Raw genomic sequence first — 144,179 nt, 5'->3', positions numbered from 1 at the left:
CTCTTTGCTTAATGTACTGTGCAGGAGGAGTATGGACAGTTTCCACCAAACACTGCTCCTGTCTCCTGTGAGCAATTAACTATGAAGCGCAGAGACAACCAGGCTCCTGAATGGAAAGTCACTTTGTCTCCTCTCTCTCTCTCTCTCTCTCTCACTCTCTCACTCACTCTTCCTCTCTCTGTCTCTCTCTATCTTTGTCTCTCTCTGTGTGTTTGTATGTATGTGTGTGTTTGTGTGTTACTCAAATTCAAGGGCTTCCATTAAATTACAGTCTCACACGTATAAAAACACACACACATAGAAAAAAAACAGACAGATATATATATATACACACACACACACACACACACACACACACACACACATATAGTATAATGGCAATGGAACACAGCAGTGCATGGCAGTCCATGGGGGGAACTCGACACATTCTGACTGAATTCAGTCAGTCTATGTGTAAGAGGGGAGCTGGTTGTACTGTGGGAGACACCTTAGCGTTACACAGGTGTGAGACACTCAGGTTTCCCCCGGCTTGGCACACCTGAATATTTAATAAGCCTGCTTTGAATCAGACATCTGACTGACGCCCACCTGAAAAAGGTTACATTACATTTCCAGTTCACACCTCACCTGAAAATACTAGGCAGCCAAAACAAGTATTATTACTGTAAAGCTGGAAGTCATTTCTATGTAATCATGATATAGCTATATTTTACGAAACCTTTTCCAATGTAAAAAAGAAGAAGGCAGGATAATAAACAAATAGCATCTAAGGAAACTAGACAAGTCATTTAAGTAGACAAGTGGGGTTGCGTGAGAGATCCAGTGGCTTGCTCTGGGTTTGACCTCTGTAGTACGAGTAATGGTGAGGCTGACTCACTGTATGGCTGTGGGTGAGATCTAACTGCAGCTAAGGACTGGTGAAAGGGTGTGCTGTGGTTGGAGGCCAGACATCCAGGAAACTAATCAGCTTGTTGCCCCCCTGGTCACCCTCTGATGCTGCGGCCATATTAGCCACGACTCTTCCCATATTCCCATACAACTGACTCATGTTGAAAGATTTCATAGTTGTGAAACCCAGTCACACACAGCCTTATGGTCCGTGTGTTTCATATCCCCCTTGGATTGACCGCCCGCCCCCCCCATCTGATGTTATCATCCTCCCACTTCATGTTTGAGGTCATTTTTCCACATTCCTTGTCTTTTCACACATTGACGCATGGCAGCGTCAGAGAGAGCCAAGTCTACTGATCGTCAACCATTTTGTCCTGATTATAGAAATTGCCGTTTGTATCTGAAAAAGCCCTTTTGAAATACATCCCCCGGGACAAGGAGTGTGTTTTCGCTCATACATGTATTTAGCACCTGCTTTGCCACCACCTGTGTTCTGTTACCAGATAGCAGTTGGACTGGGTGTCTAGGTTCAGTCGTTGGGTATTGTCCTTCATTTACAAGTGGCCTACGATACCCTAACAATAGTCCTTGGTGTAGCTCATCTAACGATCTGGTCACCTCCTTGTTCCTGGACGTGTAATTGTTTCCTCTGTTGTGTTGATGGGCTGAGTCATTGTGTCAAGGCCATGGGGATGGGGAGGGCTGGATCACATGTCAACTACATCTCATGTTTTCTATTCCACCTCTTCTACATCCCTCCATCTTCACCTCCCTCCATCTTCACCTCCCTCTCGTGTTGTCGCTCCGTTCACATGAAAGCTTCCCTGTTTCCTCCATCTGATAAGATTGGACTTCATTTTGTAACGGCTGTCTGAAGAAGTAGACCAAGGCGCAGCGTGTTGAGTGCTCATATTTAATGGCAATCGAGACACTTTGAACAAAACAAGAAAATGACAGCCAAACAGTTCTGTCAGGTATAACAAAACACTAAACAGAAATTAACTACCCACAAACCCCAAAGGAAAACAGGCTGCCTAAGTATGACTCCCAATCAGCGACAACGATGTACAGCTGTCCCTGATTGAGAGCCATACCAGGCCAAAACAAAGAAATACAAAGCATAGAATAAAGGACATAGAATGCCCACCCAAATCACACCCTGACCAAACCTAAATAGAGACATAAAAAAGGCTCTCTCAGGTCAGAGCGTGACACATTTTCCCTTCTCTATTCTTCTTCCTACTGCTTTGAACTTTATTTTAGTCCATTTGTGTGGTTTTCTCTCCTGGTCTAAAATAACACTGATGAAACAGACAACACTGATGAAACAGACAATGCCGTTTGAAATGGCTGCCTCTGTGTAGACCTGCCTCTGTATAGACCTGCCTCTGTGTAGACCTGCCTCTGTGTAGACCTGCCTCTGTGTAGACCTGCCTCTGTGTAGACCTGCCTCTGTGTAGATTTCTCTCTGTGTAGACCTGCCTCTCTCTATGTAGACCTGTGTCTCTCTATGTAGACCTGCCTCTCTCTGTGTAGACCTGCCTCTCTCTGTGTAGACCTGCCTCTATGTAGACCTGCCTCTCTCTATGTAGACCTGCCTCTGTGTAGACCTACCTTTGTGTAGACCTCTCTCTGTGTAGACCTGCCTCTCTCTATGTAGACCTGTGTCTCTCTATGTAGACCTGCCTCTCTCTGTGTAGATCTACCTACCTCTGTGTAGACCTGCCTACATCTGTGTAGACCTCTCTCTGTGTTTACCGACCTCTCTCTGTGTAGACCTACCTCTCTCTGTGTAGATCTGCATACCTCTCTCTGTGTAGACCTGCCTCTCTCTGTGTAGACCTGCCTCTCTCTGTGTAGACCTACCTCTGTGTAGACCTGCCTACCTCTGTGTAGACCTGCCTCTCTCTGTGTAGACCTACCTCTCTCTGTGTAGACCTACTTCTCTCTGTGTAGACCTACCTCTGTGTAGACCTCTCTGTGTTTACCTACCTCTCTCTGTGTAGACCTACATCTCTCTGTGTAGACCTACCTCTCTCTGTGTAGACCTACCTCTCTCTGTGTAGACCTACCTCTCTCTGTGTAGACCTACCTCTCTCTGTGTAGACCTACCTCTCTCTGTGTAGACCTCTCTCTATGTAGACCTCTCTCTTTGTAGTCCTGCCACTGTGTAGACCTGCCTATGTATTTGCAGATAGTAAAGTCTGGTTCACAGTACATGGCCAAGCCGAGATGTACTGGTCTGGCCTGGTTACGCATCCACCATAGTTGTTGGAACAGTGTTGGAGAGGACAATGTGTTAAGAACATGTCCAAGCCAGTGCAGTGCGATTCGGGTCAGCCCTATAGTGGGAATCAGGCGTACAAAATAATTGTTCAGATCAATATTATACTTTTAAAGGATCATAGCAAAGTCCCCAGTGGTTAGCATGCAGCCAGTTAGGGGATCAGACCTCACTAAACTAAACCCATTGAGGACTGTAAAAGCAGCTCTCATCAAGCAGTGAAGCAGCTCTCATCAAGCAGCCCTGTAGTATAATCCACAAAGCTTTATCCTCACACACCATGTCATCAGTATCAGAAATGACAGACATGTCATAAGATTCCATAAGGAGTGGAGAGCAAAATGATGTCATTAGGGCATCCACTGAGGGCAGTGGGCCCTGATTGGGGCACAGGAGTGATACACAGCCCTGAGCCTAACAATGCAATGTCTAAAGACAGATTTGATAGTACTAATCTGACTCTGTTTCTCAACTGCATAAGGTTTACAGAGCTCAAAAAGGGAGGATCTGTACAGCGCGGGATCTTAAAGGTGTTGTCAAACCTAGGGTGTAGTCATTGGATAGACCTATTTAGTGCCGTCCAAAATATTTTGGCTAGTAGTTTTGGAAAATGTAGCAATGTGGAATTGGATTGTAGGCCTCTTAGTGGTGTATTCAAAAGCATGGGAAGAGAGAGTGTTTCTCCCCTGATTCACCTATCATGTTGTTTAATGCACCTCTCTACAATCTGTTTCCACTAGTATTGATACATTCTTCAAACAGGCTAGCCAGAAGATTCCCGGGTATTGATTACAACCAGCTAACGATTTTAAATGACTAATAATCTAAAATGGAAAAGAAAAGTGATCTAATTTAAAGATGACATAGGCCTATGAATTAACACGCAGTTGTCATCCAAAGACACAGCGGTTGGAACCAATAAAAAGTTATAAAAAACAAATATTGTATAAAAAATAGTTTTGTGAAGCTTTGGTTCAGTAATACAACTTAATAAGATCAGCACACAACTCTTCAACCCTGAATAATAAAGAACACCTTCCCTTTTTTTACCAGAATAATATCATTGAAATACAGACAAGCGCACTAGTCTGAACAAAAAAAACACACAATCAACTGACTAAAGCACAAGCACACAAACCTTGAAGACCAGAGCAGGGTCGCAGGTCTCTTTTGGCTGGCATGGGGACGAATATGTTTTTTGATGATGATGATGTGGAACCACTATGGTTATATGGAAGTCGAGCAGGATGCGGGAGGACAATAATAGACGACACACAGGCCATGCTAAATGGACTGGTACTGTAGCCAGGGCCCAGTTTTTCAAAAGTTATCTATGCGGATTTCGCCCATCGGATAGGATTAAATGCATAGAAATAGAACAGGGAGCCCACATTCAAGTCAACGATTTGTCCGTTCTATTCATTCTGTTTCTATGCATTAAAAAAACTGGGCCCAGGATATAGAATAGCCTACTCTCCCCAAAAATCTATAATATGCTCTTTTATCCATTACTTAAACCTTTGGCATTTATCGAGGAAATGACATAGAAATAAATAACAAGAAGATAATTCCTTTATTATAAAAACTGTAATAAATAAAAATAAGTTAATTAAATCTTTCTAAATATTGTACACACTGTAATTCAGTATTTGTTGAACATGTTAAGTCCATTGTCAGCATCTAAAACCATCCATAGAGTCAGGATGATTTTGACGTCATCAGTTAGTGGTGGGATATAATTATCAATGGAGAGGTATGGCATGCCTCCTAAAACATCCTATCAACAACACAAAGCATTGGTAGGCCCTTTCATTTCATGTACCTTCAATGGGTCCAGGATGGCCTCTACAAAATATATCTTAGTTTTGATCCAAGCCATGTCCTCTCACTACTATTGACTCTCTTCTTAGTGACACAGGTCAGAGGTCAGACACAGCCACACCTCCGGGCAGAATGCTTCTTCATTGTATGGTACATCAAGTGGTCATCCAGGAAGGACAGGTCATCGTCAAAGGCGACTGGTCGACAGCAAGCGTGAGGCGGCGTTTCCGGCAGGAGCCTCTTGTTTTGGGTGAGGTTGTTGAGGATTTTATCGTAGTTGGTTTCCGAGTTCCTGCAAGGCCCGCTGCAGTACCGGAAGATCATTTCCTCGCTGGTTTGATAACCTAAACCCAGGTCAGTCACATTCAGGTGGATCTGTTTGAGCAGACAGCCTTGTCCTCTGCCCCCTTTCCCTCGCCCTCTCCCTCGTCCGCTCCCAGACCTCTCCCTCTGGTCCTTTCCTCTGGTTGCTCCCTTCCCTCCTTTCCTTCTCTCTCGTTTCATTCGTATCCTTGAGCCCGTGCCCAGGTGTAACGAGCTCTTCAGTCTACTGATGGTGACTTTGATGAAATCCACCACATCCTCAAACTGCTCTGGCTGAAGCTCATCCATGTTATCTGTCAGAGAGAAAAATGAGCAAATTAGAGTCTGCGGTATATACTATGCACATCCTGAAAAGACTGGGTACATACCTCATCCTGAAAAGACTGGGTACATACCTCATCCTGAAAAGACTGGGTACATACCTCATCCTGAAAAGACTGGGTACATACCTCATCCTGAAAAGACTGGGTACATACCTCATCCGCAGCAGTATATACTTTTAAAACTTCTCACAGAAATTGTATAGAATTTATGCACACAAAGTGAGTTCCCATGAAACTACAATATTATGTGTACCAATAGGCTACATGATATGTTCTTTGAGATTATACTACAGATGTGGCCAAATATTGTGGCAATGGAGCAGAATGTTCTGTTTTCTCTTTTCAAAACTGGTTGAATGGCTATTTTAGAATAAATAGTGAATTGTGCAAGGGTGTCAATATATTTGAGTGCATCTTTACATGTGATTTTAAAGTTATTGACTGGTCCTGTCATCTGAATGTTGGTCAGATGATAAATGCACCTAGATGATACCTAGCTCTGGTCCAGGGTGTTAGTGCGGGAACTCAGGCCCTTCAATTGGTATTTTGTATTTATGTCATTGGGAGTGATCTATTGTATTATTCTTGCTTCTGAAACAAATAACACTATTAAATGTGTAGTGCAAAACCAGTCCGACCAAGAGGCAGGCCTATTGCAGCCAAGTCAGTGACGTGGGTCTCTGGCACAGTAAGATCTGATTTAATTCCAGAAATGAGAATGCCTGAACTTACATTGTGTTTCTACAGATAACTCTTCCCTGTCGGCTGTTTCTGGACTTTTGGTTGAAAATATGCTGAGATGCATTGGCGGGAAGTCATGGAGACTCTCTGAAGCGCGTGTTCTTTTTGTGGACTGTCGGTTCCGGAGAGGGCTCGTATGTACGCTGCTCAGCAGCACGAAACAGGTGGTAAGGGTATCCCATAACTTCATTGTAGAACTTAGTCCAATTGTGGAACCTGCCCTGGGTCAAAGAAATTCCCGTTGGAACATAAATACCGAGTAAACATTTTCCCTTGGCGATAAGCCTATGGTTATCCAGGTTATCCTCAATTTATATCAGGTCCATGCCAACTTTTTTAAGATGCTGAATACAAATTAATATGTTTTAGAGTTCAATATCTAAAATCCATTGACAGATTTAACAATTAGGATAATATAGAATTTCAATCCAATTTCACGATGACAACCTGTCCATGCGCTGCGAAGCGACCGTTTTTTCCTAAATTCCAGATGTCAGTCACTCTACCACTCTACACTTCTACAAATTGTCCAATAATAACTGCTTGGCATAAAGAATAAAACATCAAAACTGGTTAATAAGCAAATATGCCATGCGACAGTAAGACCGAACGTGCCATGATTGTTCGAGAACTAAGAATGCAATCAACTGGTAGCCTATGCGATGTCCAATGCGAATTATGTGAATTATGTCCAAAGAAGAAGAAAATGTTTCATCTACACCATAGTTGTTGTTTAGTAAAATTCCATTTCGTTTAAGGCTTTCTCAAGGTAGGTAAACCAGTTAGTGTGAAGTAAACTAGCTTCGAGATTAGTGTTGGTGGTCCTCATGGTTCAGAATTCCGCGCAGCTCCTACTGGTCTTGGTGGTGGAGGAGATTTATACAGTGGGTTGGGGAGTGCTGACGTCTCGTAATCCGCCCTCTCTAGTGTGCTGCTTGCTGTCGGTCACCATCCAACGTGAGAAATGGTCCAACATACTTTATTGAAGTAGATTGCAGTGGCTGTCTTCAAGAGAAATACTGAAGACCGTAGGCAACTGTATTTATGAATCCACTCTCAAATGTTGTTAATATGATGTGGTTGCACACATCGGATTAAAGAAGAGACGCATAACTCCAGTTAGTTTAAATATGCATATTACACATTTCCTAGAGATACTGGGATTTTGCACTATAGGCCTATTTTACAGTTGTTTTCAGGTCATGAGCATTTAGGATATCTTTCATTTCCATGTGATTACTGTTGATGGTGTTGCCGCCATGCTATGTTGTTGTCTTAGGTCTCTCTTTATGTAGTGTTGTCTCTCTTGTTGTGATGTGTTTTGTCCAATATTATTATTATTATTATTTAATCGCAGCCTCTGTCCCCGCAGGAGGCCTTTTGCCTTTTGGTAGGCTGTCATTGAAATATATTTTAGATTCTTCAAAGTAGACACCCTTTGCCTTGATGACAGCTTTGCACACTCTTGACATTCTCTCAACCAGCTTCATGCATTTCAATTAACAGGTGTGCCTTGTGTTCAAGTTAATTTGTGGAATTTCTTTCCCTCTTAATGCGTTTGAGCCAATCAGCTGTTTTGTGACAAGGTAGAGTTGGTATACAGAAGATAGCCCTATTTGGTAAAAGACCAAGTCCATATTATGGCAAGAACAGCTCAAATTTAGCAAAGTGAAACGACAGTCCATCATTACTTTAAGACATGAAGGTCAGTCAAACCGGAAAATTTCAAGAACTGGCTCTCATGAGGACCGCCACAGGAAAGGAAGACCCAGAGTTACCTCTGCTGCAGAGGATACACTCATTACAGTTACCAGCCTTAGAAATTGCAGCCCAAATAATTGCTTCACAGAGTTCAAGTAACAGACACATCTCAACATGTAGGAGTGTCCAAACTTTTGACTCGTACTCTATGTAAATGTGAAATTTCAGTTTTTTAGTTGAATAAAAAAAATGTGCAAAAAAATTCGAAACTGTTTTTGCTTTGTCATTATGGGTTATTATGTGTAGATAGATGAGGGAAAGGGGTCTGAATACTTTCCGAATGCACTGTACATTAAAATACAAAAACACAGTCATTGGAAGCACAAAATAAAACGTCACAAATCACCCAGAAAAACAGTTACTCCACAAATAAGGCCCCGAACAATACTTGAAATTGCCCGAACGGCACCCTATGTCCTCATGATGTGACATCCATCTTATACAGACCCAGGACAGCCACAATCCTCATCCACGTTCTCATATGGATAAAGGTCCAAATGAAATGTTTACAGTTTTTTAAGGGGTTATAATCACTTTATGCTGATAGTAAAGGAGAGGGCTCACTCTGTTACATAACAGTTGCTTCATACGGCGAGAGTGAGGGAGCTCATGAACAAGTCCCTCTACCAAAATGCCTGAGCACAGAAAGACAGGAGCAGTTCCTCACAGAGCACTAGATGCCTTCAGCTTGGATTTCTGAGCTTTAGATTTATGTTGGATGAGGCATGTTTAGAAAGAGAAAAGGAATCAACTCTTCGAAGATTGTATTGAAATATTTGGTCACGTTCCCACAAACATTCGCCAAGCGAGGCTTTGGCGACCTATTTCTCTGCCTTCTGAGCTTGAACTCTAAACGGAGCTTGACCAGCAGATAACATTTTCCACCAGGGGAGTAATTGTGGACGTATATCGCTTACCTCGGGTGAGTATCATATGACTTCACTGGACTGAAAATCCTGCCAAGAATCGGTGTAATTTAGACATTTAACCTAAAACACAATCTCCATGAGAAGGAAGACAAACTGTCTTAGTCTTTAGGGAACTTAGTTGAAGCAATGCCATTGACTTCTTTATACAGGGAGAAGTCCTTCCCCAATTACTAAGTTTGACTTGAGAATTTCAGTTCGGCGTCAATATTTGGCAGTTTGGAATATTACTTAAAGCCTTTGCCCCACCTATAGGAAACACTGGATAGAGAGAAGAGGAGTGGAGTGTTAATGAGTAAGCTTAGGACTTTGCCATGAATGAAGCTGTATAGGGGGAGTCGCCTCCTGACGCCGTATCACGGTCTCCATATACCAGGTCAAAGAACAGAGTGGTCAGGGACTTTGTGTGTCATTGCATGCGTGTCAAGTGTCCTTTTGCCAGATGTCGTTAAACTTGTTTACAGTGAATCTACTGTGTACACCCACCCAGCCGTAAAGCGCACAACTGGTCAATGGAAAAGCTATTCGTACACACGTTATGTTTAGAACAGCATTTTCCTCCCTCAACATCAAACACTATACAGTACATCAAAATGCCATGGTTTTGTCAAAGGCTGTATTCATCCTAATTGGCACCCTATTCCCTATATAGTGCACTACTTTCTACCAGAGCCCTACAAATGTAGTGCACTATAAAGGGAATAGGGTGCCAATTGGAACACGCATATTGTGTCATTACAATGTCATGTTATGTGAGTTCATCTGATTACAGCAATTTCAAAGGAATTGTAACTGTAACTTAGGATCTGATATGACATATTGATGGTTATCTCAACACATGGCTTGATAATGTGAAGATAAGAATGGCCGAAATGTCAGGTAGATAGTGAAAACAGTTCCAGGATTTAACTGAAAAACAAATGTGGGCACATGGTTAATGAATGTTTGACAATCCTAGAAATATAATGAATTATTCTATGAATGTAATATCTGGGGTCGGGTTTGCATTTTCCCCACTAATGGTTAAGGTTAGGATTGGAAGAGGGAGAGGGGAAGCTGATCCTAGATCTGTACGAGGTGAAACTACCCCGGGGCTTTCACTTTGCACTGACAAAAACATCTGTAGTTGGATTCATGTCATCCAGGATAAAAATTCTAGGCCTATATATTCCCAGATACAGTACAAAAGCAATGCAAATAGTCTGGGTAGCCATTTGATTAGCTGTTCAGGAGTCTTATGGCTTGGGGGTAGAAGCTGCTAAAAAGCCTTTTGGACCTAGACTTTACGCTCTGGTACCGCTTGCAGTGCGGTAGCAGAGAGAATAGTCTATGACTATGGCGGCTGGAGTCTTTGACAATTTTTAGGGCCTTCCTCTGACACCGCCTGGTATAGAGGTTCTGGATGGCAGGAAGCTTGGCCCCAGTGATGTACTGGGCCGTACGCACTACCCTCTGTAGTGCCTTGCGGTCGGAGGCCGAGCAGTTGCCATACCAAGCAGTCATGCAACCAGTCAGGATGCTCTCGATGGTGCAGCTGTAGAACCTTTTGAGGATCTGAGGAACCATGCCAAATCTTTTCAGTCTCCTGAGGGGGAATAGGCTTTGTCATGCCCTCTTCACGACTGTCTTGGTGTGTTTGGACCATCTTAGTTTGTTTGTGATGTGGACACCAAGGAACTTGAAGCTCTCAACCAGCTCCACTACAGCCCAGTCGATGAGAATGGGGGCGTACTCGGTCCTCCTTTTCTTGTAGTCCACAATCATCTCTTTTGTCTTGATCACGTTGAGGGAGAGGTTGTTGTCCTGGCACAACACGGCCAGGACCACCTCCTCCCAATACAGTAGGCTGTCTCATCGTTGTCGATGATCAGGCCTGCCACTGTTGTGCTGTCGGCAAACTTAATGATGGTGTTGGAGTCGTGCCTCGCCATGCATTCATGGGTTAAAAGGGAGTACAGGAGGGGACTGAGCACGCACCGCTGAGGGGACCCCGTGTTGAGGATCAGCGTGGCAGATGTGTTGTTACCTACCCTTACCACCTGGGGGCGACCCGTCAGGAAGTCAAGGATCCAGTTGCAGAGGGTAGTCCCAGGGTCCTTAGCTTAGTGATGAGCTTTGAGGGCACTATGGTGTTGAATGCTGAGCTGTAGTCAATGAATAGTATTCTCACGTAGGTGTTCCTTTTGTCCAGGTGGGAAAGGGCAGTGTGGAGTGCGATAGAGATTGCATCATCTGTGGATCTGTTGGGGCGCTATGCAAATTGGAGTGGGTCTAGGGTTTCTGGGATAATAGTGTTGATGTGAGCCATGACAGCCTTTCAAAGCACTTCATGGCTACAGACGTGAGTGCTACGGGTCGGTAGTCATTTAGGCAGGTTACCTTAGTGTTCTTGGGCACAGGTACTATGGAGGTCTGCTTGAAACATGTTGGTATTACAGCCTCGGTCAGGGACAGGTTGAAAATGTCAGTGAAGACACTTGCCAGTTGGTCAGCGCATGCTCAGAGTACATGTCCTGGTAATCCGTCTGGCCCTGCGGCTTTGTGAATGTTGACTTTTTTTAAAGGTCTTACTCACATCGGCTGTGGAGAGTGTGATCACACAGTCATCTGGAACAGCTGATACTCTCATGCATGCTTCAGTGTTGCTTGCCTCGAAGCAGGCATAGAAGTAATTAAGCTCATCTGGTAGGCTCGTGTCACTGGTTAGCTCACGGCTATGCTTCCCTTTTGTAGTCTGTTTGTGTTGAGCTGAATATCAGGAGTGAGTCAAAGAACTACACTTCCCAGAGTGCACCAGCAGCAGCAAACCGGCTGCTTGTCACCTGATCAATCATTTTCACTGATTTGGAGCACCTGTGAAGGCATGGAGGGCGTCAGTCATTCAGAAGAACAAACTTCAGAGGGAAAACTCCAAGTTCACTCACAGGTTCAGTCCAAAGACGCCAATGGTAAAAGGCTTAAATGGTTAATTCATCTTAGATATTTAGAATGTTATTTAAATGTTTAAACTAATTTAAGTTCATTAAAATGTTTAATTAAGATGGTAACTTTTTGTTCTGTCTTTAAAGGTTTACAACCTAATTTACTGGCTAAATTACTGGACAGACCAATCAACGGAAAGTAAACTAAAAATAAAAAAGATTGAGTTGGAAAATTGAGTTGTCCCTGTGTCCTTTGGATGGTGAACAAGAGGAGGACTTGACAGTTGTAAACCACGCGGAGCGGCCTGGCCCTGAGGATAAACGGCTTCAGATCCAGAAATAAGCTGTTGACGCAGAGGAAGTCAAGATGGCGGAAGATGTCCTGGGGAAGTCGGTCCAGCAGCTCAAAAAAGAGAGGACCACTGCAAAAAGCAGCTTCACCAGACAAGCCAACTTCATTTCAAGAGGAGCAAGCTGCATGCTTCAAGTGGAGTTAAAGGAGGAATTCGCTAAGCTTTCAGATTGTTTCAGAAAGATGCTCGATGCCAACGATGACTACAGGATTGGACTGGAGGTTGACATGACTGAGGATGAGGAACCAGGTCTTAAGCTCTATGGGCTAGGGGCTAGGTGGGACGCTTGCGTCCCACCTAGCTAAATGTAGCACTAACCTTTGATGATCTTCATCAGATGACAACCCTAGGACATTATGTTATACAATACATGCATGTTTTGTTCAATCAAGTTCATATTTATATCAAAAACCAGCTTTTTACATTAGCATGTGACTAGCATGTGACTAGCATTCCCACCGAACACTGCCGCTGAATTTACTAAATTACTCACGATAAACGTTCACAAAAAGCATAACAATTATTTTAAGAATTATAGATACAGAACTCCTCTATGCACTCGATATGTCCGATTTTAAAATAGCTTTTCAGTGAAAGCACATATTGCAATATTCTCAGTAGATAGCCCGGCATCACAGGGCTAGCTATTTAGACACCCAGCAAGTTTTGCACTCACCAAAGTCAGATTTACTATAAGAAAAATGTTATTACCTTTGCTGTCTTCGTCAGAATGCACTCCCAAGACTTCTACTTCAATAACAAATGTTGGTTTGGTCCAAAATAATCCATCGTTATATCCAAATAGCGGCGTTTTGTTCGTGCGTTCAAGACACTATCCGAAAGGGTAAATAAGGGTGACGAGCATGGCGCAATTCGTGACAAAGAAATTCTAAATATTCCATTACCGTACTTCGAAGCATGTCAACCGCTGTTTAAAATCAATTTTTATGCCATTTTTCTCATAAAAAAGCGATAATATTCCAACCGGGAATCTGCGTTTAGGTAAACAGACAAAAGAAAATAAAGCATGGGGTCGACTCGGGCACGCGCCCAAGCCCATAGTACTCTGATCGGCCACTTGCCAAACGCGATAAAGTGTTTCAGCCAGAGGCTGCCTCGATATCGTTCAGCTTTTTCCCGGGCTCTGAGAGCTTATGGGAGCCGTAGGATGTGTCACGTTATAGCAGAGATCCTCAGTCTTCAATAAAAAGAGCCAAGATGAAACACAACTTGTCAGACAGGCCACTTCCTGCATGGAATCTTCTCAGGTTTTGGCCTGCCATATGAGTTCTGTTATACTCACAGACACCATTCAAACAGTTTTAGAAACTTTAGGGTGTTTTCTATCCAAAGCCAATAATTATATGCATATTCTAGTTACTGGGCAGGAGTAGTAACCAGATTAAATCGGGTACGTTTTTTTATCCGGCCGTGTCAATACTGCCCCCTAGCCCTAACAGGTTAATGAACAGCAAGAGGCTGACATTGATAGATCTGTAAATGAAGGTGAAACAAAGTTGGCGGAAACAAGAGACATTGTTCAAACAAATCTGTGGTCGAGGTATGGAAGGAGTGAACTTCTTGTGGCAATCCTGGAAGCAGAAAAAGCCAATGATAAAGCGGCTTATGTACCAGTGGAAAGTGCCAATTTAGAAGGCTATGAAGTGCACCTCGCTCTCTTGGACAAGAGGATAAAAGAGGCCATCTCAGCAATGTCATCAGGGGAGCGATGGATCCCTGTAGAATTAAAGGACGAATTAGATGGAAGAGTCAAGGACGTAAGAGCATTCTACTACAGGCTTGAGTTAAGGAGACCTGAATTTGCCACTGCACGGATGACCAATGAGCGAGGCACAGGAGTGAAACTACTACCCCAACCGGCAACATCCACACCAATAGTGAGAATCAAGCCAATCTCTCTACCTATCTTCAATGGAAGCAGGAGAGAATATCACAGATGGAGGAAAGACTGGGAAAGCCTGCAAAAGCAGGGAGAGCCAAATTCAACTCCTGGAGAGTGTGGATGACAAAATCTCAAAAGACCTCAGACTTTCAACCTACACCACTGCCGATGACATGTTCAGAGTCCTGGAGAACAGGTATGGCAACAAGTCAACCATCATAGTGGAAATCTTGGAAGAGCTGGAGAAGATGCCACATGTGAAAGGGAACCAACCAAGAAAGGTCATTGATCTCATACAGTCAGTGGAGAAGGCTCTAGCAGATCTCACAGAGTTAGGAAACTCTGGAGCCATAAATAACCCACTGGTAATTAGATCCATTGAAAGCAAGTTGCCTGACTTCATTAAAAGAGACTGGGTTATGTTCATGGTTGAACCCAGAAACGATGTCACATCAGACAACCACTTTGTCATGCTCTTGAAGTTCCTGAAAAGTCAAGAAGGAATACTGGAGAGACTCGAACAGCTCAGAACTGAGGAGAAGGTGGAAAAATCGGATCGTTTGGACAAGAAGTATGACACAAAGATTGCCTCAACAAAAACCACAAGGAAAGAAGAGCTTGATGAGGTATGTGGTGTATGTGGTGATAGTGGGCACAACAACAAGATCTTCTTCTGTAGAAAGTTCAAAAGACTTAAGCTACCTGAAAAGAAAACTGTATTAAGAAAGCTGGGAGCATGCAGAAATGTCTCGGATGTCATGATGAAGATGGATACTGCAGAGACACTTTCCTATGCAGAAACAAAGACTGTAAAAGAGAAGGTGGTGCCCCAGACCACCATTTTTTCCTCTGCCCAAAAGGAGAAGTCAAAAGAGGGGAAGAGAGAAAGAGTGGAAGAGACGGCAAAGGTGAAAGCAAGCTAACGGAGGAACAAGAGAAGATCTTGTCTGAACTTTCCCAGGAAATGGCAGATCGATGCAGAAAGGCTTTCACCACCAACAAAACCGCAGTGACACTCGATGCTTCAGGCCAGTCTGAGCTACTGCAGAGAAATGGGCTCACTGAACTTCCTGTCATCATGATGTTGATGCAAGTCACGGCGAACACAGGGCAGAAGATTGGGACTTTAATTGACCTTGCTTCAGACACAAACTACATTACCCATAAGGCTCCTGAAAGACTGAGGTTAAGACATGAGAAGATAACTTTAGTTGTTCATGGGGTTGGTGGTATGACCATGAAAGTGAACACACTAAGGTATCTCCTCAAAGTCAGAGTCAAGACACCTAAAGGGACAGAGAGAGCTCATGAAATGGTCTGCTACGGCTTGGATGAAATCGCCAGAGTGCATCAAGTAATTGAACCTGAGAAGTTGAAAAAATTCTTCCCAGAAGTCAAACTTACAGAATTGGAAAGGCCAGAAGAGGTCGAACTTCTCATTAGCCACCGAGAGGGAAGACTCGCTCCCCAGAGGGTAAAAATCATGGGAGACCTCGTCTTGTGGGAGGGTCCATTGGGGAAAACAGTGGGTGGAGCACATCCCGACTTATTTGAAGAAGTGGAGGTTGCACTATATGAGTCCAAAACACACTTTGCTCGCTCCATGAGGACAGCAGCTGTCAAATATCAAGAAATCACAAGTCCAACAACTGACACAGCCCAGCTACAGCAGGAGGATGTGACTCTGACCAAATTTACAGCTGCCAGTAACCGTGAGTTCCTTGAGTGGTGGCACTGGGACAGCATCGGAGCTGCATGTGAGCCAAGATGTGGAGGATGCCGATGTGGAAACTGGCCACCGGGAGGAAAAGAAATGACCCTGGCAGAGGAGAGGGAACTGGAGATCATTAAAGGAGGCCTCACCTACGAGAAGGGGGATGCTCACACACCGGCTCCACATTGGGATGCAAAGTATCCTTGGACGGTAGATCCAGCCTCTCTCCCGAATAACAAAAGTGCAGTCCAGGCTTGTTTCTTAAGGATAAAACTCACCAATAAAATCATGGACGAGTGGAATGGACCAGTGTGGTACGTAAGCCACCTGGTGGCGCCAAACCCTCATTCGGTAACAACACCGGTTCGTATTGTATGGAATAGTAGCCAGAAATACAAAGACGTGAGTATGAATGATCTTCTTCTGAAGGGACCAGACGTTCTCAACCCTATAAGAGCTGTCTTGCTGAGGTTCAGAGAGGGGACGTATGCATCTCTAGGAGACATCAATAAGATGTACAACTCTGTATGGCTGGAGGAGCGTGAGATGCATCTTCACAGGTTCCTCTCGAGGGACAGCCCAGTTGAAGAGATAAGTGAATATGCAATAACCAGAGTCAACATTGGGGACAGACCTGCTGGTTGCATTGCTCAGTTGGCTATGAGGGAAACAGCACGCCTGCCCAACTTTCTTCACTTGGAGGATGAGCGCAGAGTCATTGAAGAGGACAGTTATGTGGATGACCTCTTAACCTCCCAAAATGACCTGGATAAACTTGAGAAAATCATAGCAAATGTAGAAGACATCTTGAAAGCTGGAGGGTTCTTCCTCAAACCATGGGTCCGGTCAGGGCAAAGTGGGAGGCAAGGAATGGAGGTGGAGGGTCTATCAAAGGCACAAAGTAAAACCTTAATTCTTCCAAATCAAATGAGGGACGAAGACAACAAAGCCTTGGGTATCGGCTACCGAATGGATGAAGACAAGCTCTACATGTTAACCTCAGTTAACTTTTCAAAAAGGAAAAAGAAGATGAGAGTTGGGAAAAATCTTCTCAAGGAGGAGGTGAGAACTGAGACACCTAACCCACTGACTAGGAGGGCCCTCTTAAGCCAAGTGGCTGGACTGTATGACCCAATTGGCTTAGTTACACCTGCCAAACAGAAGGGAGAAATTCTTGTTCGAAAAGCATTCCAAGAAGGAGGGGGTGGGAAACTAACCCAAGAAACCTGGGACCAACCTCTCTCAGAAAGCCTCAGGGAAGAAGCCATCCAGCTTTTTGAAGAATATCTGCAGCTTGGAGAGGTGAAATTCCACAGGAGCCTCACACCAGCTGGCTGGGAAGGGAAACCGTGGGGCATCACATTCTCTGATGGAAGTGATAAAACCTATGGAGCTGTGATGTACTTAAGATGGGAGACAAGTCAAGGCACTAAAGTTCGATTTGTTGAATCAAAAGCCAAGCTGACACCCCTGGATCAGAAGGGAGACGCTGTAAAAGCTGAGATCTGTGGTGCTGTCTTCGCAGCCAGGATCAGGAAGTATGTGGAAAAGCATGCTCGAATGAAGATCGAGAGATGGTTCCATCTACTTGACAGTCAAACGGTCTTGGGAGCCATTCAAAGAGTCAGTTATGGGTACAAAACCTTCTTTGCAAACAGAGTGGGTGAAATCCAGAAGGCTGGACAAGTGCAAGACTGGTGGTGGATCCGTGGGGATCTAAACATAGCTGACATCATAACAAGAGGGGGTGCTCCTGAAGATTTGAAGGAGAATTCCACATGGCAAGAGGGACCAGAGTTCCTTTAAAGGTTTACAACCTAATTTACTGGCTAAATTACTGGACAGACCAATCAACTGAAGGCAAACTAAAAATAAAAAATATTGAGTTGGAAAATTGAGTTGTCCCTGTGTCCTTTGGATGGTGAACAAGAGGAGGACTTGACAGTTTGTCTTTGTCATTTAGATGGTTTGTGTGGTATTAGACAAGACATCATTAATAAAAGCACATTTTCCACAGAAGGGATTGGTTTCTAGTCAAACACAACCCTGTCTGTCTGTGTAACTTTAATACGGTGTTCTGAGATAGGCCTATCCACATTTAGCTTAATAGTTTAGGGCCCTCAATCTCAACTCTAGACCTCGAAGCCAGTTCTGCTGCTTTTCTTCATTGTTCCCCTCTAATTAGGGACTGATTTAGACCTGGGACACCAGGTATGTGGAATTAATTATCAGGTGGAACTGGAAACCAGCATGCTCAGGACCTCGTAAGGTAAGAGTTGAATAGCCCTGGTTTGGGGTACATCTCAGCGAGATATCCCTGTGTTGTCATGTTCCACATGTAAAAAGGACTTCACAAATGATCAGTGTTTGCCTTTTCGAGTTATGTTCTATTTGTCAAAGTACTATAGGCTTGTACTTGTGTGTAATCTAGTACAACTCAATTAAAGCAGTTTACTAGTGTTGGCCAGTTTCCAAGGTTTTAAATGCAACCAGCAGCCACAGTGCCTGACAGGCATCCAAATTGCAGGGCCAGAGTTGGAGCTGTTGCTGTGTCTCTGTAGCTTAGTGGTCAAGATAGGCCATGGCTTATCACAAGGCTTTTGTGCCTTCCATTTCACCGTGTCCAGGGGGTGTACTTGTACAGCAAGCTGCCTCACTCACGCTACAGAAACAGGAGATGACCGATGGGCCGTTCTGGCTCAGATAAGGCTTTCTTAATGTCACATTGTGTGACGTTGTTAAAAATAACTGAATAAAAAATTAAGGAGAGGATGATGAAAGGGACTTTGTCATATCAGGCATGCATTAGAGGTACAGTCCTCTGTACTGTCATCACGGTACAGTCCTCTGTACTGTCATCATGGTACGGTCTTCTCTACTGTCATCATGGTACGGTCTTCTCTACTGTCATCATGGTACGGTCTTCTCTACTGTCATCATGGTACGGTCTTCTCTACTGTCATCATGGTACGGTCCTCTCTACTGTCATCATGGTACGGTCCTCTCTGTCATCATGGTACGGTCCTCTCTACTGTCATCATGGTACGGTCCTCTCTACTGTCATCATGGTACGGTCCTCTCTACTGTCATCATGGTACGGTCCTCTCTACTCCCGTCGGAGGTACGGTCCTCTCTCCTCCCGTCGGAGGTACGGTCCTCTCTACTCCCGTCAGCTAATTAATCATCATTTTGTGCAAAACCCCCAATTTAGACTGGCTCATTGGGCCAAAGATGGACCAACCCATTTGCCAAAATTGCCATATGGCTAAATTTGAAGATGAAGTTTCAAATCACAGTATTGACCTGCTCTGGCTCAGCATTTGTTTTTCCCAGAGAGAGATGTCAATGTTTAGTGGTTGCTCTGCTCCACCCTTGATGCTGTTCTTTGTAAATGCCTTAGATCATGCTTGCTTCATCATCATTCACCTCATGTTTGTTGCAGTGGCTTCAACATCATTCACCCAGTGGTGGAGAAAGTACCCAATTATCATACTGGAGTAATAGGACAGTTACCTTAACAGAAAGTTACTCAAGTAAAAGTGAAAGTTACCCAGTAAAATACTACTTGAGTAAAAGTCCAAAACTATTTGGTTCTAAATATACTTAAGTATCAAAAGTAAAAGTAAAAATCATTTAAAATTCCTTATATTAAGTAAAACAGACAGCCCCACTTTCTTGTTTTCAAAATGTACAGATAACCAGACATAATTTGTAAACGAAGCGTTTGTGTTTAGTGAGTCTACCAGATCAGAGGCAGTAGGGATGACCACGTGTTCTCTTGATAAGTGAGTGCATTTGAAAATGTTCTTGTCCTGCTAAGCATTCAAAATGTAACAAGTACTTTTGGTTGTCAGGGGAAATGTATGGAGTAAAAAGTACATTATTTTCTTTAGGAATGTAGTGAAGTAAAAGTTTTCAAAAATATAAATAACAAAGTAAAGTACAGATACCCCCCCAAAAAGACTTACTGTAAGTAGTACTTTAAAGTATTTTTCCTTAAGTACTTTACACCACTGCATTCTACAAAGTCCAGAGAGAACTAAAGGCTGTAATGTTGTCAAGGCCTTTGGCTCCTAATGGGCTGAAGATCAGTTGTTTCAGGGAAGTTAATGTCCTGTAGAAGGATATATAGATGAACATTTTGGAATACCACATTCGTTCTCAGTGCACTTTTTTCCAGTCACTCACTGAGGCCAGTAAACGTCAGTATTTTGTGTATTTCTGTCTATAGAAAATACATTAATTATTTTTCCTATGAAAACCTCCCAGTCAGAGAACTATTACCACTTTTCTATCAGTAAGACATATATCTCCAGTTAAATCGTGTTTATTCACCAAATGTTAATTGACGAAAGCTGTGAGAGGGGCAGAATCCTGACATTCCATTGTCTCAGGGTTCACTGGGTTGAGATCTGGAGATACAGTGTTATGAATTACCAAAGTGACACTTTTTAAATTGATTTTATTTATTTAACTAGGCAAGTCAGTTAAGAAAAAATGGTTATTTACAATGACGGCTTACCAAAAGGGACATCCTGCGAGGACGGGGGCTGGGATTAAAAATAATAAATAATAATATAAATATTGGACAAAACACACATCACGACGAGAGAGACAACACTACATAAAGAGACAACAACATAGCATGGCAGCAACACATGACAGCACAGCATTGTAGCAACACAACATGACAACAACATGGTAGCAACACAACATGACAACAACATGGTAGCAACACAACATGACAGCAGCACCACATGGTAGCAGCACAAAACATAGTACAAAACATTATTGGGCACAGACAACAGCACAAAGGGCAAGAAGGTAGAGACAATACATTACGTGAAGCAGCCACAACTGTCAGTAAGAGTGTCCATGATTGAGTCTTTGAATGAAGAGATGGAGATAAAACTGTCCAGTTTGAGTGTTTGTTGCAGCTCGTTCCAGTCGCTAGCTGCAGCGAACTGAAAAGGGGAGCGACCCAGGGATGTGTGTGCTTTGGGGACCTTTAACAGAATGTGACTGACAGAACGGGTGTTGTATGTGGAGGATGAGGGCTGCAGTAGGTATCTCAGATGGGGGGAGTGAGGCCTAAGAGGGTTTTATAAATAAGCATCAACCAGTGGGACACACTGGTTATACAAATGCAATTCCCATATAAAGTACTGTACAATGCCGATGGGTGCAACAGCAAGTCTCGTCGTTAGAGTCCTCTCTTCACCAATTAGACTCCTTGCTGATTGAAAAAAGAAAGAAAACAACTAAGCAATTACCCTCCTGCTTCAACTCCACAAAGAAGATTCCCACTTCCTCCCCTGCTGGACTCAATGGGGGTGTCCCAATGATATCTCTTTCCTCCTGAAGTATGCAATCGTTTTCTACTCCCCACAAGTTTAAAAGAATTGGATTGGTGTAGGCATAGGCTAGTGGGAGTTTCCATACATCATTCATTTCCCTTCAAATCCATGAAGGGAAGTGAACAAGTGCACGAGTTCAGGAAAGATAATTGGGACACAACAAGACTGATGGAGGCCGACATGCAGTCTAGGTATTATTTCACTCACATGGCTAATTGTAAGGGGCATTTTCCTCCATTATGCCTCTAACATGAAACTCCTGGGGATACGTTCCAAATGGCACCTTATTCCCTAGATACAGTAGTGAACTACTTAGGGGGAACCTGGTTAAAGTAGTGCACGATATAGGGAATATGGTGCCATTTGGGATGCACACCTGCTGTACTCAGCTTCCTAGAGGGACGATCTGACAGTTGTAATGGGGGTGTGATTAAATGGGGGAGAAAGTGACCGCTGGTGATGTAATCCACACCACATGTACTGGTGTTAAGGTCCAGCTGGTTCCCTGGGTTCAAGAGCAGAAGTGCAACAGTATTGTGTAGTAGACTTGACTCAGGAGGCCTATTGAGAGACATACCATGCTCTGCTGCTGTTGCTAACAGACACAGAGGCCATGGTGCTTTTACCTCACATACTGTAGTTTCAATTTAATTAGTCAGGCTACAGGATACACATGGTAGGCACACCGTCCAACGAAATGCTTACTTGCAGGTTTCTTCTCGAAAATGCAACAACAATGAGACATAATAAAAGATAAGAATACAAACATGAAGTCAAATGGCTCATTAGAATATAATTAACATTTCAGCATAAGTATAATACAGGAAGACACAATTTATAGTCCAATATTTAATAAACATATAGAGAAAGGGCGGGATTGTGGGCGCCAGTGTTTAAATTGGGCAGTATTAGCAATACTAAATAAGAGTATGAGAGCTGCATTTGTGATTTATATGTAACATGAGTGTACATACAGTGCATTCGGAAAGTATTCAGACCCCTTTACTTTTCCCACATTTTGTTACGTTAAAACCTTATTCGAAAGTTGATTCAATTGTTTTTTCCCCCTCACCAATCTGCACACAATACCCCATATTGACAAAGCAAAAAAAATATTTTTTTAGATTTTTTAACAAATGTATTAAAAATTCAAAACTGGAATACCACATTTACATAAGTATTCAGACCCTTTACTCAGTACTTTGTTGAAGCACCTTTGGCAGCAATTACAGCCTCGAGTCTTCAAGCTTGTCTGCTTGTCACCATTCTTCTCTGCGGATACTCTCAAGCTCTGTCAGGTTGGATGGGGAGCGTGGCTGTACAGCTATTTTCAGGTCTCTCCAGAGATGTTCGATCGGGTTCCAGTCCGAGCTCTGGCTGGGCCACTCAAGGACATTCAGAGACTTGTCCCGAAGCCACTCCTGGATTGTCTTGGCTGTGTGCTTAGGGTCGTTGTCCTGTTGGAAGGTGGACCTTCGCACCAGCCTGAGGTTCTGAGCGCTCTGGAGCAGGTTTTCATCAAGGATCTCTCTGTACTTTGCTCCGTCCATCTTTCCCTCGATCCTGACCAGTCTCCCAGTCATCTCCACAGAATGATGCTGCCACCACCATGCTTCACCGTAGGGATGGTGCCAGGTTTCCTCTAGATGTGATGCTTGGCATTCAGGCTAAAGAGTTCAATCTTGGTTTCATCAGACCAGAAAATCTTGTTTTTTGGAAAACTTCAAGCGGGCTGCCATGTACCTTTTACTGAGGAGTGGTTTCTATATGGCCACTCTACCCTAAAGGCCTGATTGGTGTAGTGCTGCAGAGATTGTTGTCCTTCTAAGGTTCTCCTATCTCCACAGAGGAACTCTGGAGCTCTGTCAGTGACCATCAGGTTCTTGATCAAGACTTGAAAGACCCTTCTCCCCCGATTGCTCAGTTTGGTCGGGCAGCCAGCTCTAGGAAGAGTCTTGGTGGTTCCAAACTTCTTCTATTTAAGAATGATTTAGGCCACTGTGTTCTTGGGAACCTTCAATGCCGCAGATCTGTTTTTGGTACCCTTCCCAAGATCTTTGCCTCAACACAATCCTGTCTCGGAGCTCTACGGACAATTCCTTTGACCTCATGGCTTGGTTTTTGCTCTGACATACACTGTCAACTGTGGGACCTTATATAGACAGGTGTGTGCCGTTCCAAATCATGTCCAATCCATTGAATTTACCACAGGTGAACTCCAATCAAGTTGTAGAAACATCTCAAGGATGATAAATGGAAACAGGATGCACCTGAGCTCAATTTCGAGTCTCATTGCAAAGGGTCTGAATACTTATGTAAATAAGGTATTTCTGTATTTTATTTTTAGTACATTTGCTAACATTTCTAAAAACCTGTTTTCACTTTGTCATTATGGGGTATTAAGTGTAGATTGATGATACATTTTTTTGATTTCATCAATTTTAAAATAAGGCTGTAACGTAACAAAATGTGGAAAAAGGGAAGGGGTCTGAATACTTTCTGAATGGACAGTATGTGTGTGTATGTCTGTATGCTTCCATCTATGTGTTTTGAAGTGCAGCCATTTTGGAAGCGCAGCCATTTTGAAGTGCAGCCATTACGAAGTTTATTATGAGTGTGATGACGATAACACACCAGGGAAAGTGATAGATCTCAAGTTGAAGTGGCTCCACCCATTGTCCATTAAGGGAACGTTAATAAGACGATGCTTTACAGCAAACACATATCATTAGATCATCCCATTATCACAGTTGATATTTTATTAGTCTTCAAGTAGGCCTATAAAATGGTCCTGAAGGTTTCTCGTAATTCCGCCTTGATTTTATGACATCTTGGTATTTTATTAGGATCCCCATTAGCTGTTTGAGAAAGCAGCAGCTACTCTTCCTGGGGTCCACACAAAACAGGAAACATGACATAATACAGAACATCAATAGACAAGAACAGCTCAAGGACAGAACTGCGTACATGTTTTAAAAAGGCACACGTAGCCTACACATCAATACATACACACAAACTATATAGGTCAAATAGGGGAAAGGCGTTGTTCTGTGAGGTGTTGCTATTCATTTGAGAAATATGAGATGGAAGGGAATAATAGCCACAACTAACTATCCTCTCAAGATCTCAACATGGACGTTCATTAGTTAGCTAGAAGCTTTATCTTGACAGCAATCACTGTTATTCCCATTGGAGGGCTGCGTTCCCACCAGATAGCATGTGGGTCTTTGTGTTATTGAGACATTCAGGTAGCAGACAAGGGTTGCTGTAGTAGGGACAGCCCTTACATGTAAGGATGCAAGCTAGATCAAACCAGATTGTAGGTGGAAACATAACGCGGCTGGGGAGGACAAGGTCAAGGGGTGTTATTTTACAACCGTAGTGGCCAAATGATGGCCTCCCATTGAAAGGGCATAGCTCACTCATCACCATCCTAGCCTACAGTTTTCTCCCCTTCATATCTAATATGGATGTACATGTAGCAGGAGTTTAGGATGTCATTCTACAGGCAAGGGGCATTGTTGGGGTTTTTATGGTTGTTTCAGGGAAAGTCAATTGGTTTATTGTTTCACTGGGACCCACAGGGGTTTTTACCTTCAGAAACATTTACATTTACAGTTCAAGTCCACTAGAGGGCAGACTAGGACATTGTATATGGAAGCAAATAATATCACATAGCAAAGAAGGAGTTGAAGGTGGTATTACATGAAGGGTTTACTGTGTTATCTCATTGCCTTTTAGAGACCAGCGGTTGTGTATCTAGGCCTGTTACATTCTGGCTTTGCTTGCTCTTTCTGAGACAAAAACAATCTATAGATATGAAACAAGTCAGAAAGGTCAGACACTGGATTTACAAGGGGCAAACACCTATCTGCTTGTAGGCAACAAACAGATGGGTAATACGCCTGTTCATATCATTGCATGCAGTCGATACAGAGGCCTGAGTGTAACAGGCGCCATGCTGCTTGCTTAACAGTACCACTTCGTTCCTCATGAGCCCACACTGGCATTCAATATTGGATCCTCTGTCTCTGGAACACATGGGACTGCCCTCTTGTCAACACCTTAGTCTGCTGTGCCACCGAAAAGCTTGCAATTTGATAGCACGGGTGGTGGTATTTCAAGCTGAGGAGTTAATTTAACCAATGCACAAGCACATGGTCACCTTGACACTAGGGCACCTTGTAAATCTTTCCAATGTACTGTATAATCTCCCTTGTGAGATTTATTGACAGTGATAGATTAGGAAGTAATCCACAGGGAAAGAAGTAGGATTCTGTCAGCCTGTCTCTATGATGATCCTGTGAACTACAGGCTGTCCCATTCAGACAGAGGAAAGGTCTATCCCAGCTAGTACAGAACGTTCCTGTAACGTTGCCTAAAGGTTCTCCTTTGTTTTTTTGGTTCTGGGAACCAAAACTGGTTAGCTGGGATCTCTCCATCGCCATACACATTGCACTTGTTCAGAAGCAGACTCTTACTAACAGACTGAAAGTTGTTTTTTAGTTTTGATAAAGTTCTATAATACACATGCAGGATTTTAGATTTTTTTTCTTCATGATTTCATTCTTTGATTGCGCCATGACATAACTAGGGGGTCAACTGCAGGTCAACCAATTATTACACCCTTACTGCATGATGGAGGATTAATCTACTACTACTACTAATCCCCAGGGTCAGTTAAGGCCATTCCTCTGAAATAATCAGAACAACAATCCTAATATTCATAATGTGTTTGTTGTGTTTAATAAAACGGAGTGGTGGCAGGTCTGGAAAACCGATTTGCTGTGGCTAAAGATACTGAGATGTTTTTTATGCTGCTGCTGCTGCCCACTCCGCTGTCTATACCCACTCTTCTGCCTTTATGTGCTGCTCAGTGCTCGTCCCCCTGCCGCTTCCCCTTTCTTGATCGGTAATGAACACCTTGGTCTGGTGTAGCCTACAAACTTCATGTTGTATACAAAGGACATGGTCGAATCGGATATTGCGTTCCCTGCCTCAATAGGCCTCAGTAGGCAGAAGCACGATTTCATGTTATTTTTTTTAGGAGGGGAGTTAGGCTTAACTGGTCATGCGATTTGCTAGCAATAACATTGAGCCATCATCAGTCAATTCTTGTAAAAATGTAAATTCTGCGTCACTACAGACCCGGGTTCTATCCCGGGCTGTATCACAACCTGGCCGTGATCTGCAGTCCCATAGGGCGGCGCACAATTGGCCCAGTGTCGTCCGGGTTAGGGGAGGGTTTGGCCGGGGGGGTTTTACTTGGCTCATGTCGCTCTAATGACTCATTGTGGCGGACTGCAGGCTGACCTCGGTCATCAGTTGAACAGTGTTTCCTCCGACACATTGGTGCAGCTGGCTTCCGGGTTAAGTGGGCGGGTATTAAGAAGCGCAGTTTGGCGGGTCATGTTTCGGAGGACGCATGACCCAACCTTGAGACAAGATCAAAATTGGGGAGAAAAAGGTAGTAAAATACAAAAAACATATTTAAAAAAAATAATGGTAAATTCTGAAAATGCTTACCTGTACTTCTGTTGCGTTACCCCTTGTGTTCTGTTACCCCTTGACCTTGTCCTATACAACTACAGTTCTACTAGGAGGTGCTGAAATTCCTACTTTTAATAAAAACTTTTTCAATGACTGACTTTTTCCTAACTTGTGTTGCTCAACTGGAGACGTAGTGGCCTTGACGCGCTGAGTTGCTCAACTGGAGACGTAGTGGCCTTGACGCGCTGAGTTGCTCAACTGGAGACGTAGTGGCCTTGACGCGCTTAGTTGAGCAACACAAATTAGGAAAAAGTCGGTGGTTGTATTTACATGTTGTACATAATAGACATGATCAACATCTTCGCACAAACTCACAAATAGTTTTTTGCCCCAATGCAAAACTCAAGTGGGGAGGCAACATATCAAACATAAGCAAGACACAGGGCACGTTCGAGCGTATCACTTTTGCAAGGTCACCGCCTTTTAAAACGTGCTGCATTATGGGGATAAAAATTGTCCGACTTGCATGAATTTAACAGAAATCATGTGATCAAAGTTCAAAGGTTGACTGCAGTCTACTGCAAGTTTCTGCAGTTGCTCTTCAACCTTCAGCCATCGCCTGCATTGTGGGAGGCTCTATCGTCAACCAATCATTAAGGTGTTTTTGTTTGACCCACGTGAACGTGACCAAAGAAACAGGAACCAACTTCATGTAGGCAGAGGCTAAAACAGACTTTCCTCCTTCGCAACGTCCTTCTAAGGCCCTTCTGCAAGCTTGCTAGCCCCGGCCTGCTAGCTGTCTGAATCGCCGTGTCTCCAGCCAGCCCAAACACTCATTGGACCCCTATGATCACTCGGCTACGCATGCCTCTCCCTAATATCAATATGCCTTGTCCATTACTGTCCTGGTTAGTGATTATTGACTTATTTCACTGTAGAGCCTCTAGCCCTGCTCAATATGCCTTAACCAACCATTTAGTTCCACCTCCCACATATGCGGTGACATCACCTGGTTTAAACGTCTCTAGAGACAATATCGCTCTCATCATTACTCAATGCCTAGGTTTACCTCCAATGTACTCACATCCTACTATACCTTTGTCTGTACATTATGCCTTGAATCTATTCTATCGCACCCAGAAACCTGCTCCTTTTACTCTCTATTCCGGACGTCATAGACGACCAATTCTCATAGCTTTTAGCCGTACCCTTATCCTACTCGTCCTCTGTTCCTCTGGTGACGTAGAGGTTAATCCAGGCCCTGCAGTGCCTAGCTCCACTCCTTCTCCCCAGGCGCTCTCATTTGTTCACTTCTGTAACCGTAAAAGCCTTGGTTTCATGCATGTTAACATTAGAAGCCTCCTCCTTAAGTTTGTTTAATTCACTGCTTTAGCACACTCTGCCAACCCGGATGTCCTAGCTGTGTCTGAATCCTGGCTTAGGAAGACCACCAAAAACACTGAAATTTCCATCCCTAACTATAACATCTTCTGACAAGATAGAACTGCCAAAGGGGGCGGTGTTGCAATCTACTGCAGAGATAGCCTGCAGAGTTCTGTCTTACTATCCATGTCTGTAACCAAACAATTTGAGCTTCTACTTTTAAAACTCCACCTTTCCAGAAACAAGTCTCTCACCGTTGCCGCTTGCTATAGACCACCCTCTGCCCCCAGCTGTGCCCTGGACACCATATGTGAATTGATTGCCCCCCATCTATCTTCAGAGCTCGTGCTGCTAGGTGACCTAAATTGGGACATGCTTAACACCCCGGCCATCCTACAATCTAAGCTTGATGCCCTCAATCTCACACAAATTATCAATGAACCCACCAGGTACAACCCCAAATCCGTAAACACGGGCACCCTCATAGATATCATCCTAACTAACTTGCCCTCCAAATACACCTCTGCTGTTTTCAACCAAGATCTCAGTGATCATTGCCTGCATCCGCTATGGGTCCGCGGTCAAATGACGACCCCTCATCACTGTCAAACGCTCCCTGGAACACTTCAGCGAGCAGGCCTTTCTAATCGACCTGGCCCGGGTATCCTGGAAGGATATTGACCTCATCCCGTCTGTAGAGGATGCCTGGTAATTCTTTAAAAGTGCCTTCCTCACCATCTTAAATAAGCATACCGCATTCAAAAACTTTAGAACCAGGAACAGATATAGCCCTTGGCTCTCTCCAGACCTGACTGCCCTTGACCAGCACAAAAACATCCTGTGGCGTTCTGCATTAGCACCGAATAGCCCCCGCGATATGCAACTTTTCAGGGAAGTTAGGAATCTATATACACAGGCAGTTAGAAAAGCTAAGGCTAGCTTTTTCAAGCAGAAATTTGCATCCTGTAGCACAAAATCCCAAAAGTTCTGGGACACTGTAAAGTCCATGGAGAATAAGAGCACCTCCTCCCAGCTGCCCACTGCACTGAGGCTAGGAAACACTGTCACCACCGATAAATCCACTATAATTGAGAATTTCAATAAGCATTTTTCTACGGCTGGCCATGCTTTCCACCTGGCTACCCCTACCCCGATCAACAGCCCTGAACCCCCCACAGCAACTCGCCCAAGAGATGCAATCTGGTTTCAGAGCTGGTCGTGGGTGCACCTCAGCCACGCTCAAGGTCCTAAACAATATCATAACCGCCATCGATAAGAGATATTACTGTGCAGCCGTATTCATCGACCTTACAGATCACTGCACTTGTACTGTACATAGCCCATCTGTAAATAGCCCATCCAACTACCTCATCCCCATACTGTATTTATTTATTTATCTTGCTCCTTTGCACCCCAGTATCTCTACTTGCACATTCATCTTCTGCACATCTACTATTCCAGTGTTTAATTGCTAAATTGTAATTACTTCTCTACCATGGCCCATTTATTGCCTTACCTCCCTTATCCTACCTCATTTGCACACACTGTATATATACTTTTTTCTACTGTATTATTGACTGTATGTTTGTTTATTTCATGTGTAACTCTGTGTTGTTGTTTGTGTCGAACTGCTTTGCTTTATCTTGGCCAGGTCGCAGTTGTAAATGAGAACTTGTTCTCAACTAGCCTACCTGGTTAAATAAAGGTTAAATAAAAAAAGGCCTACAGTGCCTTCAAGAAGTTTTCACACCACTTGAGTTTTTCCACATTTTGTTGTGTTACAGCCTGAATTTAAAAAAGATTAAATTGAAAAACAATTTTCACTGGCCTACATACAATGCACCATAATTCCAAAGTGGAGATATGTTTTTCGAAATGTTTAAATAAAAATGAAAAGCTGAAATGTCTTGAGTCAATAATTATTCAATCCTTTTGTTATGGCAAGCTAAAATAAGTTCAGGAGTAAAAATGTGCTTAACAAGTCACATAATAGGTTGCATGGACTCTCTCTGTGTGCAATAATAGTGTTTTAACATGATTTTTGCATGACTAACTCATCTCTGTACCCACACATGCCATTTTCTGTAAGGTCCCTCAGTCGAGAAGATCAGGGAGGTTTTCCAATGCCTCGCAAAGAAGGGCACCTATTGCTAGATGGGTTAAAAAAAATCTGTAATTGAATATACCTTTGAGCATGGTGAAGTTATGAATTACACTTTGGATGGTGCATCAATACTCCCAGTCACTACAAAGATACAGCCATCCTTCCTAACTCAGTTGCCAGAGAGGAAGGAAACCGCTTAGGGATTTCACCATGAGGCCAATGGTGACTTTAAAACAGTTATAGAGTTTAATGGCATCATGTTATGGGTATGCTTGTGATCGGCAAGGAAGTTTTTTATGATAAAAAGAAACAGAATAGAGCTAAGCACAGGAAAATCCTAGAGGAAAACCTGGTTCAGTCTGCTTTCCAACAGACAATGGGAGACAAATTCACCTTTCAGCAGGACAATAACCTAAAACACAAGGCCAAATATACACTGGAGTTGCTTACCAAGATGACATTGAATGTTCCTGAGGGGTCTAGTTACAGTTTTAACTTAAATGGCTGTATAGCAATCATCAACAACCAACTTGACAGAGCTTGAAGAATTTTGTTAAGAATAATGTGCAAATATTGAACAATCCAGGTTTGCAAAGCTCTTAGAGACTTACCCAGAAAGACAGCTGTTAACCCTGCCAAAGGTGATTCTAACATTGAATAAGGGGGTTGAATAGTTATCTAATCAAGATATATTAGTATTTTCTTTTTCATTATTTCTTTTACAAACATTAGAATTTTCTTCCACTTTGACATTGCAGAGTATTTTGCATCGATCGTTGACAAAAAAAATAACAAAACTCCATAATGACAAAGCAAAATCAGGTTTATAGAAATGTTTGCAAATGTATTAAAAATAAAAAACTGAAAAACCTTATTTAAATAAGTATACAGACCCTTTGCTATGAGACTCAAAATGCAAATAGTCCAGGTAGCCATTTGATTAGCTGTTCAGGAGTCTTATGGCTTGGGGGTAGAAGATGTTTAGAAGCCTCTTGGACCTAGATTTGGCGCTCCAGTACCGCTTGCGTGCGGTATTAGAGAGAACAGTCTATGACTAGGGTGCCTGGAGTCTTTGACCATTTTTAGGGCTTTCCTCTGACACCGCCTGGTATAGAGGTCCTGGATGGCAGGGATCTTGACCCCACTGATGTATTGGGCCGTTCGCACTACCCTCACTAGAGCCTTGTGGTTGGAGGCCGAGCAGTTGCCATACCAGGCAGTTTTGCAACCAGTCAGGGTGCTCTCGATGGTGCAGCTGTAGAACCTTTTGAGGATCTGAGGACCCATGCCAAATCTTTTCAGTCTCCTGAGGGGGAATAGATTTTGTTGTGCCCTCTTCATGACTGTCTTTGTGTGCTTGGACCATGTTAGTTTGTTGGTGATGTGGACACCAAGGAACTTGAAGCTATCAACCTGCTCCACTGCAGGATGAGAATGGGGGCGTGCTCGGTCCTCTTTTTCCTGTAGTCCACAATCACCTCCTTTATCTTGATCACGTTGAGGGAGAGGTTGTTGTCCTGGCACCACACTGCCAAGACTCTGACCTTCTCCCTGTAGGCTGTCTCATCGTTGTCGGTGATCAGGCCTACCACTGTTGTGTCGTCTGCAAATTGAAGGATGGTGTTGGAGTCGTGCCTGGCCTTGCAGTCATGAGTGAACAGGGAGTACAGGAGGGGACTGAGCACGCACCCCTGAGGGGCCTGTGTTGAGGATCAGCTTGGTGGATGATAGTTACCTTCCCTTACCACCTGGGGGCGGCTCGTCAGGAAGTCCAGGATCCAGTTGCAGAAAGAGGTGTTTAGTCCCAGGGTCCTTAGCTTATTGATGAGCTCTGAGGGCACCATGGTGTTGAATGCTGAGCTGTAGCCAATGAATAGCATACTCACATAGGTGTTGCTTTTGTCCAGGTGGGAAAGGGCAGCCTGGAGTGCAATAGAGATTGCATCATCTGTGGATCTGTTGGGGCGGTATGCAAATTGGAGTGGGTCTAGGGTTTCTGGGATGATGGTGTTGATGTGAGCCATGACCAGCCTTTCAAAGCACTTCATGGATGCAGACGTGAGTGCTACGGGTCGGTAGTCATTTAGGCAGGTTACCTTAGTGTTCTTGGGCACAGGCACTATGGTGGTCTGCTTAAAACATGTTGGGATTACAGACTCGGACAGGGAGAGGTTGAAAATGTCAGTGAAGACACTTGCCAGTTGGTCAGCGCATGCTCTCTGTACACGTCCTGGTAATCTGCCTGGCTCTGCGGCCTTGTGAATGTTGACTTTTTTTAAAGGTCTTACTCACATCGGCTGCGGAGAGCGTGATCACTAGGGATGGGTACTGAAACCCGGTATTAAACGGGCCCCGGGCTAAATTATGAAAGACCGTAGTATTGATAAGCTCCGATGTTATCGGTTCTGCTTTCGGTACTGGAGAAATTAAGAAAATACATTTCCTATTTATTATTGCTACATTAACGTTATCTTGCACATTTTATCTCACCAACCGTTTCTAATTTGCAATGAGATGAAGACATTCATCTATGATGCATTTTCACTATTCCTAATCCAGAAGAGAGACCTCTCTCGCACGGAGCCTGTCTCTCACACGCTACAGCACACACACAACAAATACCCTGCCCTGAATTAGTGATGATGGCGGAGAGAACTAAACGTTCAAAAGTGTGGTTACACTTCACCAGAGTCGATGCTGACGATGCTCCGTTGCCACAAGTGCAACAAGACTTTTGCTTGTAAGGGCGGAAACACGAGCAATCTGTCCAAACGTCTATTGAAAGTGCATCATGTACAGGCAGAGAAATGCACAGTTTTCGACTGCCTAGCTCGTAGTTCATCTCTCATTGCCCGATCTACGTTAGGTATGTAATGCTAGCAGCCTAGAGCCCACACACTGGAGTTAACTAAATAATGCGAACATTTGTTCATGATCAATAGTAACCATTAGCCAGCTGATTGTTTAGCTATGGGTGCGTTCGTAAATTCAATCATCCATTTAAGATTTTGCAACTTTTTTGGTAAAGTTGCAGCTAAAATGAACCAACCCCACTCCTTCGTCTAATACAGCTGGTAGAAGCCAAAGACAAGCCCAAAGCCCCTTCACACTGGCAGCTAGTGGGAGGATGACTGAGGAGAGGGTGAATGAGTGACACCTAACCATGACCAAGTTCATAGTGAAAGGCCAACACCCCTTTGCAATTGTGGAGTCAGTATATATTGAGTTGTATTCATGTTTAGGATATAGTAGTATAAAAGGGTTGTATGTTAGTCCCATCACTCCACAATACAATACACAACAACACAATAATTCAATAATGATAATTCACCACATGAAAACTATATACACTGCTCCAAAAAATAAAGGGAACACTAAAATAACACATCCTAGATCTGAATGAATGAACTAATCTTATTAAATACTTTTATCTTTACATAGTTGAATGTGCTGACAACAAAATCACACAAAAATAATCAATGGAAATCCAATTTATCAACCCATGGAGGTCTGGATTTGGAGTCACACTCAAAATTAAAGTGGAAAACCACACTACAGGCTGATCCAACTTTGATGTAATGTCCTTAAAGCAAGTGAAAATGAGGCTCAGTAGTGTGTGTGGCCTCCACGTGACTGTATGACCTCCCTACAACGCCTGGACATGCTCCTGATGAGGTGGCGGATGGTCTCCTGAGGGATCTCCTCCCAGACCTGGACTAAAGCATCCGCCAACTCCTGGACAGTCTGTGGTGCAACGTGGCGTTGGTGGATGGAGCGAGACATGATGTCCCAGATGTGCTCAATTGGATTCAGGTCTGGGGAACGGGCGGGCCAGTCCATAGCATCAATGTCTTCCTCTTGCAGGAACTGCTGACACACTCCAGCCACATGAGGTCTAGCATTGTCTTGCATTAGGAGGAACCCAGGGCCAACCGCACCAGCATATGGTCTCACAAGGGGTCTGAGGATCTCATCTCGGTACCTAATGGCAGTCAGGTTACCTCTGGCGAGCACATGGAGGGCTGTGCGGCCCCCCAAAGAAATGCCACCCCACACCATGACTGACCCACCACCAAACCGGTCATGCTGGAGGATGTTGCAGGCAGTAGAACGTTCTCCACGGCGTCTCCAGACTGTCACGTCTGTCACATGTGCTCAGTGTGAACCTGCTTTCATCTGTGAAGGGCACAGGGCGCCAGTGGCGAATTTGCCAATCTTGGTGTTCTCTGGCAAATGCCAAACGTCCTGCACGGTGTTGGGCTGTAAGCACAACCCCCACCTGTGGATGTCGGGCCCTCATACCAGCCTCATGGAGTCTGTTTCTGACCGTTTGAGCAGACACATGCACATTTGTGGCCTGCTGGAGGTCATTTTGCAGGGCTCTGGCAGTGCTTCTCCTGCTCCTCCTTGCACAAAGGCGGAGGTAGCGGTCCTGCTGCTGGGTTGTTGCCCTCCTACGGCCTCCTCCATGTCTCCTGATGTACTGGCCTGTCTCCTGGTAGCGCCTCCATGCTCTGGACACTACGCTGACAGACACAGCAAACCTTCTTGCCACAGTTCGCATTGATGTGCTATCCTGGATGAGCTTCACTACCTGAGCCACTTGTGTGGGTTGTAGACTCCGTCTCATGCTACCACTAGAGTGAAAGCACCGCCAGCATTCAAAAGTGACCAAAACATCAGCCAGGAAGCATAGGAACTGAGAAGTGGTCTGTGGTTACCACCTGCAGAACCACTCCTTTATTGGGGCTGTCTTGCTAATTGCCTATAATTTCCACCTGTTGTCTATTCCATTTGCACAACAGCATGTGAAATTTATTGTCAATCAGTGTTGCTTCCTAAGTGGACAGTTTGATTTCACAGAAGTGTGATTGACTTGGAGTTACATTGTGTTGTTTAAGTGTTCCCTTTATTTTTTTGAGCAGTATATTTTTTACTGTAGGGAGATGAGCAAGGCTGTAACGGATCCCTCCGTAACTTTCATTACGCACACCTGTCCCTTATTCCCACTGATTAGTACTGGTTTAAGTGTGCCCTTTGGTTTCCATTGGGCTGTCCATTATTGTTACAATGTCCGTTGGTTCGTGTGAGTACCTGTGCTGTGTGTTTTGGGCTTTCGTGCCCTTGTGGATTGCACAGATGATTACGGGTCTCGTCCCGTGTGTTAATCATTGTGTGCGTGTGTTATTTATTTGAGGTACTCCTCGCTCTTTTTGGGGGGTTTCAACCCTGTGTTTTTGTATAGTGTTTGTTTGGTCTTCGCCTTTACACGACACGCCGTAATTTGGGTACAATAAAAAACCCTATTACACATTCCTGTGTCTGTCTCCCGAATCATTTATACCAGCGTGACAAAGGCACTCAACCCCAAATATACCCCTCCATCCAGGAGTTACCTCAGTGACACTTTAATTAACATTTAATTCCTACCTAGAAAAGGCCAATGTGATCACTGAGCTGAAGGACGTGCCAAAGATAGCCATCACATCAGGCGGGTGGACCAGCGCTCTGTCAGGACCACTATCTCACTGTTACAGTGCACTACACAAGCCAGGGCAGTGTAAAACAGAAGGTCCTTCACAGCAGGGCAGTGTACAAATCGCAAACTGGCGAAGTCGTGGCAGAGGAGATCTCAGACATTCTGGAAGAGTTTGAAATCGAGCCGAGCAAGCGTTGTAGCTGTGACTGTTGATAATGCTGGCAATATGGATGTTGCCATCAAGAGGCTCCACATCCTAAAAATAAGATGCTTTGCACAAACATCGAATCTGGCAGCGCAGAAAATCTACTAAATGACTTCCATTGATAAATGGGCAGCCCGAATCAGAGCAGTGGTCATGTGGTTTAAGAGATGCTCGGTGTCCAAAACAGTCTTGAAGGAAAAGCAGCAGCTCCTTGGTAAGAAGCCAGTTCAATCTATTAAAGCATTATTTTGAAATTCCCAGATTTAACAATTTAATTCAATATTCAAGTGTGCGGTAATTAAATGTATGTTGTTTTTTGTTGTTTCAGGCCTTCCACAACACTCACTCATCCTTGATGTCGAGACCAGATGGAACTCGCTCTATCTAATGACAGAGAGATTCATGGAGCCGTATCCAGCGATCCAAGCAGCAGCCCTGTGGACAGATCAAACCCATCCTCCACAAACTGGAAGAGCACTTCACTGTGAAGCATGAAGATACAACGTTTGTGGCAACCATCAAAGAGAAGGTGTGGGAGAACCTCTCCGAGCGCTATCAGGATGAGGACATTCAACCCGTCCTGCATGAGGCCACAGCAATGGACCCCAGATTTAAAGGGAGGCTGGTGAGTGACGCCACCTGGGACAGGCTGAGGAAGACAACTGTTGAAGCCAATGTGACAGAGGTAACACCAGGGCTGTCAGAGGAGCCGGAGCAGACAGACACACAGCACCAGCAACAGGAGGAGGAGTCTGAAGGAGAAGGAGAGGAAATTGAGGAGACAGTCCCTCCATTGCACAAAACAAGGAGTGCCTTGGAGGAGCTGTTCTCAGAGGAGGACAGAGAGTTGAGGTTGACGATCCAACAGGACACCTCGTCCCTCACCCTCAGCGAGCATGTTGACCTAGAGGTTGAGCTCTACAAAGGCCTGCCTCTCATCCCCATGGCTAAAGAGCCGGTGATTTAGTGGTGGTGGGAGAAGATAGCTACTCTGCCCCTCCTCACAAACATTGCAACAAGCTACCTCTGTGCTCTAGCCTACACCCCTTGCAGGAGGGCATTTTCAACTGCAGGGAACACAATAAGCCAGGAGAGGTCCCGACTTCTGCCAGAGAAGGCAAATATGTTTATCTTTCTCCAGAAGAACTGCTAAGAACTGTTAGTCCTTTGCAGCCTACCTGCATGCCCCACCTGTGTTGCTCTATACCACTGGCTTATCTTTTGCAGCCTACCTGCATGCCCCACCTGTGTTGGTCTATACCACTGGCTTATCTTTTGCAGCCTACCTGCATGCCCCACCAGTGTTGCTCTATACGACTGTCTTATCTTTTGCAGCCTACCTGCATGCCCCACCTGTGTTGCTCTATACCACTGGCTTATCTTCTGCAGCCTACCTGCATGCCCCACCAGTGTTGCTCTATACGACTGTCTTATCTTCTGCAGCCTACCTGCATTTCCCACCCGTGTTGCTCTGTACCACTGTCTTTTCTTTTGCAGGAAAATATTGTTTATTTCATTTGTTTTACAATTCCATCATCACAACATTACGGTCTATAATAGTGATTTGTTCAAAACATTGCTGTTTCTTTTGCTGTAAATAAATGTTTATTTTATTTAACATTTCAGAAAATAAAACAACGTTCATTCTGTTCTTAATTTGCTTTTTGTTTTTCTCGTAAAAAATAACAAAAAGAACCGATAAGAATACCGTTAAAGTACAGATTGATAAGCAGTATCGGTAAGAGTAGCAATACCGTTAAAATCTTAATGATACCCATCCCTAGTGATCACACAGTCTTCCGGAACAGCTGGTGCTCTCATGCATGTTTCAGTGCCATTTGCCTCGAAGAGAGCATAGAAGTAGTTTAGCTCATCTAGTACTGTAGGCTCGTGTCACTGGACAGCTGTTTGCTTCCCTTTGTAGTCTGTAATAGTTTGCAAGCCCTGCCACATCCAACGAGCATCAGAGCGGTGTAGTACGATTCAATCTTAGTCCTGTATTGATATTTTGCCTGTTTGATGGTTCGTTGGAAGGCATAGCGGGATTTGTTATAAGCTTCCAGGTTAGAGCAAACCAAGTCATGAGGTCGAAGGAATTGTTTGTACAGCTCCGAGACAAGATTGTGTCAAGGCACAGATCTGGGGAAGGGTACCAAAACATTTCTGCAGCATTGAAGATCCCCAAGAACACAGTGGTCTCCATCATTATTAAATGGAAGAAGTTTGGAACCACCAAGACACTTCCTAGAGCTGGCCGTCCGGCAAAACTGAGCAATCAGGGGAGAGGGGCCTCGGCCAGGGAGGTGACCAAGAACCCGATGGTCATTCTGACAGAGCTCTAGAGTTCCTCTGTAGAGATGGGAGAACCTACCAGAAGGACAACCATCTCTGCAGCACTCCACCAATCAGGCCTTTATGGTAGACTGGCCAGATGGAAGCCACTCCTCAGTAAAAGGCACATGACAGTCCGGTTGGAGTTTGCCAAAAGGCACCTAAAGACTCTCAGATCATGAGAAACAAGATTCTCTGGTCTGATGAAACTAAGATTGAACTCTTTGGCCTGAATGCCAAGCGTCATGTCTGGAGGAAATCTGGCACCATCCCTGTTGGTGGCAGCATCATGCTGTGGGGATGTTTTTCAGCAGCAGGGACTGGGAGACTAGTCAGGATTGAGGGAAAGATGAATGGAGCGAAGTACAGAGAGATTGTTGATGAAAACCTGCTCCAGAGCAATCAGGACTTCAGACTGGGGTGAAGGTTCACCTTCCAACAGGACAATGACCCTAAACACACAGCCAAGACAACGCAGGAGTGGCTTCGGAACAAATCTCTGAATGTCCTTGAGTGGCCCAGCCAGAGCCCAGACTTGAACCCAATCGAACATGGAGAGACCTTAAAATAGCTGTGCAGCAACGCTCCCCATAAAAACTGATAGATCTTGAGAGGATCGGCAGAGAAGAATGGGAGAAAATCCACAAATACAGGTGTGCCAAGCTTGTCGCGTCATACCCAAGAAGACTCAATGCTGTAATCAGTGCTAAAGGTGCATCAACAAAGTACTGAGTAAAATATCTGAATACTTATGTAAATGTGATATATTTATGTTATTTTTTTTATTTTTTATAAATTAGCAAAAATGTCTAAAAACCTGTTTTTGCTTTGTCATTATGGGGTATTGTGTGTAAAATGATGAGGGGGAAAAAACAATTTCATACATTTTAGAATAAGGCTGTAATGTAACAAAATGTGGAAAAGGTCAAGGGATCTGAATACTTACCGAAGGCACAAAAATAAGTTGACACCCCTTCAAATTAGTGGATTTGGCTAATGCCGAGAACCCCCGTTGCTGACATGTGCATAAAAACGAGCACACAGACATGCAATCTCCATAGACACACATTGGCAGTAGAATCGCCTTACTGAAGAGCTGAGTGACTTTCAACAAGGCACCACCATAGGATGCCACCTTTCCAACAAGTCCGTTTGACAAATTTCTGTCCTGCAAGAGCTGCCCCGGTCAACTGTAAGTGCTGTTATTGTGAAGTGGAAACTTCTAGGGGCAGCAATGGCTCAGCTGCGTAGTGGTATGCCACACAAGCTCACAGAAGGGAACTGCCGAGTGCTGAAGCACGCAGCTCATAAAAATTGTCTGTCCTCGGTTGCAACACTCACTACTGAGTTCCAACCTGCCTCTGGAAGCAATGTCAGTTTTCCATGGTTCAGGCTAGGCCCCTTAGTTCCAGTGAAGGGAAATCTTAATGCTACAGCATACAATGACATTCTAGATGATTCTGTGCTTCCAACATTGTGGCAATAGTTTGGGCAAAGCCCTTTCCTGTTTCAGCATGACAATGCCTCTGTGCACAAAGCGAGGTTCATACAGAAATGGTTTGTCGAGATCGGTGTGGAAGAACTTGACTGGCCTGCATAGGGCCCTGACCTCAACCCCATCGCCTGGCCTAATTCCGCAACATCAGTGCCCGACCTCACTAATGCTCTTGTGGCTGAACGGAAGCAAGTCCCTGCAGCAATGTTCCAACATCTAGTGGAAAGCCTTCCCAGAAGAGTGGACGCTGTTATATCAGCAAAAGGGGGACCAACTCCATATTAATGCCCATGATTTTGGAATGAGATGTTCGACGAGCAGGTGTCCACATACTGTTGGTCTTGTATTGTATGATTTACATTTTTGTGAGTGTATGGAGGCATGTTTAATTCGACATTATAAAGTAAAACTTTAATAAACAATGGCAACGCTGCCATGTTGATCTGAGCCTTGCTGTTGGAAAACCACATGAGTGTCCAACTTTCGGCTGTCGCAGATGTACCTTCCACGACTTCACTTTAGTCTGCAGTCGGTTGCTTTCGCCTTACCACACAAACGCGCCCACAGACACGCAGTCTAATTAGCGATGTAGTCTTATTATTTTCATCATCACGGCAAACATTGGCTAAGCAGGAGGCAGACACTGTTGTCATGTTATTTTTCAGCAACTCTGACTAGTGGCTACATGGCAGCAACTACAAAGATTACAAAGAGACCTACATCATCACACAAAACGAAGATTGTTTTTGCTCCAATGCAATGTGTAGAGACTGCGCCCTGCTTGTTTAATGGCAATATCCGTTACAGCAGACAGAGAAGGTTGTAGCCTTCAAAATGCTTGAATGTTCGTTCATATCGCTGCAGGGTTTTTATTTCAGCTGTTCAGAAATATGATTCAAAGACATAGGCTAGTGGTTCAGAAGAGGTTGAGTAAAGAGAGAAATGTTTAGGGAGGTGTGGAGTGTGAGCGGCAGCTACATAGAAAAAACATTGTGCGTAAAATAACACATGCGCATAACTTGATCCATAGTTTTGAGAAATATATTTCTAGAGGGGCGGGACGGGGGCGAAAATGCCGTATTCCCAGCAATGACCTTAATAAAATGATAACTCCATGACAGTGCAGTACTGCTAACCATTTTTTTTGGTCAAATGTTTATTTGATCATTTTATAAACACATATCACAGACAAGGTGCAGACATAAAATCATTGAGGATGACACATAAAGATGGTGGTCAGACGTTGTTGTTAGGTGTCCTCACCTTTTAATTTATGTAAACTTTCTCAATAAGACGTCAAATATTGCCAGATGTCGTGGTTGCTCCTCCAGGTTGTGTAGTCTAGAACCTGTGCATTTTGTTTCTTGGCTGTGTCTCCTCAGAGCAGATGTCCTGTTTCCAACAGGGTTAGGCCTGGCCAGAAGAAATGGACTCTGGGAGGTTTTACATTTTACATTATAATTTTAATCATTTAGCAGACCCTCTTATCCAGAGCGACTTACAGGTGCAATTAGGGTGAAGTGCCTTGCTCAAGGGCACATCGGCAGATTTTTCACCTTGTCGGCTCATTGATTTGAACCAGCAACCTTTCGGTTACTGGCTGAACGCGCTTAACCACTACCTGCTACCTGCCTTACCTGTGTAGAATTAGCATTATTTGGTTAATATAGTGGGGGCCTCGAGGAAAAAAATGGTCCGGTTGTGGGGGCCTTAAGGTAAAAAGGAAATTAAAAACGCCTGGGCCTATTTTTCACCCCAGTCCAGCCCTGCTGGCCAGCATAACCAGGACAGAGGCTTCTATATCTACCATACTGTTGTGACCACCCCATCTATCTGACGACTCAAACTGAATTCTTCCTCTGCTCTATCGTTCACTACAACCTTCAGCTTGAGACTGCCATCATTGAAGTTGTTTGTGGTGATGTCAAAATGAGGAGTGTTGTACAAAACAAAGTCATCAGCGATTGGACCATCTCTAACCAATCAGAGTATCAAAGCCAATGACGAATTTTCTAAACGGCGCTTTACCCACGTGTGTCCTGACTCTGGCCCAACCCATCAGTTTCTGCGACCAATCAGATGGTCTAGAATGGATTTCCATTCTAGAAATCGTTAGGGAGGTACTCATATCCAGATTCTTTGTCATTGCGGAGAAGAAACTAACGTCTGTGGCGTAACGTTTGGCCGTAGCAAGGAGTTTGGGTAGCCAGGCAACCATCTATCAACCCCTAGAGACAGAGAAACCATACTGCTGTGAACTCTCACTCTGCCAAACCCAGAGCACCGTCTACCACCCTTTAGAGACAGAGAAACCATACTGCTGTGAACTCTCACTCTGCCAAACCCAGAGCACCGTCTACCACCCTTTAGAGACAGAGAAACCATACTGCTGTGAACTCTCACTCTGCCAAACCCAGAGCACCGTCTACCACCCTTTAGAGACAGAGAAACCATACTGCTGTGAACTCTCTCACTCTGCCAAACCCAGAGCACCGTCTACCACCCTTTAGAGACAGAGAAACCATACTGCTGTGAACTCTCACTCTGCCAAACCCAGAGCACCGTCTACCACCCTTTAGAGACAGAGAAACCATACTGCTTTGAACTCTCTCACTCTGCCAAACCCAGAGCACCGTCTACCACCCTTTAGAGACAGAGAAACCATACTGCTGTGAACTCTCACTCTGCCAAACCCAGAGCACCGTCTACCACCCTTTAGAGACAGAGAAATCATACTGCTGTGAACTCTCACTCTGCCAAACCCAGAGCACCGTCTACCACCCTTTAGAGACAGAGAAACCATACTGCTGTGTGAAGACAGATGAGAAAAAGCCATACAACTGATGACTGGGTGGTTTGGGTATATGGGTATGGAACTTTAATGACAAACAACAATGTTATCTTTTCTCCTCAGAGCTTATAACAATTGCACAAATCATCAAGCTAGTTTGTTTGGTGCTGGTTCCTGAATTTGACGTCTTAATTTGCAGGGAGATATGATGTGTATGCATGGCGGTAGAGATCATTGCATTCTAAATGGCACCCTTTTCCCCTATTTAGTGCACTACTTTTGATCATGGCCCATAAGGCTTTGGTAAAAAAAAAAGTAGTGCACTACGTAGGGAATAGGGTGCCATTTGGGACACATACTTGCTCTTTAGCATTTTGCTCGGGAGAGTTCTAAATTGAATACAAGGATGCCACATTAGTAGCCAGGGGCACCACAGGATCCTATAAAGATGTGATAATGAACAAAGACATTGGTTTACAAAATAAGGAATTGTGTCTGATTTGATGTCTGCTGTAGGAATGTGACCGGAGAAGTAGAGGCCATAGAGGCTTTCTCTATGAGGATGGTATATTCAGTATGGTTGTGAACAATAGTTAGACGAAAGTATCTTGTGAATAGTCAATCCAATACAAGAATAATAGGTATTCCAAAAAAATATAATTTAAGTATGGTGTAATTATCAATACATAATAAAAAAAATATATATATTTAACCTTTATTTAACTAGGCAAGTGATTTAAAAACAAATTCTTATTTACAATGACGGCCTTCTCCGGCCAAACCCGGACGACGCTGGGGCAATTGTGCGCCGCCCAGTGGGACTCCCAATCACGGCTGGTATGTAACAGTAAAAAATAATAATTACTGCCCTTTTAAGAGTACATCCATACGATAGGCATCTACATTCTAACCCTAACCCTTTTAAGAGGATACATCCATATGGTAGGCATCTACATTGTAACCCTAACCCCTTTAAGAGGAAAAAATTATCCTCAGCAATCTACACACAATAATGACAAAGCGAAAACAGGTTTTTAGAAATGTTTGCAAATGTGTTAAAAATGAAAAATAGAAATACCCTATTTACATAAGTATTCAGACCCTTTGCTACAGTATGAGACTGAAAATTGAGCTCAGGTGCATCCTGTTTCCATTGATCATCCTTGATGTTTCTACAACTTGATTGGAGTCCACCTGTGGTAAATTCAATTGATTGGACATGATTTGGAAAGGCACACACCTAACTATATAAGGTCCCACAGTTGACAGTGCATGTCAGAGCAAAAACCAGGCCATGCGGTCAAAGGAATTGTCCGTAGAGCTCCGAGACAGGATTATGTCAAGGCACAAATCTGGGGAAGGGTACCAAAACATTTCTGCAGCATTGAAGGTCCCCAAGAACACAGTGGCCTTCTTCATTATTAAATGGAAGAAGTTTGGAACCACCAAGACTCTTCCTAGAGCTGGCCGCCCAGCCAAACTCAGCAATCGGGGGAGAAGGGCCTCGGTCAGGGAGGTGAAGATGGGAGAACCTTCCAGAAGGACAACCATCTCTGCATCACTCCACCAATCAGGCCTTTATGGTAGTGGCTATACAGAAATCACTCCTCAGTAAAAGGCACATTACAGCCCGCTTGGAGTTTTCCAAAAGGCACCTAAAGACTCTCAGATCATGAGAAACAAGATTCTCTGGTCTGATGAAACTAAGATTGAACTCTTTGGCCTGAATGCCAAGCGTCATGTCTGGAGGAAATCTGGCACCATCCCTGTTGGTGGCAGCATCATGCTGTGGGGATGATTTTCAGCGGCAGGGACTGGGAGACTAGTCAGGATGGAGGCAAAGATGAATGAAGCAAAGTACAGAGAGATCCTTAATGAAAACCTGCTCCAGAGCACTCAGGACCTCAGACTGGGGCAAAGTTTCACCTTCCAACAGGACAATGACCCTAAGCACACAGCCAAGACAACACAGGAGTGGCTTCGGGACAAGTCTCTGACTGTCCTTGAGGGGACCAGCCAGAGCCCAGACTGGAACCTGATCGAACATCTCTGGAGAGACCTGAAAATAGCTGTGCAGCAACGTTCCCCATCCAAACTGACAGAGCTTGAGTGGATCTGCAGAGAAGAATGGGAGAAACTCCCCAAATACAAGAACACTCGTGGCTGTAATCGCTGCCAAAGGTGCTTCAACAAAGTACTGAGTAAAGGGTCTGAATACTTATGTTCAGTGGCAAGAAAAAGTATGTGAACCCTTTGGAATTACCTGGATTTCTTCATAAATTGGTCATCAAATTTGATCTGATCTTCATCTAAGTCACAACAATAGACAAACACAGTGTGCTTAAACTAATAAATGATTGTATTTTTCTATATTGAATACATCATTTAAACATTCACAGTGTAGGTTGGAACAAGTAGGTGAACCCCTAGGCTAATGACTTCTCCAAAAGCTAATTGGAGTCAGGAGTCAGGTAATCTGGAGTCCAATCAATGAGACGAGACTGGAGATGTTAGTTAGAGCTGCCTTGGCCTATAAAAAACACTCACAAACTTTGAGTTTTTTATTCACAAGAAGCATTGCCTGATGTGAACCATGCCTCCAACAAAAGAGATCTCAGAAGACCTAAGATTAAGAATTGTTGACTTGCATAAAGCTGGAAAGGGTTACAAAAGCATCGCTAAAAGCCTTGATGTTCATCAGTCCACGGTAAGACAAATTGTCTATAAATCAAGAAAGTTCAGCACTGTTGCTACTCTCCCTAGTGGCCATCCTGCAAAGATGACTGCAAGAGCACAGCGCAGAATGCTCAATGAGGTTAAGAAGAATCCTAGAGTGTCAGCTAAAGACTTACAGAAATCTCTGGAACATGCTAACATCTCTTTTGACAAGTCTACGATACGTAAAACACTTAACAAGAATGGTGTTCATGGGAGGACACCATGGAAGAATCCACTGCTGTCCAAAAAAACCATTGCTGCATATCTGAAGTTTGCAAAAGTGCACCTGGAAGTTCCACAGCACTACTGGCAAAATTATGTGGTTTGATGAAACTACAGTTGAGTTGTTTGGAAGGAACACACAACACTATGTGTGGAGAAAAAAAGGCACAGCACACCAACATCAAAACCTCATCCCAACTGTAAAGTATGGTGGAGGGAGCATTATGGTTTGAGGCTGCTTTGCTGCCTCAGGCCCTGGACAGATTGACATTGTCGGCGAAAAAATGAATTCCCATGTTTATCAAGACATTTTGCAGGAGAACGTTAGGCTATCTGTCAGCCAATTGAAGCTTAACAGAAGTTGGGTGATGAAACAGGACAATGACCCAAAACACAGAAGTTTCTGTTTTCAACAGAAGAAAATACGCCTTCTGGAGTGGCCCAGTCAGAGTCCTGACCTCAACCCAATTGAGATGTTGTGGCATGACCTTAAGAGAGCAGTTCACACCAGACATCCCAAGAATATTGCTGAACTGAAACAGTTTTGTAAAAAGGAATGGTTCAAAATTCCTCCTGACGGTTGTCTGATCCGCAACGACAGAAAACATTTGGTTAAGGTTATTGCTGCCAAAGGAGGGTCAACCAGTTATTAAATCCAAGGGTTCGCATACCTTTTCCACCCTGCACTGTGAATGTTCATACGGTGTGTTCAATAAAGACATGAAAACGTACAATTGTTTGTGTGTTATTAGTTTAAGCAGACTGTGTTTGTCTATTGTTGTGACCTAGATGAAGTTCAGATCAAATTTTATGACCAATTTATGCAGAAATTCAGGTATATCCAAAGGGTTCACATACTTTTTCTTGCCACTGTCAATGTGATATTTCCATTTTTTTTTAAAATATAAATCAGCAAACATTTCTAAAAAAATCAATTTTAGAATAAGGCTGTAACCTAACAAAATGTGAAAAAGGTCAAGAGGTCTGAATACTTGCACTTTTGCCCTCAGAACAGCCTCAATTCATCTGGGCATGGACTCTAAAAGTTGTCGAAAGCGTCCCAGAGGGATGCCGGCCCATGTTGACTCCAATGCTTCCCACAGTTGTGTCAAGTTGGCTGGATGTCCTTTTGGTGGTGGACCATTATTGATACACACGGGAAACTGTTGAGCGTAAAAAAAAACAGCAGCGTTGTAGTTCTTGACCCATCCGGTGTGCCTGCCTGGCACCTACTACCATACCCTGTTCAAAGGCACTTAAATATTGTGTCTTGTCCATTCACCCTCTGAATGGCACAGATACACAAGCCATGTCTCAGTTGTCTCAAGGCTTAAAAATCCTTCTTTAACCCGTCTCCTCCCCTTTATCTACACGGATTGAAGTGGATTTACAAGTGACATCAATAAAGGATCATAGCTTTCACCTGGATTCACCTGGTCAGTCTATGTCATGGAAAGAGCAGGTGTTCTTCATATTTTTATTGTAGACTAACCCTAGACTGAAGGTGTTCTTAATGTTTTGTCCACTCAGTGTTGACTAACCCTAGACTGTATCTCATTCTATTTTACTTTCTTTCATTTTTCTTTTTTTCTATTCGACTTTCTTATCTTGGTTTCATTAGAAAATAAGAGATCAACTTGACTCTCCTATAACCCCATAGAGGAAAAATAGTAGAATATTTCTGTGCTCGGTAATGAATTCAACAATTTCCTCTCGACTTCTCCTTGTGATTCCTCATTTCCTTCCCAGGCAAGGAAGGTTACATTTGTGGTGACCTGCAGGGAAAGATAATAGAGGTTGAAGAGGAGTGTTAATAAGACTGACCACAGAACAGTCATTGACATTCTCAGTGTAGATTTAACAGACTAATCCCACAACATGGATTTCACACCGAGCATGGTGTATCTGTGCCATGTTAGAATACTAGAATGTGTTTGACATGGATTTGCGTCCTAAATGGCACCCTATTACCAATATTGTGCACTACTGTGACCAGAGCCCCATTGGCCTTCGTCAAAAGTAGTGTAGCGTAATATATAGGGAATAGGGTGCCATTATAATAATTAAAACGGTTTGATACGGGACATTTGGTGGAGGAATAGAAAGGAAACCTCTGAACTTTATGATGAGTAGGATTATCACAACAGAATAGACATCTTCTATCCTATGAAGAGCTTTGATTGGATTTATTATGTTATTAAGATGATCAGAGATAGCTATTAATCCTATCCATTATGGGGTTCCGATTTGTGTGTGTGTGTGTGTGTGTGTGTGTGTGTGTGTGTGTGTGTGTGTGTGTGTGTGTGTGTGAACGCTATACTAGACAACATGCAGCGCTACAGCAAATATTAACCTCCTAATTCTACATTTCACATGTTCCTTCATTTCGATTAGAGCTCTGTTTCAATAAAATAATAATACATTTCCCGGAGAAATAAGACAGGAGTTCTTCAAGGGATTCTTCTATGGGGGAGGAGGGAATTGGCAAATTTACTTAAGCCATTTGGCTGATCTCCCCAGAAAACGCATCTATCAGTGAGCATTAACACACAGCGAGAGAACCCAAGTCATTTCCCTCAAGACAATTGAGTTTACCAATCAGTCCTCTTACTTGGTTAAATGAGTTATACCCGAGTCAGCGGGTCATTGTTTTGAAATTAGTCAGCACTACATACAGTAGCATAGCCTATGGAAGGCTACATACATTTATATGCTCATTCTCCAGTCATTTGTTTTTGACACTATTTTTTGCAAAAAAGCCGACTTCTCTTTAAAAGTTCATATGAAATATAGAATTTAATTCATTAATTCATGGTTTATTTGTTTTCTATTACGTGCGCGGCCAGTGTGTGTCTATATTAGTCTGAGTGGCTGTAGTGCGCTGCTAAGTCTCCAGCTGGGTGGATTAGACTCCTGTTATCCTCTTAGCTCTAAATGTCCCCACGTTTCGGCTCTCCTCTGCCATTTCGCAAACTTCTAAATCACAAGACGAATGACAAGAAGAAGAGTGTCGCGCGTAAAATTAGTACCCACTCGGAAATCCAGATTGTGGTTTTTTTACGTTTACTCAGGACACATTTGCGCGTCGACAATGTCACAGTAACTCGTGGTGCGTTCAACTGATCTTAATAGCTTGCAATCTTATCCGTGTCAAACCTCAGTTGCCTTCCAAACATAATTTCCTTTTCATTTGCGTTCTTTGAGAGCAGGTTGTGAGGAACTTTGAATGACTAGTTGTCTTTGTCATCAGAAACTTTGATCAGTTGCGTCTCTCGTCAATTCGTATAATTAAGCGCAAGGAGTTTTTTGTTGTTGCATGTAGCCTAAAATGACCATTTGACCTTTTTAACTTTAGACAAAGATATGGAGTTTACCAGTAAACAGAGGAGCGTTTTTTATATATTGTTTTTTTCAATATGCATGATCAACGTTTCTTTTTCTGCGAAAAGGACCAACGTTCGAAGATCGGGTAAGTTGACTATTGATCATATTCTCGATTGATATGTAGGCCTAGGTCAATAGATATTTCTCCTGATTTTAATAAACAGCAAAGACAAATTCATACATATTATCATTTTGTGAATATTCATTGGGCCTACATCATTTACGGCAGAATCAATAGGAATTATGACCAATTTTCTGATTGTCATTTCCACATACTACATGAATTGTTACATGTTTTTTGAATACAGTAGGACAATTAGCCATATTACTATATGGTAATAAACTCATAATAACGCTAATCTGAAATAAGTCTGTCATCATACTAGGTGACAGACACATTATCATACTAGGTGACAGACACATTATCATACTAAGTGACAGACACATTATCATACTAGGTGACAGACACATTATCATACTAGGTGACAGACACATTATCATACTAAGTGACAGACACATTATCATACTAGGTGACAGACACATTATCATACTAAGTGACAGACACATTATCATACTAGGTGACAGACACATTATCATACTAGGTGACAGACACATTATCATACTAGGTGACAGACACATTATCATACTAGGTGGCAGACACATTATCATACTAGGTGACAGACACATTATCATACTAGGTGACAGACACATTATCATACTAGGTGACAGACACATTATCATACTAGGTGACAGACACATTATCATACTAGGTGACAGACACATTATCATACTAAGTGACAGACACATTATCATACTAGGTGACAGACACATTATCATACTAGGTGACAGACACATTATCATACTAAGTGACAGACACATTATCATACTAGGTGACAGACACATTATCATACTAGGTGACAGACACATTATCATACTAGGTGACAGACACATTATCATACTAGGTGGCAGACACATTATCATACTAGGTGACAGACACATTATCATACTAGGTGACAAAAACATTATCATACTAGGTGACAGACACATTATCATACTAGGTGACAGACACATTATCATACTAGGTGACAGACACATTATCATACTAGGTGACAGACACATTATCATACTAGGTGACAGACACATTATCATACTAGGTGACAGACACATTATCATACTAGGTGACAGACACATGTCAGTGTTGTTTCTGTCAGTGAGGAAGGGGATTTGCAGAAGTACACAATTTATACTGAGTAGTAGTGGAGGAGAGAATAGGAGAGAGCTTGTATAGAGGAACATGGTATATATGGTGTACAGGATGTTGTATGACTTGATGAGGACCTTTGGATACCCATAGATTCCTGTGCTGAGTACACATGCTGCATTTGTTATTAAATGGGCACACACAGAGGCGTTACACCTCCCTTCCTCCATTTTACACATCCCTTACCAGCTACAGTTTGTCTAAACACTGTATTACATGCATCATAAAAAATGCACACTTAAAAATCATAAAAATGCACAGCCCTTGAAACGTAAAACATAAAATGTGCCCTCTTGTACTTATTAACAAAGTGGTATGATTGCAGAGTGATGGCTATTACTCTGGTAAAAAAATGTGTCTACAAGAGTCTGGTAGCCGAAACCTACTGCACCAGACCTACTGTATAATGTAATGTAAACCTACTGCACCAAATCTACTGTATAATGTAATGTAAACCTACTGCACCAGACCTACTGTATAATGTAGTGTAAACCTACTGCACCAGACCTACTGTATAATGTGATGTAAACTTACTACACCAGACCTACTGTATAATGTAGTGTAAACTTACTGCACCAGACCTACTGTATAATGTGATGTAAACTTACTACACCAGACCTACTGTATAATGTAGTGTAAACTTACTGCACCAGACCTACTGTATAATGTGATGTAAACTTACTGCACCAGAACTACTGTATAATGTGATGTAAACTTACTGCACCAGACCTACTGTATAATGTGATGTAAACTTACTGCACCAGACCTACTGTATAATGTGATGTAAACCTACTGCACCAGACCTACTGTATAATGTGATGTAAACTTACTGCACCAGATCTACTGTATAATGTCATGTAAACTTACTACACCAGACCTACTGTATAATGTAGTGTAAACTTACTGCACCAGACCTACTGTATAATGTAGTGTAAACTTACTGCACCAGACCTACTGTATAATGTAGTGTAAACTTACTGCACCAGACCTACTGTATAATGTAGTGTAAACTTACTGCACCAGACCTACTGTATAATGTAGTGTAAACTTACTGCACCAGACCTACTGTATAATGTGATGTAAACTTACTGCACCAGAACTACTGTATAATGTGATGTAAACTTACTGCACCAGACCTACTGTATAATGTGATGTAAACTTACTGCACCAGACCTACTGTATAATGTGATGTAAACCTACTGCACCAGACCTACTGTATAATGTGATGTAAACTTACTGCACCAGATCTACTGTATAATGTCATGTAAACTTACTACACCAGACCTACTGTATAATGTGATGTAAACTTACTGCACCAGATCTACTGTATAATTTTTTACATTTTAGTCATTTAGCAGACGCTCTTATCCAGAGCGACTTACAGTAGTGAATACATACATTTCATAAATTTTTTTTCTGTGCTGGCCCCCCGTATAATGTAATGTAAACTTACTGCACCAGACCTACTGTATAATGTAGTGTAAACTTACTGCACCAGACCTACTGTATAATGTGATGTAAACTTACTGCACCAGACCTACTGTATAATGTGATGTAAACTTACTGCACCAGACCTACTGTATAATGTAATGTAAACTTACTGCACCAGATCTACTGTATAATGTAATGTAAACTTACTGCACCAGACCTACTGTATAATGTAGTGTAAACTTACTGCACCAGACCTACTGTATAATGTGATGTAAACTTACTGCACCAGACCTACTGTATAATGTGATGTAAACTTACTGCACCAGATCTACTGTATAATGAGTTCCAAGTTAAAATGTCTCTCTTGCTGTAATAGTAGCAGTCAAAGAACAACATCCTTGGATGTGCCTTACTCTGTTGTCAAATCAATCAATCAATCAATCAATCAATCAATCAATCAATCAATCAATCAATCAATCAATCAATCAATCAATCAAAGTGCTTATACAGAAACCCAGCCTACTTTTATAACACCTCACAGGTGTTATTTTAGTCAGTTATTCATTTGACATTTATCTCAATTAGTAACGTTAACTTGTGGTCTGCTCACTGGCCATCAATGATCATTATCACTATGGAGGAGCATTCAGAATGTTGCAGTGTGTTCATTTTACTGCAGCTTGGTGGCCTGATGTTGGTCAGCAGGAGTATATCAGAGCATACCCTCATCAACAACAACAAAAAATATGTATTTCATGGATATTAAGTGCTACAATGTTTGGGTTCTAGTCTACGGTGTCTTTCTCTATTTCCTGTGATAGTGTGTTGCTCTGTCCGCCTGACCTCTAAGCCTTTTGGATTGAGACTATTATATCTCCCTGTAGTGTAGACTGAACTCAGAGCAGTTGTTTCTGACACACAGCTTGTATCCTGATCTCTTTCCTGCAGCGACAGCTGTATGTCTTTGTATTCTGCGGTGTGTTTCCAGTCATTCTGATCACATTCTACGAGGAGATTGGCAGGGACGTGTCCACATGAATCACATCCCCTCTAAAACACAAGACTGGGGCAGCGTCCCAAATCGCACCCTTTTTCCTACATAGTGCTACATAGGGAATAGTGTGCCATTTGAGACACAGGCGACACTCTTAGAAGAAAAAGGTGCTATCTAGAACCTAAAATGATTATTTTGGCTTTCCCCATAGGAGAACCCCTCGAAGAATCATTTTTGATTCCAGGTAGAACCATTTTGCACAGCGGGTTCTACATGAACCCAAAATGATTCTACCTGGAGCCAAAAATAGTTCTAACTGGAACCAAAAAGGGTTCTCCTATGGGGACAGCTGAAGAACACTTTTGGAACCCTTTTATCTAAGAGTGTAGGAGTACTGCGGCATCTAAAAAATGACTGACTCCTCCTAATTTAGCCTTAAAGCAGGGATCATCAACTAGATTCAGCCGATCAACTAGATTTTTGCCCGATTTTTATTTGAGCAGCTGGTCAGTGAACCGGAACATAATTACAAATAGTTTGTCGACTTCAAATTGACCGCAAGAAGCCCAAACAGATATAATATTTGATTGAAACATAATAATTTCAAACATTGCTTACATTTGCATGGTCACGTATATATCTCTATTATGCGTGGGAATACTTTGGAACAGATTTCTAAAATTAAGATCACTTGGAGCTGACTTGCTGGTGTTTTTCCGGTCTTTTATGTCCAACAACAACAACAACAACCCTGCCTTAAAAGCCAGTTGAGGAACCCTGCCTTAAAAGGCCAGTTGGGGAACCCTGCCTTAAAAGCCAGTTGAGGAACCCTGCCTTAAAAGGCCAGTTGGGGAACCCTGCCTTAAAAGGCCAGTTGGGGAACCCTGCCTTAAAAGGCCAGTTGGGGAACCCTGCCTTAAAAGCCAGTTGGGGAACCCTGCCTTAAAAGGCCAGTTGGGGAACCCTGCCTTAAAAGGCCAGTTGGGGAACCCTGCCTTAAAAGCCAGTTGGGGAACCCTGCCTTAAAAGGCCAGTTGGGGAACCCTGCCTTAAAAGGCCAGTTGGGGAACCCTGCCTTAAAAAGCCAGTTGGGGAACCCTGCCTTAAAAGGCCGGTTGGGGAACCCTGCCTTAAAAGGCCGGTTGAGGAACCCTGCCTTAAAAGGCCAGTTGGGGAACCCTGCCTTAAAAGGCCAGTTGGGGAACCCTGCCTTAAAAGCCAGTTGAGGAACCCTGCCTTAAAAGGCCAGTTGGGGAACCCTGCCTTAAAAGGCCAGTTGAGGAACCCTGCCTTAAAAGGCTGGTTGAGGAACCCTGCCTTAAAAGGCCAGTTGGGGAACCCTGCCTTAAAAGCCAGTTGGGGAACCCTGCCTTAAAAGGCCAGTTGGGGAACCCTGCCTTAAAAGGCCGGTTGGGGAATCCTGTATTTTTTTATATTTACATTTAAAAACGATATTTTTTTATATATTTTTTTTAATTGAATATCCAAAACATACAATATGCTTGCAGTGAAGCAGCTCAACAACTTCATCATGCCAGTCATCCAACAGATTCCCATTCAGAGCAACAGACAGAAGCATCCAGGGTCAATGCCCTGCTCAAGGGCACGTTGACAGAACAACCCACCAGGCCAAAAAACATGAACCCGAACCCTCCAAGATCCCCCCCACAGTTCCCCAATAGCTGTCCCTCAACCATTCGAGACCCCTCCCACAGTCCCCCCATGAAGAAAAATTAAAATAAAAAATACAATTAATTCCATTCCCCACCCTCAAGAACCCCCCCAATGCTCCAACAACCAAGAGAATGAACTAAAGAGAAAAAAGGAAAAGACAGAAGAAAACAGCAAACAACAACGCAAAACAAAGGACATCAAGGACAACTAAAATCATAACAGCGATGCCAACTGGATATGTTTGTGTGCATGTCTGGCACTATTACATGTATGTGTGTGTTCTTGTATGTGTTTATTTGGATGAGAGTGTGTATATATTCATATGTACAAACACCTCCACCGCGTCAGTCTCAGGCAAACCGACATTAGCTGTAAAAACACAGTGTCATTCAAACATACTTTTTCTTATGTTTTATTTTGACAGTTGAGGGACCCTTTCTTAAAGGCCGGTTGGGGAACCCTGCCTTAAAAGGCCGGTTGGGGAACCCTGCCTTAAAAGGCCGATTGGGGAACCCTGCCTTAAAAGGCCGGTTGGGGAACCCTGCCTTAAAAGGCCGGTTGGGGAACCCTGCCTTAAAAGGCCAGTTGGGGAACCCTGCCTTAAAAGGCCGGTTGGGGAACCCTGCCTTAAAAGGCCGGTTGGGGAACCCTGTCTTAAAGGCTGGTTGGGGAACCCTGCCTTAAAAGGCTGGTTGGGGAATCCTGCCTTAAATGCTGGTCGGGGAACCCTGCTTAAAGGCCAGTTGGGGAACCCTGCCTTAAAGGCTGGCAAAGTTGCCTTTTTGTCTTCTTCAGAAAGACATAGTAGCTTGAGGAAAGGGAAACCAAATGATGATTGACAAACTCTTGTGTGACAACAAGGGGCTTTTTTAAATCCTAGACGCTGCACAGTCTTGGTGTAACTTACCGGGAAGTGCTTTGTAACATCCTAAAAACTATCCTAAACCACTACATCTTACTGCAGACCCCTACATTATCACGTCATGTACTGTCTGCTTGGAGATCCATGAGCATTGTATTCTATTCTATAATTTCTATTCTATTAAATTTGATTCTAAGAATCAGTTCTACATGACCTACTCAAGTGCACCTGGGGACAGGAACAAGTCAACTTCACATAGTGCATTATCTGCTCAGAGAGCAGTGCAGGCTCCCTACATGTCCTTTCCATTTGGCCATGGAGGTCTGCTCCCTATCAGACATTTACCCCAGTGGAAATATGTCCTTGCTTGGCCCTCTTCTCCTCTCCCCCTCCTCTCCTCTCACTGCTCTGGAAAGGTCTGTTCTAAGTGCAGTGCTGACATTAGGTTCCAGCAAGTGAGTCATAGTGGAAGTTTTGGTACATGTATCTACTATGTAGTGTTTTATTCTGGCTGCCTGGGTCTGTCTGTATCCCAAATGGCACCCTATTCCCTACATAGTGCACTACCCATGTGTAATGGTCAAAAGTAGTGCACTATATAGGGAATAGGATGCCATTTCAGCGCTCAGAGATCCATTCAGACAGAAAGGGTACCAAGTTATGTGTCCTCTTCAGGAGCCATACTGATGACACAAGTGCTAACTCTCCACACTTTCACATCAGGGAAAATAATTAGGCAAAGACCAATGAGACCATCAGCATCTCAAGGAATTTACCATGAAGAATGGGGCTGATTGTGATTATTAGCCATGTCAGAGCAAATGCATCTTTTGTGTCATCATTCAATAAGCCTTATTAAAGGTGCTGTCTGAAATATAAATTAAATCACCTCGGAAGTCTGGGGTGTGGAATGACACCATTATTGTGGTCCCTTCCACACCCCAGACTTGCATCAGAGCTTTATTCTATGGGTGCTTACTCAGAAGGGCACTATATGAAGAGATTCATTAGGTCTTCTGAAAGTTCTGGTAGTCTGCAGATGCATTGTCATGTCAAATATTAGCAGTTTATCTGTTGCGGCAGTCAAACACAGCATTTTTATAACAGCATGTGTGTGTTTTCACTCTTGAACTCGTTCACAGAGGGACAGTATTTGTACCTGTATTTAGGATTACATATTGGTTGTAGATCACTCTTACTTCTTTGTTGTTGCTTCTTGGATTGTGATTGACCTGTAACCTCTAATGAGTGCCACTGCCTTTTCACTTTGACCCATTGTGATGACATCATTTCCTGGCCCATACAGAGCGCCTCAGCCCTCCATTGGACATCCAGTTGGAGATGGTGAACTGCACAGCCTTCAGTGTGCGATGGAAGATGCCCCGGCGTCATGTTAGCACCATCACAGGCTACAAGGTAACAATTGGCTTACATACACCAACACACTTCGGTACCGGTACGATATGTATTGTGATTCGATACTGTGATTTTATTGCGATTTGATGTTCCGAACATATTGCTCACTATATGTACCGGGAAGAGGCAGTTAACCGGGCGCCGAAAACATGGATGTCGATTAAGGCAGCCCCCCGCACCTCTCTGATTCAGAGGGGTTGGGTTAAATGTGGAAGACACATTTCAGTTGAATGCATTCAGTTATACAACTGACTAGGTATCTCCCTTTCCATAATAAGCACGGTGGTGGATGTCTGCTGCAGAGAGACCATGAGAACATGAGTTTTGATTAGTCATGGAGCAGTCATGGAAATAAAAGACATATTGGCCCACTATTTAAAAATAAGATGGAAAACATGCTACAGGATCAAAATGATAGTTTAGGTGTAGGTACAGCCTACTAGCACTTGCTGACGCTACCTAGCAAAACATATATATATACACAGTGCCTTTGGGAAAGTCATCAGACCCCTTAACTTTTTATTATTCTAAAATTGATGAAATAAATACAAATTCCTCAGCAATCTACACACAATACCCCATAATGACAAAGCAAAAACAAGTTTTGAGAAATTTTAGCAAATTTACTAAATATAAAAAACATAAATAACTTATTTACATAGTAGTTAGACCCTAAGACTCAAATTCAGCTCAGGTACATCCTGTTTCCATTGGTCATACTTGAGATTTTTCTACAACCTGATGGAAGTCCACCTGTGGTAAATTCTATTGATTGGACATGATTTGGAAAGGCACACACCTGTCTATATAAGGTCCCACAGTTGGCAGTGCTTGTCAGAGCAAAAACCAAACCATGAGGTCAAAGAAATTGTCCGTAGAGCTCCGAGACAGAATTCTTTTGAGGCACAGATCTGGGGAAGGGTACCAAAACATGTCTGCAGCAGGTTCCCAAGAACACAGTGGCAGAAGTTTGGAACAACTAAGACTCATCCTAGAGCTGGCCGCCCGGCCGAACTGAGCAATCAGGGGAGAAGGGCCTTGGTCAGGGAGGTGACCAAGAACCCGATGGTCACACTGACAGAGCTCTAGAGTTCCTCTGTGGAGATGGGAGAACCTACCAGAAGGACAACCATCTCTGCAGCACTCCACCAATCAGGCCTTTATGGTAGACTGGCCAGATGGAAGCCACTCCTCAGTAAAAGGCCCATGACAGTCCGCTTGGAGTTTGCCAAAATGCACCTTAAGACTCTCAGACCATGAGGAACAAGACTCTCTGGTCTGATGAAACAAAGATTGAACTCTTTGTCCTGAATGCCAAGCGTCACGTCTGGAGGAAACCTGGCACCATCCCTATGGAGAAGCACGGTGGTGGCAGCATCATGCTGTGGGGTGTTTTTCAGTGGCAGGGACCGGGAGACCAGTCAGGATCAAGGGAAAGATGAACGGAGCAAAGTACAGAGAGATCCTTGATGAAAACCTGCTCCAGAGTGCTCAGGACCTCAGACTGGGGTGAAGGTTCACCTTCCAACAGGACAACGACCCTAAGCACACAGCCAAGACAATGCAGGAGAGGCTTCGGCACAAGTCTCTGAATGTCCTTGAGTGGCCCAGCCAGAGCCTGGACTTGAACCTGATAGAACATCTCTGGAGAGACCTGAAAATAGCTGTGCAGCAACGCTCCCCATCCAACCTGACAAAGCTTGGGAGGATCTGCAGAGAAGAATGGGAGAAACTCCACAAATACAGGTCTGTCAAGCTTGTACCCAAGAAGATTCGAGGCTGTAATCGCTGCCAAAGGTGCTTCAACAAAGTACGAGTAAAGGATCTGAATTTTTATGTAAATGTCATTTTTCAGTTTTTTATAAATTAGCAAACATTTCTAAAAACCTGTTTTTGCTTTGTCATTATGGGGTATTGTGTGTAGATTGATGAGGGAAAAAACGATTGAATACATTTTAGAATAAGGCTGTAACGTAACAAAATGTGGAAAAAGTCAAGGGGTCTGAATACTTTACGAATTAACTGTATATACACTGAACAAAAATATAAACCAACATGCAACAATTTCAAAGATTTTACTGAGTTACAGTTCATATAAGGGATTCAGTCAATTAAAATAAATTCATTAGGCCATAATCTATGGATCAGTGTGTTCAGTGTGTATTAATCTATGGGTCAGTGTGTTCAGTGTGTATTAATCTATGGATCAGTGTGTTCAGTGTGTATTAATCTATGGGTCAGTGTGTTCAGTGTGTATTAATCTATGGGTCAGTGTGTTCAGTGTGTATTAATCTATGGGTCAGTGTGTTCAGTGTGTATTAATCTATGGGTCAGTGTGTTCAGTGTGTATTAATCTATGGGTCAGTGTGTTCAGTGTGTATTAATCTATGGGTCAGTGTGTTCAGTGTGTATTAATCTATGGGTCAGTGTGTTCAGTGTGTATTAATCTATGGGTCAGTGTGTTCAGTGTGTATTAATCTATGGGTCAGTGTGTTCAGTGTGTATTAATCTATGGGTCAGTGTGTTCAGTGTGTATTAATCTATGGGTCAGTGTGTTCAGTGTGTATATATACTTTTTTACAAATCAACACTTAACATTGCGAAATGTAACTGTATCGATGTTTCCCCCCCATCACTACTCAAAGTAATACACTAAGTAGGTAATAGTGTGCCATTTGGGATGCACAGTGTCTCTTATTTGACAGCAGTCTGATGACCTTGTGGTGAACGTCGGCTAAGGCCTCATTACCATCGTGGATCAAGAAGCATTGATGCTCCGGTTTCTCATCTCAAACTGACATAAAGAGAAGAGAGGATACCATTTCTGCTCCTCATTCACATAAAGAGAGGACAGGATACCATTTCTGCTCCTCATTCACATAAAGAGAGGAGAGGATACCATTTCTGCTCCTCATTCACATAAAGAGAGGACAGGAATATATTTCTGCTCCTCATTCACATAAAGAGAGGACAGGATACCATTTCTGCTCCTCATTCACATAAAGAGAAGAGAGGATACCATTTCTGCTCCTCATTCACATAAAGAGAGGACAGGAATATATTTCTGCTCCTCATTCACATAAAGAGAGGACAGGATACCATTTCTGCTCCTCATTCACATAAAGAGAAGAGAGGATACCATTTCTGCTCCTCATACACATAAAGAGAGGACAGGATGATATTTTTGCTCCTCATTCACATAAAGGGAAGCTTATTGTACTGGACCCAGGCTTTAGCTGTGAAACATGTACACACACAAAAACAAACTCACACACACACACACCTGTACACACACACAAGCACATGCACACCCACAAACACACACACACTTGCATACATGCCATTTGTGCGCACACACACACACACACACACACACACACACACACACACACACACACACACACACACACACACACACACACACACACACACACACACACACACACACACACACACACACACACACACACACACTCTGCCATACACTATCCCACTTACCATTCTCTCCACTTCACAGAAGGGCACTTCACCTTGTTGCCACCTTGTACATTTTCTAAGCCTGACGATAGTATACTGCACAATCTTGAACCCAGGCTGTGTGTGCGTGTGTGTGTGCGTGTGTATGTGTGTGTTTGTCAGGTGTTCTACACAGAGATGAGGAACAGTCGGCCAGTGAGTACTGCCGTGACGCTGGAGGTGCCTCTCAGTCTGGACATGCTGACCACCGTAAGTAACATGTCCTCTCCTCAGAGTGATGCCAGTGATACTGTTAGCTGTATATGTATGGATGTGTCCTTACAGTAACCATAACAGTATGGATGTGTCCTTACAGTAACTCTAACAGTATGGATGTGTCCTTACAGTAACTCTAACAGTATGGATGTGTCCTTACAGTAACTCTAACAGTATGGATGTGTCCTTACAGTAACTCTAACAGTATGGATGTGTCCTTACAGTAACCATAACAGTATGGATGTGTCCTTACAGTAACCATAACAGTATGGACATGCCCTTACATTAACAGTAACAGTATGGATGTGTCCTTACAGTAACTCTAACAGTATGGATGTGTCCTTACAGTAACCATAACAGTATGGACATGCCCTTACAGTAACTCTAACAGTATGGACATGTCCTTACAGTAGCTCTAACAGCATGGATGTGTACTTACAGTTACCATAACAGTATGGACATGCCCTTATAGTTACCATAACAGTATGGACGTGTACTTACAGTTACCATAACAGTATGGATGTGTCCTTACAGTAACCATAACAGTATGGACATGCCCTTACAGTAACTCTAACAGTATGGACTTGTCCTTACAGTAACCTTAATGGTATGGACTTGTCCTCACAGTAACTGTAACAGTATGGACGTGTCCTTAAAGTAAATCTAACAGTATGGACGTGTCCTTTACAGTAATTCTAACAGTATGGATTTGTCCTTAAAGTAAATCTAACAGTATGGACGTGTCCTTTACAGTAATTGAACAAATAAATGGGTGATAGAAGTAGATGATTAGGCATCTGGTGGAATTCTTTTAAAAGTAGAAGTTTTTTATCCGTTTTGAGGAGGTCACATAGTGTTTCTTGGAAAACAAATAGTTGACTGTTTTATCCTACTTAATCCAACATAATTACTTATTTATTATTTTGGCTCTTATTCTCTCTTAGGGGCAATTGGATGGACAAGCAAGTTTTGTAAGTAGTATTCAGACAGAACTGTGCTACTTGTGCCAAACATATTTGAGTGTAAAACTTTAAAGTTACATAATTGTTGTCTAATGTAATCTTATCCACAGCCTTTGTATGTACAGTACCAGTAAAAAGTTTGGACACACCTACACATTCAAGTGTTTTTCTTTATTTTTACTATTTTCTACATTGTAGAATAATAGTGAAGACATCAAAGCTATGAAATAACACATATGGAATCATGTAGTAACCAAAAAAAGTATTAAACAAATGAAAATATATTTCATATTTGAGATTCTTCAAAGTAGCCACCCTTTGCCTTGATGACAGCTTTGCACTCTCTTGGCATTCTCTCAACCAGCTTCATGAGGTAGTCACCTGGAACGGATTTCAATTAACAGTTGTGTCTTGTTAAAAGTTAATTTGTGAAATTTCTTTCCTTAATGCATTTGATCCAATCAGTTGCGTTGTGACAAGGTAGGGTTGGTATACAGAAGATAGCCCTATTTGGTAAAAGACCGAGTCCATATTAGGGCAAGAACAGCTCAAATAAGCAAAGAGAAACTACAGTCCATCATTACTTTAAGACATGAAGGTCAGTCAATCGGGGAAATTTCAAGAACATTTAAAGTTTCTTCAAGTGCAATCGCAAAAACCATCAAGCGTTATGATGAAACTGGCTCTCATGAGGACCGCCACAGGAAAGGAAGACCCAGAGTTACCTCTGCTGCAGAGGATAAGCTCATTAGAGTTACCAGCCTCAGAAATTGCAGCCCAAATAAATGCTTCACAGAGTTCAAGTAACAGACACATCTCAACATCAACTGTTCAGAGGACACTGCATTAATCAGGCCTTCATGGTCAAATTGCTGCAAAGAAACCACTACTAAAGAACCCCAATAATAAGAAGAGACATGCTTGGGCCAAGAAACACAAGCAATGGACATTGGAAATATGTCCTTTGGTCTAATGAGTCGAAATTGGAGATTTTGGTTCCAACCGCTGTGTCTTTGTGAGACACAGAGTAGGTGAACGGATGATCTCCGAATGTGTGGTTCCCACCGTGAAGCATGGAGGAGGAGGTGTGATGGTGCTTTGCTGGTGACTCTGTCAGTCACTTATTTAGAATTCAAGGCACACTTAACCAGCATGGCTACCACAGCATTCTGCAGTGATACGCCATCCCATCTGGTTTGCGCTTAGTGGGACTATAATTTATTTTTCAATAGGTCAATGACCCAACACACCTCCAGGCTGGAGAGTGAGAAGGAGAGTGATGGAGTGCTGCATCAGATGACCTGGCCTCCACAATCACCTGGCCTCAACCCAATTGAGATGGTTTGGGATGAGTTGGACCACAGAGTAAAGGAAAAGAAGCCAATAAGTACTAAGCATATGTGGGAACTCCTTCAAGACATTTGGAAAAGCATTCCAGGTGAAGCTGGTTGAGAGAATACCAAGAGTGCCACATGGAATGACGCTGGAGAGACGAAGCAGGTATGGGGAGTAAAACATTTAATAAATAACGGACATGGAACAAGACAGGAACAGCGTCAGCAAACTAATACTAAAGACAAAAACAATACAATGCAACAGCGGGGAACAGAGCTGGGGAACTGACAAATATAGGGGAGGAAATAAACAGGTGATAAGTGAGTCCAGGTGTGTCCAATATCGCTGATGCTCATGACGAGGAAAGGCAGGTGTGCGTAATGGATGGAAGGAGTGCGTGATGCAGGGCAGCCTGACACCCTCAAGCACCAGGGAAGAGGGAAGAGCGGGAGCAGAGGTGACAGTACCCCCCCTCTTGGGGCGCCACCCGGCGTCCCACCTGGGCGAACCGGCCGAGACATGGGCGCTGGGCAAGCCGGTTGGGGCGTGGGAGCCCAACAAACTGGCAGGAGCGTGAGAGCCTGGCGAGCCAGCTGAGGCATGGAAGCCAGACAATCCGGCTGAGGCAAGACGCCTGTCAATCCCGCTGCAGCGAGGGAGGCGGGATGCAGGGCAGCCTGACACCCTCGAGCGCCGGGGGGAAGAGCGGGAGCAGACGTGACAAAGAGTATGCATTCTACTTTGAAGAATCTAAAATATATTTTTATTTGTTTAACACTTTTTTGGTTACTACATGATTCCATATGTGTTATTTCATAGTTTTGATGTCTTCACTATTATTCTACAATGTAGAAAATAGTAAAAATAAAGAAAAACCCTTGAATGAGTAGCTGTGTCCAAACTTTTGACTGGTGCTGTATGTGAATGGAAGTTTCAGAGCAGACAAGCTTACTATGCACTCTCTCACTCTCTCTCACCCTTTCTCCTAGGATGTGGACATTGGTAACCTTAAAGTTGCCACCCAGTACAGAGTTAGTGTTGGTGCGTATGGATGGGCAGGCGAGGGCCGACCCAGCATGCCCAGGGACATCAGCACTTCTTCACAAGGTAATCAAGGGTGACAGCAGAGGTGACAGCAAAGGTGACCACAATACTGTGCTGTACTTTTTTCTCTTTTTTTTTACTCTACAAGCTAGACCTGTCTGAGGTGTGCTGTCACTGCTTATCCATATATTTTACACTTATATATTCTCATCCCATTCCTTTACTAGATTGTGTGTATTAGGGTTTGTTGTGGGATTGTTAGATATTAGGTTTTGTTGTGGGATTGTTAGATATTAGGTTTTGTTGTGGGATTGTTAGATATTAGGTTTTGTTGTGGGATTGTTAGATATTAGGTTTTGTTGTGGGATTGTTAGATATTACCTGTTTGATACTGCTGCACTGTCGGATCTAGAAGCATAAGCATTCCGCTACACTCACAATAACATCTGCTAACCATGTGTATGTGACCAATAAAATGTGATTTGATTTGATGTGTATGTGTTAATGCAGTGGTTCCCAAACGTGGGGTCTGAAACTCAAATGAGGTCCCTTGAGAAAATCTGCAATCTTATCAAACAAATTAAGAACTTATTTTAGAACACTACCTTTTAGTGTCAACTAAGAGCCTTTTACACCTTCTACATTATTGTGTGTAAGGATAACCAGCGGGACCTAAAATTCGGTGAATAATGAACACAGCGGTAATTAAGGAATATACATTTTCCAAGTTGGATCCCCTGAATCTAGTGTCAACTTTTTTTGTTGTGTGCAGACAAAGTACAAGAAACCCTGTGTTAATGTCATGTATGGTATACAGTATGTGGTGGTATATTAATATCATCTATGGTATACAGGATGTTGTGGTATATTAATATCATGTATGGTATACAGTATGTGGTGGTATATTAATATCATGTATGGTATACAGTATGTGGTGGTATATTAATATCATCTATGGTATACAGTATGTGGTGGTATATTAATATAATGTATGGTATACAGTATGTGGTGGTATATTAATATCATGTATGGTATTCAGTATGTGGTGGTATATTAATATCATGTATGGTATTCAGTATGTGGTGGTATATTAATATCATCTATGGTATACAGTATGTGGTGGTATATTAATATCATGTATGGTATACAGTATGTGGTGGTATATTAATATCATGTATGGTATACAGTATGTGGTGGTATATTAATATCATGTATGGTATACAGTATGTGGTGGTATATTAATATCATCTATGGTATACAGTATGTGGTGGTATATTAATATCATGTATGGTATACAGTATGTGGTGGTATATTAATATCATGTATGGTATACAGTATGTGGTGGTATATTAATATAATCTATGGTATACAGGATGTTGTGGTATATTAATATAATGTATGGTATACAGTATGTTGTGGTATATTAATATCATGTATGGTATACAGTATGTGGTGGTATATTAATATCATCTATGGTATACAGTATGTTGTGGTATATTAATATCATGTATGGTATACAGTATGTTGTGGTATATTAATATCATGTATGGTATACAGTATGTGGTGGTATATTAATATCATGTATGGTATACAGGATGTTGTGGTATATTAATATAATGTATGGTATACAGTATGTTGTGGTATATTAATATCATCTATGGTATACAGTATGTTGTGGTATATTAATATCATGTATGGTATACAGTATGTTGTGGTATATTAATATCATGTATGGTATACAGTATGTGGTGGTATATTAATATCATCTATGGTATACAGTATGTTGTGGGATATTAATTGTCTTCCTGTTTTCATGTTGTTGTTTATTGTTTCCTTCCTTGTAATTCCCCCTCTAGGATGAATTTATTTGACTTTGTAAATCGAGCATGATCTTACATTGAGTTCAGCGGGACATTTAAATGTCACATGACAGGGTTGTTCTTTCCCATCCGCAGAGATGTGTATGCCTCCGTCCCCTCCCACTCAGCCCACTGTCGTGGCCGTATCGGACACAGAGCTTGCGTTGTCGTGGACACAGGGTGAGAGTGAGGGAAGTGCACCAGTTCTACACTTTCTTGTTGCTTACATCAGGTACGTTTATACAGTGACTATTTAGCTTACGCTAGCGGTAAACAATTCTAGTCAGTCTTCTACTTTTTTCCTTAACCTTTATTTAACTAGGCAAGTCAGTTAAGATCAAATTCTTATTTACAATGACGGCCTACCCCGGACGACGCTATGCCAATTGTGCGCCACCTTATGGGACTCCCAATCACGGCCGGATGTGATACAGCCTGGATTCAAACCAGGGACTGTAGGGACGCCTATTGCACTGAGATGCAGTGCCTTAGACCGCTGCGCCACTCGGGAGCCCAGATGTGCCTAGATGTGGTCTGTTTTAGTGTACATCCAAGTAAATATGTTAAGAATATCCAAAATGACAATAAGGTTTATTTATGTCAGTACCTGAAATGTAAAGGTTATTGAGATTCCTTGCCACTACTGTGTCGACCTCTGAGTGGCGCGGTGGTCTAAGGCACTGCATCAGTGCTAGCTGTGCCTCTAGAGAGTTTGGTTTTGAGTCCAGGCTCTGTCGCAGCCGGCTGCAACCGGGAGACCCATGGGGCGGTGCACAATTGGCCCAGCGTTGTCCGGGTTATTTTTATTTGATTTTTATTTCACCTTTATTTAACCAGGTAAGCTAGTTGAGAACAAGTTCTCATTTACAACTGCGACCTGGCCAAGATAAAGCAAAGCAGTGCGACAGAAACAACAACACAGAGTTACATGGAATAAACAAGCGTACAGTCAATAACACAATAGAAAAAAAAAAAGTCTATATACAGTTTGTGCAAATGGCATGAGGAGGTATGGCAATAAATAGGCCATAGTTGCAAAGTAATTACAATTTAGCAGATTAACACTGGAGTGATAGATGAGCAGATGATGAGCAGATGATGGTGTGTAAGTAGTGATACTGGTGTGCAAAAGAGTAAATTAAAGTAAATAAAAACAATATGGGGATGAGGTAGGTAGATTGGGTGGGCTATTTACAGATGGACTATGTACAGCTGCAGCGATCGGTTAGCTGCTCAGATAGCTGATGTTTAAAGTTAGTTTGGGAAATGTTAGTCTCCAGCTTCAGCGATTTTTGCAATTAGTTCCAGTCACTGGCAGCAGAGAACTGGAAGGAAAGGCGGCCAAAGGAGGTGTTGGCTTTGGGGATGACCAGTGAGATATACCTGCTGGAGCGCGTGCTACGGGTGGGTGTAGTTATCGTGACCAGTGAGCTGCGATAAGGCAGAGCTTTACCTAGCATATACTTGTAGATGACCTGGAGCCAGTGGGTCTGGCGATGAATATGTAGCGAGGGCCAGCCGACTAAAGAATACAGGTCGCAGTGGTGGGTGGTATAAGGTGATTTGGTAACAAAACGGATGGCACTGTGATAGACTGCATCCAGTTTACTGAGTAGCGTATTGGAAGCTGTTTTGTAGATGATATCGCTGAAGTCGAGGATCGGTAGGATAGTCAGTTTTACTAGGGTAAGTTTGGCGGCGTGAGTGAAGGAGGCTTTGTTGCGAAATAGATAGCCGATTCTAGATTTGATTTTGGATTGGAGATGTTTGATATGAGTCTGGAAGGAGAGTTTACAGTCTAGCCAGACACCTAGGTATTTGTAGTTGTCCACATATTCTAAGTCAGAACCGTCCAGAGTAGTGATGCTAGTCGGGCAGGCGGGTGCGGGCAGCGAACGGTTTAAAAGCATGCATTTGGTTTTGCTAGTGTTTAAGAGCAGTTGGAGGCCACGGAAGGAGTGATAAGGGGAGGGTTCCATCGCGCACTAGCGACTCCTGTGGCGGGTCGGGCGCAGTGCACGCTGACACGGTCGCCAGGTGTACGGTGTTTTCCTCCGACACATTGGTGCGGCTGTCTTCTGGGGTTAAGTGGGCATTGTGTCAAGAAGCAGTACGACTTGGTTGGGTTGTGTTTCGGAGGACGCACAGCTCTCAACCTTCGCCTCTCCTGACTCCGTAGGGGAGTTGAAGCGATGGGACAAGACTGTAACTACCAATTGGATACCATGAAATTGGGGAGAAAAAGAAGAAAGAAAAGAAAAGCCCTCTGAAGACAGTAATGTTTTTATACCTTTTTGCAGATTTGTTCCAGTCTAGAATGCATGTTTCAGTTTGAATTCTCAACTCTACCAAACCACAGTGGTTCTATTTGAACAGCTGTTTTCTTCACACAGTCCATTTAAAATGAGAAGTATTGATTTAAAAAATAACATTGACTGAGGAAAGCGAGATGGACAGTATTTAAAGTACCAGCTGTACATGTTCAACTCTGATGACCTCACCCTGCCAAGCCTCTGACAGACAATTGTCTGATTTGTAATATCCTCATGTTCCCAGCCAATAGAGTAAGATACTGTTTCACGCCTGTTAGAACAAGCAAGTACTTGGATTTGGGTTGATCCGTTGCCCGATTCTAATTCCAAATGGCAACTGAAAAAAGGTAGAAAGGGTTGTTTAAATGGAGCTACATCAATATATCTCTTATATTTCTAGACCTCAGCATATATTCAATTTCACATCAACATTTGCTGAAAACACTATCCCGGTGTTGGCTGCCAATCAGTTGAGAATGAGTTGTGTTTCTGTGTTAAGACGAGTGTGTTAAGACTCAACTTTGACCTGTGAACCGTGTTGGGACTGGAAGTGTGCAGGACAGGTGTGCAGTATGGGGTGAGAACCCTGTAAGCTAACCTGGCAGTTACGCAGTCAGTGGCCCTCTAGTTAAGTGGAGCATGAAGCTGGAGAAACACACTCGTTAACAAGGTGCAGACTAACGCAGACCATGAATTAAGTTGCACACTCCAAATTCCTCCCAGTTAAAAAAATAAATAAATGCATTATTTCATGAGATATAAACATTTTTCTCTCAGTGTTTTATATTCTGAATAGTGTTTTAGTCAGTGCACCAGTGTAATTCCTATATGAATGGTCTCCTCTATACAGGCCTGAGATGGACACAGAGTGGACCTACATCAGGGAGCCCATTGAAGCCAACTCCATGGTACTGAAAGGGTTAAGCCCCGACACGGAATACCAGTTTGTGGTCCGAGCCGCCAACGTCCATGGAGTGAGCCCTCCCAGCGCCATCAACAACCCCATCCGCACCCCTGGTAACTGCCCCGCCACTGTGTGTGTGTGTGTGTGTGTGTGTGTGTGTGTGTGTGTGTGTGTGTGTGTGTGTGTGTGTGTGTGTGTGTGTGTGTGTGTGTGTGTGTGTGTGTGTGTGTGTGTGTGTGTGTGTGTGTGTGTTGTGCATGCATAGAGAGCGTATGTGTTTTCTGTCCATTTCTTTAAGTCCATGGAGATAAAGCGATAGACTTAGACCGGGTCCAGAGAATTGTATTTTCCTATTATTATAATGTAAATTACAATTGGTGTGGTGGGGGGAAGGGAGGTTTATGGGCTGATTGATATTGACATGAGAGAGAAAGAGGTTTGTGTCACAAATGGCACACTATTCCCTACATAGTGCACTACTTTTGACAGATCCCTATGGGCCCTGGTCAAATGCAGTGCACTATATAGAGAATAGGATGCCATTTAGGAGGCTACCAGAGATAACCCTGAGGCCCCGGATCAGTACTGTTTTTGTAGGGGAGAGAGGGGCCATGGTAGACTGGCAGTCTATGGACAAACATCAGCAAGTAAGCTTTACTCTGGTGTGTGTGTGTGTACGTGTGCAAGTATGGAAGTGTGTTTATTTGTTTTATTTATTTGTTTGCACACACACTGTATTAGGTAAACATAAGGTTATAAATACAGGTTGGAGGTAAGACTCCCATTAGGTACTGGATACAAGTTTAACCCTTTACAGAACAGAGAGAGGTTCCTGATGCCATGTTGTGAGGAGGACTGTGGGAGCTGTTGTCCTGTCAATCCAACTCCTAGAGCCATGTGGGTGGGCGGCTGGCGCGCAGACACATGGTGGCAATCACAGGGTTAAACTGGACTGAATGAAGCATCTGAAGTCCTGTTGGTTTGGACAGAGAGGCTGTCCCAACACACTGTGTCACAAGCCTGCCCCCCCTCACAGGGCGAAAATCGGGTTACGCCCTGGCCTCATCAGACAGGATTAAGAGCGGGGGGATGGGGGAGGTTCCCCCCCCCCGCGGGGAAGGGCGGGTTTGTACAGGACTTGACTAGCACCCATATCTCCAAATTAACTCCCTGCATGACCAAAAACATGGGGCACCTGAGGGGAGGGTGGCGTGACACATCCCCACTGTCTTATTTGTAGTTCCCTCCCACAAAACAAAGAATAAAGAGGATAGGATCATTTTAATGCCAATCTTCTTTACAATAACACATTGAGGCCTCATACTGTTTTCACTCTGATTGAAAAAGTTTTCTCCTTACTAAACACAACCCATTTTAATTCCCACTCCTACATTATGGTCAATAGTAACCTTACCTCACTCCTACATTATGGTCAGTAGCAACCTTACCCCACTCCTACATTATGTTCAATAGTAACCTTACCCCACTCCTACATTATGTTCAATAGTAACCTTACCCCATTCCTACATTATGATCAGTAGTAACCTTACCCCACTCCTACATTATGGTCAGCAGTAACCTTACCCCACTCCTACATTATGGTCAGTAGTAACCTTACCTCACTCCTACATTATGGTCAGCAGTAACCTTACCTCACTCCTACATTATGGTCAGTAGTAACCTTACCCCACTCCTACATTATGGTCAGTAGTAACCTTATCTCACTCCTACATTATGGTCAGTAGTAACCTTACCCCACTCCTACATTATGGTCAGTAGTAACCTTACCTCACTCCTACATTATGGTCAGTAGTAACCTTACCCCACTCCTACATTATGGTCAGTAGTAACCTTATCTCACTCCTACATTATGGTCAGTAGTAACCTTACCCCACTCCTACATTATGGTCAGTAGTAACCTTACCCCACTCCTACATTATGGTCAGCAGTAACCTTACCCCACTCCTACATTATGGTCAATAGTAACCTTATCTAACTCCTACATTATGGTCAGTAGTAACCTTACCCCACTCCTACATTATGGTCAATAGTAACCTTATCCCACTCCTACATTATGGTCAGTAGTAACCTTACCCCACTCCTACATTATGGTCAGTAGTAACCTTACCCCACTCCTACATTATGGTCAGCAGTAACCTTACCCCACTCCTACATTATGGTCAATAGTAACCTTATCTCACTCCTACATTATGGTCAGTAGTAACCTTACCTCACTCCTACATTATGGTCAATAGTAACCTTACCTCACTCCTACATTATGGTCAGTAGTAATCTTACCTCACTCCTACATTATGGTCAGCAGTAACCTTACCCCACTCCTACATTATGGTCAGTAGTAACCTTACCTCACTCCTACATTATGTTCAATAGTAACCTTACCCCACTCCTACATTATGGTCAGTAGTAACCTTACCCCACTCCTACATTATGGTCAGCAGTAACCTTACCTCACTCCTACATTATGGTCAATAGTAACCTTACCTCACTCCTACATTATGGTCAATAGTAACCTTACCTCACTCCTACATTATGGTCAGTAGTAACCTTACCCCACTCCTACATTATGGTCAGTAGTAACCTTACCTCACTCCTACATTATGGTCAGTAGTAACCTTACCCCACTCCTACATTATGGTCAGTAGTAACCTTACCGCACTCCTACATCATGGTCAGCAGTAACCTTACCCCACTCCTACATTATGGTTAGGAGTAATTATTTTGAGTTTGTTCTGCACACACACACAGAGACACACAGCATTATATGTGAAATAAAACATTTAGGTTGGGGATTCTAAACATCATGGTGTTTTTGTTTCCTACTGTCTGGTCGGACTCAGCCTGGTCTCTGTCTGCATGGTCAGTCGTATATCTGGGGGACAGGTTCCAGTATGTGGTGAAACAAGCTCTCTACACTGTGACAGGTAGACCTGGGACACCTACTGTATTAGCCTGGTCCCAGATCTGTTTGTGCCATTATGTCAACTCCTTGTCATGACTTTGACACAACAGCACAAGCTGATCTATCTAGGATCAGGCTACTACTGTATATCATCCATCCCTATAAAGGGGATCATCCACCAACATTTATTAGCTAATCATCATCATCCTCAGCACCATGGGCTCCCTGTGTGTTTGCTGCCCACTCGACCAAGTCCCCACCATAGAGTTGGATAGAGTACCTGCCACAAGGCCTGTGTTAGCATGGGCAGCTATTTCCAACTCTATGTTCCCCACCTATCCATCTGTCTGGAGAGTCAGACTAACTGTGACATTGTGACTCACTGTGCTCTTGTCATAGTCTCATGATGCTGATATTGTACTTGTACTGTACACTGTGTCTATTTAATTCTATACATAATAGTGTCCATATCCATAGGCACAGCAGAGGTTGGCAGCAGCGGCTATGGCCAGCGATACATCACAGACGGCAAGATCAAAGATGAAGACGGATTTGACATAGACGACTCTGACTACGATGTCTTCATTGAGGAGGTGGGTCATCATGTCCATCAGGGCTCTGGGGTTAAGTTTTCCTTAGGTACAGATCTAGGATCCGCTTACCCTCTCTCAATCCTAACCTTAACCATTAGTGGGGGAAAGGAAAAACTGTCCCAAGATCAGTGTCTAGGGGAAAATTCACCCTAGACCGGTCACAGTGGCCCTAGAAACCCAGGAAAGCCACCCTACCAATCTTATCTTTATCTCAGTCATATCCCAGTCTGGAATCTATTCTCAGGGCAAATATTTAACGACTGTATGTTCTGGATTCCTTGTTCAAAAATCACTTTTAATGCAGATTATCCATTGAGATTGGTTTTTGGTCCAGGAATAGGGTTCATTTGGGTCCAGGAATAGGGTTAATTTGGGTCCAGGAATAGGGTTAATTTGGGTCCAGGAATAGGGCTCATTTGGGTCCAGGAATAGGGTTAATTTGGGTCCAGGAATAGGGCTCATTTGGGTCCAGGAATAGGGTTCATTTGGGTCCACAAATAGGGTTCATTTGGGTCCAGGAATAGGGTTCATTTGGGTCCAGGAATAGGGTTCATTTGGGTCCAGGAATAGGGTTCATTTGGGTCCAGGAATAGGTTTCATTTTGGTCCAGGAAAGCAGCTCTATAAGTATAACTATAGATTTGGCAACACTGTTTGTTTTAGGCATGCACCCAGTCTGTCCAATAACTAATCCAGCAAACTAAAGTAACCGTGGCAGTGGCACCCCTCTTAATCCATCTTGCCGTTTCGAAGCTGAAGCCGTTCCCTGCCATTCCCAACGGTGACAACCAGAGATCCCAGCTCCGTTCCCGGTCTGGAACGCCGTCCTCTCAGCCAGGCGGGAACGTCATCTACAGGATGGGCACGGTCGCACCCAACGCCATCCTCCTCCCCTCACCTCCCTCTGACCCAGAGCTGGGCTCCCCACTTACCCCCGTCACCCCTGAGCTGATCACCATGAGCCCCACCACCGACAGCCCTTCCCCCACCACCCTGCCTCCCACCACCCCCACGCCCCCCATGACCCAGTGGATAGGCCCCGTGCCCAGACTCTACGACCTAGCCTGTGAGGACACGGTGTGCCCCCCCGACAGCTTCTGCCTCAGTGACTACGACAGCGGAGGATCCCGTTGCCACTGCAACCTGGGCCGCAGTGGTGACATCTGCTCCTACGGTGAGTCAGTCCAGGTCAGGTCAGGTCAGGGGGAGTTAACCCTGTGATGACAGGACTTGGACCTTGGATTAGGACAGGGACTTGCTAGCGTTCTCCTCCCCCTGCTCCTCTTCCTCCTGCTTTTCATGCTTCTCCTCCTCTTGCTCCTCCTCCTCCTGCTCTTCCTCCTGCTCTTCCTCTTCTTCTGCTCCTCTTACTCCTGCTCCTCTGCCTGCTCCTCTGCCTGCTCCTCCTCCTGCTCTTCCTCTTCTTCTGCTCTTCTTACTCCTGCTCCTCTGCCTGCTCCTCCTCCTGCTCTTCCTCTTCTTCTGCTCCTCTTACTCCTGCTCCTCTTCCTGCTCCTCTGCCTGCTCCTCCTCCTGCTCTTCCTCTTCTTCTGCTCTTCTTACTCCTGCTCCTCCTCCCCTTCTCCTCCTTCTGCTCTTCCTCTTCTTCTGCTCTTCTTACTCCTGCTCCTCCTCCCCTTCTCCTCCTTCTGCTCTTCCTCTTCTTCTGCTCCTCTTACTCCTGCTCCTCTTCCTGCTCCTCTTCCTGCTCCTCCTCCTGCTCTTCCTCTTCTTCTGCTCCTCTTACTCCTGCTCCTCTTCCTGCTCCTCTGCCTGCTCTTCCTCCTGCTCTTCCTCTTCTCCTGCTCCTCCTCCTCCTGCTCCTCCTTCTGCTCTTCCTCTACTTCTGCTCCTCCTCCTCCTGCTCCTCCTTCTGCTCTTCCTCTACTTCTGCTCATCCTCCTCCTGCTCCTCTTCCTGCTCCTCTGCCTGCTCTTCCTCCTGCTCTTCCTCCTTCTGCTTTCCTCTTACTCCTGCTCCTCCTCCTCCTGCTCTTCTTCCTGCTCTTCCTCTACTTCTGCTCCTCCTCACTTCTGCTCCTCTTCCTGCTCCTCTTCCTCCTGTTTTTCCTCTGCTCCTGCTCCTCCTCTTTCTCCCCTTCCTCCTCTCCTCTTCCTGCTCCTCCTCAGAAATATACTCAAAGCATTTTATCTCCTGAGTCTTATAAACCCTGAGAATAATTTGACAGACTTTATTGAGAGTTTTTAACCCCTCTCCTCGTGGGAGAATGGATCAACCCTGTGCAATCGGAGCGTTCTATCCTCTGTAATTGGTGGGAGGGGGGGTACCCCAGAGACAGTGGCTGAGTTTAGGTCTATAGACATCCTTCTGGAAATGATCTGTGTCCTCTCTTTCTCTGAAAATGTCTCTCTGGTGGAGATAGGGTCTCTGGATAGGGTGTCTCTGGTGTAGGCCAAATTCTGTGTCATGAACACAAATTGATCATGTGGCGCACAGGGAGAAAGGGAGGGGGCAGAGTTTCGAATACGTTTGTGTTTCACCTAAATTCAACTGGGTCGTATTCATTATTCACCAAACAGAAGAAGCAAACTAAAACAAAGATGGACTATACCTGAGCTTGTCCAATAACCAACGCTTGTTTTCGCTTTCCATTGCAAAGCCTTTTGCCACGGTGTGCCCTAATGAATACCATCATGATCTTCCACCTGGTTCTGCCTTGCACTCCTACGTTTTTGAGCCCCAGTATTGAATTCAGTTGAGTGTGTTGCGTGTTCACACTGACTTGATCGATGCCATTGTAAAACACAGTGATGAACTGGTGTTTCCTGCTCTGTGTTTGCCAGGAGTGACGGTGCAGTTCCCAAGGTTCTATGGCCACTCCCACATGACCTTTGAACCTCTGAAGAACTCTTACCAGACCTTTCAGATGACCCTTGAATTCAAGGTACAGTACTATACCACTGGTTGTGTTTCTGTGTGTGTGGTCTGTGCATGTGCGTGTGTATTTCTGTCTGTATCTGTGTGTGTGTTGTGTGTTAGGCAGACTCGGAGGATGGCTTGTTGCTGTACTGTGGGGAGAATGAGCATGGCCGTGGAGACTTCACCTCTCTGGCTCTTGTACGAGGCAAGCTGCATTACAGGTGTGTGACCAGTTTGGTTGTGGCGGGTTTGTCAAGGTGTAGGGTGAATTTGCCCCTTGATGCTGATCTTGTGTCAGTCTTGCATTTTCCCCACTAATAATTAAGGTTAGTATTGGGGAGGAGAAGCTGATCCTAGATCTGTACTTAGGGGAAAATTCATACCAGACTGTGTGACAGAGATTAGACATGCTGTGATAGGGTCAGTGTGGTTGCGGCGGGGGAGACAGACGATGTGTTGTGGTTTTGCAGGTTTAATTGTGGCACTGGGGCAGCTCAGATAGTCAGCGAGACTCGCATGGTGCCGGGACAGTGGCACACTGTCACCGTGTTCAGGGACGGTATGAGTGGCTGGCTGAGAATGGACAACGATACGCCCATTTCAGGACGCTCACAGGTGAGGGCAGAACACAGCAGGTGAGCCAGCAACATTTTAGATTGGGTCGATATTTCACTGAGATAGAAGTATGATCTATAATGGTCTGTGTATCTAATGGCACCTGATTTCCTACATAGTGCACAGCTTTTGACCAGACCCCGATGGACTCTGGTCAAAAGTAGCGCGCAATATAGGGAATAGTGTGTCATTTGGGATGCGTACATCCATGATTGACAGGTGATAATCTCTCCATTACAGAGCTTTGGCGCATCGTTTTGCCAGGATTAGCTATAGATTTGCTTGACTGTAATGGTTGACCCTCTCATTCTCCCCCACAGGGACAGTACACTAAGATCACATTCCGAAGCCCGTTGTACGTGGGAGGGGCTCCCAGTGCCTATTGGTTGGTCAGGGCCACAGGGAGCAACCGGGGCTTCCAGGGCTGCATCCAGAGCCTGACCATCAACAACAAGGCCACGGATCTCAGACCCTGGCCCCTAGGCAGTGCTCTGAGCGGGGCAGACATCGGTAAGGGAGGGGGTCCGATCCATACACGTCTGGATGTCTAGCTAGCTTATATCCTCTTCATTCCTAATGGTTTCTGATGTTTCTTTATGTTTTTCATTCAAGTCTTATAATCGTAGTCTTCTACCTCTAGTTTTAGTTCTAGCACTTCTAACAGAATGTCACTTTGTCCAATTTCCATGAATATTCTGATGTACTGTAGTCCATCATCCCATGTCTTTGGCCATGTCTGTGGAATGAATCTGTCCCCAGGTCAGATTTGAGCTGGAGAGTTGTCTGGCTTTCTGTAGGTCAACAGTCAGACACCATATTGATTAGTGCATTTATACTGGGTGTGGAGTTGAATGGACAGTCAATGTTGATGAGAGTCGACAGAACGAGGGAGATGCACTGCTGGTGCACTCTGTGTCAAAGTGGTAACACTCACTGTAGCACCACATAGGTGAAATCAATGAGGTGATTTGTTCAAAGAAAGATGATATGAAATACACATCCCATCCCATAATGATGATATGTAGAATAGGGATAGACAGCAGTGAAAAAATAGACTTTACTGACGCTTGGCTCTTCGTCTGTGGTAGTGTCATCCATATTGCATCTATTGGTCAAGTCTGGCTGTATAAGTAAATTAATTTAGAGTTAAAGGGCAGTTAAAGGGATAGCGTACCCGATTTAATCTGGTTACTACTCCTGCCCAGTAACTAGAATATGCATATAATTATTGGCTTTGGATAGAAAACACCCTAAAGTTTCTAAAACTGTTTGAATGGTGTCTGTGAGTATAACAGAACTCATATGGCAGGCAAAAACCTGAGAAGATTTCATGCAGGAAGTGGCCTGTCTGACAAGGTGTCGTTCTTCTTGTCTCTGTTTATTGAAGAGTGAGGATCTTAGCTGTCCCGTGACACTTCCTACGGCTGCCATAGGCTCTCAGAAGGCGGCAAAACGCTGAATCGTGGCTTTGCAGGCTCTGGCTGAAACAAAGTAGCGCGTTTGGGTAGTGGCTGTTTACAGTACTGTGAGACTCAGGCTCGTGCCCGCGTCGACCGAAAGCTTTGTTTTCTTTCCTCTGTTTAGCTAAATGGACATTCCCGGTCGGAATATTATCGCTTTTTTATGAGAAAAATGGCATAAAAATGGATTTTAAACAGCGGTTGACATGCTTCGAAGTACGGTAATGGAATATTTAGATTTTTTTTGTCACGAATTGCGCCATGCGCGAGACCCTGATTTACCATTTCGGATAGTGTCTGGGACCCACGAACAAAACGCCGCTATTTGGATATAACGATGGATTATTTTGGACCAAACCAACATTTGTTATTGAAGTAGCAGTCCTGGGAGTGCATTCTGACGAAGACAACAAAAGGTAATCAAACTTTTGTAATAGTAAATCTGATATTGGTGAGTGCTAAACTTGCCGGGTGTCTAAATAGCTAGCCCGTGATGGCTGGGCTATGTACTTAGAATATTGCAAAATGTGCTTTCACCAAAAAGCTATTTTAAAATCGGACATATCGAGTGCATAGAGGAGTTCTGTATCTATAATTCTTAAAATAATTGTTATGCTTTTTGTGAACGTTTATCGTGAGTAATTTAGTAAATTGTTAGTGAATTCGCCGGAAGTTTGCGTTGCTAGTTCTGAACGTCACATGCTAATGTAAAAAGCTGGTTTTTGATATAAATATGAACTTGATTGAACAAAACATGCATGTATTGTATAACATAATGTCCTAGGGTTGTCATCTGATGAAGATCATCAAAGGTTAGTGCTGCATTTAGCTGTCTTCTGGGTTTTTGTGACATTATATGCTAGCTTGAAAAATGGGTGTCTGATTATTTCTGGCTTGGTACTCTGCTGACATAATCTAATGTTTTGCTTTCATTGTAAAGCCTTTTTGAAATCGGACAGTGTGGTTAGATTAACGAGAGTCTTGTCTTTAAATAGCTGTAAAATAGTCATATGTTTGAGAAATTGAAGTAATAGGATTTTTAAGGTATTTGAAAATCGCGCCACTGGATTAGACTGGCTGTTGCGTAGGTGGGACGAATTCGTCCCGCCTAGCCCAGGGATAGTTCATTTAGAGTTAGAGGGCAGTTAAAGGGATAGTTCATTTAGAGTTAGGGGGCAGTTAAAGGGATAGTTCATTTAGAGTTAGGGGGCAGTTAAAGGGATAGTTCATTTAGAGTTAGAGGGCAGTTAAAGGGATAGTTCATTTAGAGTTAGGGGGCAGTTAAAGGGATAGTTCATTTAGAGTTAGGGGGCAGTTAAAGGGATAGTTCATTTAGAGATGGGGGCAGTTAAAGAGAGAGTTCATCATAATCATCATAAAACACAAAACACATCATCACAAATGTAGCTTTGTTCTGAAAGTGAAAACTTGACTGCACAATTTCATGGGATTGTATTAACAGTGGACACCTTTTTTGTTGTTGTTAACTGTTTATTTAAACCCTACAGCGTCTGTGTGTATCCTTTCCGTTTGTTCTCCAGGTGAGTGCAGTGACAGTGTGTGTGAGATGATCACCTGCGACAACAAAGGGATCTGCTTTGCCAACCGAGCGGACGGGTACATCTGTCTGTGCCCTCTGGGCTTCAGAGGCATGCTCTGTGAAGAGAGTGAGTCATCTTTCTGTCCTCTAGTCTGCGTCACAAATGGCCAATAGGGCTCTGGTCAAAAGTAGTGCTCTGTGTAGGGAATAGGGTGCTATTTGGGATGCATCATACTGTACTTCTCTACAACACTAACTGTATAATGCCAATTGTGAATAAATTGTATTGATTGTTTTAGATATCATTGTTTTTCTATGGATTGACATTGCATAGCCCCTTTTATCGGAGCAGATTTTTCTATAATAATATGATGTTATTAGAGGCAAATTAATTATTAGATTAATACATTTGGGTATTAAATACTGACTTCTGCCCATTCAATCATACTTGTACAGTTGTGACATCAGACATAGACATGTTTCTTTCTTGTGCTACACACCCTGTATGCTACGTAGAAAGATCAGCCACACCCTGTATGCTACGTAGAAAGATCAGCCACACCCTGTATTCTACGTAGAAAGATCAGCCACACCCTGTATTCTACGTAGAAAGATCAGCCACACCCTGTATGCTACTTAGAAAGATCAGCCACACCCTATATGCTACTTAGAAAGATCAGCCACACCCTGTATTCTACGTAGAAAGATCAGCCACACCCTGTATGCTACTTAGAAAGATCAGCCACACCCTATATGCTACGTAGAAAGATCAGCCACACCCTGTATTCTACGTAGAAAGATCAGCCACACCCTGTAAGCTACTTAGAAAGATCAGCCACACCCTATATGCTACGTAGAAAGATCAGCCACACCCTGTATTCTACGTAGAAAGATCAGCCACACCCTGTATGCTACTTAGAAAGATCAGCCACACCCTATATTCTACTTAGAAAGATCAGCGTTTTGATTTTGAAACATTTTCCAACTCCTCTCCCCTAACCCTATCCCAAACCTGTCACTCTATCCCAAACCTGTCACCCTATCCCAAACCTGTCACCCTATCCCAAACCTGTCACCCTATCCCAAACCTGTCACCCTATCCCAAACCTGTCACCCTATCCCAAACCTGTCACTCTATCCCAAACCTGTCACCCTATCCCAAACCTGTCACCCTATCCCAAACCTGTCACCCTATCCCAAACCTGTCACTCTATCCCAAACCTGTCACCCTATCCCAAACCTGTCACCCTATCCCAAACCTGTCACCCTATCCCAAACCTGTCACCCTATCCCAAACCTGTCACCCTATCCCAAACCTGTCACCCTATCCCAAACCTGTCACTCTATCCCAAACCTGTCACTCTATCCCAAACCTGTCACCCTATCCCAAACCTGTCACTCTATCCCAAACCTGTCACTCTATCCCAAACCTGTCACTCTATCCCAAACCTGTCACTCTATCCCAAACCTGTCACTCTATCCCAAACCTGTCACCCTATCCCAAACCTGTCACCCTATCCCAAACCTGTCACCTTATCCCAAACCTGTCACCCTATCCCAAACCTGTCACTCTATCCCAAACCTGTCACTCTATCCCAAACCTGTCACCCTATCCCAAACCTGTCACCCTATCCCAAACCTGTCACTCTATCCCAAACCTGTCACTCTATCCCAAACCTGTCACTTTATCTCAAACCACTGCCAGGTTTCCTGCTGTCTCTGCCGCTCTTCAACGAGACCATGTTTTCGTACGCCAGCGCCCCTTGGCCCCAGTCCCTCCTCAGTTACCTGTCCTTCATGGAGTTTGAGATCACCTTTCAGCCGGCCAGTCCTGACGGCACGCTGCTCTACAGCGACGACGCCAGCAGCCGGGACTTCTTGGCCATCAACCTGGTGGAAGGATACGTGGAGTTCCGCTTTGACTGTGGATCTGGAGGGTCTGTCATTAGGTACAGGCTTCATTGAAAGATCTATGTTTAGAAGATATGACTTTGTTACGACTGTTTTGTAGTGTTTGTAGACTTGTGCTGGCAACTCTTTGTTCATGTGTATAGGAAATTATGACTGTTTGACCCATGCTTTAACTGTCTGTGTGTGTCTGTGTCTGTGTGCGTATGTGTGTCTATGTCTGTTTATGTGTGTGCGTATGTGTGTCTCTGTGTGCGTGCGTGTGTGTGTAGGAGTGAGGAGCAGGTCAGTATAGGCACATGGCATGAGCTGCGGGTTTCTCGTACAGCCAAGAGTGGCATCCTGCAGGTGGACAACCAGAGGCCCATGGAGGGCATAGCTGAGGTACAGGACTGGACTAGGATTTGACATTTCCAATAACTTTCCCCAAATTCCCAGGTTTTCCAGAAATCCTGGTCGGAGAATTACAGATGTCCTACCTTTTCTATCATGATTCTGGGAATTGTTCGATTGGGATTTCCAGAAAACATTTTGTCAGCCGGTTATTGTCATGCATAAGACTGTCTGTTTTACAGTAATTGACCGTTAATTAACACGTTTAGCATCTCCATGCCTCCACACATACAAGCCACTGACGCATGCCTTTGGAACATCTACATTTAAAAAGTCAAATTAATTTAATATACACCATCACAATAAATACATGATTTATTTTAGGCAGGTCTAAAGAAACATAATGATATGAAGAAAATGTATTTCAGAAAAACAGAATATGAGTTGGCCCATTGTATGTTATCTGGCTATGTGCTATGCCTAGGCTGTAGGCTTATTCATTTAGCAACAAGATATGCTTAAGTCCTGTGCCATTATTTTATATTATATGATTTAATAGTTAGAAGAATATAATTCAATATTTTTCCCATTCTGGAACAAGTGTACATGTGAAGGGACTATGTTGAGCATTACAGTGATCATTTAAAACAGGTCCTCAACACTGGATTTAGAGTTATTTGGCAACATTAGTTGTGAATGATACAAACCTTAGAATGTGTTAGAAATCAAACATAAATGGGCTGCATGATGCGACTATAGACTATTGATGATTTGAGAAAGTCGCAAAAACATTGCTGCCGCCCATAGCATTGAATGGAAGGAAAGCCAGCGAGCATTTGGCCTCCCTTGATAAAGAAATATATAAAATAATAGCCAATCAGCGTTGAGCTAAACTGAGTGAGCTCAGCTGTGAATGGTCCTGGTGCACACAAAAAAAAGTGTCAAGGGAAGCCAGTTTGGATTTGTCTTCAGACCAATCACATCACGAGCCAAACGTCATTATTGACAGAAAAAAATTGAATTGTTGCATCTCATTGTGTTGTTGTCCTCCGGTGGCTAGCTAGCTAAAATCGTCCCTTTCCTAAATTAGTCATTACATTTGGAGATAGGGATTTGAACTTGTGGTTGTACTTAATTCTCCGTACTGGCCAACTATTATAACAGCGAATCTGATCCAACCATAAATTCGTACATTGTTGTTCCCTTGGCCTGAGAGGATGGATGTTCAACATGTAGCTAGACTTAGTATGCTAACGTTAACTAGCTGGCCTGGCGCGCCTTTGCCCATGAAGTTAAGCTAGCGAGCAAGTATTTTAGCCAGGTAACCTAGGACAACAAAACATAATAGCGTGTACTGTATGAAAGAGTCATATACTGTTTAGGCAACATGAAAGAGGAGGATGGCATTGGCGTTTCTCTACAAGTAGAGTAAATCCACATGTTTTCACACATACATGCACACACACACAAACACACACAGAAATCAATACCATGGACAGCCACATCATATTTAGCTTACATGGATTGGACTAAATAGTTTTTGGTATCTTTTAGTTGTCACTGTATTAGACTAAACAGAGGTGATTAGATGAAGTTGAAATGGTGCTGGAATAGTGGAGGCAGCTGCTGTTTTCTTTGTGACTTGTGGTAAGTCTCTGTGGTTCTAAACCAATAGTTGTTTTTAATAGTCTGAAAATGCAGGGAAACATTACCTTGCTTGACCACGCTGTAAGTCATGTAACTGTTTGTTACATGCAATATGTTTTGTTGACTTCGCCAGACAGATGTTGCTCTCCGGTGTTGTAATGAAACAAATGTGTGGTTGAATTTATTCTGCCACTGTGTCCAGAGTGCATAAAAGGAGATTACCGTGACTCAATGCTCATGTGGAATTTTACTGTTTTTTTGGTCCAATTTGTACTGAATTTTACATTTCTCATAACTGCCTGTAATATGGTAACCACAACATCCCTACACTTGACCATGTAACCTGACCAGGTAAAAACTCTAGGGCACAGTGTTTTCCTAGGTCAGGTGGCATGGTAAGGAACAATTTTACTGTGACTCCACTCTACTGTGACTCCACTGTAACTCTACTGTGACTACTCTACTGTGACTCTACTCTACTCTACTGTAACTCTACTCTACTGTGACTCTACTGTAACTCTACTCTACTGTGACTCTACTCTACTGTGACTCTACTGTGACTCTACTCTACTGTGACTCTACTCTACTGTGACTCTACTCTACTTTGACTACTCTACTGTGACTCTACTCTACTGTGACTCTACTCTACTGTGACTCTACTATACTGTGACTCTACTGTAACTTTACTCTACTGTGACTCTACTATACTGTGACTCTGCTGTGACTCTACTGTAACTTTACTCTACTGTAACTCTACTCTACTGTGACTCTAATATACTGTGACTCTACTGTGACTCTACTCTACTGTAACTTTACTCTACTGTAACTCTACTCTACTGTGACTCTAATATACTGTGACTCTACTGTGACTCTACTCTACTGTGTCTCTACTGTGACACTACTCTACTGTAACTTTACTCTACTGTAACTCTACTCTACTGTGACTCTAATATACTGTGACTCTACTGTGACTCTACTTTACTGTGTCTCTACTGTGACACTACTCTACTGTGACTCTACTCTACTGTAACTCTACTCTACTGTGTCTCTACTGTGACTCTACTCTACTGTGTCTCTACTGTGACTCTACTATACTGTGACTCTACTGTGACTCTACTCTACTGTGACTCTACTCTACTGTGACTCTACTCTACTGTAACTCTACTCTACTGTGTCTCTACTGTGACTCTACTGTGTCTCTACTGTGACTCTACTCTACTGTGACTCTACTCTACTGTGTCTCTACTGTGACTCTACTATACTGTGACTCTACTGTGACTCTACTGTAACTCTACTCTACTGTGACTCTACTCTACTGTAACTCTACTCTACTGTGTCTCTACTGTGACTCTACTGTGTCTCTACTGTGACTCTACACTACTGTGTCTCTACTGTGACTCTACTGTGTCTCTACTGTGACTCTACTCTACTGTGACTCCTCCTCCAGGGAGCCTTCACTCAGATCAAGTGCAGCTCTCCTCTGTACATCGGCGGAGTTCCACAATATGACAAAACCAAGAGCGCCGCGGCCGTGCTCCGCCCCTTCAGCGGCACCATCCAGAAGGTACTGTTACTGTATAGATGACTCAGGTTGAGGGGCTGAAACAGCCGTACCTCCTGCCCTGTCACACAGGCTTGCATCCCAAATGGCCCATAGGGCTCTGGTCAAAGATAGTGCGCTATGTAGGGGAATAGGGTGCCACAGTCTCTCCGGGGGTCCGTTCAGTTCGATTACATGTTTGCTACATTGTGTAACGTCTTGTACTGAACGACACGTTTCTTGAACATTCTTGACTTTGAGGTACGTTTGCTCCGTTTGGTGGGTGAGGCGAGGTGGGGCTTGAAGCAGTGAGTGAACGTATTTAAAGGGCAGGGGCTATTCCGACAGCGTTCCCTAAGCCACAACCCAACCCCTCCCCGTTTTTTCCCAACTGGTCGTTCAGAACATCAACTGTTTCTGTTTGTAATTGAACGTTGCATTATGTGTTTTTGTACTGAACACAGCCCAGTTGTTAGGTTCTTACTGCATGTGTCCCAGAGTTCCTAGTAAATAATGAGTCAGATAAAGAGTCAGATAAAGAGCCAGACAAGGAGTCAGAAAAAGAGTCAGATAAAGAGTCAGATAAAGAGTCAGATAAAGAGCCAGATGAAGAGCCAGATGAAGAGTCAGATAAAGAGTCAGATAAAGAGTCAGATAAAGAGCCAGACAAGGAGTCAGATAAAGTGTCAGACAAAGAGTCAGACGAAGAGTCAGATGAAGAGTCAGATGAAGAGTCAAGATAAAGAGCCAGATGAAGAGTCAGATGAAGAGTCAGATAAAGAGTCAGATAAAGAGTCAGATAAAGAGTCAGATAAAGAGTCAGATGAAGAGTCAGATGAAGAGTCAGATGAAGAGTCAGATAAAGAGCCAGATGAAGAGTCAGATGAAGAGTCAGATGAAGAGTCAGATGAAGAGTCAGATGAAGAGTCAGATATCCCACAAACACAACTGATTTGGCTTTTCAAATACATGTTAAAGTGTTGGGATGGCCCATCTGACCACAGTATTTTGACTTTTGTGTATATTTCTCATCGATTGTTGTTAATGTGTGTACTGTGGCAAGTTGACATATATTTTACAATGGTCAACTCAATTCATTAATTTATTCATTCATTTGTTAATTCATTCAGTACTTCATTCATTCATTTGTTTGTATAGGAGAAGGAAACAATACAATGATTGTTCATTTAACGTTCTCCTCATCTACCTGCCCCCCCACCCTCCCCTCTACATTTAACGTTCTCCTCATCTACCTGCCCCCCCACCCTCCCCTCTACATTTAACGTTCTCCTCATCTACCTGCCCCCCCACCCTCCCCTCTACATTTAACGTTCTCCTCATCTACCTGCCCCCCCACCCTCCCCTCTACATTTAACGTTCTCCTCATCTACCTGCCCCCCACCCTCCCCTCTACATTTAACGTTCTCCTCATCTACCTGCCCCCCCACCCTCCCCTCTACATTTAACGTTCTCCTCATCTACCTGCCCCCCACCCTCCCCTCTACATTTAACGTTCTCCTCATCTACCTGCCCCCCACCCTCCCCTCTACATTTAACGGTTCTCCTCATCTACCTGCCCCCCCACCCTCCCCTCTACATTTAACGTTCTCCTCATCTACCTGCCCCCCCACCCTCCCCTCTACATTTAACGTTCTCCTCATCTACCTGCCCCCCACCCTCCCCTCTACATTTAACGTTCTCCTCATCTACCTGCCCCCCCACCCTCCCCTCTACATTTAACGTTCTCCTCATCTACCTGCCCCCACCCTCCCCTCTACTTGTTGTGTCAGCTGGTTCTAAATGACCGCAGCATCCCACTGACCAAGGACTTTGCTCTGGGGGTGAATGTGGAGAACGCAGCCCACCCATGTGTGCAGAGTCCCTGTGCCAACGGCGGCACCTGCAGGCCCAAATGGGATGGCTACGAGTGTGACTGCCCTCTCGGCTACGATGGCCGGCACTGCCAGAAGGGTGAGAGACGGAAAATAAATTGTTCCCACGTCCACATTTTCCACAAGTTATACTCTGTAGGCTACATTCCGTATGACAAGGTAGATTTTCAACATTTTGGTGGAAAATATTCTGCATTTAAATGTACATTTTAATGTATGTAATATATTTGAACAACATAATCTCTCCTAAGCCGTTGTCTTATCTGTTTTATGCTTTCGCTGTGCAGAATGTGGGAATTACTGTTTAAACAGTAAGTTTTCTATCACCATCATGTTCGTAAAAACTAGGCTACCTCTGTTCATCTACCATATCAGACTTTAATAACGCTGTTTGTACACTTTTTTTGTTTACCTAGGGTGTATTTACTAGGAACCACACAGAACAAACAGGCAAAAACCAGGAAGGAACTCTCATGAATTTGTAAATCAGAAATTCTCAAATTCGTTGCAAAACGTGTTCAGTTGCAAAATATTTTGCTACAGTGTGCACTAATGAATACACCCCTGTTCATTATCCTGTGTAGAGTTGTCTGTGTCCTGGTTCCCCTCAGTTAGTACCATGCTTAGGAGGACATCTAGTGGCCACATTGTGTAAATGTTATTTTCTTTTCAGCTGTCACAGATGCCATTGAGATTCCACAATTCATTGGCCGCAGCTACCTCACATACGACAACCGTGAAATCCTGAAAAGGTTTGTCTACGTAAAAGTGTGTGTGTGTGTGTGTGTGTGTGTGTGTGTGTGTGTGTGCGTGCGTGCGTGCGTGCGTGCGTGCGTGCGTGCGTGCGTGCGTGTGTATGCATGCATGTACGTTTGCTTTAGAGTGAAAACACTACCACTGAAATAGTATTTTCTGAAGTATTAGGTTCAGACAGAAATACTATGACTTCAGCAGTAGTTGAGTTATACTGCATCACATAGTTTCTGTATATTAGCTTTAGTCAGATGATGTACACTACACAGTCAGCCAATGTGAGAATAACACAGTCAACTAGAAAGCCCTCAGGGTTTGTGGGATTTTAAGGAAAGTGCTGTGTGCCACTCTGTGCTGACATATCCTGTGTGTTTCCCACCCCAGGGTTTCGGGCGTCAGGACCAACATGTTTATGCGCTTTAAGAGCACGGCGAAGGATGGTCTGTTGCTATGGCGAGGCGACAGCCAAGTGAGGCCCAACAGTGACTTCCTGTCTTTAGGACTGCAGGATGGAGTACTCATTTTTAGGTGAACCCCTGATCTCACACACCCCTCGACCACACCTTCCCTTTTCCCTAATGGTGAACCTCTGACATCACACATCACTCTAGTCCACACCTTCCCTTTTCCCTAATGGTGAACCTCTGACGTTACACATCACTCTAGTCCACACCTTCCCTTTTCCCTAATGGTGAACCTCTGACGTTACACATCACTCTAGTCCACACCTTCCCTTTTCCCTAATGGTGAACCTCTGACGTTACACATCACTCTAGTCCACACCTTCCCTTTTCCCTAATGGTGAACCTCTGACGTTACACATCACTCTAGTCCACACCTTCCCTTTTCCCTAATGGTGAACCTCTGACATCACACATCACTCTAGTCCACACCTTCCCTTTTCCCTAATGGTGAACCTCTGACATCACACATCACTCTAGTCCACACCTTCCCTTTTCCCTAATGGTGAACCTCTGACATCACACATCACTCTAGTCCACACCTTCCCTTTTCCCTAATGGTGAACCTCTGACGTTACACATCACTCTAGTCCACACCTTCCCTTTTCCCTAATGGTGAACCTCTGACGTTACACATCACTCTAGTCCACACCTTCCCTTTTCCCTAATGGTGAACCTCTGACGTCACACATCACTCTAGTCCACACCTTCCCTTTTCCCTAATGGTGAACCTCTGACGTTACACATCACTCTAGTCCACACCTTCCCTTTTCCCTAATGGTGAACCTCTGACGTCACACATCACTCTAGTCCACACCTTCCCTCTTCCCTAATGGTGAACCTCTGACATCACACATCACTCTAGTCCACACCTTCCCTTTTCCCTAATGGTGAACCTCTGACATCACACATCACTCTAGTCCACACCTTCCCTTTTCCCTAATGGTGAACCTCTGACATCACACATCACTCTAGTCCACACTAGAGGTTGACCGGTTAATAGGCACAGTCGCGAAAAAAGCACTGTTGTTGCACCAATGTACCTAATCATTAACATCAATACCTTTCTTAAAATCAATACACAAGTATATATTTTTAAACCTGCATATTTAGTTAAAAGAAATTAATGTTAGCAGGCAATATTAACTAGGGAAATTGTGTCACTTCTCTTGCGTTCTGAGCAAGCAGAGTCAGGGTATATGCAGCAGTTTGGGCCGCCTGGCTCATTGCGAACTGTGTGAAGACCATTACATCCTAACAAAGACCGTAATTAATTTGCCAGATTTTTCCATAATTATGACATAACATTGAAGATTGTGCAATGTAACAGCAATATTTAGACTTTGGGATGCCACCCGTTCGATAAAATATGGAACGGTTCCATATTTCACTGAAAGAATAAACATTTTCTTTTCCAAATGATAGTTTCCGGATTTGACCATATTAATGACCAAAGGCTCATATTTCTGTGTGTTTATTATATTATAATTAAGTCTAGGATTTGATATTTGATAGAGCAGTCTGTCTGAGCAGTGGTAGGCAGCAGCAGGCTCGTAAGCATTCATTCAAACAGCACTTTCCTGCGTTTTCCAGCAGCTCTTCGCAATGCTTGAAGCACAGCGCTGTTTATGACTTCAAGCCTATCAACTCCCGAGATTAGGCTGGCAATACTATAGTGCCTATAAGAACATCCAATAGTCAAAGGTATATGAAATACAAATCGTATAGAGAGAAATAGTCCTATAATTCCTATAATAACTACAACCTAAAACTTCTTACCTGGGAATATTGAAGACTCATGTTAAAAGGAACCACCAGCTTTCATATGTTCTCATGTTCTGAGCAAGGAACTTAAACGTTAGCTTTCTTACATGGCACATATTGCACTTTTACTTTCTTCTCCAACACTGTGTTTTTGCATTATTTAAACCAAATTGAACGTTTCATTATTTATTTGAGACAACATTTATTTTTATTTATGTATTATATTAAGTTAAAATAAGTGTTCATTCAGTATTGTTGTAATTGTCATTATTACAAATATATATATATATATATATAAATAAAAATCGGCCGATTAATCGGCATCAGCCTTTTTTTGGTCCTCCAATAATCGGTATCGGCGTTGAAAAAATCAGAATCGGTCAACCTCTAGTCCACACCTTCCCTTTCCCTAATGCTTCCTGCAGAAGAAACTCCTCTGGTCATGCTGTGGTAAGACAGCACAAACAGGTCTGGGACCAGGCTGGTAAAAACATTGCCCAGCCTTTTCTTTCCGTATCTTTGGGACAGTTTCCTGGATACAGATTAAGGCCAGGATTTATTGCGATTCGCGTTAGATCCGCAATATAGCGCAATTTGCATTTAAAGGTAATTTCCGATTGAGATTGACATATGCAGTGTTTACCGTGAATGCGTTCTCCACAAATGCGGGAACATTGCCTTTAAAAGGTGCATAGCCCGAAAAGGATGAATCCCGGCTTAAGCCTTAAAACTACTCTTAGACTAAAAAGTAGGCTCCATACACCATTTTGTTGGTCCAGGACTAGGCATAATCGGCATCTGGGAAACCAACCCTTTGAGTTGAGCCTTGTCGAATGTGCATTGCTTCAAACCTGGCTGTGGGATGATTGTAGCAGTAGTTAATTCCAATGTTGTCTTCCTGTGTCTGTAGCTATAACCTGGGCAGTGGTGTGGCCAATGTGATCGTCAACGGAACCTTCAGCGATGGAAGGTGGCACAGAGTAAAGGCTGTCAGGTGCTTTTCAATGCCTTCTCACTTGGAAATTAAAAGAAGAAAAATGCATTACATTCTACTAGGGTTTCTGGGAATACAACATAATGTGTCTTATTGCAGGTGGCAAACTTGTATGGCATTGTAGATTCATCTCCCATTTGATCTAGTATCTGTTGTAACATTTTGTGCATATGGAATCAGGCAGTGTCTAAGACATTTGGGAAGAATTTGGAGGTCTGTCTCATTGCTTCAATTGGACTTCTTTAGACAAGTCTGGGAAATAGACATAAAACTGTATGTGTATTTATGTTTAACCCTGCGTGTGTGTGTGTTTCTCTGCCTTGATGTGTGTGCATATCTCACTGTAGTCTCTAGGCCAGTGTTGGTTATGTTGCAGCGTACAGCGGCATTATGGGCCACAAAAAAGACTTGAGGAATGACAGTAAATGACAGGAATGACAGTAAATGTACATGTATTGTACACCAAGACCCCATCACTGGACAGCTCTTACTTTATGTAGAATACGTCCATATTTGGGGTCCAAGTGGATTGATTCTCTCATGACCTGCTTAGCTCCATTTTATTGAGCTAGCATCCATAACATGAGTGTCAGGGGCGGATTCGAAAGATGAAAGACGTAATTACTCTCTTCCTATCTGGAACCTCTCATCCATTCATTTCTCTCTCTCTACTCTCCCCCCCTCCCTTTCGTTGTGTGTCATTCTGTTGCGCATCCTTCCTGTTGTTGTGTGTTCTTCAGGGATGGCCAGACTGGGAAGCTGACGGTGGATGACTATGGGGCCCAGACTGGCAGGTCACCTGGGAAGATGAGACAGCTGAACGTCAACGGGGTCTTGTATGTCGGTATGTCACCACCACAGCTATTTAGTCACCTATATTATTCCTGGGGTTGCACATTGAGTCACTCCACCTCTGAAAGTTCTGTGACTCCTGGCTGACAGTTCCACTAACTCCATTCTCAATTGCCGCTGATTAAGATTTCATCCAAAGTGCAATGTCATCGTATTTTTAAGAAACTATTGTGTAGTTTACACTAAATCATCATTAGTCCCCATTAAAAGTGACTGGGCAGTGAAGTAGGTGCAGCCGTGGCAGGTAGCCTGGCGGGTAGGAGCGTTGGGCCAGTAACCCAAAGGTTACTATATCGAATCCCCGAGCTGACAAGGTAAAAATCTGTCGTTCTGCCCATGAGCAAGGCAGTTAACCTACTGTTCCCTGGGCGCCGATGACGTGGATGTCGATTTAAGATAGCCTTCCGCACCTCTCTGATTTAGAGGGGTTGGGTTAAATGCGGAAGACAGATTTCAGTTGAATGCATTCAGTTGTACAACTGACTAGGTATCTCCCTTTCCCTTCCATGGATAGTCTCCTGGATTCTCACTGCATCCTCCGTTCCAATGTCTGTCTGGTGGTTCCTCTGTCTGTCTGTCTGTCTGGGGGTGGTTCCTCAGTTCTGTCTGTCTGTCTGTCTGTCTGTCTGTCTGTCTGTCTGTCTGTCTGTCTGTCTGTCTGTCTGGGGGTGGTTTCTCAGTTCGTCTGTCTGTCTGTCTGTCTGTCTGTCTGTCTGTCTGTCCTTCTGTCTGCCTGTCTGTCTGTCTGTCTGTCGGTGGTTCCTCAGTTCCTCTGTCTGTCTGTCTGTCTGTCTATCTGTCTGGCGGTTCATCAGTTGCAATGTCTGTCTGTCTGTCTGTCTGTCTGTCTGTCTGTCTGTCTGGCGCTTCCTCAGTTCCAATGTCTGTCTGTCTGTCTGTCTGTCTGTCTGTCTGTCTGTCTGTCTGGCGCTTCCTCAGTTCCAATGTCTGTCTGTCTGGCGCTTCCTCAGTTCCAATGTCTGTCTGTCTGGCGGTTCCTCAGTTCCAATGTCTGTCTGTCTGGCGGTTCCACTGTCTGTCTGATGGTTGGAAGACTAAATGTAAGCTAGTACAACCTGTGTTGATCATGATATATGATGATGATGGTTAAGATAGCAATAACAGCAATGATAATAGTTATGACTGTGATGATAATGGTTATGATGGTGATGATAATTGTTATGATGGTGATGACGATGATGATGACAAAGAAAATGATCATGATGATAGTGATGGCAATTTGGGTGATGGTGATGATAATGGTTATGATTGTGATGATAAGGGTGGTCATGGTCAGAAATGTCATATTGTAATTATGGTGATGATGAAGATGAGTAGGATTAGAACTTTAATACCTGATGTCTCTGCTCTGCCTAGGGGGGATGAAGGAGATTGCTCTGCACACCAACCGGCAGTACAGTGGAGGTCTGGTGGGCTGCGTCTCCCACTTCACCCTGTCCACCGACTACCACCTCTCCCTAGTGGAGGACGCTGCCGATGGCAAGAACATCAACACTTGTACCAACTAAAAGTCCTGTGTGTCCAGGGCCCGTAGTCATTAAGCATCTCAGAGTAGGAGTGCTGATCTAGAATCAGTTTTGCCTTTTAGATGAGAAAGCATGGACAGGGAGACCTGATCCTATATCAGCACTTCTACTCTGAGATGCTTTGTGAATACGGGCCTTGGGCTTTCTGTCCACTCAGCAGCAAGACACGTTCACCAAAGGACCCAATAACACAAGTGCAACAAGACTGGAGTGGAGAGACCTCGCTAGAACTTCCTGAAATGTAAGGTTGCAATTTTGACATCCGAAGGACAATTTCATGGGATGGTTTCGAAGATATCCATATATTTTTTTCTACATCCTTATTGGATGATTTGGAGAACCAAAAGATGTAGTAATGAAGGATGTTTTTGATAAAGTGACATGATGTTTGTAGAAAAATTACCTTTTTTTAGTTGTATTTTTTAAGCCTGCTCTTGGGTCACAGAGTCATGTTATTGTGATTGTTGTGTTGTGGTGTCTGTATCAATCAGTCCATAGACTACAGTGTTTTTGACTTCAATTCATGTGAGTTGTTTGCAGGTTGCTAGTGTTTGGTGGCACCTTATTTGGGGAGTACGGGCTTGTGGTAATGACTGGAGCGGAATCAGTGGAATGGTATCAAATACACCAAACACATGGTTTCCAGGTGTTTGATGCCATTCCATTTGCTCTATTACAGACGTTATTATGAGCCGTCCTCCCCTCAGCAGCCTCCACTGCTGGAAGGTGATGAAGATCAGCCGTGAGTGTCTAGGTGTTTCCTTCTTTCCCCCTGTCTGGATATCAGGACATTTTCCTCTTTGAGTATCCATGTCTCTCTGCTTTTTCTCTACAACAAAGAAATATGCCAGATGGACACTATCATTATTGCACAGAAAAATATACAAGTCCCCAGCGTTTGTCAAACTTGGTCCTCGGGACCCCAAGAGGTGCACGTTTAGTGTTTTGCCCTAACACTACACAGCTGATTCAAATGATCAAAGCTTGATGATTAGCTGATTATTTGAATCAGCTGTGTAGTGCTAGGGCCAAAAACCAAAACGTGCACCTCTTGGGGTTCCGAGGTGTGAGTTTTGGGAAACCCTGATATAAGTCAACCAAAATAATGTGTGGAAAACACTATCACCCTCTTAATGTGATATGATGTACTGCACATGTCAGCCTTTTAGTTGTGTTGTTGCTCCTGTTTTGAACCTAATGAATTTCCCCAGTTGTGTGTATTTCAAACCACAAATACTAACAGAACATTTAGTTACCAAGTCATCTCAGGCCTAGGCTTACTGCAATAAGAAGTTCACCACCAAGGACATTCTGACAATGTTCTGTGTTGATATTTTGTCTGATTTTGTTGCTAAAATGTTAATGTTTGATTTAAAACAGAAAATAATACTCAATGTTCAGAGAACATTGCTAATGATAGATATTTGGAATAAAAAATGTGATTGATTTCAATGAAGTTCAAACAGGTAGCCGTTATCTAGCTAATATGTTACCATTTGATTTGGACTGTGCTATGGTAACTACTGCATTCCACAGAAATCAATATCTAGCTAATATGTTACCATTTGATTTGGACTGTGCTATGGTAACTACTGCATTCCACAGAAATCAATATCTAGCTAATATGTTACCATTTGATTTGGACTGTGCTATGGTAACTACTGCATTCCACAGAAATCAATCAAGACATTGCCACGGCTTTTGTGAAGATGATGGTTTTTGCCGTGTTCCTTTCGATGTTCCTTTGATGTCATTATATATATTTTGTCATCATATATTTTGTCTATGGCCTACTGCAAATATTTTAATAATGACTCCCCTTCTGACTGCTACGAATAAAATGACTGGCTAAAGTGGACTATTTTACAAAATTGCCTTCACAAATAGTCAGTGAAAGAAAATGTTGGTTTGACACAAACACATTTTGTTCTTCTATCCTCGTGGGAACCTAAAATGTATTTCCATTCCAAATCCTATTTTCCTTAACCCATACCCTAACCTAACTCCTGAACCTCTTACCCTAACCCTAATTCTAACCCTAACCATTAAGCTTAAAATAGCCTTTGTCCTCATGGGGAATGTGGGAAATGTCCGTACAAGGGAGAATTTTCTTTGTTCTTCTATCCTTGTGGGGACTTTTGGAGCTTTTATGTCCCCACAAGGATAGAAGAACAACCCCCCCCCACCACACACACACACACTTTTCTGTTGACAAACTTGAAGCTGCTTGAGTCTCACCTCGTCCTTCACCTCTTGACCGCTCCTTCTGTGAAAGAGAAGAACAGTACAAGAATCACAGCAGGAACGGCCTCCGTTGGGTCATTTCTTGACGTATTGATGGCTTGGAAAAATCTGACTGTTTATTACTTTGGATGTTTGTTATGAGTTGTTTATTTGAATTCCCTTTGGATGAGTCTTTTGACATCCCTGTGATGAATGACACTTGAGCATCCCCCTACAGTTTGTTGTCGTGCACTGTGACTTCACTTGTTTCTATTGGGTTGCAAAAATATATATTTTTTTTTCAGAGAGCTTTGTTGACATGCCAGGATGGATCTCCAAATCAAATCTGGCTTTATACCTGCGGTCTGAATAGGTATAAAAGTCAAAGGTTGGTGATTTACTGCCACCTGGAGTTATGGAATGTTTGCTCTTTGATCCTTCCTTAACCCATAGAAAGTCCCATCCAGATTACTACTTCAAAATGGTGAAAGACCTCAATGGCGCTGCCCATGCGAAAAACAGGCTTTGGGCCAAGTGCGCCCTCTATCCAACTATGGAGCCGGGTGCACATCACACGCATGTCCATTAACAGATTGCAGCAGCTACTTTCTTGAATGAGATCAAAAGGGCACTCCAGCAGAGAACGGAGCATGGTTTCACATCCCAAAATGCCATTGAATAGTAGACATAGAGGTTACATTTGATTTTAATCAATAGCTGGGAGATTATTTTGTGAATCTGCAATGTCACGCCACATCAAATCCCAACATTCCTCTTTTGACCTGGTTTCTCCCCTGCTGGGTGTTACCAATAATATCAGTGCTACAAATCAATGGCGTTCCTCCATGCCCTGGGCCAGACGGGCCAGTTAGCTGTTCATGCGGGGACCCACAATCTAGTCTCATTTCCACTGCATCTGTGACCTAATTCTCCACCCTTCTTCCAAATTGTGCACTTGACCACTTTATCGCTTGAATTTAACAACAGTAGAAACTCCCTTCATTCCAATGCGCCTTACACCAAATCCTATATGCATTTAAATCCATGACAGGGAGTATGCAAATGCAGTCTTCTGGAAGAGGAGATCTGGGACGCTAGCTAAAGATAGGAGCAGACATGTATCCCCCAAACCCAGAAAGATGTTCAGACATTCAATAAAAAGGCTTTGCCATTAGAGTGATGAAATAATGTGTATAGGCTTTTCCAGGTAACTGAAGTTTATATGCTGATAAACACTGATGATAAGCCAAACCCTTTATGATGGTTGAATGATCTCCAATGAAACAGTGTGATTTTGACCCTGGTTTAGCTGAAACTGCAGGACACTACAGTACATTCTGTGACTCTGTAATAATGTGTTAGTTAATTAATAAATGATGAATGAACAATTCTAGTCAGGTTGTGCTGCCTGTAGCCACTTAGAAATGTCCAAATTGAGATGATTACATTATTCAATAATATACAATAATATAACATAATTTACTTTGAATTGCTGTCACTAAGCATATGACACACACATTTTTAAATAGCTGCCTTGTGCTCGCTACTGGTGTATTTTAGAATATGTATAAATTATGCAGCATGTTCAGAGACACACTGTTCTTGGTGAGGCTGTGAGGGAATCTGATTGTCATTGTGCTCAGAGTATTCCTGTAACATTGACATAAAATAATTTTTGTAACATTGTCCTAAGAGTATTTCTGTAACACTGACCTGAGGATATTTTTGTAACATTGACCTGAGAGTATTTCTGTAACAATGACATAAGAGTATCTATGTAACTCACAGTAACATTATTAATTGTTCAAGTACTGTTCCCATGCTACCCCTTCTGAGGGGAAATGGCAAAAAACTGGTCATACTTGAATGAACTACAATTTAAAAAGGCTGTATATGTCATTCATGAAGTCTTTATGAGCACTACATAAGTGCTTCACATGATGTTGTAAATAAGCAAAGCCAAACTGCATAAAAGGTGATATCATTACAAAGGGTGCTTTGCCACCCTTCATACAGCATGACATGCTTATGATTTCTGAAGAATTTATGCCTTATAAAGTGTTAATGAAGGCTTCAATTAAAGCATAGTATTATGTAGTATGTACTGTAGTAGTAGTAGTATGTAGTATTATGTAGTAGTATGTAGTAGTGTAATATTATGTAGTAGTAGTATTATGTAGTAGTATGTAGTATTATGTAGTAGTATTATGTAGTAGTACAGCATGTAATTAGTATGTAGTAATAGTAGTATTATGTAGTTGTATTTAGTAGTATGTAGTAGGTGGTGTGTAGTAGTGTGTAGTAGTAGTATGCAGTAGTGTGTAGTATTAGTATCTAATAGCATGTAGTAGTATTATGTAGTAGTATGTAGTAAACTCAGCAAAAAAAGAAACGTCCTCTCACTGTCAACTGTGTTTATTTTCAGCAAACTTAGCATGTGAAAATATTTGTATGAACATAACAACAACTAAGACATAAACTAAACAAGTTTACATAAACTGAACAAGTGACAAACAGAAATGGAATAATGTGTCCCTGAACAAAGGGGGGGGTCAAAATCAAAAGTAACAGTCAGCATCTGGTGTGGCCACCAGCTGCATTAAGTATGGCAGTGCATCTTCTCCTCATGTACTGTACCAAATTAGCCAGTTATTGCTGTGAGATGTTCTTCCACCAAGGCACCTGCAAGTTCCCGGACATTTCTGGGGGGAATGGCCCTAGCCCTCACCCTCCGATCCAACAGGTCCCAGACGTGCTCAATGGGATTGAGATCCGGGCTCTTTGCTGGCCGTGGCAGAACACTGACATTCCTGTCTTGCAGGAAATCATGCACAGAACGAGCAGTATGGCTTGTGGCATCGTCATGCTGGAGGGTCATGTCAGGATGAGCCTGCAGGAAGGGTACCACATGAGGGAGGAGGATGTCTTCCCTGTAACACACGGCATTGAGATTGTCTGCAATGACAACAGGCTCAGTTCGATGATGCTGTGACGCACCTCCCCAGACCATGACGGACCCTCCACTTCCAAAACGATCCCACTCCAGAGTACAGGCCTCGGTGTAACGCTCATTCCCTCGACGATAAACGCGAATCCGACCATCACCCCTGGTGAGACAAAACCGTGACTCGTCAGTGAAGAGCACTTTTTGCCAGTCCTGTCTGGTCCAGCAACGGTGGGTTTGTGCCCATAGGCGACGTTGTTGCCGGTGATGTCTGGTGAGGACCTGCCTTACAACAGGCCTACAAGCCCCCAGTCCAGCCTCTCTCAGCCTATTGCGGACAGTCAGCGCTGATGGAGCGATTGTGCATTCCTGGTGTAACTCGGGCAGTTGTTGTTGCCATCCTGTACCTGTCCCACAGGTGTGATGTTCAGATGTACCGATCCTGTACAGGTGTTGTTACACGTGGTCTGCCACTGCGAGGACGATCAGCTGTCCGTCCTGTCTCCCTGTAGCGCTGTCTTAGGCGTCTCACAGTACGGACATTGAAATGTATTGCCCTGGCCACATCTGCAGTCCGCATGCCTCCTTGCAGCATGTCTAAGGCACGTTCACGCAGATGAGCATGGACCCTGGGCATCTTTCTTTTGTTTTTTTCAGAGTCAGTAGAAAGGCTTCTTTAGTGTCCTACGTTTTCATAACTGTGACCTTAATTGCCTACCGTCTGTAAGCTGTTAGTGTCTTAATGACCGTTCTACAGGTGCATGTTCATTCATTGTTGATGGTTCATTGAAAAAGCATGGGAAACAGTGTTTAAACCCTTTACAATGAAGATCTGTGAAGTTATTTTGATTTTTACAAATTATCTTTCAAAGACAGGGTCCTGAAAAAGGGACGTTTCTTTTTTTGCTGAGTTTATTATGTAGTAGTGTGTAATAGTATTATGTAATAGTATCTAGTAGTATGTAGTAGCAATATCTAATAGTATGTAATAGTAGTATGTAGTAGTATCATGTAATAGTATGTAGTAGTATTTAGTAGTATGTAGTAGAGGTGTGTTGTAATAGTGTGTAGTAGTGTGTAGTAGTATGCAGTAGTATGTAGTAGTGTGTAGTAGTAGTATCTAAGTATGTAGTAGTATGTAGTAGCATTATGTAGTAGTATTATGTAGTAGTAGTATCTAATAGTATGTTGTAGTAGTATCTAATAGTATGTAGTAGTATGTAGTAGTATTATGTGGTAGTATGCAGTAGTGTGTAGTAGTATTATGTAGTAGTATCTAATAGTATGTAGTAGTATTATGTAGTAGTATGTAGTGATAGTATGTAGTAGTATGGAGTAGTAGTATGTAGTAGTAGTATGGAGTAGTAGTATCTAATAGTATGTAGTAGTATGTAGTAGTATTATGTGGTAGTATGCAGTAGTGTGTAGTAGTATTATGTAGTAGTATCTAATAGTATGTAGTAGTATTATGTAGTAGTATGTAGTGATAGTATGTAGTAGTAGTATGGAGTAGTACCATTATGTAGTATTATGTAGTAGTAGTATGTGGTAAATTACCATAACCAAACAAATATTGCAGATTTACATTTACGTCATTTAGCAGACGGTCTTATCCAGAGCGATTTACAAATTGGTGCATTCACCTCATGATATCCAGTGGAACAACCACTTTACAATAGTACATCTATATCTTTTTTTTGGGGGGGGAGGGTTAGAAGGATTACTTTATCCTATCCCAGGTATTCCTTAAAGAGGTGGGGTTTCAGGTGTCTCCGGAAGGTGGTGATTGACTCCGCTGTCCTGGCGTCGTGAGGGAGCTTGTTCCAACATTGGGGTGCCAGAGCAGCGAACAGTTTTGACTGGGCTGAGCGGGAACTGTGCTTCCGCAGAGGTAGGGAGGCGAGCAGGCCAGAGGTGGATGAACGCAGTGCCCTTCATTGGGTGTAGGGACTGATCAGAGCCTGAAGGTACGGAGGTGCCGTTCCCCTCACAGCTCCGTAGGCAAGCACCATGGTCTTGTAGCAGATGCAAGCTTCAACTGGAAGCCAGTGGAGTGTGCGGAGGAACGGGGTGACGTGAGAGAACTTGGGAAGGTTGAACACCAGACGGGCTGCGGCGTTCTGGATGAGTTGTAGGGGTTAAATGGCAGTAATCCAGATGGGAGATGACAAGTGCCTGGATTAGGACCTGCGCCGCTTCCTGTGTAAGGCAGGGTTGTACTCTGCGAATGTTGTAGAGCATGAACCTACAGGATCGGGTCACCGCCTTGATGTTAGCGTGGAGAACGACAGGGTGTTGTCCAGGGTCTCGCCAAGGCTCTTAGCACTCTGGGAGGAGGACACAATGGAGTTGTCAGCCGTGATGGCGAGATCATGGAACGGGCAGTCCTTCCCCGTGAGGAAGAGCAGCTCCGTCTTGCCGAGGTTCAGCTTGAGGTGGTGATCCGTCATCCACACTGATATGTCTGCCAGACATGCAGAGATGCGATTCGCCACCTGGTTATCAGAAGGGGGAAAGGAGAAGATTAATTGTGTGTCATCTGCGTAGCAATGATAGGAGAGACCATGTAAGGATATGACAGAGCCAAGTGACTTGGTGTATAGCGAGAATAGGAGAGGGCCTAGAACTGAGCCCTGGGGGACACCAGTGGTGAGAGCGCGTGGTGCGGAGACGGATTCTCGCCACGCCACCTGGTAGGAGCGACCTGTCAAGTAGGACGCAATCCAAGAGTGAGCCGCGTCGGAGATGCCCAACTCGGAGAGGGTGGAGAGGAGGATCTGATGGTTCACAGTATCAAAGGCAGCAGATAGGTCTAGAAGGATGAGAGCAGAGGAGAGAGAGTTAGCTTTAGCAGTGAGGAGAGCCTCCGTGACACAGAGAAGAGCAGTCTCAGTTGAATGACCAGTCTTGAAACCTGACTGATTTGGATCAAGAAGGTCATTCTGAGAGAGATAGCAAGAGAGCTGGCCAAGGACGGCACGCTCAAGAGTTTTGGAGAGAAAAGAAAGAAGGGATACTGGTCTGTAGTTGTTGACATCGGAGGGATCGAGTGTAGGTTTTTTGAGAAGGGGTGCAACTCTCGCTCTCTTGAAGACAGAAGGGACGTAGCCAGCAGTCAAGGATGAGTTGATGAGCGAGTTGAGGTAAGGGAGAAGGTCTCCGGAAATGGTCTGGAGAAGAGAGGAGGGGATAGGGTCAAGCGGGCAGGTTGTTGGGCGGCCGGCCGTCACAAGTCGCAAGATTTCATCTGGAGAGAGAGGGGAGAAAGAGGTCAAAGCATAGGGTAGGGCAATGTGAGCAAGACCAGCGGTGTCGTTTGACTTAAACGAGGATCGGATGTCGTCAACCTTCTTTTCAAAATGGTTGACGAAGTCATCCGCAGAGAGGGAGGAGGGGGGGAGGAGGATTCAGGAGGGAGGAGAAGGTGGCAAAGAGCTTCCTAGGGTTAGAGGCAGATGCTTGGAATTTAGAGTGGTAGAAAGTGGCTTTAGCGCAGAAACAGAGGAAGAAAATGTGGAGAGGAGGGAGTGAAAAGATGCCAGGGAGGCTAGTTTTCCTCCATTTCCGCTCGGCTGCCCGGAGCCCTGTTCTGTGAGCTCGCAATGAGTCGTCAAGCCACGGAGCAGGAGGGGAGGACCGAGTCGGCCGGGAGGATAGGGGACATAGAGAGTCAAAGGATGCAGAAAGGGAGGAGAGGAGGGTTGAGGAGGCAGAATAAGGAGATTGGTTGGAGAAGGATTGAGCACAGGGAAGACATGAAAGGATGGAAGAGGAGAGAGTAGCAGGAGAGAGAGAGCGAAGGTTGCAACGGCGCAATACCATCAGAGTAGGGGCAGAGTGAGTAGTGTTGGAGGAGAGGGTAGTGGTCGGAGACTTGGAGGGGAATTGCAGTGAGATTAGTAGAAGAACAGCATCTAGTAAAGATGAGGTCAAGCGTATTGCCTGCCTTGTGAGTAGGGGGGGACGGTGAGAGGGTGAGGTCAAAAGAGGAGAGGAGTGGAAAGAAGGAGGCAGAGAGAAATGAGTCAAAGGTAGGCAGATGATAAAGGATGGGTATTAACGGTAAATGTAGGCTTCTACTGGTGATGTAAGTAATGGGGAATTGATAGACACAACAAACAATGCACACAATGAAGTTATGAAACACTGAATACCCACAAAATAGCAGGAAAGAGCGCATTCTGGAGAGACATGCCTTGTGCGTCACAATCCCCATATTCTTGGACCGTGGCATCCCTGCTTCTTCCTCAATGGATTAGTCCACTGAGACAGGCACAAATTACACAGGTGTCTTGTGTGCCATGAAAAAAACTATAGATTTGCGATTGCTCGAAAAAAGAAAAAAAACGTTTTCAATACAGACCTCTTTTGTCAAGTAGTAGGCTGTTCCATATAAGGCACCCAGACTTTAAGAAAGTTTCACAGTATACCCTTAATCTTGTAATAAATCAAATCTAGTGATACATAACTTGACATTTCTGCCATCCATTGTGACATTGTATGGAGGATAACCAACCTTCTAACCAACCTAGCTGCTATAAATGCTAGGTTACACCGTTTCTTCTGATACTGTAATAGTCTCTAGTATCAACACTTACAAACAAACCAAAACAGGGTGAAGGGAGAATCTGTAGACATGCTGAGATAAAAGATCATACTCTTTGCAAGAATTCAGCCAGCCTTCACAAGAACATAACATATGCAAATATGTCCCCAGAGGAATTACATTTCTGAGTGCATGACGTTCAGTTTCACTGGCACATAGTATGTTATATGGATGGTCTTACCTCGTACCCTTTTTTTCAATTTTCGCCTAAAAAGACATACCCAAATCTAACTGCCTATAGCTCAGGACCTGAAGCAAGGATAGGCATATTCTTGATACCATTTGAAAGGAAACACTTTGAAGTTTGTATAAATGTGAAATTAAGGTAGGAGAATATAACACATTAGATCTGGTAAAAGATAATCCAAAGAAAAAAACATGCGTTTTAATTTTTCATCATCTTTGAAATGCAAGAGAAAGGCCACAATGTATTATTGCAGTTCAGGCGCAATTTAGATTATGGCCACTAGATGGCAGCAGTGTATGTGTAAAGTTTTAGACTGATCCAATGAACCATTGCATTACTGTTCAAAATGTTGTATCAAGTCTGCCCAAATGTGCCTAATTGGTTTATTGCTACATTTTCAAGTACATAACTGTGCACTCTCCTCAAACAATAGCATTGTATTATTTCACTGTAATAGCTACTGTACATTGGACAGTGCAGTTAGATTACATTTTTTTTTTTTTACAATCGCTAGGACCCATTTCTCAATACTTAGGCCACTTTTTCAAAACTCTTCACACAGTGAGTACAACAGCAGTCTATGTGGGCTAAACTGTGGATCATTTTTCATTGCTTGGCACAAAATGCATTCAATGACTACATCTTTCAAATTTCGTGAATTCTTTTCTCACTCAGACACAACCACCACCAAAACTCTATGTACCTACAGGCCAATTTGCACATGTTTACATACTCTTTTCAAAACTGTTAAACTTAAGTTCAAAACCTAACATAACACAAAATTGAATAAGACATAAATATATATTCCAAATCTAAAAAATTAAATACTATCAAAACAATTAGACCAACCACAGATGATTCCCATTGTAGCTGAACACCTACCCAGGTGTTAGTCTTTCAATTACATTACCATCTATACAAAAGGGGACATCTTAGGAATAATGCTGTACTGTAATGTAAACATGGATCCAGCCAGAGAGAGAAGTGGCTGACAGAGGAAGAAGAGTGGCTGGGAGAGGGAGAAGAGTACGTATGCGTGGTGGAAGAAGACTGAGAGAAAGATCAAGAGCTGTAGTCCCAGATGAGATTAGGGCTACTATAATTGATCATGTAATAAATCATGGTCTATCAAGAGAGATGCTGGTCTGAGAGTGCAGCCAAATCTGCAACGCTCAACAGTGGCATCTATTCTGAGAAATGTCTAGCAAAACAACAGGTAAGATGTGCATTCTGCAAGGGCATCTGACTGAAACATTACAGAAGTAAATTGCAAAGCCTCTAAACCTACTTGTGTGTAATTGTAATTGTTTTTGTTTTTCCGTTTAGGACCCAACGGTTACCTCCTATAGGCGGGAGAGGTAGTATTTTCACTGCTGTGCAGGAAACTGCAATCGTTGATATGGTCATCAGAAACAATGGCATAAAACTCACAGAGATTCGGGACAAGTGTTGGCAGACAATGTAAGCATAACAAATATTTCTAGAGTCCTGAAACAACATCAAGTCAGGGTGAAGCAGTTGTACACTGTCCCCTTTGAGAGGAAATCTGAACGAGTGAAGCAACTCAGGAACCAATATGTCCAGGTAAGAGGACTATAAAATGCAGAACTGGTCTTGAACAAAACCAAACAGGGCAGGGCACACAATGGCATGTTTTAAGGTATAATGTAAACTACCGTAATAGCCTAACTAGAGAGAGAGTCATGGAGAGTCATGGAAATAGAAGTCAGGCAAACACCCCACATATTCATCTTTGTGGATGAGGCTGGTTTCAACTTGGCCAAAACACAGCGGCGAGGAAGGAATGTGATTGGGAAAAGAGCCACAGTGGATGTCCCGGGCAAGAGGGGTGCCAACATCACAATGTGTGCAGAAATATCCTTTGATGGATTGCTGTTACACAAACCGATAATTGGGCCACACAACACCGAGCATCTCATTTCATTCCTGGATGACCTCTATGGAAGGGTTGTGCCAGGTGAGGAAAGGGTTGCAGTGAGGTGAAATCGGCCAACGTTTGTAATTGTATAGGACAATGTGGAATTTCACCACTCCCGTGCAATCACAGAGTGGTTTGCAGCCCATCCCAGGATGGCGTCACTTTTCCTCCTTCCTTACTCTCCATTCCTCAACCCCATAGAGGAATTATTTTCCTCATGGAGGTAAAAGGTTTATGACCACCATCCACATGATCAAATGTCCCTCCTAGACGCAATGAATGCTGGATGTCTGGACTGGACATATCTGCAGAAGATTGACAGGGATGGACCAGGCATGACAAAAGATTCTTTCCTAGGTGTATTGCCCAAGATGACATTTTTACATTTTACATTTTAGTCATTTAGCAGACGCTCTTATCCAGAGCGACTTACAGTAGTGAATGCATAGATTTCATACATTTTTTTCTCCGTACTGGTCCCCCGTGGGGACCAGTACATAAGATGTGACGTGGATGAGAACCTGTGGCCAAATGCAGAAGACAGGGTTGACTAGCATTGCTACTGTATCTGTATTGGTAGATGGTGTATGTACAAATTCTTGTATTTTTGGAGTCACTCAATGCCATAAAATGCCCTAAAACATATTGAAGCATATTGTATCATGTCTGATTCATTCCTGTAACATATACTGCAGTGAATTCTAAACAATAGAGAGGTGTCATTGTTGTTGTGTAAAGAAATTTGACAAAAGAAAACATTGTGTAATGCTACCTGTTGTTAGTGTTTTTTAGGTCGTTGTTTTATGAGTGACAACGTGTGCTTGTTGGGTGACAACCTTTGCTAGTGTTATGGAAGAATGATTTAATTTGAGACATGTATGAAGTGTTTTGGTAGTTTTAGGGCATTTTGAATGTGAAATGAACTGCTGTGCCAAGCTGAAAGTTGGTTAGGAGAACTGTGTGAAGAGTTTTGAAAAAGTGACCTAAGTATTGAGAAATAGGTCCTAGCGATTGTAAAAAACTGTAACAAGAATTTAAGCTTTCTGCCCATATCAGACATGTCTATGTCCTGGGAAATGTTCTTGTTACTTACAACGTAATGCTAATCACATTAGCGCGCGTTAGCTCAACCGTCCCGCGGGGGGACATACTGATCCTGTAGAGGTTTTAAACTGCAGTATTTTATGTCTGAGATTATGTTAACATGTCAGGGCATTCAAACATATACATTTACGTCATTTAGCAGACGCTCTTATCCAGAGCGACTTACAAATATACGTATCCATTCATCATCTTCAATATTGTGTTATGTACTGACTGTGCACCATGACAGTGTAGTCTGTAGAGCTGTTAATACCGTGTCAGTGTGAAAAGTAGGGAATTAGCTAGGGAAACTGACAGATCAATAACATACACTGCTATACTGACTCGGATGAGCAAAGTCGGAGTGGCATAGACTAAATTCAGTAGAATAGAATATAGTATATACATATGAGATGAGTAAAGCAAAAATATGTAAACATTATTAAAGTGACTAGTGTTCCATTATTAAAGTGGCCAGTGATTTCAAGTCTATGTATATGGGGCAGCAGACTCTAAGGTGCAGGGTTACGTAACAGGGTGGAAGCTGCCTAGTGATGGCTATTTAACAGTCTGATGGCCTTGAGATAGAAGCTGTTTGTCAGTCCTGGTCCCAGCTTTGATGCACCTGTACTGACCCCACCTTCTGGATGATAGCAATGTGAACAGGCAGTGGCTTTGGTGTTTGTTGTCCTTGATGATCTTTTTGGCCTTCTTGTGACATCGGGTGCTGTAGGTGTCCTGAAGGGCAGGTAGTATGCCCCTGGTGATGCGTTGGGCAGACCGTATCACCCTCTGGGGAACCTGTGGTTGCAAGCGGTGCACTTTCCATACCAGGCGGTGATACAGCCCAACAGGAAGCTCTCAATTGTGCATCTGTAAAAGTTTGTGAGGGTTTTAGGTGCCAAGCCAAATTTCTTCAACCTCCTGAGGTTGAGGAGGCGCTATTGCACCAGAAAGCATTGTTGCATCTTCTTCACCACACTGTCTGTGTGGATGGACCATTACAGATTGTCAGTGATGTGTATGCCAAGGAACTTGAAGCTTTTCACCTGCTTCATTGCGGTCCCGTCGATGTGGATAAGGGCGTGCTCCCTCTGCTGTTTCCTGAAGTCCACGATCAGCTCCTTTGTTTTGTCGACATTGAGTGAGAGGTTATTTTCCTGCCACCACACTCCCAGGGCCCTCACCTCCTCACTGTAGGCTGTCTCATCATTGTTAGTAATCAGGCCTACTACTGTTGTGTCGTCTGCAAACTTGATGATTGAGTTGGAGGTGTGCGTAGCCACTCATGGGTGAACAAGGAGTACAGGAGGTGGCTGAGCACGCACCCTTGTGGGGCCCCTGTGTTGAGGATCAGCGAAGTGGAGGTGTTGTTTCCTACCTGCACCACCTGGGGGCGGCAGTGCATTGGCGATTGAAACGTCTGTGAATCTATTGGGGCGGTAAGCAATTGTAAAAAAATATATATATATTTCCCCTTTATTTAACTAGGTATGCCAGTTGAGAACAAGTTCTCATTTACAACTGCGACCTGGCCAAGATAAAGCAAAGCAGTGCGACACAAAACAACAACACAGAGTAACACATGGAATAAACAAACGTACAGTCAATAACACAATAGAAAAGTCTATATACAGTGTGTGCAAATGAGGTAAGATTAAAAAATTGAAGTGGGTCTAGGGTGTCAGGTAAGGTAGATTGTGATATGACCCTTAACTAGCCTCTCAAAGCACTTCATGATGACAGAAGTGAGTGCTACGGGCCGATAGTCATTTAGTTAGTTACCTTTGCTTTCTTGGGTACAGGAACAATGGTGGACATCTTGAAGCAAGTGGGGACAGCAACCTGGGATAGGGACCGATTGAATATGTCCGTAAACACTCCAGCCAGCAGGTCTGCGCATTGTGTGTAGATTGATGTGAACAAAATGTAATTGAATGAATTTTAGAATAAAGCAGTAACGTAACAAAATGTGGAAAAAGTAAAGCGGTCTTTCCGAATGCACTGTATAGTCTTGTGAGTGTGCATAGAGTCCGTGCAAGATAGTGTCAATGCAGAGGTATCGTCCAGGTATGCTCCGGGTCTGTTTGCTAAATGGTAGCTTTAAGGACACCTCTTTCCATGACACACTGACCAGGTGAATTCAGGCACCTCTTTCCATGACAGACTGACCAGGTGAATTCAGGCACCTCTTTCCATGACAGACTGACCAGGTGAATCCAGTCACTTCTTTCCATGACAGACTGACCAGGTGAATCCAGTCACTTCTTTCCATGACAGACTGATCAGGTGAATCCAGGCATCTCTTTCCATGACACAGAGTGACCAGGTGAAACCAGGCACCTCTTTCCATGACATAGACTGATCAGGTGAATCCAGGTGAAAGCTATGATCCCTTGTTGATGTCACTTGTTAAATCCACTTCAAATCAGTGTAGATGAAGGGGAGATAAAAGGATTTTTAAGCCTTGAGACAATTGAGACATGGATTGTGTATGTGTGCCATTCAGAGGGTGAATGGGCAAGACAAAAGTGCTTTTGAACGGGGTATGGTGGTTTAAGTCAAGAACTGCAATGCTGCTGGGTTTTTCACGCTCAACAGTTTCCCATGTGTATCAAGAATGGTCCACCACCCAAAGGACATCTAGCCAACTTTAAACAACTGTGGGAAGCATTGGAGTCAACATTGGTCAGCATCCCTGTGGAACGCTTTCGACACCTCGTAGAGTCCATGCCCCGACTAATTGAGGCTGTTCTGAGGGCAAAAGATGGGTGCACCTGAATATTAGGAAGGTGTTCTTAATGTTTTGTACACTCAGTGTATAGCTTGGGTGGCTGGAGTCTTTGGACATTTTTCAGGCCTTTCTCTGACATCACCCGATATAGAGATCCTGGATGGCAGGGAAGGAGCTCAGCCCTGTGATGTACTGAGCTGTCCGCACCTCCCTCTGTAGCACTTTCTTGGGACATCTGAAGAATTCACGAGAGATTAAAAATAGAAAGGATCAGCTCATCATTTATTTGAGCTGAAAATGTGAAAATACTTCTTGACCTAAAATGAGAGTAATCCGAAGAAAACAGACGTGAAGCTCCAGGGAATAGACTTCCATGCAACCAGCTCAATCCAGAAATATCATGAGTTCCTACAGTATTACAATTGAGGAGTCCTTCAAACTACCAAAGACTTGAATAATGTATGTTAACAACTGTTAGCTTGGATTGAGAGTAAGAAGTTATGTTCCTTACATGCTTCTATGCGTTCCATTTTATTGCTGATGAAACCAGGGATGGCTCTGCCAATGCTCTCCACTACAATGTGCTTTCATCTCGGCTCTTAATCCAAAAGAGACAATGGATAATCCCTAATTTATGGACTGATTTTAGGGCCAATAGAAATGGAATCTGAATTGAATTGTTAACATTTTATCATACCAATGTTTACAGTAGGTGTGACTGTTGTTATAAAATCTTAAACTGCACTAAGTCAACCTCTGGATCTCTTACATAGTAACATTCCCTTAATGGAATACAGTTGCTGCTTGTCCTGCGCTGCTTTGAATAAAGAAAAATGTGTGTAAATCATTGCACTCAACAAGTCTGCTTTTTATAGTCTATTTTTTTCTTACCCGTTTAATCTGTTTTTATTAATATTGGTTAATCCCCTCATAATCAAGCACATTCATTTTATTATGACATAATTCCATTCCCCATGTAATTCATAATGACATAATTTCATTCCCCATAGAATCGAACCATCAGTAGAATAGATCCAGTCCAGGTATTAGTAGAATTGACCCATCCTTATGGTCCAGGTTTTAGTAGAGTAGACCCATCAGTATGGTCCAGGTTTTAGTAGAGTAGACCTATCAGTATGGTCCAGGTTTTAGTAGAGTAGACCCATCAGTATGGTCCAGGTTTCAGTAGAATAGACCCATCATTATGGTACAGGTTTCAGTAGAATAGACCCATCAGTATGGTCCAGGTTTTAGTAGAATAGACCCATTATTATAGTCCAGGTTTTAGTAGAATAGACCCATTATTATAGTCCAGGTTTTAGTAGAACAGACCCATTATTATAGTCCGGGTTTTAGTAGAACAGACCCATTATTATAGTCCAGGTTTTAATAGAACAGACCAATTATTATAGTCCGGGTTTTAGTAGAACAGACCCATTATTATAGTCCGGGTTTTAGTAGAACAGACCCATTATTATAGTCCAGGTTTTAGTAGAACAGACCCATTATTATAGTCCAGGTTTTAGTAGAACAGACCCATTATTATAGTCCGGGTTTTAGTAGAACAGACCCATTATTATAGTCCGGGTTTTAGTAGAACAGACCCATTATTATAGTCCAGGTTTTAGTAGAACAGACCCATTATTATAGTCCAGGTTTTAGTAGAACAGACCCATTATTATAGTCCGGGTTTTAGTAGAACAGACCCATTATTATAGTCCAGGTTTTAGTAGAACAGACCCATTATTATAGTCCGGGTTTTAGTAGAACAGACCCATTATTATAGTCCGGGTTTTAGTAGAACAGACCCATTATTATAGTCCGGGTTTTAGTAGAACAGACCCATTATTATAGTCCAGGTTTTAGTAGAACAGACCCATTATTATAGTCCGGGTTTTAGTAGAACAGACCCATTATTATAGTCCAGGTTTTAGTAGAACAGACCCATTATTATAGTCCGGGTTTTAGTAGAACAGACCCATTATTATGGTCCAGGTTTTAATAGAACAGACCCATTATTATAGTCCAGGTTTTAGTAGAACAGACCCATTATTATGGTCTAGGTTTTAGTAGAACAGACCCATTATTATGGTCCAGGTTTTAGTAGAACAGACCCATTATTATAGTCCAGGTTTTAGTAGAACAGACACATTATTATGGTCCAGGTTTTAGTAGAACAGACACATTATTATGGTCTAGGTTTTGGTGTTCTAGAGCCATCAGTATGGTCTAGGTTTTAGACATGGCAACTAAATCGTATTAATCAAAGCACATTTCTTGTCCATCATGTTTTTCACATAGCACTCATGATCTAACCTAAGTGTTGTCTGAAATGGCACCCTATTCCCTATATAATGCACTACTTTTAACCAGAGCCCTAAAGGTATTGGTCAAAAGTAGTGCATTATAAAGGCAATAGGGTGCCGTTTGGATCGTAAGCCTAGATTCCCCATTTTAAGAGAATGCCAGGCACGCTTAAGAGGCTTAGATAGAATTACATGTCACTGAAATTTCTCTGATGATGCTCTGTAAATGAGGGAATAAGGGATGGGATCCTCATGCTGGTATTAAATGAGTGTTTTTACTTACAGTAGCCTTCCCCACGCACAAATCAAATCTCCTTGTTCAGAAGGAACAGACGGCCGTCAAAATTGACGAAACCGCGCGTTCTCATCAAATGCAAACGACGGCTCATCAAATGGAAGTCTGTCACTTTCGAGACTCAAGCCTTGATTGATTCGCCGAGAGTCATATAATGGATGTGAGGGGGGTGGATTACACGTATAAATAAGATTGCGAATTCTATTCCCCTTTACCCAATGTGAAATGCGCTAAATGTGTGATTAATGAGGTTTAACTGTGTACAGTTGCATGAGGTTATCTTAATACGTCGTACATTTACACAGTACAACAAGGGATTAGGGTTGGGAGAGTTAGTCATAATCATTCACATTTAGATCTCAAATTCATCCACGCAATAACAGCAGCAGGCTGTCGACAGCAGATTCGCCGGCCCGCCAGGAAATTACTGCAGCCCATATAGAGATTGACTGGAATGGTATTTTCAGGCTTCCCAACACAATTCACCACAGAGGATATCCATTCTACAACATTGATTTAATTTGTAGTCTATGTTAGGTGCAGTAATAGCCGGGCAGGGGTTTCGAAGTAAGGGATAATCAACGAGGGGCTAAGCGTTCTATGGAAAATAATGAAAGACATACCTGCACAATGCCGTTCGGGGTACGCCAAATAAAAATGTGATTTTTTTGTACATTTTCAAACAGTACATTTACCTTTTTCCAACGGGGCTATATATTTGGGTGAGGTTTTTTCTCGCCTGAGTAGCCTCGTTTCACTGCCAAAAATAAAATTAAACCGTCTAGTGTTCAGCGAAATAACAATACAATGTCAAAATACAGGTAGCCTAGTCAATGTCAAAATACAGGTAGCCTAGTCAATGTCCAAATACAGGTAGCCTAGTCAATGTCCAAATACAGGTAGCCTAGTCAATGTCCAAATACAGGTAGCCTAGGTCAATGTCCAAATACAGGTAGCCTAGGTCAATGTCCAAATACAGGTAGCCTAGTCAATGTCCAAATACAGGTAGCCTAGTCAATGTCCAAATACAGGTAGCCTGGTCAATGTCAAATACAGGTAGCCTGGTCAATGTCAAATACAGGTAGCCTAGTCAATGTCAAAATACAGGTGTCAAAATACAGGTAGCCTAGTCAATGTCAAAATGCAGGTAGCCTAGTCAATGTCAAAATGCAGGTAGCCTAGTCAATGTCAAAATGCAGGTAGCCTAGTCAATGTCAAAATGCAGGTAGCCTAGTCAATGTCAAAATGCAGGTAGCCTAGTCAATGTCAAAATGCAGGTAGCCTAGTCAATGTCAAAATGCAGGTAGCCTAGTCAATGTCAAAATGCAGATAGCCTAGTCAAATAATTAACATCCAATCACATTAATCATTACTCTCTCGCGGGAAACTTTCACTTTTGCGCAGACAATTAGAAACGAAACATGACACTTTGAAAAATAAGCCACGGGAGTTTTTTGAGCGAGAATAAAGACGACTTTCGAGTAGTAAAACATGTATAAACACAACAGATACCATTAATAAGAAGGTGCTAGAAGCGTCTTATATGGTGAGCTACCGAGTGGCTAGGACAGGCAAGCCCCATACTATTGTGGAGGATTTAAGTCTTCCTGCTGCCGCGGATATGGCTGGGACAATGCTGGGGGAAAAGGCCAAACAACCTATACAGACAATGCATTCATCAAACAACACTGTTTCACGATGTATCAGTGACATGGCAGGAGATGTTTTGAAACAATTACTGCTTAGGATGCAAGCCAGTGAATTATATGCGTTAATCTGGATGAGTCAACAGACATGGCGGGCCTGGCACAGCTCCTGGTATATGTCTGTTACGTTTATGGGAGGTCAATTAAGGAAGACATCCTCTTCTGCAAACCACTGGAAACCAGGACAACATGAGTGGATATTTTTAAAGTACTGGACAGCTTTGTGGCATCAAATGGACTTTGGTGGTCAAGACGTGTTGGTATCTGTACTGATTGTGCAAAAGCCATGACAGGGAGATATAGTGGAGTGGTAAGGCGCATGCGAGCAGTTGCTCCCGACGCCACTTGGGTACACTGCAGCATCCACCGAGAGTCTCTTGCTGCCAAGGGAATGCCTGACAGCTTGAAAGATGTTTTGGACACTACAGTGAAAACGGTTAACTTTGTTAAAGCAAGGCCACTGAACTCTGGTGTATTTTCTGCACTATGCAATGATATGGCAGCGACCATGTAACGCTTTTCCAACATACAGAAGTGCGCTGGTTATCAAGGGGCAAAGTAATGACACGTTTAAAAAAAAAATTTTGGAGATGAGCTTAAAGTTTTCTTTACTGACTGTCATTTTTACTTGTCTGACCGCTTGCATAATGACGAGTATCTCACACGACTGGCCTATCTGGGTGATGTTTTTTCTCGCCTGAATGATCTGAATCTAGGATTACAGGGACTCGCTGCAACTATATTCAATGTGCAGGACAAAATTGAGGCTATGATTAAGAAGTTGGAGCTCTTTTCTGTCTGCATTAACAAGGACAACACACAGGTCTTTCCATCATTGTATGATTTTGTGTTTGCAAATGAACTCAAGCTTACGGACAATGTGATATAGCGAAGCATCTGAGTGAGCTGGGTGCGCAATTACACAGGTACTTTCCCGAAACGGATGACACAAACAACTGGATTCGTTATCCCTTTCATGCCCTGCCTCCAGTCCACTTACCGATATCTGAACAAGAGAGCCTCATCAAAATGGGAACAAGCGGTTCTGCGAAAATTTAATTTAATCAGAAGCCACTGCCAGATTTCTGGACAGGGCTGCGCTCAGAGTTTCTTGCAGATGCCCTTTGCCACCACATAGCTACTGTACGTGAGAGTGGATTCTCGGCCTTCACTAGCATGAAAACTAAATACAGGCACCGACTGTGTGTGGAAAATTATTTAAGACTGAGACTTTCTCCAATACAACCCAACATTGCAGAGTTATGTGCATCCTTTCAAGCACACCCTTCTCATTTACCTGTGGTGAGATATTCACAATCTTTGATGAACAAATAAGGTTTTATATGTAAGATGGCTAAATAAAGAGCTAAATTATTGATTATTATTATATATATTATTATTTGTGCCCTGGTCCTATAAGAGCTCTTTGTCACTTCCCACATTTACATTTACGTCATTTAGCAGACGGTCTTATCCAGAGCGACTTACAAATCGGTGCATTCACCTTATGATATCCAGTGGAACAACCACTTTACAATAGTACATCTATATCTTTTTTGGGGGGGGGTTAGAAGGATTCGGGTTGTGACAAAAACTCACACTCATCCTTATGTTTAATAAATGTATCGTATAGTGTGTGTGTGGCAGGCTTACAATGATGGCAAAAAACAACATTTGAGAGTGCGCTGACTCTGGTGCTAGAGGGGGTACAGCTGGAGGTTGAATGTTTGAAGGGGTACGGGACTATAAAACGTTTGGGAACCACTGGCGTACTAGAACCAACCTTCCACCAAGTTGCATTATTTTCCAGAGAACCCATAAAGCACTGAGTTGATTATCCCTTTCATACCATGGCTATAATATAACACATTTGCCGGTAGAAATGTGTTCATTTCCCGGTAGAAATGTGACAACATCTACTGAAGTAGCTAGCAAGTTTACTAGATAGCTACAGTAGTTGTCTTGGTGACCAAACAAACATACTTGCTAGTTTAGAAAAGCAAACCATCAGTCCTAGCTTGCTATTATGAAAACCTAATTCAACAATACCAATAATGTTTTCAATTCGACTTTAGCTTTAAAAAGCAGCTCAAACTAAATATGTAAGAATGAACTATAGCCATTGAATTCTACCATGCTGATATACGGTGCGTTATTTAAGTGATAATGCCAGAGAAGCTGGTGTTTGGAGGATATATTGGCACGTATGTTGTTAGGCCCGAGAAGAAGTCGAGGGTCTGCAGACTGTGACAATATATCCTCCAAACACCGGCTTCGAGGGCATTATCACTTTTAAGCAACGGGTTACCAACATATTCAAATAATGATTGACATATTTTCATTAAAAAAAATATTTTGATAAATTTAGCCCGGACACAAATCTAGGATTGCTACCCACGTCGACTGGTCATTCATTCTATCGGTTTGGTTGCTAGAGACGCGACCCAGTCGTTCAGTCTTTTTGTTCTGTATCTATGGACGCGACCCAGTCGTTCAGTCTTCTAGTTCTGTATCTATGGACTCGACCCAGTCGTTCAGTCTTTTTGTTCTGTATCTATGGACGCGACCCAGTCGTTCAGTCTTTTTGTTCTGTCTATGGACGCGACCCAGTCGTTCAGTCTTTTTGTTCTGTATCTATGGACGCGACCCAGTCGTTCAGTCTTTTTGTTCTGTATCTATGGACTCGACCCAGTCGTTCAGTCTTTTTGTTCTGTATCTATGGACGCGACCCAGTCGTTCAGTCTTTTTGTTCTGTATCTATGGACGCGACCCAGTCGTTCAGTCTTTTTGTTCTGTATCTATGGACGCGATCCAGTTGTTCGTTCTAAAAGTTCCATTGCCATACTGGCTGGCAACATTCTTATCCCTTGCTTGCTAGCTAACCAAATACTGCTAACTTACAGTCACATCGAAAAGCCAGAATAACAGCAAAGTAGCAGCATTTGCATTTGTTTAAACTGTTTTCTAGTGACATTTATTTGGATACATCCATAACAATGAGCTAATGAGGTGCGATTGCGCCTGGCGTAGAAAATGTGCTCCCTCATCAGGCCACTGTTGTTCAGAGGAGCTAGCCAACAACACAGCTAACACAATCACTTCAAACTGAAGCTGGAAAGAATGCAAACTAGCTGCACTTCGTCTCGTTTTACCTTTTCGAAAAGCTGAGAACCGCTGCCTGCCGTCTGTCTCGTCCCGACTCCCGACACGTTCATTACTATGGGACAGTTGGAAATCGAATTTGAATATTGAATCAATGTTGCAAATGTTGGAGAGACAGACAGTAAGGTTTATACAAATCTCCGCTGTTGAAAACTAAATGTTAGTCTAAAAGAATTGTGAGATAATATCTAGATGCTTTTTATAGTGGAGATCAAGTGTTTTAATTGCTTGGCTGGGCTGGGCTGATGAGACAGTGGATTGCGCAGTCAGACGGAACAGAGTAAAAAGGCATTTTAATTTGTGGAATAGACACTGGCTGGAATGCGGTTTAAACCAATCAGCATTCAGGATTAGACCCACCCGTTGTATAATCTGTATTATAAACTGGGTGGTTCGAGCCCTGAATGCTGATTGGCTGAAAGTGTTGGTATATCACATGGTATTACAAAACATTTATTTTTACTCTTCTAATTACGTACGAAAAAGAAAAAAAATGTATGCATTCACTACTGTAAGTCACTCTGGATAAGAGCGTCTGCTAAATGACTAAAATGTAATGTAAATTATGTAAATGTACGTTGGTAACCAGTATATAATACACCTCTGGGGTTTGTGGTATATGGCCAAAATACCATGGCTAAGGGCTGTATCTAGGCACTCCGCGTTGCGTCATGCTTAAGAACATTCCTTAGCAGTGGAATATTGGCCATATGCCACATCCCCTCAAGCCTTATTGCGTAAATATCTCTTTCCATCTCACCTTGTGGTACAGATCTGGAGATTCATCCATGGTTTTACCAAACTGCTGAACCATCCAAAATAGCAATCTATCCACCTTGATGATGTGAACAATGAAACTATGCCATCCTAACCTTGAAGAATCCTAATTGTTTTTGTCGTTTAAGTTCTCTCATTTATCAGTTTAAAGGATTTTTTCTTTTTTGCTGTTTCTATTTCAACGTGTTCAGAAAAAAACTTGAATAAAACCTGTTTGAAGGATGATGCTTTTGTAGAACACATTTGGCCACCATAGAGCTCCACGGTGGAGTTGATTTATTCCATATATCTGTAGCTACTATGTAGGGCCTGGGGCATGTGGGTCATAGGACTGAACCCAGTCAATGCTAATTTGTACTTGATGCAGTGTTCCCCACAAGTATTCCATGAATTCCATCAATGGCTAATGTTCTTTCCACACTGCAGATTGTGCTTGGATCACTAGACAAAAGGAAGCAAACTGCTCATCATGGGCCTGTGGTTTGTGTGTGTATTTATGTTTAACCATGCGGTGTGTGTGTGTGTGTGTGTGTGTGTGTGTGTGTGTGTGTGTGTATTTCTCTGCCTTGATGTGTGTTCGTATCTCACTGTAATCTCTAAGCCAGTGCAGCGTACATTGGCATCATGGGCCACAAAAAATGACAGTAAATGACAGGAATGACAGTATCAATGTACAGCCCTTCCTCTGTGTAGCATACATCCAGACTTAGGGTCCAAATGGATTGATTCTCTCATGATCTGCTTAGCTTCATTTTATTGAGCTAGCATCCATTATATGAGTGTCAGGGGCGGATTCAAAAGATGAAAGAAGTAATTACACTCCTATCTGGAACCTCTCATCCACCCCCCCTCTCTCAATTCAATTCAATTTAATTTAAGGGCTTTATTGGCATGGGAAACATATGTTGATATTGCCAAAGCAAGTGAGGTAGATAATAAACAAAAGTGAAATATACAATAACAATTAACAGTAAATATTACACTCACAGAAGTTCCAAAAGAATAAAGACATTTCAAATGTCATATTATGTCAATATACGGTGTCGTAACGATGTGCAAATAGTTCAAGTGCAAAAGGGAAAATAAATAAACATAAATATGGGCTGTATTTAAAATGGTGTTTGTTCTTCACTGGTTGCCCTTTTCTTGTGGCAACAGGTAACAAATATTGCTGCTGTGATGGCACACTGGTATTTCACCCAGTAGATATGGGAGTTTGTCAAAATTGGGTTTCTTTTCAAATTCTATGTGGATCTGTGTAATCTGAGGGAAATATGTGTCTCCAATATGGTCACACAAGTGGCAGGAGTTTAGGAAGTGCAGCTCAGTTTCCACCTCATTTTGTGGGCAGTGTCCCCATAGCCTGTCTTCTCTTGAGAGTCAGGTCTCTCTACAGCAGCCTTTCTCAATAGCAAGGCTTTGCTCACTGAGTCTGTACATAGTCAAAGCTTTCCTTAAGTTTGGGTCAGTCACAGTGGTCAGGTATTCTGCCACTGTGTACTCTCTGTTTAGGGCCAAATAGCATTCTAGTTTGCTCAGTTTTTTTTGTTAATTCTTTCCAATGTGTCAAGTAATTATCTTTTTATTTTCTCCTGATTTGGTTGGGTCTAATTGTGTTGCTGTCCTGGGGTTCTGTGGGGTCTGTTTGTGTTTGTGAACAGAGCCCCAGAATCAGCTTGCTTAGGGGACTCTTCTCCAGGTTCATCTCTCTGTAGGTGATGGCTTTGTTATGGAAGGTTTGGGAATCGCTTCCTTTTAGGTGGTTGTAGAATTTAAATGGCTCTTTACTGGATTTTGATAATTAGCGGTTAATGGCCTAATTCTACTGTAGGCATTATTTGGTGTTTTACGTTGTACACTGAGGATAATTTTTTGCAGTATTCTGCATGCAGTCTCAATTTGGTGTTTGTCCCATTTTGTGAATTATTGGTTGGTGAGCAGACCCCAGACCTCACAACCATAAAGGGTAATGGGTTCTATGACTGATTCAAGTATGTTTAGCCAGATCCTAAATGATATGTCGAATTTGATCTTCCTTTTGATGGCATAGAAGGCCCTTCTTGCCTTGTCTCTCAGCTCGTTCACAGCTGTGTGGAAGATACCTGTGGTGCTGATGTTTAGGCCGAGGTATGTATAGTTTTTTGTGTGCTCTAGGGCAACGGTGTCTAGATGGAATTTGTATTTGTGGTCCTTGCGACTGGACCTTTTTTTGGAACACCTTATTTTTCTCTTACTGAGATTTACTGTCAGGGCCCAGGTCTGATAGAATCTGTGCAGAAGATCTAGGTGCTGCTGTAGGCCTTCCATGGTTGGTGACAGAAGCACCAGATCATCAGCAAACAGTGGACATTTGACTTCAGATTCTAGTAGGGTGAGGCCGGGTGCTGCAGACTGTTCTAGTGCCCTCGCCAATTCGTTGATATATATGTGGAAGAGGGTGAGGCTTAAGCTGCATCCCTGTCTCACCCCACGGCCCTGTGGAATGTAATGTGTGTGTTTTTTGCCAATTTTAACCGCACACTTCTTCTTTGTGTACATGGATATATAATGTGTTATGTTTTTCCCCCAACACCATTTTCCATCAATTTGTATAGCAGACCCTCATGCCAAATTGAATCAAAAGCTTTTTTGAAATCAACAAAGCATGAGAAGACTTTGCCTTTGTTTTGGTTTGTTTGTTTGCCAATTAGGGTGTGCAGGGTGAATACATGGTCTGTCATACGGTAATTTGGTAAAAAGCCAATTTGGCATTTGCTCCGAGGAAATTAACTAGTCTGCTGTTAATGATAATGCAGAGGATTTCCCCAAGGTTGCCGTTGACACATATCCCACAGTAGTTATTGGGGACAAATTTGTCTCCACTTTTGTGGATTGGGGTGATCAGTCCTTGGGGAAGATGCCAGAGCTAAGGATGATGATAAAGAGTTTAAATATAGCCAATTGGAAGTTGTGGTCTGTATATTTTATCATTTCATTGAGGATACCATCAACACCACAGGCCTTTTTGGGTTGGAGGGTTTGCATTTTGTCCTGTAGTTCATTCAAGGTAATTGGAGAATCCAGTGGGTTCTGATAGTCTTTAATAGTTTATTCTAAAATGTGTATTTGATCATGTATATTTTTTTGCTGTTTGTTCTTTGTTATAGAGCCAAAAAGATTGGAGGAAGTGGTTTACCCATACATGTCAGTTTTGGATAGATAACTCTTTTTGTTGTTGTTTGTTTAGCATTTTCCAATTTTCCCAGAAGTGGTTAGAGTTTGTGGATTCTTCAAATACATTGAGCTGATTTCTGACGTGCTGTTCCTTCTTTTTCCGTAGTGTATTTCTGTATTGTTCTAGGGATTCACCATAGTAAAGGCGTAGGCTCAGGTTTTCTGTGTCTCTATATTTTTGGTTGGATAGGTTTCTCAATTTCTTTCTTAGGTTTTTGCATTCTTCATCAAACCATTTATCATTGTTGTTCATTTTCTTTGTTTTTCTGTTTGAAATGTTTAGATTTGATAGGGAAGCTGAGAGGTCAAATATACTGTTTAGGTTTTCTACTGCCAAGTTTACACCTTCACTATTACATCGGAACGTTTTGTCCAGGATGTTGTCTAAAAGGGATTGGGATTTGTTGTTGCCCAATTGTTTTTTGGTAGGTTTCCACACTACTTTCCTTCCATCTATAGCATTTATTAATATTACTCAGTTCCTTTGGCTTTGATGCCTCATGATTGATTATTGCTCTGTTCAAGTAGACTGTGATTTTGCTGTGATCTGATAGGGGTGTCAGAGGGCTGACTGAATGCTCTGAGAGACTCTGGGTTGAGGTCAGTGATAAAGTAGTCTACAGTACTACTGCCAAGAGATGAGCTATAGGTGTACCTACCATAGGAGTCCCCTCGAAGCCTACCACTGACTATGTACATTCCTAGCGTGCGACAGAGCTGCAGGAGTTCTGAACCCATTTTTGTTGATTATGTTGTCATAGTTGTGCCTAGGGGGGCATATGGGGCAGGGAATGCTGTCACCTCCAGGTAGGTGTTTGTCCCCCTGTGTGTTGAGGGTATCAGGTTCTTGTCCGGTTCTGGCATTTAGGTTGCCACAGACTAGTACATGTCCCTGGGCCTGGAAATTATTGATTTCCCCCTCCAGGATGGAGAAGCTGTCTTCATTAAAGTATGGGATTCTAGTGGGGGGATATAGGTAGCACACAGGAGGAAATTTTTCTCTGTTGAGATCATTTCCTTTTTGAATTTCTAACCAAATGTAAAATCGTCCTCTTTTTATTAATTTAATAGAATGAGTTAGGTCTGCTCTATACCAAAGTAGTATACCCCCTGAGTGTCATGCCTGCTCCCGCTCTTCCCCCCTGGCGCTCGATGGCGCCAAGCTCCCTAGCATTGCGCACTCCTGCCATCATCATTACGCACAACTGGCATCCCCTTGTCACGCGCGTCAGCGATTATTAGACTCACCTGGACTCAATCACCTCTGTCATTACCTTCCCTATATCTGTCTGGTTCCCCGCTGTTCCCTGCTTCAGCATTAATTGTCATTCGTCTTTGTTTACCCGTGTGCTGACGCTGTTCCTGTTCTGTTACCTGTCTGTTCCTGATTAAATGTTTGACTCCCCGTACCTGCTTCTCATCTCCAGCGTCGGTCCTTACACTGAGTCCCTTCCCTGTTTCACACCTGGTAGTTTGGTGGATGGGACTACCAGCTCTCTGTAACCTAGGGGGCAATCTGTGGGTCCATCTCCTCTATACCATGTTTCTTGTAGGATGACAATTTCTGTATTTCCGAAGTCCAGGTTCCTACTCTTTAGGCCAAAGGCAGATGACCTCAGGCCTTGGATATTCTCGCTTTATATAAATAAATAAATAAATAAATAAATAAATAAATAAATATATATGAACATGGCTGACGTTTTACATCACCAATTGTGCAATTTTGTCATTTTTTTGCTTTTTGTGTAACTTCTTTTTTAACTTATTGTGTACATAATGTAGCTGCTACTGTGTCTTATGATGGAAAATAACTTCTGGACATCAGAAGAGCGATTACTCACCGCAGACTGGTAGAAACTTTTTCCTTTAACGAGTCCGACGAGAAGGATATCCTGCTTTCACTGGAACAGGCCCAGATCCACGCCTTTTGCATGAAGAAAAGACGCCGAAAAGAGGGCGGGCACCCTTCTGAGAATCCGGAGGCCAGCAAGTAAACTCCCAAGCCTTCCATTCTTCTTGCTAAAATGCAATCATTGGAAAATAAAATTGGTTAGCTTTGAATTAATCGTGAATAAGGATGACAGAAAGTTCCAGATGCACAAATATCATACCCCCAAGACATGCTAACCTCTCTCCATTACAATAACAGTGGAAGTTAGCATTTTTTGGGGGTATGATATTTATGCCCTTGTAACTTTCTCACTCATCATTATTCATGATTCATTCAGGATTATCTGCAATCATGGTAGCATCCACATTAATGTGAAAGTGTTTAGAAACATATTCTATTCTTATTTACAATACATTTGACTCCAAAATGACAAAATACATTATTTACCATTCATTTCTATTGGGCCCAAAGAAATCTGAAACACAACCATAACAAACAGCAAATGCATCCAACAACTTTGTAGAGTCACTATCTTGATGTAGACTTTGGTGCTAGGATTATGGGACCAAATACTAAACTTTTGACTACTTTAATAGACATAATTGAATTTGTCCCAATACTTTTGGTCCCCTAAAATGGGGGGACTATGTACAAAAAGTGATGTAATTTCAAATCCAAAGTGCCGGAGTACAGAGCCTCCCCAATACTTTTTGAGCTCACTGTATATTGGAGGCGTGGCTTAGTGGGGGCGTGAATCAAATCTGGTTCCCCTACAGCAGGGGTTCCCAAACTTTTTTGCGCACGACCCCATTTTGATGTCTCAAAATTCTCGCAACCCCAACCATGTGAAAAAAATTATGTAATTAACAACCAATGTTTACTTAATTATTTGGAGCTATGGCAGTCATTTCAAAAACATTCTAACAGTATTTCTGATTGTCTTCTCAACTCACCATCACATACTGTACTTTTAATGTGGGGCTATGACAGTCATTTGTAAATAAGTCTGACATAATGTCTCTTATCTCACCACCACTAATGAGATGGGTGTGCTGGATGCATGTCGTGTCGGAGCTTCTCAAAGTCAGGGGGCGTGGTCCACAGTGCACACCTAATCTCTGCTGTGACATCCAACATGGATATTTGGATGTAATGCCGACGAGAGCACTGATGGTGCTTTCAAGACAACTGGGAACTCTGAAAAATATGAGGTCAAATGATGACGTCAGTGATCTTCAGGTCGGAAAGTCGGAGCTCTAGAAAGAGGCCTGAATTTCCGAGTTGGATAACCGTTCAAAACTATTTTTTCCAGTTGGAGCTCGTTTTTTCAGAGTTCCCAGTTGTGTTGAACGCACTGAAGTCAGAGATTTGAGAGAAAGAGATACAGAGAGGTCATGAGCAGATGAGCTTCTGCATTTTTCAGCATGTTCTTAAAAAAATATAGATTTAGAGTTAGATAAACTTTGATTGTTCGGCAAGGACTTATAAAGGATGCTACCCTCTACAACATAACCTTCACTCCAAATCAAACCTCAAAACCTACAACCTGATTTTGGATGGAATTATGGAATTACCTGGAAGGCTTACAACTACCAAAGATTATTATTCCCAAGCTATACAGCAAATGCTTTGGAAAACAACAGAAACCTGAAAATACCATCCAGCCTGGAACTGAGTGAGTAATGTTTAGTCTGAAGCTATATTTTATTTCTAAAAGCCAAGAAGAAAAATACATTACAATGATATATTTTACTTTATAAGGACTGAATGCTAAATTAAGGCTACCAAGCTTGATACAACTTCAATTAGCACTGGCGTGTCAAGTGAGAGGTGTCAAAACCCTTGAGCCCAACAATGGCAGGAGAGCCCCAACCAAATGGAGAGGCCTTAGAAGCACCCTCCCACTGTTCAGATGTAATTAAAATACATTACTCTCGTATGTAAAGAATAATAAGACACGAAAAGAGTACAAAATGAAGCTCCTTATGGAAAAATCAAGAGACACTTTTTGCTGATTGTTATAAAAATTGGAACATAAGCAACCTTATATTACATACAGACCATCCCCTGGCATGGCACAGTGCTATATTAACACACTACCCCTCTGTTCCACTGATGGGTGGAAACTCAGGTGGGTGGAAACTCAACGAGGACTCTGAGTCAGCTAATATAAATCTCTATAAGTCTGGAACAGTATTGGTACAGGGCAACCGCAAACAGTTTCAGCTGGACTTTCACCTAATCAAAGAAATAGCTCAGCAGGAGCAGCTTTCCCTTGAGAAAGATACCCCCACCGAGAGCGGGTAAGACCAGACCTCTTCATTTCAAAAACCCACAGACGAGCAGCCCCCAGCGGAAAGTCAACCTCCCAGCACAGAGTACTACTCCCTCATTGAAATTAGGGATAAATTCACCCAGCTGGAGGTAAGGCAGGTGATTACACTCCAGTCAGCACAGACCCAGACAACAGTCCAGCACAACAACACCCCCTTAACCAGACCCAGACAACAGTCCAGCACAACAACACCCCCTTAACCAGACCCAGACAACAGTCCAGCACAACAACACACCCTTAACCAGACAACAGTCCAGCACAACAACACACCCTTAACCAGACAACAGTCCAGCACAACAACACCCCCTTAACCAGACCCAGACAACAGTCCAGCACAACAACACACCCTTAACCAGACCCAGACAACAGTCCAGCACAACAACACACCCTTAACCAGACCCAGACAACAGTCCAGCACAACAACACACCCTTAACCAGACAACAGTCCAGCACAACAACACACCCTTAACCAGACAACAGTCCAGCACAACAACACACCCTTAACCAGACAACAGTCCAGCACAACAACACACCCTTAACCAGACCCGGAGAGCTGGAGGTGGAGAGAGACATATCTGCACTCTGGACTGTGGTGAGATAACTTCAACAGGAGAAAGAGGAGGAGCAGGAGAAGAACAGCACAAGAGGAGAGGATCAGACTGCTGGAGGAGAGGGTGAGGGCGATGGAGGAGAGGATCAGACTGCTGGAGGAGAGGGTGGGGGGGATGGAGGAGAGGGTGAGGGGGATGATGGAGAGGATCAGACTGCTGGAGGAGAGGATCAGACTGCTGGAGGAGAGGATCAGACTGCTGGAGGAGAGGATCAGACTGCTGGAGGAGAGGGTGAGGGGGATGGAGGAGAGGGTGAGGGGGATGGAGGGAGAGGATCAGACTACTGGAGGAGAGGGTGAGGGGGATGGAGGAGAGGATCAGACTGCTGGAGGAGAGGGTGAGGGGGATGGAGGAGAGGATCAGACTGCTGGAGGAGAGGGTGAGGGGGATGGAGGAGAGGGTGAGGGGATGATGGAGAGGATCAGACTGCTGGAGGAGAGGGTGAGGGGGATGGAGGAGAGTGTGGGGGATGGAGGAGAGGATCAGACTGCTGGAGGAGAGGATCAGACTGCTGGAGGAGAGGGTGAGGGGGATGGAGGAGAGGATCAGACTGCTGGAGGAGAGGGTGGGGGGGATGGAGGAGAGGATCAGACTGCTGGAGGAGAGGGTGAGGGGGATGGAGGAGAGGGTGAGGGGGATGGAGGAGAGGGTCAGACTGCTGGAGGAGAGGGTGAGGGGGATGGTGGAGAGGATCAGACTGCTGGAGGAGAGGGTGGGGGGGATGGAGGGAGAGGATCAGACTGCTGGAGGAGAGGGTGAGGGGGATGGAGGAGAGGGTGAGGGGGATGGAGGGAGAGGATCAGACTGCTGGAGGAGAGGGTGAGGGGGATGGAGGAGAGGATCAGACTGCTGGAGGAGAGGGTGAGGGGGATGGAGGAGAGGCTCAGACTACTGGAGGAGAGGGTGAGGGGGATGGAGGAGAGGATCAGACTGCTGGAGGAGAGGGTGAGGGGGATGATAGAGAGGATCAGACTGCTGGAGGAGAGGGTGAGGGGGATGGAGGAGAGTGTGGGGGATGGAGGAGAGGATCAGACTACTGGAGGAGAGGGTGAGGGGGATGGAGGAGAGGATCAGACTGTTGGAGGAGAGGGTGAGGGGGATGGAGGAGAGGATCAGACTACTGGAGGAGAGGGTGAGGGGGATGGAGGGAGAGGATCAGACTGCTGGAGGAGAGGGTGAGGGGGATGGAGGGAGAGGATCAGACTACTGGAGGAGAGGGTGAGGGGGATGGAGGAGAGGCTCAGACTACTGGAGGAGAGGGTGAGGGGGGATGGAGGAGAGGATCAGACTGCTGGAGGAGAGGGTGAGGGGGATGGAGGGGAGAGGATCAGACTGCTGGAGGAGAGGGTGAGGGGGATGGAGGGAGAGGATCAGACTACTGGAGGAGAGGGTGAGGGGGATGGAGGAGAGGCTCAGACTACTGGAGGAGAGGGTGAGGGGGATGGAGGAGAGGATCAGACTGCTGGAGGAGAGGGTGAGGGGGATGGAGGAGAAGGTGAGGGGGATGGAGGAGAGGATCAGACTACTGGAGGAGAGGGTGAGGGGGATGGAGGAGAGGATCAGACTGCTGGAGGAGAGGGTGAGGGGATGGAGGAGAGGATCAGACTGCTGGAGGAGAGGGTGAGGGGGATGGAGGGAGAGGATCAGACTGCTGGAGGAGAGGGTGAGGGGGATGGAGGGAGAGGATCAGACTACTGGAGGAGAGGGTGAGGGGGATGGAGGAGAGGCTCAGACTACTGGAGGAGAGGGTGAGGGGGATGGAGGAGAGGATCAGACTACTGGAGGAGAGGGTGAGGGGGATGGAGGAGAGGATCAGACTGCTGGAGGAGAGGGTGAGGGGGATGGAGGAGAGGATCAGACTGCTGGAGGAGAGGGTGAGGGGGATGGAGGGAGAGGATCAGACTGCTGGAGGAGAGGGTGAGGGGCATGGAGGGAGAGGATCAGACTACTGGAGGAGAGGGTGAGGGGGATGGAGGAGAGGATCAGACTGCTGGAGGAGAGGGTGAGGGGGATGGAGGAGAGGATCAGACTGCTGGAGGAGAGGGTGAGGGGGATGGAGGAGAGGGTGAGGGGGATGGAGGAGAGGATCAGACTGCTGGAGGAGAGGGTGAGGGGGATGGAGGAGAGGATCAGACTGCTGGAGGAGAGGGTGAGGGGGATGGAGGAGAGGATCAGACTGCTGGAGGAGAGGGTGAGGGGGATGGAGGAGAGGGTGAGGGGGATGATGGAGAGGATCAGACTGCTGGAGGAGAGGGTGAGGGGGATGGAGGAGAGTGTGGGGGATGGAGGAGAGGATCAGACTGCTGGAGGAGAGGATCAGACTGCTGGAGGAGAGGGTGAGGGGGATGGAGGAGAGGATCAGACTGCTGGAGGAGAGGGTGGGGGGGATGGAGGAGAGGATCAGACTGCTGGAGGAGAGGGTGAGGGGGATGGAGGAGAGGGTGAGGGGGATGGAGGAGAGGGTCAGACTGCTGGAGGAGAGGGTGAGGGGGATGGTGGAGAGGATCAGACTGCTGGAGGAGAGGGTGAGGGGATGGAGGGAGAGGATCAGACTGCTGGAGGAGAGGGTGAGGGGGATGGAGGAGAGGGTGAGGGGGATGGAGGGAGAGGATCAGACTTCTGGAGGAGAGGGTGAGGGGGATGGAGGAGAGGATCAGACTGCTGGAGGAGAGGGTGAGGGGGATGGAGGAGAGGATCAGACTGCTGGAGGAGAGGGTGAGGGGGATGGAGGAGAGGATCAGACTGCTGGAAGAGAGGGTGAGGGGGATGATAGAGAGGATCAGACTGCTGGAGGAGAGGGTGAGGGGGATGGAGGAGAGTGTGGGGGATGGAGGAGAGGATCAGACTACTGGAGGAGAGGGTGAGGGGGATGGAGGAGAGGATCAGACTGTTGGAGGAGAGGGTGAGGGGGATGGAGGAGAGGATCAGACTACTGGAGGAGAGGGTGAGGGGGATGGAGGGAGAGGATCAGACTGCTGGAGGAGAGGGTGAGGGGGATGGAGGGAGAGGCTCAGACTACTGGAGGAGAGGGTGAGGGGGATGGAGGAGAGGCTCAGACTACTGGAGGAGAGGGTGAGGGGGATGGAGGAGAGGATCAGACTGCTGGAGGAGAGGGTGAGGGGGATGGAGGGAGAGGATCAGACTGCTGGAGGAGAGGGTGAGGGGGATGGAGGGAGAGGATCAGACTACTGGAGGAGAGGGTGAGGGGGATGGAGGAGAGGCTCAGACTACTGGAGGAGAGGGTGAGGGGGATGGAGGAGAGGATCAGACTACTGGAGGAGAGGGTGAGGGGGATGGAGGAGAGGGTGAGGGGGATGGAGGAGAGGATCAGACTACTGGAGGAGAGGGTGAGGGGGATGGAGGAGAGGATCAGACTGCTGGAGGAGAGGGTGAGGGGGATGGAGGAGAGGATCAGACTACTGGAGGAGAGGGTGAGGGGATGGAGGGAGAGGATCAGACTGCTGGAGGAGAGGGTGAGGGGGATGGAGGGAGAGGATCAGACTGCTGGAGGAGAGGGTGAGGGGGATGGAGGAGAGGCTCAGACTGCTGGAGGAGAGGGTGAGGGGGATGGAGGAGAGGATCAGACTGCTGGAGGAGAGGGTGAGGGGGATGGAGGAGAGGATCAGACTGCTGGAGGAGAGGGTGAGGGGGGATGGAGGAGAGGATCAGACTGCTGGAGGAGAGGGTGAGGGGGATGGAGGGAGAGGATCAGACTGCTGGAGGAGAGGGTGAGGGGGATGGAGGGAGAGGATCAGACTACTGGAGGAGAGGGTGAGGGGGGATGGAGGAGAGGATCAGACTGCTGGAGGAGAGGGTGAGGGGGATGGAGGAGAGGATCAGACTGCTGGAGGAGAGGGTGAGGGGGATGGAGGAAAGGGTGAGGGGGATGATGGAGAGGATCAGACTGCTGGAGGAGAGGGTGAGGGGGGATGGTGGAGAGGATCAGACTGCTGGAGGAGAGGATCAGACTGCTGGAGGAGAGGGTGAGGGGGATGGTGGAGAGGATCAGACAGCTGGAGGAGAGGATCAGACTGCTGGAGGAGAGGGTGAGGGGGATGGTGGAGAGGATCAGACTGCTGGAGGAGAGGGTGAGGGGGATGGTGGAGAGGATCAGACTGCTGGAGGAGAGGGTGAGGGGGATGGTGGAGAGGATCAGACTGCTGGAGGAGAGGGTGAGGGTGATGGAGGAGAGGGTGAGGGGGATGGAGGAGAGGATCAGACTGCTGGAGGAGAGGGTGAGGGGGATGGAGGAGAGGATCAGACTGCTGGAGGAGAGGGTGGGGGGGATGGAGGAGAGAATCAGACTGCTGGAGGAGAGGGTGAGGGGGATGGAGGAGAGGATCAGACTGCTGGAGGAGAGGGTGAGGGGGGATGGTGGAGAGGATCAGACTGCTGGAGGAGAGGGTGAGGGGGATGGAGGAGAGGATCAGACTGCTGGAGGAGAGGGTGAGGGGGATGGAGGAGAGGGTGAGGGGGATGATGGAGAGGATCAGACTGCTGGAGGAGAGGGTGAGGGGGATGGAGGAGAGTGTGGGGGATGGAGGAGAGGATCAGACTGCTGGAGGAGAGGATCAGACTGCTGGAGGAGAGGGTGAGGGGGATGGTGGAGAGGATCAGACTGCTGGAGGAGAGGGTGAGGGGGATGGTGGAGAGGATCAGACAGCTGGAGGAGAGGGTGAGGGGGATGGTGGAGAGGATCAGACTGCTGGAGGAGAGGGTGAGGGTGATGGAGGAGAGGGTGAGGGGGATGGAGGAGAGGATCAGACTGCTGGAGGAGTGGGTGAGGGGGATGGTGGAGAGGATCAGACAGCTGGAGGAGAGGGTGAGGGGGGATGGTGGAGAGGATCAGACTGCTGGAGGAGAGGGTGAGGGTGATGGAGGAGAGGGTGAGGGGATGGAGGAGAGGATCAGACTGCTGGAGGAGAGGGTGAGGGGGATGGAGGAGAGGATCAGACTGCTGGAGGAGAGGGTGAGGGGGATGGTGGAGAGGATCAGACTGCTGGAGGAGAGGGTGGGGGGGATGGAGGAGAGAATCAGACTGCTGGAGGAGAGGGTGAGGGGGATGGTGGAGAGGATCAGACTGCTGGAGGAGAGGGTGAGGGGGGATGGTGGAGAGGATCAGACTGCTGGAGGAGAGGGTGAGGGGGATGGAGGAGAGGGTCAGACTGCTGGAGGAGAGGGTGAGGGGGATGGAGGAGAGGGTGAGGGGGATGGAGGAGAGGATCAGACTGCTGGAGGAGAGGGTGAGGGGGATGGTGGAGAGGATCAGACTGCTGGAGGAGAGGGTGGGGGGATGGAGGGAGAGGATCAGACTGCTGCAGGAGAGGGTGAGGGGGATGGAGGAGAGGGTGAGGGGGATGGAGGGAGAGGATCAGACTGCTGGAGGAGAGGGTGAGGGGGATGGAGGAGAGGATCAGACTGCTGGAGGAGAGGGTGAGGGGGATGATGGAGAGGATCAGACTGCTGGAGGAGAGGGTGAGGGGGATGGAGGAGAGTGTGGGGGATGGAGGAGAGGATCAGACTGCTGGAGGAGAGGATCAGACTGCTGGAGGAGAGGGTGAGGGGGATGGTGGAGATGATCAGACAGCTGGAGGAGAGGATCAGACTGCTGGAGGAGAGGGTGAGGGGGATGGAGGGAGAGGATCAGACTGCTGGAGGAGAGGGTGAGGGGGATGGTGGAGAGGATCAGACAGCTGGAGGAGAGGGTGAGGGGGATGGAGGAGAGGGTGAGGGGGATGGAGGAGAGGATCAGACTGCTGGAGGAGAGGGTGAGGGGGATGGTGGAGAGGATCAGACTGCTGGAGGAGAGGGTGGGGGGGATGGAGGAGAGGATCAGACTGCTGGAGGAGAGGGTGAGGGGGATGGATGGAGAGGATCAGACTGCTGGAGGAGAGGGTGAGGGGGATGGTGGAGAGGATCAGACTGCTGGAGGAGAGGGTGAGGGGGATGGTGGAGAGGATCAGACTGCTGGAGGAGAGGGTGAGGGGGATGGAGGAGAGGGTGAGGGGGATGGAGGAGAGGATCAGACTGCTGGAGGAGAGGGTGAGGGGGATGGTGGAGAGGATCAGACTGCTGGAGGAGAGGGTGAGGGGGATGGTGGAGAGGATCAGACTGCTGGAGGAGAGGGTGAGGGGATGGAGGAGAGGGTGAGGGGGATGGAGGAGAGGATCAGACTGCTGGAGGAGAGGGTGAGGGGGATGGAGGAGAGGGTGAGGGGGATGGTGGAGAGGATCAGACTGCTGGAGGAGAGGGTGAGGGGGGATGGTGGAGAGGATCAGACTGCTGGAGGAGAGGGTGAGGGGGATGGAGGAGAGGGTGAGGGGGATGGAGGAGAGGGTCAGACTGCTGGAGGAGAGGGTGGGGGGATGGAGGGAGAGGATCAGACTGCTGGAGGAGAGGGTGAGGGGGATGGAGGAGAGGGTGAGGGGGATGGTGGAGAGGATCAGACTGCTGGAGGAGAGGGTGGGGGGATGGAGGGAGATGATCAGACTGTTGGAGGAGAGGGTGGGGGGGATGGCGTGTGACAGAACAACCCACTAGAGAGGTGGCCATCCCCACAGAGAAGCCAGCAGAACAGCCCACCTCAGCTCCCGACAAAAGTCTCGACACCACAGTAGAACAGTCCAAAGACCTGACCAAGTGTCTACATCCAGCAGAAGTCCACAGACCTGACAAGTGCCTACATCACAGCAGAACAGTCCACCAGACCTGACCAAGTGTCTCATCACAGTAGAACAGTCCACACCAGACCTGACCATAGTGTCACATCAAGTAGAACAGTCCGCTCCAGACCCTGACAAGTGCCTACATCACAGCAGAATCGTCCAGACCCTGACCATAGTGTTAATCAAGAGAACAGTCCGCTCCAGACCCTGACCATAGTGCCTACATCACAGTGGGACAGACAAATGAAGAACCCCAAACCCAGGGGATCCCACCCCCTCTGAGCACCCTCCCCTGTCAGCCTCCCTGATAGTCCTCCTGACAACCCCCCCACACCCACTGAGGACATACACAAAACACAGACTGTACTCCTTATGGACTCAAACGGGAAATATATACAAGAAAAAAACCTTTTTCCCAAACACAGTGTGTCTAAACTCTGGTGTCCAAACACCCAGCCCACCCTAGACCTTCTGTCTGAGGACCAACTAGGGTCACCCAGCCACATAATAATACACACAGGCACAAACGACCTAAGAGCACAGCAGGAAAGGGTAGCCACAGCACTCAAGGGAGTGATTGAAAAAGCTTCTTCCACTTTCCCCAACGCACAAGTGGTTATCGCCACCCTGCTACCACAAATAGACTTCCAACCTGCTACCACGAAAATACTTCCACCCTGCTACCATACAATGCATTTCCCGTGAATGTGCATCAAAACCAAATGTTTTCCTGGCCTACCACTCCACCCTGGACTTGAACAGCCTTTACGACCAGGTCCCCCTATACAAGACAGCAGTGCCCACCTTCGCCCGGACCCTAAAGGACATCGCTCTCAAACGCTGCCCCAACACTTCACACAGGAGCAACAGATCAATAGACACCCCACCCAGACCACGCCCCCCCAAGGGACCTACACATAGAGGACCCACGCCGAGTGGACCTACTTCCAGACCACAACACCACCAGCCACATCCACACCCCCACCAATCAACACCCCCCCAAGTCAACCATGCCCGCACCCCATTTAGGCCCCCTCAGATCAGACCTATGCCCCTCCTGCCCACCCCATGCCCCCTGTCCCGCAAAGAGGGCCTCAACATGGAAGTCACACATACGCCCAGGCCGTGAGCGGGCAAACAGGCCCAACCCCCACTCTTACACTAGCCCAAGCCAATGGAATGTACCAGAGGCTCAGCAGGCTCTGCTCACACTAACTGTCCTGAGGCCAAACCCACGACCAACAACATTGGACACTTTATGGAACTCAAAGCCTTCACTATCTCATCCTGGAATATCCAAGGCCTGAGGTCATCTGCCTTTGGCCTAAAGAGCAGGAACCTGGGCTTCATCAAAGAAATCAGAAATACAGACATTGTCATCCTACAAGAAACATGGCATAGAGGAGAGGGACCCAATGGTTGCCCTCTAGGTTACAGAGAGCTGGTAGTCCCATCCACCAAACTACCAGGTGTGAAACAGGGAAGGGACTCAGGGGGTATGCAGACCTAAAACAGGAACATTTTACATTTGGCTAGAAATTCAAAAGGAAATTATCTTAACAGAGAAAAATGTCCTCCTGTGTGCTACCTATATCCCCCCACTAGAATCCCCATACTTTATTGAAGACAGCTTCTCCATCCTGGAGGGGGAAATCAATCATTTCCAGGCCCAGGGACATGTACTAGTCTGTGGCAACCTAAATGCCAGAACCGGACAAGAGCCTGACACCCTCAGCACACAGGGGGGACAAACACCTGCCTGGAGGTGACAGCATTCCCTCCCCCATATGCCGACCTTGGCACAACTATGACAAAATAACCAACAAAAATGGGTCACAACTCCTGCAGCTCTGTCGCACCCTGGGTCTGTACATAGTCAATGGTAGGCTTCGAGGGGACTCCTATGGTAGGTACACCTATAGCTCATCTCTTGGCAGTAGTACTGTAGACTACTTTATCACTGACCTCAACCCAGACTCTCTCAGAGTGTTCACAGTCAGCCCTCTGACACCCCTATCAGACCACAGAAAAATCACAGTCTACTTGAACAGAGTAATACTCAATCATGAGGCATCAAAGCCAAAGGAACTGAGTAATAGAAATACTATAGATGTAAGGAAAGTAGTGTGGAAACCTACCAAAAAACAATTAGGCAACAACAAATTAAATCCCTTTTAGACAACATCCTGGACAAAACGTTCCGATGTAATAGTGAAGGTGTAAACTTGGCAGTAGAAAACCTAAACAGTATATTTGACCTCTCAGCTTCCCTATCAAATATAAACATTTCAAACAGAGAAACAAAGAAAATTAATAACAATGACAAATGGTTTGATGAAGAATGCAAAAACATAAGAAAGAAAATGAGAAACCTATCCAACCAAAAACATAGAAACCCAGAAAACCTGAGTCTACGCCTTTACTATGGTCAATCACTAAAACAATACAGAAATACACTACGGAAAAAGAAGGAACAGCACGTCAGAAATCAGCTCAATGTAATTGAAGAATCCACAAACTCTAACCACTTCTGGGAAAATTGGAAAATGCTAAAGAAACAACACAAAGAATTATCTATCCAAAATGGAGATGTATGGGTAAACCACTTCTCCAATCTTTTTGGTGGAAACTGAGCTGCACTTTCTAACCTCCTGCCAAATGTATGACCATATTAGAGACACATATTTCCCTCAGATTACACATATCCACAAATAATTAGAAACAAACCCGATTTTGATAAACTCCAATATCTACTGGGTGAAATACCAGTGTGCCATCACAGCAGCAAGATTTGTTACCTGTTGCCACAAGAAAATGGCAACCACTGAAGAACACACACCATTGTAAATTCAACCCATATTTATGTTTATTCCTTTTCCCTTTTGTACTTTAATCATTTGCACATCATTACAACACTGTATATACACATAATATGACATTTGAAATGTGAGTGTAATGTTCATTTTTATTGTTTATTTCACTTTTGTATATTATCTACTTCACTTGATTTGGCAATGTTAACATATGTTTCCCATGCCAATAAAATTCCAGTGCCACTATAATTGAGAATTTCAATAAGCATTTTTTTACGGCTGGCCTTGCCTTCCACCTGGCTACCCTTACCGCGGTCAACAGCACTGCACCCCCCACAGCTACTCGCCCAAGCCTTCCACATTTCTCCTTCTCCAAAATCCAGTCAGCTGATGTTCTGAAAGTACTGCAAAATCTGGACCCCTACAAATCAGCCGGGCTAGACAATCTGGACCCTTTCTTTCTAAAATGATCTGCCGAAATTGTTGCAACCCTTATTACTAGCCTGTTCAACCTCTCTTTCGTGTTGTCTGAGATTCCCAAAGATTGGAAAGCAGCTGTGGTCATCCCCCTCTTCAAAGTGGGAGGACACTCTTGACCCAAACTGCTACAGACCTATATCTATCCTACCCTGCCTTTCTAAGGTCTTCGAAAGCCAAGTCAACAAACAGATTACCGACCATTTTCAATCCCACCGCACCTTCTCCGCTATGCAATCTGGTTTCAGAGCTGGTCATGGGTGCACCTCAGCCATGCTCAAGGTCCTAAACGATATCGTAACCGCCATCGATAAGAAACAATACTGTGCTGCCGTATTCATTGACCTGGCCAAGGCTTTCGACTCTGTCAATCACCACATCCTCATTGGCAGACTCAATAGCCTTGGTTTCTCAAATGATTGCCTTGCCTGGTTCACCAACTACTTCTCTGATCGAGTTCAATATGTCAAATCAGATGGCCTGTTGTCCAGGCCTCTGGCAGTCTCTATGGGGTGCCACAGGGTTCAATTCTTGGGTCAACTCTTTTCTCTGTATACATCAATGATGTTGCTCTTGCTGCTGGTGAGTCTCTGATCCACCTCTACGCAGGCGACACCATTCTGTATACTTCTTGCCCTTCTTTGGACACTGTGTTAACAACCCTCCAGACAAGCTTCAATGCCATACAACTCTCCTTCCGTGGCCTCCAACCGCTCTTAAATACAAGTAAAACTAAATGCATGCTCTTCAACCGATCGCTGCCTGCACCTGCCCGCCCGTCCAGCATCACTACTCTGGACGTTTCTGACTTAGAATATGTGGACAACTACAAATACCTAGGTGTCTGGTTAGACTGTAAACTCTCCTTCCAGACTCACATCAAACATCTCCAATCCAAAGTTAAATCTAGAATTGGCTTCCTATTTTGCAACAAAGCATCCTTCAATCATGCTGCCAAACATACCCTCGTAAAACTGATTATCCTACCGATCCTTGACTTCGGCGATGTCATTTACAAAATAGCCTCCAATACCCTACTCAATAAACTGGATGCAGTCGATCACAGTGCCATCCGTTTTGTCACCAAAGCCCCATATACTACCCACCACTGCAACCTGTACGCTCTCGTTGGCTGGCCCTCGCTTCATACTCGTGGCCAAACCCACTGGCTCCAGGTCATCTACAAGACCCTGCTAGGTAAAGTCCCCCCTTATCTCAGCTCACTGGTCACCATAGCAGCACCCACCTGTAGCACGCGCTCCAGCAGGTATATCTCTCTGGTCACCCCCAAAGCCAATTCCTCCTTTGGCCGTCTCTCCTTCCAGTTCTCTGCTGCCAATGACTGGAACGAACTACAAAAATCTCTGAAACTGGAAACACTTGTCTCCCTCACTAGATTTAAGCACCAGCTGTCAGAGCAGCTCACAGATCACTGCACCTGTACATAGCCCATCTATAATTTAGCCCAAACAACTACACCTTCCCCTACTGTATTTATTTATTTATTTTGCTCCTTTGCACCCCATTATTTCTATATCTACTTTGCACTTTCTTCCACTATAAGTCTACCATTTCAGTGTTTTACTTGCTATATTGTATTTACTTTGCCACCATGGCCTTTTTTGCCTTTACCTCCCTTATCTCACCTCATTTGCTCACTTTGTATATAGACTTATTTTTCTACTGAGCCACAGGGTGTTTGCAACGCCAGGGTTGTGGGTTTGATTCCCACGGGGGCCAGTACAAAAAAAAAATGCATGAAATGAAATGTATGCATTCACTACTGTTTGTCGCTCTAGATAAGAGCGTCTGCTAAATGACTAAAATGTAAAAAAAAAAAATGTATTATTGACAGCATGTGTAACTCTGTGTTGTTGTATGTATCGAACTGCTTTGCTTTATCTTGGCCAGGTCGCAATTGTAAATGAGAACTTGTTCTCAACTTGCCTACCTGGTTAAATAATGATGAAATAAATAAATACATTTAAAAAACGCCTTGAATTGAATTGTTTTCCAAGTTGTTTTGAACGCGGCATTTAATGCTCAGAGGGTATTATTCCATTTGAGTCAGTGACCAAGATTCCGTAGTGACCCGTGAATGCATTTGGTCAAATGACAGCTCGATCAGCTGTTCGATTTCACTTACCGGCATGTCAACTGAGCCAGGATCACAGTCAAACGGATTGGGAAGTAGGTCCTAAAGTGCGCTTCCAAGCGTTGGAGGTGAGCAGTCATCACTCGTGTGGGACACATACTGATGCTGTTTTCTGTTAGGAACATGCATCGCCGAGGGAAAGGGGTTCGCGTTTGAAAGACTCTCCAATAAGAATTCTTTCCTCTGAATCCACTGATTCGGTCACTCATCTGTAAAATGTTTTTGTATTTTCCCTGCATGCTGTGCGTCCAGTTCGTTCAGTTCCCCAAATATGTCACATTTTCTTTTCATTACACAGAAAGTCAACCAAGTCTGGGTTTTTTATACATCCATTGAGAATGACAACAGTTTCTCTGTCAATGTGAAAAATCTTTCCAACACTCCCCCTCGATAACCACCAAGCGAAATAGAACATTGTCATGGTCTGATGCCATTACGCCACATAGTTTTGCGAAAAGGCGTGCGCGCAGCTGCAGTATCTCTCCGAGCAATGCACTGAATTTGTAATTGTATTTGAATGTGAAATGAAAATAAAAATAATTCTTAATTTTTTATTTTTTTTAATAATCTCTCCGAGTTCTGTACTCAACTCTTTTGCCGCCAATTGCTATCTATCAGACAATGCGTCTATATGGCAGAGGGAGACTCAGTCATAACTAGAGTGCAGAGGCTTGACCGCCGTCCCACCATAGATTTTTATTTATTTTATTTGTATTTCACCTTTATTTAACCAGGTAGGCAAATTGACAACAAATTCTCATTTACAATTGCGACCTGGCCAAGATAAAGCAAAGCAGTTCAACACATACAACAACACAGAGTTACACATGGAGTAAAACAAACCTACAGTCATTAATATAGTAGAAAAATAAGTCTATATACAATGTGCGCAAATGAGGTGAGATAAGGGAGGTAAAGGCAAAAAAGGCCATGGTGGCGAAGTAAATACAATATAGCAAGTAAAACACTGGAATGGTAGATTTGCAGTGGAAGAAAGTGCAAAGTAGAAATATAAATAATGGGGTGCAAAGGAGCAAAATAAATAAATAAATAAATACAGTAGGGGAAGAGGTAGTTGTTGGCAAAATTATAGATGGGCTATGTACAGGTGCAGTGATCTGTGAGCTGCTCTGACAGCTGGTGCTTAAAGCTAGTGAGGGAGATAAGTGTTTCCAGTTTCAGAGATTTTTTGTAGTTTGTTCCAGTCATTGGCAGCAGAGAACTGGAAGGAGAGGCGGCCGAAGGAGGAATTGGCTTTGGGGGTGACCAGAGAGATATACCTGCTGGAGCGCGTGCTACAGGTGGGTGCTGCTATGGTGACCAGTGAGCTGAGATAAGGGGGGACTTTACCTAGCAGGGTCTTGTAGATGACCTGGAGCCAGTGGGTTTGGCAACGAGTATGAAGCGAGGGCCAGCCAACGAGAGCGTACAGGTTGCAGTGGTGGGTAGTATATGGGGCTTTGCTGACAAAACGGATGGCACTGTGATAGACTGCATCCAATTTATTGAGTAGGGTATTGGAGGCTATTTTGTAAATGACATCGCCGAAGTCGAGGATCGGTAGGATGGTCAGTTTTACGAGGGTATGTTTGGCAGCATGAGTGAAAGATGCTTTGTTGCGAAATAGGAAGCCAAGCCTCCAGATGGAGGCCCATCTGTGCAAAAGCCCACCATTCGATCTCATGGAATCTGTTTTTCGTCAATATAGCCACACAGCACATTGAACATCCCCTGTGCCGTTTCATGCTCGGGAATCGTGAGAAAGAAAAATATGTCCTCGTGAGTAGCATCCCCCGACATGTATCGCGAACTAAAGTCTATGCATGGGCATCTCGGCCCTCACAGCTAACGTCCATTTGGAGAGCATAAACCGGGGTTGTTTTGAGTCATTCAGTCAGAGTTTCCTCTTGATTGCTAACAATAGCATACATTCTTCGTATAACAGTGTTATCTGACAAAGGTATTCATAGGAGTTTCTGTGCCTCTGCCTCCCCCACACATTGTTTTCACCATATCAATTGCGGCCGGTAATATCAAGTCTCTGCAATAGTGTGTGGTTTCATAGCGTAGCGGGCCTAGCCATTCACTGTGGGAATGATTCAAGTGCAACCATAAAGTACGTTCTTATCCCATGATCTGAGGGCGCTCTCTGGCTGAATTAGATCTTTTAGATTTGAATCATTTTCATTTAGATGTGTAAGGTATTATAATATGGGGTCGCGACCCTCAGTTTGGGAACCGCTGCCTTTCACATATATATATATATATACACACCTTTATTTAACTAGGCTAGTCAGTTAACAACAAATTCTTATTTACAATGACGCCTACACGGACCAAACGCAGACTATGCTGGGTCAATGCCCTACACTATTGGACTCCCAATCACAGCTGGTTGTGATACAGACTTTCAGGGTCACTGTGACTATTGGTTTGAGTAATGACCACACAATCACATTAAGTAACTATATTCAGATACACTACATTACCAAAAAGTATGTGGATACCTGCTCATCAAACATCTCATTCCAAAATCATGGGTGTTAATATGGAGTTGGTCCCTCCTTTGGTGCTATGAACAGCCTCCACTCTTCTGAGAAGGCTTTCCACTAGATGTTGGAACATTGCTGCGAGGACTTGATTCTATTCAGCCACAAGAGCATTAGTGAGGTTGGGCACTGATGTTGGGTGATTAGGCCTGGATCACAGTCAGATTCATCCCAAAGGTGTTCAATAGGGTTGAGGTCATGGGTCTCTTGGGAACTCGGTAGTGAGTGTTGCAACCAAGAACAGACGATTTTTACACGCTTCAGCACACAGCGGTCCCGAACAGCAACTCATTTGAAGGGGTGTCCACATACTTGTGTATAAATATTGTGTATATTAAAGGTGCACTATGCGGAAATTGCACCCACATTTCCTGGTTGCTCAAATTCAAGTAGTTTGCCTAATTTCAGTTAATGTGACAAAACAAGTAAGAATATTGTAGAAAATTGATATACAATCGAAACTGTTGTGAAATACCTTTTCCATAACCAAAAATATTGTATTCCCAGCTGTTTGAAGCTGGTGTACAAAACTGAAAGTAAAAGATGCAAAAACAAAACTTAAAAACAGGAAGTGCACATAGAACAGATCTACCGCTTCCTAGACTTGCTTTCAATGAGAATGACAGATCTATAACTCAAATTTCTATGTGAATTTGGTCAGGTCGCACAAAAAGCTAGGTTTACCGTCATTGGGCTAGGGTTAGGGTCATTGGGCTTGGGTCATTGGGCTAGGGTTAGGGTCATTGGGCTTGGGTCATTGGGCTAGGGTTAGGGTCATTGGGCTTGGGTCATTGGGCTAGGGTTAGGGTCATTGGGCTTGGGTCATTGGGCTAGGGTTAGGGTCATTGGGCTTGGGTCATTGGGCTAGGGTTAGGGTCATTGGGCTAGGATTAGGGGCATTGGGCTAGGGTGGTTGGGCTAGGGTTAGGGTCATTGGGCTAGGGATGTTGGGCTAGGGTTAGGGTGGTTGGGCTAGGGTCATTGAGGCTAGGGTCGTTGGGCTAGGGTTATTGGGATAGGGTTAGGGTCGTTGGGCTAGGGTCGTTGAGCTCAGGTTAGGGTCGTTGGGCTACGGTTAGGGTCATTGAGCTACGGTTAGGGTCATTGGGCTAGGGTTAGGGTTGTTGCCTGTCTGTGTCCGGGCTACTGCTGCCTGCCTGCTGCCTGTAGCTGGTGGATGACATTATGGGTCTGACATAATAGCACACAGTGATGGGACTGAATCTGCTTCGCGTGAGGTGGCTGGGAGAGCGAGAAAGACAGAAAGAGAGAGATGAGAAAGAGGGGAGGGACTGAGATAGAGAGACAGAGAGGGAGACAGATGGAGACAAAGAGTGGTTGTGTGTGTGAGAGAGAGAGAGAGAGAGAGATAAAGAAAAAGAGAGGGGGGAGTTTGAGAGAGGGAGAGAGTGCGACTAGAGCCAGCGAGAGGGAGCTGGGGCACGTTGGAGTGGACTGGACAGATGCTGGTACCCCCATGGTCCAGGGCCAGGCAAGAAACATGGAGGAGCAGCATCAAGTCCAACACAGCTTCTTCAAGAAGGTGGACGTCCCAGACCATGTCCACTACATCGTGGCCTTCTTCGTGTGTATCATTGGAACACTGGGGGTGACAGGGAACGCATTGGTCATGTTCGCTTTCTGGAGGTTAGTGACTGGCTGAGGGAAAGCATGGGGGACGATTTGCTACAGGTTTACAGTCACTCAGAGAGGAGAATATAATGCTGTGGTCTTTTTTTGGTCTATCAAATTCAATGAAATATTATTAGGAGCTCTTTCAAAGTTTTCAGGGGGCATTGTTTGTCAACATTGTGTAATATTTACTTCATTCTCTGTTAGTTAGAATTGATTTGGCCTCAGTGGTCTTGTTCATTTCTATTGATGTTACCAAGTGAGAGCATGGGAGCCAAATGTGGTCATTTTCAAGGAATGAAAGGGACTGAATGAACATTGCAATATGGGGTATGCAACAGGTAGAGCAAGATAATGGTGCGTGCAGTGTGGTGTGCTGTCTAATGATTTTCCATATGACGCCGAATTTAGAAAATCTATTTGAATTGTACTCCTGGGGACAGGACCTAAATAAAGAAAACTCAGCACGATAAGCTCTGGCTGCTGACTGAATTGCAGTTGTTTGTGCACTCCATTTGCCTGTAGCCACAGCTGCTCTCTGTGCTCCATTTATGGAAGCTTAAAGAGGCAATCTGCAGTTCAAACCATAACAATTCGGCACCACGCCTCTGTTTTGGTAAAAACCTGAGGGACGGGGCTGTAAAAATGTAACCACTCTCAGATTCATAGACAGAGCTATGGATGCAAGGACTGACCATCCATGACATCAAAACTATAGTTTTTTACCATGTTTTGAGGATATGCAGTGTTTGTTTGCATTTACATTGACATATACATTGAGGTAAAACAAGCTTATATTTTATATTTTGAGGTACGACAGTTGAACTAAGCTCATGAGGCATTTATAAGTTACATTCTGTATATCATGAATTTAAAGTCCAAAAATGCACAACGCAACGTTGACTCACTGAGGAGAGATGAAGTCCAGTTAACAGTTAACAGTTCCTGAAAAAGGAGGAAAAAAGCCTCCCGGGGCATAAACATGACTGTTGCATTTGATTTTGCCATAAGTTACTTGGATATTTTTAAAATTGCATTGCTGGACTTTAGAGGGAATAGGCTTACATTTTGTTCCCTGCCCAACACATATTTTAAGGGTAAAAAAAACAGCAGGCCTAACAATATTTATGGTTTACACTTTGTCCTGGTCCAATTTAATTTTTTCTTTATAGAGCAAAGTAATATGCTGCATTGCATATCACAGGACTGTTTTTCTTACTGTAAAACATAGTACAGCACCCCTGCTATAAAACAAAATTACAATGTAGCTGGCAACTCTGTTACCAGTATGTTATGTAAATTTACAGGGACATTTTGTAATGTGTAGTCAACTTGTCATTGTCTTGTATTGCTAGAATTCTAAGTCTTCGGTCTATTCTTATAACTAGACTCATCAATCATTTTCAGACATGATCAATTATTCAAGTTGTCATTAAACACTTACTTATTAGTGTAATTTATTAATTCATTACACTCAGGTGTCAATAGAACCAATTGTTTTGGGACAAAAAAAACAGGCTGTCTAGACTGATTTTAGAATTGTAGCATCATTAGATATACTGTGTGTACATATAACTAGGAATAAAGTCACAGATAGTAAACAGTAGCAGCAGCATATGTGATGAGTCAAAAAAGGCCTTTCTCTGACACCGCCTGGTGTAGAGGTCCTGGATGGCAGATAGATTGGCCCCAGTGATGTACTGGGCCTTACGCACTACCCTCTGTAGTGCCTTGCGGTCAGAAGCCAAGCAGTTGCCATACCAAGCAGTGATGCAGCCAGTCAAGATTCACTCAATGGTGCAGCTGTAGAACTTTTAGAGGATCTGAAGGCCCATGCCATATCTTTTCAGCCTCCTGGAAGAGGAGCCCTCTTCACGACTGTGTTGGTGTGTTTGGACCATGATAGGTCCTTAAGGATGTGGCCACTGAGAAACTTGAAGCTCTCGACCCACTCCCCTACAGCCTCATTGATGTGAATGGGGGTGTGCTCGACCCTCCGTTTCCTGTAGTCCACGATCAACTCATTTGTCTTGCTGACATTGAGGCAGAGGTTGTTGTCCTGGCACCACACTGCCAGGTCTCAGACTTCCTACATATAGGCTGTCTCATCGTAGTCGGTGATCAGGCTACCACTGTCGGGCAGAGTGGAGTGCAATAGAGATTGTGTCTGTTGGGGCAGTATGTGAATTGAATTGTGTCTAGGGTGTCTGGGATGATGGTCTTGATATGAGCCTTGACCAGCCTTTCAAAGTATTTCATGGCTACAGATGTGAGTACTACGGGGCAAGAATCATTTACACAGGTTACCATGGTGTTCTCGGGCACAGGGACTATGGTTGTCTGCATGAAACATGTAGGTATTACAGACTGGGTCAGGGAGAGGTTGAAAATGTCAGTGAAGACACTTGCTAGCTGGTCAACGCATGCTCTGAGTATGCGTCCTGGTAATTCGTCTGGCCCTGCGGCCTTGTGAATGTCAACCTGTTTAAAGGACTTACATCGGCTATGGAGAGCATGATCACACAGTCGTCCGGAACAGCTGGTGCTCTCACCCATGGTTCAGTTTTGCTTCCTCGAATCGAGCATAGAATACATTTAGTTTGTCTGTAGGCACGCGTCCCTGGGCAGCTTGTGGCTGTGTTTCCCATTATAATCTGTGCATCAGAGCTTGAGTAGTAAGATTTGATCTTAGTCCTGTATTGATGCTTTGCCTGTTTGATGGTTCGTCAAGAAGGCGTAGCAGGATTTTTTATAAGCGTCCGGATTTGTGTCCCGCTCCTTAGAAGCGGCAGCTCTAGCCTTTAGCTCAATGCGGATTTTGACTGTAATCCATGGCTTCTGGTTGGGATATGTATGTACGGTCACTGTAGGGATTACATCGTTGATGCACTTATTGATGAAGCCAGTGACTGATGTGGTAAACTCCTCAATACCATCGGATGAGTCCTAGAACATATTCCAGTCTGTACTAGCGAAAGTCCTGTAGCTTAGCATCCACTTCACTGGACCACTTCCCTATTGAGTGTGTCACTGGTACTTCCTGTCTGAGTTTTTGCTTGTAAGCAGGAATCAGGAGGATAGAGTTTTGGTCAGATTTGCCAAATGGAGGGTGAGGGAGAGCTTTGTATGTGTCTCTGTGTGTGGAGTAAATGTGATCTAGAGTTTTTTTTACCTCTAGTTGCACAGGTGACATGCTGGTAGAAATAAGGTTAAACGGATTTCAGTTTTCCTGCATTAAAATCACCGGCCACTAGGATCGCCTCCTCTGGATGAGCATTTTCTTGTTTGCTTATGGCCCTATACAGCTCGTTGAGTGCCATCATCGGTTTGTGATGACAGTTACGAAAAATATACTATAGATGAAAACTCTCTTGGTAAATAGTATGGTCTACTGTTCTGTCCTGCCGATGCATAGAAAAAACAGCTTCAGTCCTTCCTCAGCCAAGTTTCAGAGAAACATAGGATATTGCA

At 44.1% G+C, this 144,179-nt stretch overlaps 3 protein-coding genes across 4 annotated transcripts in view; 2 read left to right on the top strand and 1 right to left on the bottom strand.

Moving 5' to 3' along the window:
* Positions 1-4,740: 4,740 nt before the first annotated feature.
* gdnfb (glial cell derived neurotrophic factor b) lies at positions 4,741-7,248 on the bottom strand. The gene is made up of 2 exons (XM_014172651.2): positions 6,376-7,248; positions 4,741-5,613 (listed from the first exon to the last, which is right to left on the bottom strand). Exons 1-2 carry the CDS (start codon positions 6,572-6,574, stop codon positions 5,102-5,104), a joined length of 711 nt encoding a protein of 236 aa, XP_014028126.1. The 5' UTR covers positions 6,575-7,248; the 3' UTR covers positions 4,741-5,101.
* Positions 7,249-48,447: 41,199 nt separating this feature from the next.
* egflam (EGF-like, fibronectin type III and laminin G domains) lies at positions 48,448-96,178 on the top strand. Of its 2 annotated transcripts, XM_014172653.2 has the most exons (24): positions 48,448-49,006; positions 56,450-56,559; positions 60,199-60,285; positions 61,236-61,262; positions 63,578-63,695; positions 65,588-65,723; positions 68,654-68,820; positions 72,105-72,220; positions 72,973-73,393; positions 75,024-75,124; positions 75,220-75,320; positions 75,570-75,714; positions 76,035-76,224; positions 78,716-78,841; positions 80,420-80,663; positions 80,895-81,006; positions 84,050-84,166; positions 85,933-86,113; positions 86,322-86,345; positions 86,708-86,786; positions 87,172-87,315; positions 89,923-90,006; positions 90,747-90,850; positions 92,236-96,177. In XM_014172653.2, exons 1-24 carry the CDS (start codon positions 48,901-48,903, stop codon positions 92,385-92,387), a joined length of 3,192 nt encoding a protein of 1,063 aa, XP_014028128.1. In that variant the 5' UTR covers positions 48,448-48,900; the 3' UTR covers positions 92,388-96,177. The 2 variants fall into 2 exon arrangements, with proteins under 2 accessions (XP_014028128.1, XP_014028129.1); XM_014172654.2 differs by lacking the exon at positions 86,322-86,345 and having other exon boundaries at positions 92,236-96,178.
* Positions 96,179-140,493: 44,315 nt separating this feature from the next.
* opn4xb (opsin 4xb) overlaps positions 140,494-144,179 on the top strand; it is a 31,934-nt gene continuing 28,248 nt past the window's right edge. Inside the window, exon 1 of the mRNA NM_001279053.1 lies at positions 140,494-140,723. Coding sequence (NP_001265982.1) covers positions 140,554-140,723 — 170 coding nt within the window. The 5' untranslated portion in view covers positions 140,494-140,553. The remainder of the gene's footprint in view (positions 140,724-144,179) is intronic.

The sequence above is a fragment of the Salmo salar genome, chromosome ssa24 (genome assembly GCF_905237065.1).
Source record: "Salmo salar chromosome ssa24, Ssal_v3.1, whole genome shotgun sequence".
NCBI lineage: Eukaryota > Metazoa > Chordata > Actinopteri > Salmoniformes > Salmonidae > Salmo > Salmo salar.
Note: the sequence above shows the minus strand (reverse complement) of the source record. Positions and strands in the feature narration are given on the sequence as shown.

Bases quoted from the DNA above. Each gene is read 5' to 3' on its own strand.
- gdnfb (XM_014172651.2), bottom strand. From the start codon at position 6,574: ATGAAGTTATGGGATACCCTTACCACCTGTTTCGTGCTGCTGAGCAGC. The intron at 5,614-6,375 runs GTAAGTTCAGGC...TCTCTCTGACAG, and splicing joins GTTATCTGTAGAAACACAAT to ATAACATGGATGAGCTTCAG.
- egflam (XM_014172653.2), top strand. From the start codon at position 48,901: ATGGAGTTTACCAGTAAACAGAGGAGCGTTTTTTATATATTGTTTTTT. The intron at 61,263-63,577 runs GTAAGTAGTATT...CCTTTCTCCTAG, and splicing joins TGGATGGACAAGCAAGTTTT to GATGTGGACATTGGTAACCT. The intron at 72,221-72,972 runs GTGGGTCATCAT...GCCGTTTCGAAG, and splicing joins ACGATGTCTTCATTGAGGAG to CTGAAGCCGTTCCCTGCCAT.